At 47.9% G+C, this 111,522-nt stretch overlaps 1 protein-coding gene across 50 annotated transcripts; it reads right to left on the reverse strand.

Moving 5' to 3' along the window:
- Positions 1-1,919: 1,919 nt before the first annotated feature.
- Positions 1,920-110,075, reverse strand: AFAP1L2 (actin filament associated protein 1 like 2). 50 transcript variants are annotated; one of them, XM_045361589.2, is made up of 22 exons: positions 110,018-110,075; positions 104,402-104,455; positions 47,101-47,229; positions 40,031-40,105; positions 38,610-38,704; positions 30,093-30,183; positions 26,490-26,573; positions 22,213-22,418; positions 20,466-20,645; positions 16,629-16,718; positions 14,679-14,763; positions 14,059-14,163; positions 13,683-13,766; positions 11,661-11,872; positions 9,326-9,471; positions 8,351-8,462; positions 7,453-7,698; positions 7,201-7,369; positions 6,267-6,422; positions 4,250-4,431; positions 3,996-4,118; positions 1,920-3,103 (listed from the first exon to the last, which is right to left on the reverse strand). In XM_045361589.2, the coding sequence occupies exons 1-22, from the start codon at positions 110,031-110,033 to the stop codon at positions 3,077-3,079; spliced, it is 2,667 nt and encodes an 888-aa protein (XP_045217524.2). In that variant the 5' UTR covers positions 110,034-110,075; the 3' UTR covers positions 1,920-3,076. The 50 variants fall into 50 exon arrangements, with proteins under 50 accessions (XP_045217524.2, XP_045217523.2, XP_073858876.1 ...); XM_045361588.2 differs by having other exon boundaries at positions 4,238-4,431; XM_074002775.1 differs by lacking the exon at positions 104,402-104,455.
- Between the last annotated feature and the right edge of the window lie 1,447 nt (positions 110,076-111,522).

The raw sequence follows: 111,522 nt of genomic DNA on the forward strand, positions 1-111,522 counted from the left end.
ACAGGCACATGCCACCATGCCTGGCTAATTTTTGTATTTTAAGTAGAGACAGCATTTCACCATGTTGGCCAGGCTGGTCTCAAACTCCTGACCTCAGGTAATATCCCTGCCTTGGCCTCCTAAAGTGCTGGGATTACAGGGGTGAGCCACCGTGCCCGGCCTGTTTTTCTTTATAAATATTTTAACATAATGTTTTATAGACAAACATTCAAGCATACTTTGGCTTTAAGAACTTCAGGATTTCTGGTGCTAGAAAAGTGCTTGAAGTAGTATCACCATGATTTTAGATATTAAAAAGTCTGGTGTACCAGACATTGAGTCATAATCATCTGTATTCAAGGGATACTGTCCTTGATAATATTCTGTTGTTATGCTGCCCTTCACAGAAGACAACGTCCAGGGCAGCATCATGTGCTCCCTGGCAGATGCTGATCAGTGATGTCATAGAAATTACATGAATGCATTGTCTTTAAATAGCAGTTTAACCATGTTATAATGTAGGCTTTTTGTCTTGTTCTGGGCTGGTATTTGGGTGCCCTGATTGAATTACTTGGATTTAAACAGCAAACTCTGGGCTCTGGACTTATAAAGACCTTTACCGTTTCTTTGTAGGAGATGGTGTTCCCACCTCTGAAATATTTTTTCCCCTTTTGTAGTGATGGTGCCACTGAATAGTTCAGCTTTTGTCAGTCCCCCAGGAAAATGCTATCCTTTGGCCTAACTAGCCAAGCCTTCTTTCATTTAAAAGAAATTAGCTTTAATTTTTACCTTTAATTACTTATTCAAGTAAGACAAATATATTTTCCTTGCAAGAATTAAAACATTGCATATAGGCCATAAATTTCCTTATTTTCTCTGAATGATCCTGATTCCAGTCATCCTGTTGAATACCCTAGTTCTAATAATTGACTCTTGCTTTTCTAGAGAAGTATTTCCAAATGATCCTAGTTCTTGTCTCTTCCTTTTAAAGTTGTATACCACGTCTTTTTGCATTACCTGGGACCTCCAGAATAATGTTTCACAAAGTAGCAGGTATCCATATCTGGTTCTTGACTTTTTCATCATTATAATTGTTTTCTATGGGTTACTTATCAGTTTAAGAATGCTTTATTCCTAGATGAACTAAGAGTGTTTATTATATGTTGAGATTTTTGGTATGCTTTTTCTTCTTCAAGATAATGTGATAGATTATCCATTTATATATTTTCAGTCATTGAACCACCCTTGATTTTTCTGGATAAATTCTATTTGGTCATTAAACATCATTCTATAAACCCTGCTGAATTTCATTTGCCAGCATTTTATTTCAGATTCTTTTAATCTGTGTCCAACAATGAGATTTGTTTACTTTTGCAATTTGTTTTGGATTTTTGGTATCAGAGCTATACTAACCTTATAATGGAAAATACATATTTCTCAAACTTTACACAGATATAATTTGAAAACTCTTGTCAGTATCTGTACTTAGGGCCTCCATTTCAGTTCTGCTATTTTATATTGCCTTAGGTTGTCTATTAGTCTTTTTAATGAACCAGATTTTGGTTTTGTCATTTTTTAAATAAACACATTTATGCTATAAACTTCCTTAATTACTACTTAGGCAACCTTCCCAGTATTGGTATGTTTCTTTTTTCCCAAGAATTCTTTAGGAGTATATTTAACTTGTGGGAGTACTGATTTTTCATTTACTTACATATGATCAATTTCTGCAGATGTTTCCTGTGTCTTTGGTATGTTGTTAACTGTACTACTAAAATTTGCTTTCAGTCTTATCTATGCTCTTTGATTCAAGGAGGCTGAGTTTCCTGCTAGGACCCCATCTTGTAGTTCAGTGTGTAAATAACCAAAACATTTCCTCCCTTGAGAACCCCCCAGGCCCTGCCCCAAGTCATTTCATGAAATACAAGGAAAACCTCAAATACAATGAACATTTTATTTAAAAAAAAATCTAACTCACCACTTGGTAAAAGGTCACCAAATGTTTATGAGAGAGGAAATAAGAATAAAAAAAGACCTTTAGTTCTCAGGAACAAGTGTTAGAGAACTGATACACAACCCCCCAGAAATGAGGCAGAGATAATAGATGAAATGTTTCAACGTGTGTTTAAAAAAAAAAAAAATCAGGAAAAGACAGGGGCAGCACAAGGAACAGCACTGCCAATTTTAAGAGGGAGACCAGCCTAACCGAAATTCACCACTTTGTTCTTGGAAGGGGAATGGACATCATTAAACAGAATTTAAAATCAGGGACTATTTATATTAAATAACTCTTCCCTTAAAAATGGCCTGACCACAGGAATGAATCTGTAAACACACAGTAATATTTTTCCCTATGGTAAAGAGTCAGTTTAATCTCAAAAGACACTTTTCACTGTTTCTAAATGACAGGATTTTAAGCATTTTTTCCTATATATAATACAGCATCACTTAAAATTTTATTTAAAGACAGTTGATTCAGGCCTGCCTTAGACTGGAAAGAAGTATTTAACTTAGTGGGATCAGTGCTTCAGCTTGGTCCCAAATATTTTCCCCCATTACTGTTTCTGGATGTCAATGCTTTTTAAAATCACTGAAGACTGAGTTGGGCCTGGTAATATTGGAGAGAACTGAGGGCAAGGATGGTTTAATCCCCAACTGCTAAGTATTGGATAAGAGACGATGGCCAGGAGTTTAGGTCTTCTCACTCACCAAAGCCAGGTGACCCATAAGACAGGGCCCTGCTTCCTTGATTCATCTTCCACCAAAGTCTAAACATGAGGTTTTTACTATTTAAAAATCTTAGTAAAGCAATTGATGACAACTTCAAAAAAGAAACACACAACATCCCTAAATACAATGTCTTGTTTACATCCAATATACTTAGGTCTCCAAAGAAGCATCCTTTTTGTTGTATTATTTCCTTTAGCTCTGAAAAGGGACAGATCCTCCTCTTAGCTGAAGCTTGCCATTCACAGTACCTCAGTCTTTGCTTTTTCTTCTAAACAGACTCACCCTTTTGCAGAGTTTTTGCTTTAACAAAGCAGGATTGTCACCAAGGTCCACATTGACATGAGAGTCTTCAGATGAAGCTTGTTTTCTAACTTGCTCCTTTCTTCTCCCATTCCTAGGGTACCATTCCAATATGAGCACCCACCCCCCACAAAAAAGATAGTTAGTTATCCACTGTAGCAACTTTGATATACATAGAAAAAATGTGAGAAAAACTATTTTAGGCATAGAGGTGACAAACAGGTTTCAAACCCTGTATGTTCATCACTGCTTAGAGTGCCTATTCAGAGATTTTTGAGACTGTGGCACAACAGCGAGTGCCTGTAAGTGATGTCTCCCACAGCAACAAGGGAGTGGAGGTTCAGATGCTTGCATGGAATTATTGGTTAGCCATTGTTGTGAGCACCTCCAAATATCTCCAGCAAGTAAGCAGGATAGGAATAAAGAACAGAGTTTGCCAAAGGCAGCCCTAGGCATGTTCTTTAGTGTACAAATGAGTAAATGATTAATGATACTTTTTGACTAACCCTCAGGGAGAAACTACATCATAGCATGGATTCCTCATTTACAACTTGCTGAGAATTTTGCCACTAGTTGGGTGGTCAACTTTGGACAATTCAAACCACCTATGTGAGTCTGTTTCTTTAGTTTTAATGGTAGAAGTCCTGTGGAGTAACTGACTTTTTGATTTGAAAACTGTCATAATCTGTCCCTGAGCTGCAGCTGTCCTGCTGGAATCTACCCGTAACTGTGTGGAGGGTAAGAACTGAAGTATCCCCAAGTTCACAGGGAAGGACACGCGAACCAAGTGCAGGCACCTTTCTGGTTGGTCAGTGCGAAAGACTGAGCCAAAGGCATGGCAAAGCCACTGCCACTCCCTGGTGAGTGCCAAGCCCTTGCTCAGAGCTGGTGCCAAAAGCCACAAAGCACCACCTGGGTCAGAAGATGGGCCCCTATCTTAGTGACATTCCTGCTGGCCCCAAGGGAGACTGGGAGTGACTACTTACCTTGGCTTTCTGGAGGACAGTGCCTTTGCCTGTGACCATGACTGAGAGAGGCCTGTTCTTGAGTGTGGTTGCGGAGTTGACTGGGGTACAGTCTGGGGCAGGGGCAGGTGTGACAGCTTTTGGCTATGGTTACAGGAGGAGAGCAAGGACTGAGTCAAGGGGAGGGAGATGTGACCCACCTGCCCCAACCCATGTCCAGGGAGCCCTACAAGCAGCCCAGAGACCGTGGCTCCAGCACTCACGCGGGGGCTCACGTTCTCCAGGTGGGTGGTGTCCACAGTGGTGCCCAGTGTCACAGGCCCCGCCTCAGCCTTCTTCAGGTTGTCCTTCACCTCCATGATGCTGAGCTCCAGGTCCACACGCCTGCTCTCCTCACCCCGGCACTCCTCATCCATTTCCTTCAGCTTCTGCTCCAGGCTGGCCAGGACTTCCTTGTCTGGAGAGAGAAGTATGCAGGCCTCAGAGAACAGCATCTCGGCCCAGGCCAGGGAGCCCTGCTGGGTGGAGGCAGGATCTACATACCTCACCACCCAAGAAGGACCACAGGTCTGGCCCCAACACTTAAGAGCCGGGGGTGGGGGGCCTGTGTGCCGGGGCAGCCTGCAGGCCTGCTCTAGTTAGCATTCTGCAAAGGCTAGGAGGCTCTTGGGGAGGAGAGCTCTGGCTTCACTAAAGGGCATGAGTCTGAGGCTTAAGCCCCTTCTTGTAGATTCTCAGAGACTCTTGGTTGTTTTGACAGTGACCCAAAAGGGTGAGGGGCTTTATTCATGGCCCATGGAGGAGGGCTGGGCAGCTTGACTTGCCCTACCGAGTTCCCTCAATCCTCTGACTTCCCTAGGCCTAACATAGGAGGAGTCCTCAGCCCTGGCTCCTCCTCTTAACCCTGAACCTCTCGGGTTGCTGCTGTCACACCATGAAATGATGCCTAGGGCCTGTATCCTAGAAGCTCACCGCTGGAGGAAAGGATGGTATCACGTATGTACCACACAGAGTTCTGAGCACAGGGCCACTGTTTAAGAAAAATTCATAGATGCTGTTGAAGGACCATCTCTAAAGACAGAAGGAAAAGAAAACATATACCAATAATGTTTTGAAGATTGGAGTTTAAAAAAATACAGTTCAAGCTGGGTGAGGTGGTTCACACCTGTAATCCCAGTACTTTGGGAGGCTGAGGTGGGCAGATCACTTGAGACCAGGAGTTTGAGACCATCCTGGCCAACATGGTGAAACCACGTCTCTACTAAAAATACAAAAATTAGCTGGGCGTGGTGGCATGTGCCTTTAATCCCAGTTACTCAGGAGGATCGCTTGAACCTGGAAGGCAGAGGTTGCAGTGAGCCAAGATCATGCCACTACATGCCAGCTTGGGCAACAGAGCGAGACTCTGTCTCAAAAAAAGAAAAAAAGCCAGTGGGTGACTTTGCATTCTCAAGACCTTCCCTCACCAGTCAGCTGAATTTGTCCCCAAATCTGCACTGCTGCTTATGCTTGTTCATGCACCTCTACAATTTAAATAAACAAAAAGTTACTCCTTGAACACTAAGTCAAATACTTTGAAAAGGTTCTAGAAGAGGCAGGTTGCAGCTGGTTTACACCTGTAATCCCAGCACTTTGAGAGGCCAAGGCAGGTGTCCCTTGGGCTCAGGAGCTCTAGACCAGCCTGGACAACATTGTGAGACCCCATCTCAATTTTTTTTTTAATTTTAAAATTTTAAATGCAGCAGATTGCCAGGAAATAGCTGTCAAATGATATGAGTGTGATTTGGAAGATAATCTAAAATACTTCTTGGCAAGTGTCTTAAGTTTTTGTTGACTTTAAAGAAATGAAGGCTGATGCATTAACAGGTATAGTTAATGCATGAAGGATGACATGAGACTCCAGTCAGCCAACCAGAGCTCAAAAAATCTGCAGTGCCAGGTCTTCAAAAGATGGGCCAAGGAATATGCATTTAAGTGACAATAAAATACTTATGGCCTATGCATAATCCACAAAACTTACGCCTTTAACTAGCTTTTCACAATGACCTGCTGGTCCTATTGATGTTCTGTCATAGGCTTTCTCTCTATGTCCAGGAGAATGGCCTTTCAGACAGGATTGTGTGTCAAAGAGGACACACAAGGAGCACCCACCTAGGCCAAGGGTTGAAGGGGCCAGGGCCCACTGATTGGGAAGGCAGGTGACAGCTAGATCTTCCGCCAAAAAGTTAAGCCTACAACAGCCCTCTGAGCTGAGGGTCCCTCCCCACTGGGGGTGCCCCTTAGGCCCCTTACCTGTGCATTTCAATAGAGTTTCCTTCAGCTCCCGTTTCTCTTTCCGGAGCTGAGCCAGGTGCCCCCGGATTTCTTCCTTTTTCTTTTCAAGCCTCTCCTTCTCCTCTGTGTACCGCTTCACCTCAGCTTCTGTCCGATTCTTGCCAAGCTTGATCTCTACGGACCCAGAGAGGGAAGCCCCAGGTCAGCACGACTGGATCATGAGGGCTGTCCCCAATCTACTGGCTCGGATAGAACCTGGGGCTTTGGCACAAAGCCCTGCTAGGCTGGATGCCAGACCTGGACAGGGGCCTCTACCTCTCTGAACTTGTTTCCTAATCTGAAAAGGATGGTGTGTAAAGGATGTCTAAAGGATGGTTAATATGTCAACTTGATTGAAGGATGCAAAGTATTGTTGCTGGGAGTGTCTGTGAGTGTGTTGCCAAAGGAGATTAACATTTGAGTCAGTGGACTGGGAGAGGTAGACCCGCTCTCGGTCTGGGTGGGCACCATCTAATCAGCTGCCAGCGTGGCTACAATAAAGCAGGCAGAAGAACGTGGAAGGACTTGACTTGCTGAGTCTTCCAGCCTTCATCTTTCTCCTGTGCTGGATGCTTCCTGCCCTCGAGCATCAGACTCCAAGTTCTTCAGCTTTTGGACTCTTGGATTCACACCAGTGGTTTGCCAGGGGCTCTCAGGTCTTTGGCCACACACTGAAGACTGCATTGTCGGCTTCCCTACTTTTGAGGCTTTGGGACTTGGACTGATCCACTACTGGCTTCCTTGCTCCTCAACTTGCAGATGGCCTGTTGTGGGACTTGACTGTGTGATCGTGTGAGTCAATTCTCCTTTATAAATGCCCTTTCATATGTACATCTGTCCTATTAGTTCTCTCCCCCTAGAGAACCCTGACTAATACAGATGGAATCGGGCTAACTTCCCCAAGCACAAGTACCTGCACTGGTCACGCGCAACCTGTCCTTCACAGGTGGGCTGGCGCCAGGTGGGGTGGCCACCACGGCGTCGGGGCAGCTCGGTGGGAAGGAGATTCTCTGCTGTTCAGTCTGGATTTTGACGGTGGTGATTCTCAGGGAAGGCTCCTCTGGCTCCAAACTCTCCAGCTGCTGTGGGGGAAAGCAGACCTGGCTCAGCGGGCTGAAGGGGCGTGGGAAGGTGGTCTGGCTTTCCTGCAGGGGAGGGCCTGTACCTGTTCCCCCAGGTTCTCTGGACACTTTATGCAGGGCTCATCTGGGGTGGGACCTGGGCCTGGGTCTGTAGGGAGGGCCTCAGTCGCATTGTCCAGGTGGGACAACGTCGGGGAGGAGGCCTGGGCCCGGGCACTGCTGGGGCCATGCAGAAAGGACTTGACAGGTGTGAGGTCCAGGTACACTCGGTCAGATTCTCTCTCATTTGGGTCATCTGCAACAGGGGTGGCTTCCTCGGTAGGCTCTACCTGCAGAAGAGAGAGAGTCTGGGGCATTCACCATTACCTCCACTCCCTCAGCTGTGGAGGGGGTACCAGCCCTGCCTCACAGCTCTGGTGCCCACCTCACAATGGTCCAAGAGATCTCCCTCCCTCCTGGTGGGGGCCACTGGTTGAGTCCTAGATATGTCACTCAAGGTGGAAGACCCAGACAGAGCACTTAAATTCCCTGAACCTTATTTCCTCATCTGTAAAGAGGTAAAGAGCAGCACCTTCCCATAAGGTGGTTAGGGTTCAAGGAGATCATCTGTGGGAGGTCCTCAGCTCAGCACAGGGTTCAGTGCCCAGCACGTGGAAGCTGCCATCGCTGTGATCATCCCACTCGACAGTCGATTTGGGCCTGGTAAGCCTACTGGTGCCTCCACTCCCAATCCCACCACCACACCCCTAGCCCTGACCAGAGTGGTTCACCAGTGTTTCATCTAGATAAGTCCCCAAGCCAAGCAGACTGCACAGCCTCACATATAGGAGACAGTCTTGTTGCACTTAGGTGTCTGCACTAATGGCCTGGTAGGTGACTCAGAACCCACTCAATCTCAGGGATACTCTAATGATCTCTGGGATTGAGGTTTGCAGGAGGAGGGCTGGAGAGTCCCAGGCGGCTGCCTGGCCAGGTCCTTACCGCAGCTGTGAGCTCCGACAGTTCCACGTCGTCATACAGCTCCTCCTGGTGGTCCTGGCTAGGCAGGCCATCGATGTAAGTGTTGGGCTCTGAGAATTTTCTCTGCATCAGTCTGGAAACAGGCCGAGGTGGCATGCATGAAGCACCCGGGGCAGGGTGGCAAAAGCACCAGGCTCCAAGGATTCCCAGTGATGAGTGGTTGCCATGAAAGTGGTAGCCACACAAGAGATCTGGGACACCCACCTCCATGGATCAGAGGGCACCTCCTCCCTCTTTCCCAGTGCCTTCTTCCTGGAATTCTTGGTTCGAGATTTTCCTCCCAGAAAGACAACCTTCCCTTGCCCATACGCCTCATTCTAGGAGGATCCCTTTGCCATCTTCTCCCCAATTCCTCCCTTCTAGGATCTCCTTCCAGCAACCACAACAAAAAACCCCTTCTCATTTCATCTTCACAATACACTTGAGGTGGCGCCCGCCACACTATCCCTGTCTGGTCCATGAGAAAACTGATTGTTTCAGTGGCTCGGCCGGCTTCCACGAGACTGGCTTTACCACCCTGACCAAAAAACGCCTCTCCCTCAGCCCGTTTGCTCATCTGGAAACAGAAGCACCACCCCCTGACCTGCTTTTCTCCAGGGTGTGCTGGAGACCCAGTGAGGGATTCACTGGAAGGACAAGTAGGAGGTCAGGAAAAGGGACAGCTCTGCCCGGAGGAGCTGGAAAGTCTAACTGCTGCCGAGGATGCCAAAGCCGCCCCTGGGGCCTGAAGCCTGGCTCGGCTCCTTGCTCTTAGCTCAGCTCCTGGCCATTGGCCGGGCCTCCCCGAGGGCTGCTCCTTGGCTTCGCATCTTCCTGCTGCTGGGTAGAGAGGGGTGGGACCCTGTGCTCTCTGCTGCCCCCGACTCCGGCTGACCCAGGGCCTGCAGCATGGCCAGGAATAGGAGAGTATACAGAGGAAGGGTCCAAATTACTCACAAGAGGGAGTTTTTGGCCGCACTCACAATACAGGAAACCCTATCGGCATCCACGTAGTCGTAGGTGAACTCTTCTGGGTCTGTCTTGGAGCCTGACTCGGAGAGCAGGAGACCCAGCCAGTGGCCCATTTCCTCAGAAGACTTGGCCTGGAACGAGGCCAAGAGAGACATGAGCAGGGCCGGGCTGTGCTGCCTGGTGCCAGCCCCTCCCCACCAGGCCATGACCGCACCCCTACCCCAGAGCCCACCCACGAAAGCCTCTGTAACAGCCCAGGGCCATGCCCTTCCTGCTCACCAGCCTACTCACCCCCCAATGGCCCCAAATCACATTTCCGTCAGTGACATCTTGATGCCACCTCAGTAATGCTGTGGATTTTTGTCCCAAGGGCCATATGAGATTTATATACATTGTGTTTTTAGGAGGTGAAAACTTATTACCAGGTGATCACTATTAAAAATTGTTAGTGATCACCTGTTAGTTTTTAAAATGATTAAAAAATTGTCTTTTAAGTTGACACTTGTATTTTATGAACGATGCATGTCATCACCTTAATCCCACATACAACAAGACTCCCTGGATCCCTAAGAAATAACATTCAAATTTATTTTTGTTCGTGGTTTCAGTAAAGTCGGGACAACTTTTAAGTGCCTTACACTAGCTCAGCTGCTAAACTGTGATCAAAATCCCAGTGAATTTGGTATATTTTTCCCCAGGGGACAATGCATTCTCATCAAATTCATCCATTGGGTACCTCAGTTAAAATGTCAACATTGTTTCTTTAAAATAAGAAAAAACTGCCCATTTAATCAAAGCTATAGGTTTATTTTCATGAGGAAAATCAGCTCCCTTTGGTATAACCCATAACTCCATCACTTTTGCTGCTACATTCTCTTCACCAAAGAGGTCGCGATGAGCAGAATTTGACATTTAGCTGATTTCTTTTTCACAGTTTTTTGTTTTTTTTTTTTTAAGACAGAATCTCGCTCTGTGGCCCAGGCTAGAGCGCAGTGGCGGGATCTTGGCTCACTGCAGCCTCTGCCTCCCGGCTTCAAGCAATTCTCCTGTGTCAGCCTCCCAAGTAGCTGGGACTACAGGTGCCCCACCACCCCCAGCTAATTTTTGTATTTTTAGTAGAGACAGGGTTTCACCATGTTGGCCAGGCTGGTTTCAAACTCCTGACCTCAGGTGATCCACCCGCCGTGGCCTTCCAAAGTGCTGGGGTTACAGGCGTGAGCCATCATGCCCAACCCCCACTTAGTTTCAACTGGATTCTAAATACAGCTTTTCATGGGCCTCCCCTAGTCCAGGCTGCGTCTCTGCCCTGGACAGCTGTGACAGCTTCCTAACAGGTCCCTTCTTGCCCCCTTCCATCCACTCCCACCCCAGTAGCCAGAGGAAGCATCTCAGAACCCCGATCTGAGCTTGCTGCCCTCCCCTGAAAGCCATCAGGGCTCTGTTGCTCCCAGCCTGTCACCCAGCCCCCAGTACAAATCTATAGCACCCTCCCCACTTCTTTCCAGTCATTGAAGCTCAGCGATCAGTTGGGTGATTTGCTGAATAACATCACGCTCCCAAACTAGGACGTAAGTGCCACAAGGACAGGGAGCCCATATTGCTCTTGTCCACCATATTCCTGTGCTGAGGAGATGTTTGTTGATGGGGAACAGCTGAATGGACAAATATAAGCTATAAGCTAGACCCTGGGAAGCAATTGAGATGTGGGTCTTTCAGCCACCAGAGGGCAGGATTGGAGCGAAGTTTGAATGAGGACCTCCTCATCAAAGACTAAGTGAAGGAGCATTCACGGGCAAGTGGGTGCTTCCATGCGTGGAAGGGACTCAGTCTCCGCTTGCAGCAGCTTGCAAGGCATTATATCACTTCTTAATTTGGTAAATGTAACATCATATCAAACAGGATGGGGAGTGAGAGGAATGTAATTGTATCACAAAGTGAATTTTTTCCCCCAGATAAGCTCTAACTGTGTGGTTTTTATGTACTGGGCCTAGAGGCTCTCCCAGCTGGTGACACCCAAACAAAACAGCACCCACTTTGAATCCCCAGCAGCTTTTTTCCAGTAGCTCAGGGAGTTAAAAATACTCCTCCTGCCCCAAGTGCAGGAAGTAGCGCATGGTTCCACTCCTATAATGCAACCACCCTGAGGTCAGAAAAGGAATGGAAATTTTTAAAAATGCGAACAATCTCAGGCAAACGAAAAATAACACGTGGGGACATTGATTCTCCCTTGGTAGGATTACAGTCCCAGAGACTGGCAGCAAACAGCCACCACTGCCACACCCTGGCTGACCCTGCTCCCTGCCCCGCAGGCCGGTGGTACCTCAAGCTTGGCCAGCTCCTCGCCCTTGTGGAGGATGCGGAAGGAGTAGAGGTGGTCGGGGCTGGGGTCTGGGACCACCTCGCAACCCACCAGGCTGAGGGGTTGCTGGGCCACCTTGCTCCGGTTCCGGTCCTGGTAGAAGTGCAGGTGATTGTCCCTGACAGAGCACCAGCGAGACTTCCACTGGCTGTTCACCAGCACATTCAGGTAACCTGCAGGAGGAAGTGCAGATGCAGGAGGGGACTGGGCTGCAGGAGGGGACTGGGCTGCAGGAGGGGACGGGGATGCAGGAGGGGACACGGATGCAGGAGGGGACGGGGCTGCAGGAGGGGACGCGGATGCAGGAGGGGACGCGGATGCAGGAGGGGACGGGGCTGCAGGAGGGGACGGGGCTGCAGGAGGGGACGCGGCTGCAGGAGGGGACGCAGATGGAGAGGGGACGCAGATGCAGGAGGGGACGCGGATGCAGGAGGGGACAGGGCTGCAGGAGGGGATGCAGATGCAGGAGGGGACGGGGCTGCAGGAGGGGCTGCAGATGCAGGAGGGGCTGCAGATGCAGGAGGGGATGCAGATGCAGGAGGGGATGCAGATGCAGGAGGGGATGCAGATGCAGGAGGGGATGCAGATGCAGGAGGGCACGCGGATGCAGGAGGGGTCGCAGATGCAGGAGGGCACGCGGATGCAGGAGGGGATGCAGATGCAGGAGGGAGCGGGGCTGCAGGAGGAGATGCAGATGCAGGAGGGGACACAGATGCAGGAGGGGACGCAGGTGCAGGAGGGCACGCGGATGCAGGAGGGGACGCAGATGCAGGAGGGAGCGGGGCTGCAGGAGGGGACGCAGGTGCAGGAGGGGATGCAGGTGCAGGAGGGGTTGGGGCTGCAGATCCAGGAGGGGACGTGGGCACAGGAGGGGACGCGGGGACAGGAGGGGATGCGGGAACAGGAGGGGATGTGGGGACAGGAGGGCATGGGTGTCCAGGTGTGTCCTGGGCTGGCACCGCCTCTGGGCTTCCTTAGTGTCCCCCCAGAATCTCAGCTTCAGAACCCATCAGACACCTTCCGTGTCCTAAGGGACTGGAAGCTGCCCTGAGCTTTGGCCTGCTGAACCAGGCAATAGAGTGAAAGTGCACAGCTACCTTCCTGCCTGGCCCAGTGCTGGATACACAGTGGGGATCATGCATATTGCCAAGCCATATTAACACAAAGTGGTAGAATTAGAGACCAGGACAGAGATGCCACACACCCATCACAATCCTCTGGACTGAAGAGAACTTTGGATCATGAGAGGTGGGATCTCAGATGTGTTAAGCAGCCCCAGTCCTGGGAAGGAGAGCAGCTGTGGTTCTCCCAGTCCTCCCCTAGCCACAGGGAGCATGCTTCACTGCGGAGTAGACATCCAGCAATAACCCAGCCACATCTCTTAAACAGTGACTCATAGGGACCGGGCTCCCAGGCCAAACATCATGCCCCCTGAGGCCACTGCCTGGCACCCTGGCTGGAGAAGCAGGAGAATGCAAAGATACAGCCCTGTCTACTGCCTTCCTAGCCCCCCCCCAGCACCCTGCCAACCTCAGAACACAAGAAAACTCAGCTGGGACTCAGGAAGGGAACCCAGAGATGGGACAATGGCCTTCAGGCCCCAGGAAGGATGACCTCCAATGTGGGACCAGCTTGGGGATCAAGATACCAGGCCCACCCCAAGATATTTCCCAGGAAAGGCTTGTCACTCCTCCTAGCCTCAGTTTCCCCAAGTATGAGCGAAGGCCGTAGAGATGACCTCTGTCCCGCACCCATACCCTCTGCACCAGTACAGGGATCTCATTGTCCCCTTCATGGTCTCGGCTGTTCCCATCTCAGAGTCACTGCTCCTGTCCACAGGTACCATTCCACTCCTACACGCCCCTCAAGGCTCAGGTCCACAAAGCTATCTCTGCCCACAGGGCAAGAAAAGTTCTCTCTGTCCCTGAGTCCCGATAGCTACGAAGATGGCACAGTGCATGCTTATGGGTATAAAATCATCACCTCCCTCAGGCAGGCTGTGAGCTCTCAGTACTGTGCCTGCCATCCTTCTGCTTGGTCCCCTTTTAACACGGTCCCTGCCATACCCTGTAAATATAGATCAAATGAACATCATTTTTAAAAGAATTCTAGGAGGACACCAATCAGTTACCCTTCACTTCCACAAAGGCCCCAACAATGCAGCAAGAGAGAGTTGGATCAGGCATAAAGAACTGCCTGCAGTAACAACAGATGGGAACCTGACAGCTGCAGGCTCTCCATCCCTAGAGATGTTTACGAAAGACCTAAAACCCCCTGCCTTCACTGTCCGAGCTCGCCTTCCTGCAGCCTCCAGCCCAGGGAATGAGCCTCTGGTCCCGGAGGTAGCTACAATTCTTACTGGATGTCTCGAGGGACCTCTCCACAGGCTCCAGTGAGGTGGATTTCTTCCTGCCCAGATTCATTAGGTTGCTCAGTTTGAGGCCAGCAGAACATTTCTTCTTGACTGTCAAGATGAGACACAAAGCAATTGGTATTGCACGTGGTCCACCCGCGTGCCCATGAGAGATGGAAAAAATAGCAAACCCATTTCCACTCCATCCACCCATCCCTCCCCGCTACATATGCGCACACATATGCACACACATACATCTCCCCAAACCAGGAGCCGCAGGCCAGAGTCAGGTGTCTTTAAAGTCACACATTCAAGAGGTGTACACAGACTTCTTAAAGAACATACAACCACTTGAGAATCTTTACAGACTGTACTGGCTCAAAGAGATTTGAAATAGGGTTAGCAAACAAGAAGAGATGGAAGAACATTCTATCCCCAGCATTTCATGAAGCTTAACTTCAATTTGGCTGTGTCTCCCTTTTTCCTGGATCTATTAGCAGTATTTCCAAGTAGTTTATTAATGGGAGGCCATGGTAGAACCAGCTGCTAAAACCCATTAGGGTTGAGCCTGACAGCCCAGTCTCACAGCCTGGGACACCATTCCCCTCCCGATCACACGATGTTACCGTCTTTGGTTTCTGGGACCTCAGGGTGGCCATCCACGGAGCTCCCATACTCTGAAGCTGACAGGTACTTCTCAGCTATATCTGGCTATGGACAAAAGAGACATGAATGGAGATCACTGGCTGGGAACAGTTACCTTGGAGACCACAATTTAAGGGAAAATAATAGATGGCTGTTCGTTGTATGCCAGAGGTTATATGCCTGAGCAAACCCCTGCCGGCCACCTAAACGGCAGAATCCAGGTCGCTGGTAGGACACTGGCCCAACTTCCAAATGGCTGTTCAACCTGATGTGACGGCGACCCTGTAGCCACTGGGCAGGGCAAGCAGGTTGCTCATGGGTGGCATTAGAGTGCATCCCCAATGGCGTTGGCTGTCAAGCTAGCAACCACTCATACTGAGAGCGTGAAGAAGTCTTTTGAGAGCTGACTGTTCTAGCAACGCGAGCTGGTTCGTCTGCACAGGAGCAGACCATGTGATCTGAGTCCTGGCCGGAGCATTCTGCTGCCAGGCCGGTGCCCGAGTGACATGAGCCTCTCTGAGCCTCACTCTGCAGGTGTCACATGGGGGTGACATCCCCATCTGCTCACAGGGCTGTTGGGGACTCAAGATGATCCCTAGAAAAGTATAGCAGCTGCTGCTGTTAGAACATGAAACCCTCAGAACGTTCCAATCAAGCTGCGTTCAGAGCATCACCGACTCCAGACCTCTAGAAAACAAGCTGACAGCCTCCCAAGCAACAGGACCGGCCTTAGGCAGGGTCCAGGGCCAGCAGTCCCTGGCCAGTGAAGCACTGCATGCCGAATCTTTAGGGACAGCTCTTGATTCTCACCCCAATGTGAAGAAAACCCAAATTCGTTCCAACTTTTGTTTTCTTGTCAGTGGCCAAGGAATACATGAGACGATGAAAAATGGCCCCTCCTGAGTCACTCTGGAATCTGGAGGGACTGTGGGCTATTTCTCCATGTGGGATGACCTGTGCCTTCTGGAGAGTAAGTAGCCTCCTTTCTGCTCCAGCCCTCTGTGTGCCTCGTTTTCCCCCCTGCCAGGGTGGGGACCCCAAGAGCAGCCACAGTGACGTTCTGACTGTTCTGTGTGTGTCCACACTTCAGGACACCTACCTGCAGGTGCTCAGCGACAGGAAATGTGACCCCACAGGTGACAATCCTCCTTTTGGCCAGAACCTAATTCAACTTCTTCAGCCTTGACCTTTAAGCCCAAAGCTCCCCCAAAGCACCATGCAAATGAGCACTACAGCCCTTTGGTTGCAATCAGCCTTGAGACAGTACCCCAGACCCAGAGGCCCTACTGAGGAATAAGGGGGAAGGAAGTGCCTCATAAAATCAATCTCCCTATTTAAGAATGCAGGCCAAAGTGACTTTTGTTCCAATAAAGCTTCCCCCATCCCCCCACCTGCCCACCCCCAGCACCCACAAGCAAGAAAGTATTTTAGGCCTGTATCCGTTTCCTACATTTTCCTGCCAAGCTAGAATTGCTGCTCTTTTCCAAGCAGCGTATGTTTCTTTTCCTTTTTTTCTTTTTTTTTGAGATGGAGTCTCCCTCTGTCACCCAGGCTGGAGTACAGTGGCGCTATCTCGGCTCACTGCAACCTCCGCCTCCTGGGTTCAAGCGATTCTCCTGCCTCAGGCTCCCGAGTAGCTGGGATTACAGGTGCCCGCCACCATGCCTGGCTAATTTTTGTATTTTTAGTAAAGACAGGGTTTCACCACATTGGCCAGGCTGGTCTTGAATCCCTGACCTCAGGTGATCCACCTGCCTCAGCCTCCCAAAGTGCTAGGATTACAGGCGTGAGCCCACCGTGCCCGGCCTCAAGCATTGTATGTTTCTTGTTAATTGGACTGAAATATAAAAACGAAGCTCCCAATTTTACACTTTTAATTTTTAGAGAAAACATGGAAGGAGATTCTCCCTCCAGGCAGGGCAGAGGCTTACTTTCTGGCAGTTAAGGCGCTGGGCATCCGGGGTGTACTGGTTTCCTTCAGATGCTCCTTCGGAAGGCAGGCCGCTCACTTCCTGGATGACCTGAGGCAGGAGGGAAGCCGTTAGCAGGGGCTGAGGTCCTCCGGCCAGCACTCACAGCCAGGCCGAAGCCAGGGGCCCTGCAGGGCAGGAGAGAACGGGTGGAGGTGAGAGAGAAGAAGAATTTCCGAGGAGGAGGACCCCTACCCCAGCCCCAAGGCCTGCATGTGGCCCCGGACCCTGCTGGGCAGGGCTGCAGTGGGGAGGGCTCGTCCTTTAGGCTCCTTTCTGCAGGTCCCACACGTTCAGGGGCACGTGAAGGGGGGCCTTGACAGCAAAGGCCAAAGATGACCAGAGCCACAGCCCAGGGCTCCATGAGCCCCTTTCCTGCCACCACTCCAGGAAGGACTACTGTTCTGTTGTAGATGTGACGAACAACTGCCTTGCTAGGCAGTCCCTCTGGCTTTCCAGAGGTCAGGCAACTCTGCGGAGTCTCCACGCTGCCTGAGGAGCAGGCCTGCAAACTGCCTTGTTCCAACGACCCACTGGCTCTCCCGACTCGCCAGCCGCCACCCACCCACCCTCCTCTGGGAAGGGGCCTCTTCACTGGCTTCAGTGACCAGTGGAAGAAGAGGGTCTCTCTGTAAAGGCTGGACACAGAGAGGCTGTGCCTTCTGAAAGCGTTCTTGTCTTTGAAACCCCGAGCAGAGGCTATGGGGCAGGGGTCTCAGGAAGAGGGCGTGAGACTCTGGGGAGGGAGGCTGGGTCCAGAAAAGGGTGGGTGGGTGGGTTTGGGCCGCTGGAGGAATGGAGCCTGGGCTGGGGGCAGATGCAGAAAGTCAGCAGTGGCTCTGACTATGCAAAGCATTGCCTCCGTCTGAGCCAGGAGCACTCCCTTCTTCCCGGGGCAGCTCCAAGGGTGACCAGAAACACGCTGCCCACCTGGAAGCCCTTTGGAGGTGCAGAATTAGTTAGAGTGATTTCAAAGATTCTCCTCTTTCAGTCTATGCCTACAGTAGTTTGTGGAAACAGGTTTCAAATCAGAAGAGCCCAAGAACTCCAGTTCGGGACTGTGGTCCACACTGCATATGCAACCCAGTGTCAAGGGAAGAGCGCAGGCACTAGAGTTGGCACCTGTGTGACATTGAGTCCGAGCCTCAGCCACTGCATCTGTAAGCTGGGACAATACCTTTGCCAGGAACCGGCTGTGAGCACTTGTATATCAAGTACGCGGGCACACGATTACCATCCCTATTAGCTTGGGCCAAATACACAGATGCCCCTGCCCAGGGAAAGTGCCACTAAGCCAGGAGTTCAGGACTGGGGTGGGGGCAGGGTCATGCTTCCCGGAAAACCCCTGCCTTGTGCCTTCCTTTACTGGGACCCTCGTCCCATAGTCAGCAGCTCCCGTTTACTGCCATATATACCTGTCTCACCCTGGGCATGGGTGTGAGTATGCAGGATTGGGACACAGAGGCCCAAGGAAGGTAGATGGGGTTCACAAACCCAGTGCAGCCAGGTGAAGAGCCCATCGGACAGGCGGACCAGCCCCTACTGCCAAAACGCAAGAGTGGGCAGCTTCTCAGAGCAGGCATTTCCAGCCAAGTCCATCTCTGCACTTATCTGAGCAGGGGGAAAGGGTCTCTCTGTGGAGGCCAGACACAGAAAGTCTGTGCTTTCTGAAAGCGTTCTTGTCTTTGAAACCACCAGCAGAGGCTGTGGGGCCAGGGGTCTCAGGAAGAGGGCGTGAGAGTTTAGGGAGGGAAGCCGGGGGGCAGGGAGAGGATCAGTGGATCTGAGCAGTCAGAGAAACAGAGTGGGGAACTGGGAGCAAGAGCAGTGTGTGTGTGTGTGTGTGTGTGTGTGTGTGTGTACACACGCATGCACAATGCATGCATGAACATAAATGTGCATGCAAATGTGCATACATGTGCATTTGTCTATGTGTATACAAATGTATACATGAATGTGCATGTGTGCATATATGTGTGCAAATGAGTGTGTGTGTGTAGTGGGTGAGGATGGGGAGGGATAGGAGCCAGGAGACTGGGGTAAGAAACCAACAGCCCAGAGCTCTGGGTCCTAATCAGCTCTGCAGCCCAGGACAAGCCCCCCACTCCCTCTGGGCCTCAGTGGTCTTATCTGTAGTATCCAGGTTTCATGGAGCACTCAGCATGTACCAGGCACAGTGCTAAGCACTTTGTGCACATTAAAGAATCCAGTCCCAAATCACTCAGCTAAAAAGGGGTGAAGCCCGGATTTGAACTCAGAGCCCTGGCTCTTAAATGCCCAGGGCTGGCCTTTCAGAGCTTGTTAGCTCTCTCAGGAACCCCACCCCACCTGGAGATCTGTGAAGCCAAGCCACAAACCTGTGTATGCACTGGCCTTTCCTTTTCTACATGCTACTGTCTTGCACCACTTGAAGATTTTGCAGTAAAGACTGAGATACCTGTCAGCACCTTCTAGAAGCTTGGTTAGGCCAGGCCTGGCATTTCTAAAACAATTAGTGGGTTTACAAAAACAGCCTGCCTGCTCCAAATCTAGGGTACTCAACCTAGGGATGGACCAGTGCCTCAGGTGGGTACATTTTGGTCATGTTTTGCTGAGGCGGTCCAGATCTGTTTCTGACAGGCTGGCCAAGGTGGTTACATTTAGGTGGGTGGCAGGTGGAGTGGGGTGGGGTGCAGGGTAGATAGAATGCTCCTGTGCTGAAGTGGTTGTGATGGGAGAGGGGGCAGCAGGAAGGAGGGGAAGGGCTGCTCTGGCTCTTGCTGGCCTCACCAGGGTCCCTGCTGGGTTTGGAGGTCCCTCTGGAATTGGGGATCCATTCCTGTTGCAAACTTTACACCTGCTGGAAGCATCAAGCCCAGCTTTCACCTGGGGCAGGCAAGCCCCTCCCCAAGTGGCTCATCATCATCACACCCGGGGAAGCGTGGGCAGAGTGGACCACAAGCATTTGCGGTGGCAGGAGGCACAGCACTGTATCAGACGGGCCTAGGCCTGAGAACCAATGCTGCCACCACTTGGCAGATGACTTGGATCCATCACCTCCACCCTTCGAGCCTTAATCACCACTCCTGTAATATGGGGACATTAACATTCCCCAGCCATCCCCAGTGTGGTTACATGGGTTAAAGTTGCTAATAGTCCTTGGTCTATGGCAAATACATGGCAAATTACAGCGACATGTATTCTTTTTTAATAAGGAGGTGGGGGAGCCGGGTGCGGTGGCTTACGCCTATAATCCCAGCACTTTGGGAGGCTGAGGCAGGCGAATCGTGAGATCAGGAGATTGAGACCATCCTGGCTAATACGGTAAAACCTGTCTCTACTAAAAATACAAAAAATTAGCCAGGTGTGGTGGCGGGTGCCTGTAATCCCAGCTACTCGGGAGACTGAGGCAGAAGAATGGCATGAACCCGGGAGGCAGAGTTTGCAGTGAGCAGAGATCACACCACTGCACTCCATCCTGGGCAACAGAGCGAGACTCCGTCTCAAAATAAGTAAGTAAGTAAGTAAGTAAGTAAGTAAGTAAATAAATAAATAAGTAGGTGGGGGATGCCTCACTACAGGCAAAAAGGGGAATGGATTTCAACTGCACCCAAGTCCGGGCTACTGGGGATTCAGACCTAGCAGCAGCATGCTGTAACCCATTTGCAGAAGACAGATCACTACCACTTAGAACACAGGAAGCCCTGCAAACTTGAAGGATCACAAATCTTCTACCCCTGACCCTATCATCCATCCCTTTAGAAAAGCTGGGGGCCACAACTCTAGGAGCCCCTCCAAGTGGTCCGGTGTCCCCCTCACCCTGAGCCACTGCTCAGCCTGGTCCTTGCTCTGCAGACCCAGCACAATCACATCGGCGTTCATCGGCGTGATCTTCAGCTTGTGCTCCTTCTTCCGCACTTGCTTCTCCTTGTGAACGACGCTGCTGCCCAGCAGGTTCACATCCAGCTGAGGGCTGTGGTCCTTGGAGGATTTGTAGCACTGGAAGGAAAGAGAGAAAATATACCACTTTCCCAGGGCTGCCGGGCGGAGGTGATGTCTGCAAAGGAGGGGCCCCTGGACATTGCAGGACCCACCAAGAGCCTGACTTTACCCAGCAAGACTAAGAGGCTGGACACCCCGAAGCAGCCTGGAGCCTTAACCTCAAATATCAGCAACTCCTGTTCTTCACATCAGATTGTCCCTCTCTCCCTCCAGCCTCCTTCTCACTGGCCTCAGCCGAGGATGCTCCAGGATGCTGCTGTCCAAATGGTTCAAACTTGCCCCAGGCCTGGGGGGCCCTAAAATACGTCCTTTGTGGACACCTTTCAGTTCTCCAAAGTGGACAGACTTTCACTCCTTCTCCACCTCTCTGCATTGCTTGCTTGGCTTCTGGAGTAAAGGATCCATAAGGCACAAACACTAAGCTTCTTCTCTGCCTAGTTAGGAAGATGATGTGTTAACAAAGAAAGGAAGGATTCTCTTCCCCTACCAGAGAAAATACTTTACCCCTTGGCTCCCTATTTGTAAAATGGGGGAAACCTTACAGGCTTGCTTAACAGGATTACCTGAAATAACACTGGCACGGAGCAAGAAAAGGTGTTTGTAATAATTCCGTGGAATTTCAAGTCAGGACACGCAACTGGGAATTTTAATTTAAAATAGCAGGAAACAGGACTGTTGTCAGAGTAATATCTGGTTCCTTGCTGGGTCTGGTCTTATAATCACTTATTCAAAATATTGTTGTTTCTGAGAAGATACCTAGCATTCTCATGCTGCACAGATAAAAACAGTAGCAAGGGCCGGGCGCAGTGGCTCACGCCTGTTAACCCAGCATTTTGGGAGGCTGAGGCAGGTGGATCACAAAGTCTGGAGTTCAAGACCAGCCTGACCAACATGGTGAAACCCCATCTCCACTGAAAATACAGAAATTAGCTGGGCGTGGTGGCGGGCGCCTGTAATCCCAGCTACTCAGGAGACTGAGGCAGGAGAATCTCTTGAATCCAGGAGGTAGAGCTTGCAGTGAGCCAAGATCGCACCACTGCACTGCAGCCTGGGTGACAGAGCAAGACTGTGTCTCAAAAACAACAACAAAAAACAAACAAAACATCATCAACAACAACAACAACAAAAACAGTAGCCAGAATTGGGGCTGGGCTGGAGGAGCCTGACTGGACTCCAGTGGACAGGACATGAAAAAGGATCAGGGGACAGAAAGATGTATCTGTCTCACAAAGAGGAGGATGGGATGGAGACGGGGGAGGCAGTGGTAGTCACAGCCCTCTTTGAGAGCCTGGTGAAACTACTAGACCTCTCTGGTTCAGAAAAAGTACATTCATCCATACACACAAAATCCTGTATACAATTTCAGGTTAGGGAGAAGTTAAAATCTCCTGATATAAACAAACTTGAAACCTCTCAGGTCAGGGACCATCCTGTCCCTCCTTCCCTGTCCCTGCGCCTCCTTCCCTGTCCCTGCCCCTCCTTCCCTGTCCCTGCCCCTCCTTCCCTGTCCCTGCCCCTTCCCTTGAGAGGAGCGGGGGTACAAGACAACGTGAGGCAGACTGACCAGAAGCCTGTTGTCCTTGATGACACAGAGCTGCTTGGCCCACTGTCCCAGCCACTTCTTGCGCCACAGGAAGGCGCAGATGCGGGCATCGCGCATCAGCTCGATGCCAGCCTCCGGTGAGGGCCACTGGTAGGGGGCCGATTTGCCCTTGCTGCCGTCCTCTTCATCGTAGGACTCGTAGGAGCTGCTCACAGCCTCTCCGTCCTCTGCAAGGAAGACCAGCTCAGTCAGGGCCCCATGGGGCAGGGGACGGTCCCAAAGCAGCATCACTGGGGAGGGCAGCAGGCAGGAGCAGCAGCGGCCAGACCACAGCCCCCGACTCTCCCTGCCCTCAAACCAACCCCACAGCCACCAGCCAGATCCCAGGGCTGGCTTTCCTGCCCCCAAACCCCTCAGCGAGGCTTCTTGGATGCTGCCTCTGGCCACAAAACACACATAACTTAAAACCAAAGTCTCTCCCTTTTCCTTCTCAAATCCTGTCACTCCCAAGTCCACAGGAACCCTGAGAAGACACTGCCCCACAGACCAACTGTTTGCTCTTGACAAGGCCGGTTCTCCTACTCACAGCCTCTAATTCCTCAAATTAAAGATGAAGGGCGTGGGGTGGGATGCTGCCAGGTTCTCCCAGGCCTGGCCTCTGGCATTCCAAGGGCTCAGGAGGAAGAGAACGCCACCTGCACTCCACCTGAGCTGTGTGCAAGGCAGGCCTCTAATGGCCACCGGCCTGGCTGGGCGTGGCTCAGTCCTAGATCTGGGGAAGGGGCTGTGGCTCCTCCAAAATAAAAGTCCAAATAAACCACGGCAGGAAATACTTTGTGGGCAAAGGGGCCACCTTCTTCCTCCCAAATACCCTCTCCTAGTCAGAGCCCTTTTTCAAACCTCCACTCATATCCTCCATAGACACTGCTTGCCTTCCTTCCCTAATACCTCCTGGCACAAATGTAGCTCCTTTTACTCGTTTCTAACTTAAACCCTTACTCTTGTCATTTCAAAAGAATCCCAAAACTCATCAGAGCACACATCATGCACGATTCTACGTATACCCCACCCACCTCAGTTTCTAGTTTCTGTCCCCACCACCCTGCAAGAGTGGCTCTGTTCCCAGGTCCCACTGCTCTATTCAAGGACAAAACAAATGTGTGAATAAATCAGTCAATCAGTTCATCTGTCTATCGATTGATCGATCTATCTGTCTATCTCTCTATTCATCCATCCATCTATCCCTGAAAAGCAGGGCATGGAGGAAAGGGAACCTCAGGATTTCAGTCCAACACCTGGCACAGGAATCCTGTCTACCATAACCTTGATGTTCTGCCCGAATTTCCCGGGGAGGGCTCACTGTCTCCTGATCACTGGATACTCCCATTCCCGGCAGCCCTATCAGTTAGGAAATGGACTCAGCATCTATTTCCCTGACTTCTGCATGGCAGTCCTTGTTCTTTCCCCTTGAGTCGGGCTGAATGACACTCTGCCTTCATTCCCATGACACCCTTCAGAAGAGGACCAGCCCAGAGGCCCCTAAGTCTTGGCAGAAGAATCCAGAAGCCCTTTCACCTGTCTGTATAGCTACATAAAATATTGTTGATTTTACTAAGAAGCACATTTGATTTTACTAAGAAGCACATTTGATTTTACTAAGAAGCACATTTGAATTAGAATATAGAAAAATGGGATGAGGCCCCTGCAATAGTTATTCTAGCAACAGTGCCAATGAAAATGTGTTTTAATGTTTCTAAAAACAACATTTTAAATATTTTAATATCAGTTTTCTTTAAAAGTCGTGTGACACTACTTCTCTTTATGGCTTAATGTAAAAGTGTATAATTTATACCTATTAAATAAGACTGAAAATAGCAGTATTACCCAGGATGGAACCCTGAACTCTTAGATGACAGGTGACAATGTAATTTAACACAGGCTTCTCAGACAGCAGTCTGGCTAGTTTTTTAAAAAGAGAAGGGACCAGGCGTGGTAGCTCACGCCTGTAATTCTGGCACTCTGGGAAGCCGAGGCAGGTGGATCACTTGAGCTCAGGAGTTCGAGACCAGCCTGGGCAGCATGGCAAAACCCCATCTCTACAAAAAATACAAAAATTAGCTGGGCATAGTGGTATGCACCTACAGTCCCAGCTACTTGGGAGGCTGAGGTGGGAGGATGGCTTGAGCCCAGGAGACGAAGGTTACAATGAACTGAGATCATGCCACTGCACTCCAGCCTGGGCAACAGAGACCCTGTCTCAAAAAAGGGCAGGTGTGGGGAAGAATGTTACATGCATTAGAATATTCATTCAAGGGCTGTTTAGCAGTCAGCAGAAGGGGACTGGGTAAGTAAAGCATGATTTTACCCACTTAGGAATCTACTATGCAATTGTAATCAATTAAAACTCTGAAGACTGGTGTGCAGCTCAATAAACTCCCTAAGGTATGACAAGGGAGAAAGCACAATTAGAACTATACGTGCAAATAGATCAGCACTGCAAGGCAACATAGAAAAAGCTCAAAATAGTTGATTTGATGGGTGGTAGGATCAGGGTAATTTAAAAAATGTTTCCTTATTGCCAGTATTGCATTATCTGTATAATAAGTGACATTTTAAAAATGATACACTGTCACTGGGATTCTTCCTTCAGTAACAAAAATTAATGGAGGAGGCTACAGAGTTTAGTGTGAAGAATTTGGGTAAGTCTCCACTGTTCTGCGCTTCTGGGGTTGCCCCACATGTTTCATGAAGAATTCTAACATTTGCCCATCCTCCTCCATGGGGGTATTAGGAGGCTAAGAACAGCAAATCATTAACAGGACTAGGTATGAAAGAAAAAACATTGAGGAAAAAAAGAGGCTGGGCATGGTAGCTAATACCTGTAATCCCAGAAATTTAGGAGGCCAAGCTGGGCAGATCACTTGAGGTCAGGAGTTTGAGACCAGCCTGGCCAACATGGTGAAACCCTGTCTTTTCTAAAAATACAAAAAAAATTAGCCGGGCATGGTGGTGGATGCCTATAATCCCAGCTACTCAGGAGGCTGAGGCAGGAGAATCGCTTGAACCAGGAAGTGGAGGTTGCGGTGAGCTGAGATCATGCCACTCCACTCCAGCCTGGCTGGCAGAGTGAGATTCTGTCTCAAAAAAAAAAAAAAAAAAAAGGCCAGGCGCGGTGGCTCACGCCTGTAATCCCAGCACTTTGGAAGGCCGAGGCGGGCAGATCACGAGGTCAGGAGATCAAGACCATCCTGGCAAACACGGTGAAACCCCGTCTCTACTAAAAATACAAAAAAAAAAATTAGCCGGGCCCGGTGGCGGGCGCCTGTAGTCCCAGCTTCTCGGGAGGCTGAGGCAGGAGAATGGCGTGAACCCGGGAGGCGGCGGAGCTTGCAGTGAGCAGAGATTGCGCCACTGCACTCCAGCCTGGGTGACAGAGCAAGACTCTGTCTCAAAAAAAAAAAAAAAAAGAAAAAAAAAAAAAGAAAAAGAACAATAAATCATACTCCTGGAGTAGCTCGGAGGAAATTTAGAGCAAATATATTAATAATTATTTTTACCCGTAAGAGGGATCATAATAGCACACCACAAACACTGGATATTCTTGGCCAGGCATGGTGGCTCACACCTGCAATTCCAGTACTTTGGGAAGCTGAGGAGGGCAGATCACTTGAGGCCAGGAGTTCGAGACCAGCCTGGCCAATATGGCAAAACCCTGTTTCCACTAAAGATACAAAAATTAGCCAGGCCTGGTGTTGCATGCCTGTAATCCCAGCTACTTGGGAGGTGGAGGCAAGAGAATCGCTTGAACCTGGGAGGTAAAGGTTGCAATGAGCCAAGATCATGCCACTGCATTTCAGCCTGGGTGACAGAGCCAGACTCCATCTCCAAAACAAAACCAAACAAAAACAGTACCATATTCTGAAAACAGATACTTGGCTTCTAGGAGGTGCAGGGTGAACAGGAATGAGAGGCAGGATGCTGAGATAATTCCATCCCCGTTTGCCATCCCTAGGTAGACTCTACCTCACTATGTCCTGTGGAACTGAGGGCAGAACAGCCATGCACACTGTGGGTCTTTTAGCCATGTGTTTTGATAGCACGTTCAGGGCAGTGGGGGTGGGACTGTGGAAGGCCAGGTAGGTGGCTCCTCTGGGAAGATTGCACAGAGCATGCACGTGCAGGACCCATGCACAAGGACAGGAAGAAGGCGGTGGCCACCCTCGGGGCACGCACACATCTTTGAGAGCCAGGCAGCAGGCAAGAATCACTGGCATTCCAGCTCAGGGAGCAAGCAGTACCCAAGGTGATCGTGGCGTAAATGACTCCTTCGGGCATCTGCACCCATCTGGGGACTCCACTGGGGAGAAATCCACCAGAGTGACCTGCACAACATCCAGGAGCACGGACAGAGGGAAGAGAAGAGAGACAGGATGAAGAGAGGAGTACGTCCAAGTGCAGAGACACAAAGAGAGACCCAGATGTGGCAACCCAGCTGCCAGTCCACCAGAGGTTAATGCTTGCCCATCAGAGGTATGGGCTGTTGGGTGAGGCCACTGCTGAGCCAAGGACAACATTTCCTGGATCCAGACCCCTTCGCATCCAGAGATGACCATGTGACTACTTGTCACCAAGGGACTGTGGGTGGAAGTGATGTGTGTCGCTTCTGGCTGGTGCTGTTAAGAAGCAGATAGGGGTTCTCTGCTCTCTCTCTGCAGAGGATTCTGTGGCCCTTGAGGGTGGCCGAAACAAACATGGACGGAGCCTGGGCACCTAATCTACATGAGGATGAGTAATGCCCCCCACTGAAATACCCCTGAGTGAGAAACAGGTTTGCATTGTGTTACTGTAGACAGAAGCTGCTGGGTTGTTATAGCCACTAGCATTACCCCAGGGTAAGACACCATCAGCGAAGTACCTGGTATCTCTGGCAAGCAGGGCAGACCCCAATACCCCTAGCACAGGCCATCAGGGCACTCATTACACATGTGCTCAGAGAGAGGGACATGACCCGGGGAGCAGTGTGGGGACAGGGCTGATACAGCAGGTCAAGAATCCAAGAAACTGACCTTTTGCAGGAAGTCAGCAAATCGCTATGGCCACCAACTATAGCAAGGGGCTGGGGCCCACACCCATTTCTCTGGCCACATGCTGCATGTCACACTGACCAGGCAGGACCTGAGGCCAGGCCAGCTTGTAAGGCAGGTGAAGGCCTCGCTCTGTGCTGACTGTGACTGCTTCTCCCCAAGTCATCCCCAGGCCTCTCGCTGGCTGGCAGGACAGGCAGAACTATGTTCCCTCCCACCTCGCAGCTGGATTTCCTCCATCTCGGAGCTTTCTTGACCCACTCCACACAGTGAGTTCGAGCTGTCCTTGGGATGACCCCTAGTCCCGGCTACGACAAGTATGAACTCACAGTTGAGAGACAAAACCAAGAAGCGCTGGCCTTTCTGACCACTTGTTTGTGTCGAGATGGAGCGTCTGCCCCACAAACCGGCCCCCTGGCACGTCTGGCAGGCAGGCCCCTGCTGGCCCGACCGCACCTGAGGGCAGGGAGGTGCTCACCGCGGTGAGTCACTGTTTCCACCTTCAACGCGCATCCAGACGGCAGCACCGCACCCTTGCCCTTGGTCTGAAATCACAGCCCGACTGGTGAGTTGGCACCACCTCGCATGCTCAGTGGGTCAGTGCTAAGTGCCGACTGCCCACAAAGCCAGTGTCTTAGAATAGACTCAACCCAAACAGGCGATCACCTCCCACAGAGTTCCCAGCAGGAGGCGGCAGGTAAGTGTGAAGGAAGGGCAGGGGAATCCCATGCCTCTCCCAGTCACCGGTCCCATCTCATTCCTGGTCCTGTTCTTATTTTTATTCCAATAGTTTTTGGGGTTCAGGTGGATACGTTCTTTAATGATGATTTCTGATAGTGCACCTGTCATCCGAGCAGTGTACACTGTACCAAATATGTGGTCTTTTATCCCTCATCCCTGCTCCCAATCTTCCCCCGCTAGTCCCCAAAGTCCATTATATCACTCTTATGCCTTTGGGTCTTCAAAGCTTAGCTCCCACTTATAAGTGAGAACATAGGATATTTGGTTTTCCATCCTGAGTTACTTCACTTAGAATAATGGCCTCTAGTTCCATCCAAGTTTCTGCAAAAAACATTATTTTATTCCTTTTTCTGGCTGAGTAGTCTTCTGTGCTGTGTATGTACCACATTTTTCTTTATCCCCTCATTGGTTGATGGGCACTTAGGCTGGTTCCATCTCATTCCTGGTCCTGTTCTTTATGGAACCAACAACACCTTCTTCAGCCTAGTTCATTCCCAGCCCCAGGGGCCCTGGCCTTTTATATCTGCTGATTGATTATGCTTTGAAAGCCCTTTCACTTACAAAGGAAGGAAAGAGAAGGAAGCCAGAAGGGGAGGACCACAGTCCAGCTGCCCCAGAGATGAGGGTCACAACCACCTCTTCCTGAACCTCGAAGCCTTCCTGTGTAATCAAATCCCCAAACCAAGAGCACTTTTGATCCAACTTCCTCAGGCTGCGAACCATCAGCCAAGGACAGAGGGTGTTAGCATGAGCCCTGCCTACAGAGCTGCTCACACAGTATCCAGGGCGATCTTTTCAATACCTAAGTGATATAAGTTTGACTGTGTCTCCACCCAAATTTCATCTTGAATTGTAGCTCCCATAATTCCCATGTGTCATGGGAGGGACCTGGTGGGAGGTAATTGAATCATGGGGGTGAGTCTTTCCCATGCTGTTCTCGTGATAGTGAATAAGTCTCACGAGATCTGATGGTTTTATAAAGGGGAGTTTCCCTGCACACGCTCTCTCTTGCTACTGCCATGTAAGACGTCTTTCCTCTTCATCTTCTGCCATGATTGTGAGGCCTCTCCAACTATGTGGAACTGTGAGTCCATTAAACCTCTTTCCTTTATAAGTTACCTAGTCTTGGGTATGTCTTTCTTAGCAGCATGAGTACAGACTAATACACTAAGTTAGGCCAGTCCCTAAGTAACCCTCTGGAGGTTTGCAGTCTTTCCTCACTCAGAGAAAGGCCAAAGTCATTCCTGTGGCTGGCAGCCCCATCTGTGTCCCCATCTCCTGTCACTCTCCCCTGCTCCTGCCATGCTGGCTTCCCTGTTGTTCCTCAGACATACCCAGAGCTCTCCTGCCTTGGGGCTTTTGCAGATACCATGTTCTCTGTCTGGAAAGTTCTTCCTGAATGTATCTGCCTGACTCACTCTCCACTTCATTCAGGAATCTGTTTAAGTCATGCTATCAGAGAAGCCTTCCCTATCTAAAGTAACTCCCCTGTCCTGCAGAAGCCCAGCTCCTGTTCTGTTTTCCATCCTCTCACTTATCACCACTGACACATGCTGTTTATTTGTTGTCTGTCTTCTTTCACCGAATGTCAGTGCTAGGGATGACTGGGCTCCTGTCCCTGACACAGTGGGAGCACCATAACTATGAGTCCAGTGAAAGAACGTGGAAACTGAGCTCAGACTCAGCCTGACCACCACTTCCATTGCTGACCAGGGCCTTGGGCCTGTTGGCCAAAACTCCTCTCTTCCATCACCTTTGTGCTGAAATCTCACAACTTGCAGGCAGGAACCACAGAAAACATCAGACACAGTCAACCTATTTGTTATGTGCCATCCCTCGTTCCTCCTTGCAGGACCGCTAGGTCTGCTGTGGGTCTTCACTCCCCATTCAGACTAAAGGCTGAATGCTCTGTGGCCAGTTCTCAATTTGGACCATACTTTCCTGTCACAGCAGCCCAGGCTACCCTCTGTCACCCAGCCCAGGATGAGCATATCTGTTACCCCCAGGTAAGTCTGCACCAACATCTGAGAAGGAAGCAGTAAGTTGCCCTGCCAAGCCCCAGCCGCTGGGATGTACCATTCAGGGATGTGTCATATGGCTCAGCCTCTTCATAGTAGCCCTCTGGAGACTCCGTCTTTGGGATGGCAAGCTGTTTCCGTTCTGGAATCTGTGGTATGAACAAATAAGACAAACATTTGCAGATACAGTACACTGGGAGCAACTGGACATAACTCTTTGGGTGGAAGTCTAGAAGACAAAAATGCCCAGCTGGATGTTAAACTTTAAGCAAGTTGGGAGGGAGAACACGCAATATCATGAATCCCATCAGTCAGAGTCCATAGTGTTTGATCTGTAGCCATGGAAGGGCTGTGGGCACGTTTTCTAACCTTGCCAAGACTCAGCTTTCTCCCCTGCAAAATGAGGCTCAAACTCACTACCACACACACAAAATATCATTATGCACATGATATATCACACACTTAACGGTCCAGAGAGTGCCAGGCTGTTGGGATAGCTATTGTGGCTTTTAAATAGAATATAGAATATATTTTCTAAAAAGACAAGTGCTAATCAATAGCACATGGGGAAAGAGGACCAGGTTTCTAAATCCTACACTTTTACCATAGTATATAGTTCAATCACTCATTCAGCAAATAGTGGATGACTTCCACGTGCTAGCTGAGAGGGACACATTGAAACTTCACGAGTCAGTCCTAAAATAAGCTTGAGTAGCTGGTAAATCTTTAACAGCTCCTGGTCAAGTGCATTGTGATACAGTAGTACTATAATGAACAAGGTCAAAGTTCTGTGGGAACCAGAAGAGGGTGTGAGGAACATTTAGGACAAAGGAAGGATGCCCAGGGGATGTGATCTTTGGACTGAGTCTCAAAGATGACCCTGAGCTGCTTGTGTGGGATGAGGATGAACGTGTGCAATTCGAGTAGAGTAAAAAACACCTGCAACTGTGTTAGAAGCATAGAACATGAAATCATTCTGTTCCTCCCTTATTCCACCTGCACAGTAGGCACTAGACTATGAAACTATGCTTCCATAAGCTACCTTTATACAGCAACCATAGGGGAGAAAAAGAGGTAACTTGTTGCATTACTATTATGAGAGACAGGTCATGAATGTGTAAGCACCCTTGAACGTGGGTCTCTTTTGTTGTGTTTTTCAGATAGAGTCTTACTCTGTCACCCAGGCTGGAGTGCAGTGGTACAATCCTGGTTCACTGCAACTTCTGCCTCCCAGGTTCAAGTGATTCTCCTGCCTCAGTCTCCTGAGTAGCTGGGACTACAGGGGAGCGCCACCACGCCCGGCTAACTTTTATATTTTTAGCAGAGATGGGGTTTCATCATGTTGACCAGGCTGGTCTCAAACCCCTGACCTTAAGTGACTTCCCGTCTTGGCTTCCCAAATTGTTGGGATCACAGGCGCCAGCCACCACACCCGGCCCCCAGCATCTTTCTGAATCATGAAACTCCATGGGCTGCAAGAGTATCCCTTCCAGCTTCCCCAGGGCGAGGACACAAGGGTCCCCAGAGCCCAGTCCTGTGTGGCTTGGACTCTACAATCTGTTTATATAGACCCTGGAGTTCATGTAACTTGATTTCAATCCAGGCTTTAGGACCTCATAGATTTAACCTTGGGTATGTGACAGGCTCTCTGAGCCTTGCTTTCCTTCTTTATAAAATAATACTAGGGTTGTTTTGAAAATTCAATGAGACAAAACGTGACTGTTTCCACAGGGCCTGGCCCATGTTAAATACAAGGAGGCCATTGTTATCACTGTCTGGGGCCCCTCCACAGTCCCAGGGTCTGCAGGTTGGGCAGTGAGGGCAGTTAATGTGACAGGAGTCGAACTACTAGACTGTTGTCCTGCAAGCTGAGACGAAGAGGATTGACCCTGACAGGGCATCACAGAGGGTTGGCTGAGACCAGGCCACAGCCTGGGTCCAGCAGCAGATCTGGTCCTGTACCAACAGAGCTGACACGAGGCACAGGGCAGACTCAGAACAGCCTTCAGCCCTCCTCTGGCACATGGCACCCCCTACAAAGGAAGGAATCAAAGAATTTGGTCATTTCGTAAGCAAACCTGACACTGTACTGGGCCGACAGATGCACTGCCGAAGGGAGTCAGGTCGCACACCTCTGCCCTAGCAGACAATGGGCGCGTCACTGGTAACTGCTAGCATATGGTCCTCCCTCTTTGCAGTCCCAGCCTGGTGCGGTATCTTTGCTGTCTCAGCCTGTCCTGGTCCCCCTGGCCAGCCAGCAGCCTGAGAAAAGGCTGAGACAGTGACAGACTGCCCGTGAGCCACTAACAACAGGCTCCCTAGGGTCCACAGGGAAAGGGTCCTCTCGCCGCCACAGCAGTAAGGTCTCCCCAGTGGGCCCTAGGCCTCATAGTCTGATCTGGCTGGGCCTCCAGCTCCAGCCTCCAAGAAGCTCCATTCCCATCAGGCGGGTCCCATCTGGAGAAAAGCTCTGGGCACCCAGGATCTGGCCCCCCCAGGTCAGGATTCCCGAGAGTCGAACAGGACAAAGGGAGGAGTGAACTCTTCTGCAGGAGCTCCCCAGGGGTCATCACCACAGGGCCTGTCCCTGGGGGCCTCCTGTCCTGTCCAGGGTGGAGCCAGGCAGTGTTTTCTGAGTGTCTCCTAAGCTTCTTTGAGAAGAAAAATAGCTCAGAGGAGTTTGAGCTACTCAGGTGTGCAAAATGTATCAAGCCCAGAGACAGGAGTATGGGGCTTCGGGCACCGTTTTCTCCCCTCCCCATTCCCATTCCTGGGGGCAACTGTTTAAAGGCATTTTATTCCTCACTAGCTGCCTCATCCATTATCTTCAGGTTCCTGGAATTTATGCTACAAAGAACAATGTTTAGCTGATGGATAGCTTACGGTATTTTAATGTAAAATATTGGTAAACAACTTAAAAACTCTCTCTTTTTCCTTTGAAAACTCACTTGTAACTGCTGCCAATAGGAACATGGATTCAAGGTAACTTGAATCTGTGCTCCTGGACTGCAGCCCTCAAATTTGGTCAGAATAAACTCTCTACTTATATTTATTTTGCCTCCATTTTTTGCCTGTAGGTTGACACTGCAAACTCTGAAAATGGCTCACTATGCAGAGACAGTGCAGGGCAGGAATGGAGTACGATCCCCAGAACTAGGCTTGAATCCTGACACTAGGACATCCTCGCCGTGTGACTCCGACCAACTCACTTGACCTCTCTGGACCTGGCATAAGATGGGGAGAGCAGAAATATCTGTCACATGGGGTTGCTGTAAGGATCGAAGTGTGCCTATCACTATTCAATATTCAGTACACATTAGTTTTTACTAACCTAAAAAATAAAATGTAAAAATAAGAAAGGGAGAAAGGTGTTATATATGTGTTTGGTGGAAGATAAACCAATGCACTCCGGGGGTGGGTGCAGAGGAGACCACAGGATGGAGTCCCAGCTCTCAAGGATGCTGGGTTAAATGATGAGTCATGTGATTAAACAGACACAATGACCTATTATCAGAGCTTCAAGGAGACAGATCATCTCACAGGGTTAAGGTGAAAGGACTATTATTTTAATTATTATCATTATGATGGTGAAGACTGTGAATTCTATATATATATATTTTGAGGCAGAGTCTCGCTGTGTTGCCCAGGCTGGAGTACAGTGGTGTGATCTCAGCTCACTGCAACTTTCAGCTCCTGGGTTCAAGTGATTCTCCTGCCTCAGCCTCCTGAGTAGCTGGGATTACAGGCGCGTGCCACCATGCCTGGCTAACTTTTGTATTTTTTGTAGAGACGGGGTTTCACCATGTTGGCCAGGCTGGTCTCAAACTCCCGACCTCAGGTGATCTGCCCGCCTTGACCTCTCAAAGTGATGGGATTACAGGAAGAATGTGAATATTAAATGAAGATCCAGAAGAGATTTAACATCAAAACCTGAAAAACTTTGACTGTTTGGAGGAAGGGACTGTGTGAGCGAGTCAGGCGTGGCAGGATTGACCAGACCAGAGGTCCAAAGGGCCGCAAATCTTTTCAGGAAAGGGCCAAAAAGTAAATGTTTTAGGGATTTGTGGGCCACTCAGAACCTCTGTCTTATCTCAGCTATTCAACTCTACTGCTTGCTGTAGCTCAGAAGTCCACAGACTAATACAACTAAATAAGCTTGGCTGCGTTCTAATAAAACACTATTGACTAAAGGATGTTGCAGATCAGATTTGGCCAGTGAGCTCCAGTTTGCCAAGCCCTGGCTTAGACTAGACACAAGAGCTGATGAGGGATGGCTCAGAGGACCCAAGGCGTCCTCCCAGCTCTAACCACCCTGCCCCAGAGTACACTGCAGAAGGCTCCCAGGTGGGGGTGAGTGGACAGGCCAGGCCCAGCCTCCCAGGCTAGCCATGGCAACGTCCTTTTAGGGATTAAGTGGCTTCCCCCACAGAGCAGCTCATATAACAGCAGACCAGCGCGTGGCCAGGCCTCAGAGGGATGATGGGGTGGAGATGGCCATGCTAGCCAGACCATCAACCATGGCCAACAAACATCTGTTTCTCCTGCAAGGACCACGGCACCTGGCTGTGTAGACAGCAGCCTGGAGAGGCCACAGCTCCGTGAGTCACTGTCCACACCCACGAGGTCACTCCAAACCCCTGGCTGCCCCTTCTATCGCTGGACAGACCTGCTCTCTACTGAGTCTGTAGGGGTTGGAGTGAGGACATCTGGGCTCGTGGCCGACACGCATCCCGAGCCTGTGACCGAGGCATGATCCTGGCCCAGCCATAGGCCCTGAGGACCCCAGGCGGATATCCAGGTGCTGCAGAAGGGGCTGGTGAGTCCAGGGCCAGGCAGCTGTGCAGGGCCCAGCCCTCAGGTGGAGAGGCCTCCCTGACACCTTGAAGTTCTGGGATCAGGGGAGGAAGGCACGGGTTTGCTGTCTGAGGAAGAGAGGCCACAGGGCACTCCAGGCTCAGGGCTCCAGCCTCAGCTGGACAGTGACTCAGGCAGCTGTGGCCTCTCCAGGCTGCTGTCTACACAGCCAGGTGCTGTGGTCCTTGCAGCAGAAACAGATGTTTGTTGGCCACAGTTGATGGTCTGGCTAGCATGGCCATGGGGTTCCGGCGGCCACGGCCTCTCCCTGCTCTGGTTCTCCTCCTCCTTCAGAGCCACAGACACGGCTCTGCCCTGACGCTGCTCCTCTGGGGGCCCTGGACTAAGAGTGATGGCTGCTTCAGCCTGATTCAACCTGAGGAGGCCTGACGGAGTGAGGACATGTGCTCGTGTGTGTGGGCAAGGACAGGGAGAGTGCCTGGTGGACACCACCTACATCCCCGCACCACATCTGGAACCCCCTGGGGTAGTTGGGTGCCTTGCACAAGACCAGGAGGGACCTAGTCAGGGGACTCGCGGTCCACGCCCATCTCTGGTCCTTCACAGCAAAGTCCACAAAGTGGGAGGGAGCTGCCTTTTCCTGTCAACTCAGCTGGCTTTGCTAGAAGTCTCCCTGGGGCCTGGAAGCTGTCCACAGGCAGTTACCACTTGGCTGAAAGGCCACCTTGGGATCGGGCCATTCCTGGGTACTGATATTTTCCCCAACTGCAGCACCAGTTGCAGTTGTCCTTTCAAACAGGACACAAGCCCTAATCACAGACGACAATCCAAGAAGTCTACTCTAGAGGGAACCACGTGCCCCTCTCCACACTCAGTGTCCGAGGCACAGGGCACTGGCCGAGGAGCAGAAGCCAGCACCAGAATCCCAGGGCCCACAGGGACTCACCATGGCCCAGTTAACTTACAGCTATAGCCAGGCCCCAGACCCTGGGCCACTCAGTCCATGCTGTTTGTAAAACACAATTTCTCGAACACTCACACAGTACTCGGTGCTCGTGAATCTCTGCCCCTACCCACCAGCTGAGGACCCACCCGCAGCTGTCCCTGGTGGGGCAGATGATGGCACTTCCACTAGCAAAGCCCAAGGTACCTTGGTCAGAATCAGACGCTGGATTTAGGATAGAAAAGTTCCAGCCGTGGCTCAGAACAGCCACCTTTCCACTCCCACCAGCCAGCAAGCAATGCCTGGGCCACACCAGAAAACCTCTGGTTAAAGCCGTCAGCATACGGATGGGACAGCAGAGGCGCTGTGCTGTTCCCCCAAGTATCGGGACTGAAAGTGAGGGGAGCCTGGTGCTGGAGGGACACAGCTTGAGCCCTTGCTCTGCTACAGACAGGAGCAAATGTCAGGGAGGCCCAGGCTGGGGGAGGAATTGGGAACAACAACAACAAAAACCTGCATTTAAATCCTGGCCTAGTACCTCCCAACTGTGGGACCTTGGCCAGTGGTTTTTAACTCTGAGTCTGTTTCTTCATATGAAAAACAGTGACGAAAATAGCTATTCCTTGCTGGGTGGTGGGCGGATGGTGTGTGTGCATGGGATGGGGTTGAGGCTCAGGGTGTAACAGTGACTGGCACTGTCAGCATCACAGGGACACCAGGGACTCAGGTTCAGTCTTGACATCAAGCCTCACTCAGCCTGAGATGAGGAGTCCCCACCAGCTGTCACCCAGCTCAAGGGACAGCATGCAGTGGGACACTGTCCCCGGTTCTCTGGAACTGCCCACCCATCACACATGGTGGAGTCAGATCCTCAGCTGTGGCCCCTGCCCCCCAGGAAGGCACGAATGAAGGGGCCGGTCCAGAGCCATTCTGGGGCTGGGATCCCCTCCACGGAAACATGTGCCCACAGATCAGGTGATGGTCACTTGGCAGGAGCTTAGCTTCCTGCTGGCGCTGACCCCAGACCCCCTGGCTACCCATATAAACCCTTCTAAGCTGAGACCCCAGTCCTGCCCCAGGATCCCTCCCCAGCCATGCCCTACAGGGGAAAGAACATGGGTTCAAATGCTGACTCTGTTACTTACAGGCTGTGTGACATTAGGTTTCCTCACCCTTAAAATATAAATACTACCACTTATCTCACTGAATACTAGCACAGTATGCCACACAGTGGTGAGGGGCTGCCAGCCTTAGCCCATTGAATAAGCCCATCTGATGAGACAGATGTGAGCACTTCTTCCATATAAACCAGGAAACAGAGGGTTAGAGACTTCAAATAACTTGCTCAAGGCCAAAGAGCTAGTGGCATGCAGAACTGGGATTTGAACCCACATCCATATGATTTTACAACTCCATCCATCCAAATTAATGGATATTTATGTATGGCCTACCTCTGTCCATGTCTGCAGATACTGGACACAAAATAGTAAATGAGAGACAAGGTCCCTGTCCTCAGGAGCTGACATCAGGAAAGGAGACAGTAAACAAGACTGTTCCAGTAGCACAAGCCATGGAGCGGGTAACTGGGTGGTGGGTAGATAGCAACCTGGGTGCAGATGGGGGAGGGATGCCTTACTTAGCCGAGGCAGCAGAAGTCTCTTTTTTTTTTTTTTTTTTTTTTTTGAGACCGAGTCTCGTTCTGTCGCCCAGGCTGGAGTGCAGTGGCACGATCTCGGCTCACTGCAAGCTCTGCCTCCCAGGTTCACGCCATTCTCCTGCCTCAGCCTCCCGAGTAGCTGGGACTACAGGCGCCTGCCACCACGCCCGGCTAGTTTTTTGTATTTGTAGTAGAGATGGGGTTTCACTGTGTTAGCCAAGATGGTCTCGATCTCCCGACCTCGTGATCCGCCCACCTCGGCCTCCCAAAGTGCTGGGATTACAGGCTTGAGCCACCACGCCCAGCCGAAGTCTCTCTTAAGAACTCCGGAGAGATAAGAAGTTAGTAGGGGCCCAGGTGGTGCAAAATCCCTAAAGCAGGCCTGACCACAGTGACAGAATCCAGGGGCAGAAGGGAGGCCAGTGAAGACCCTGTATGAGGAGGCCGGACAATGAAGCTGAGCCAGATCATAGGCCCTGAGGCCATGCTAAGAAATGGGATTTTGTTTTTTCTATGTTTAATAAGAACTATTGGTAAGGTTCAAGCAGGAAGTGCAGTATGATATGATTTATGAATTTTTACTTTTCCTTTGCTTTTTAACTCCAGAACAACATAGGGGAATGATTTATTTATTTATTTATTCACTTATTTTATATCTTAGAGATGGGGTCTTGCTGTGTTGTCCAGGTTGGCCTATAGTGGCTATTCACAGGTGTGATCACAGTGCACTGCAGCCTCCAGTTCCTGGCCTCATGCAATCCTCCTGCCTCAGCCTCCTGAGTAGCTGGGACTACAGGCATGCACCACTATACCTGGCTCTTGCAAATTTTTTAAAGGTCACTGTGGCCTAGGCTGATGACCACAGCTGTTCATGGCCCTGTTCACATGATACTAGATAAAGAGCCTGAGTAGCGTCAGGTGGCACTCAATCAAATTTCCCCAGACCCATCACCCTCAGCATCCGGAGTACCGCGGCCCCAAGCAAATCCCCTGTAGGCAGGTTTACTTTTGCTCTGTCCCTACCCGTGCCTTGTCCCCGTCCCTGAACACAGCAGTTGCTCAGAAAATGCCAGACACTGAGTGAGCTGACACCTGTGAGGACAACTGGACGTTCAAGGGGCTCACATCAGGGAAATCAGGGGTCCTGGACTGACACTTACCATCTTGGGTGGTGGGAGGTCTGGAAGGCTCTTCTGAGGGGCCGAGGAGTGCTGGCTGGGCTCCCCATTGGGCAGCAGCCCCTGCTCCTCAGGCACTGCGGGCAGCAAAAGGAGAAGGCTTCAGTGAGGGGTGAGCAGCCTCACACAGGGTCTCCTTCCTCAGGAATGCCCGGTCACATGCACCATTCCTGGTCACATGCACATGCACCTCTTTTTGAGGCGTTTATTATCCAGGCAGGCGGTTTCTGGAGCTGAAGTTGTTTTTCCTCCAAGAATAGGGTACAGGAGTGCCCCAGCCATGTGCCTGGTGTTTCTGGCAGCCTCTGTACCTGCTCCCCTACCCACCCCACGTCAAAAAAATGGTCTAGCCACAGAGCTTCGGCCAGCAGAGGAGCTGCCTGGCGGCCACTATATTGAGCCACTCTCAGCATGGACCCTGTGATTATGGCTCTTTCCTCCCACAGTATACCCGGAAGGCAAGCGACCCCCACCAGAGTGGCCAACCTCATCTGGATGAGTTCTGCCATGTCTCAGGCTTGGTGAGGGGCAGGAAGTGAAGGAGCCACACTGGGGAAGTGAGGCCACCAACCCTCGGTGCACTTGTAAGGAAAGGTGCCAAAGACACTTCTGAGCCTGTCCATTTCACCCAGCCCTGGGACAGACAGTCTCAGGCAGGCCCGACCTCGGGGATTTGGTGGCTGATGTCTCAGAGACAAGCCTTTGACGGGACTGAGTGCTTTGCAATGCTGTGTTCCCACCCCTCTCTAAGCCTTTGTGTTTGAGTCACAGGCTTGGGAGTTAGGAGATGGTGCTTCTTAGCCTGCCTCTTCTGCAACTAGGCAGCTCTGCATACCTCTGGGCCTCCCCGAGGTCTTGCCAGGCCCCTCCCTGGAGGTTTTAAGGGAAAAGCAGAAAGCAGAACAGAGCAGAAGAGGGAGGCACCATGGAAGACAACATATGTCCTTTCCATGGGAGACAAAACGTTCCACCAAAGACAGCACCTTTGAACATCATCTGTGACTATTAAGGCAGTTGCTGACACCACCATTTATTTCTCTCTCCTCTTCCTCAAAACAGACTTCTATCAAAAGACATAAAGGCAGAACCGTGGGATCAGCACCACACACAGCTGCTTTCTTCGAACATCTGAATTATGACTTCCTGTTCCTAGGATGATGCTGGGAACAGCCAAAAAGTTTTAGGGCCAGATTCCTTATCCAATGGGCAAGGAGGGGGTGGCCTGTTGAAACATCCCAAAATACATCAACCCAAAATACCACCAACCAAAATGTGGCTTCCAAAAATAACTCCGCCAGGCGGGTCTGTGTGCCGGCTGGGAGGAAGAAGAGGTGGGACAGAACCAGCGTGGACCTTCCCTCATCCCGGGAGTGGCCATCCCGTCAGTGATCCCAGCCTCATACCTTTGCCTTGAGACTCTGCATTCTGTTGCTGGTTGATGGTCACTTTGTTCATATAAATGTACTCCTCATCAGAGCCTGCAGAAGGAAGGAGACACGGGCTTTGTGTGACTTCATGAAGAGAAAGGGCCTCCAGCCAGAAACCCTGTTACCCCAGAGCCGTTTTCATCTGCCTGGGTTCCAGTAAAAGCACACGGCATTTTCAGTGGATTGAAAGAATAGTCTAACATGGAAAGAGCTGACAGATTTGCAAAAGAGAAATGACAAGTTGCTGACTGCTGGTTTTCTAGCCTGGCCGAGGGGGCGGGGGCAGGTAAGATACAGAAGGATAACTTAAGGAATAAAAATCCTGTGCTTTGGGAGGCCGAGGCAGGTGGATCACTTGAGGTCAGGAGTTGGAGACCAGCCTGGCCAACGTGGTGAAACCCTGTCTCTACTAAAAATACAAAAGTTAGCCAGGCATGGTGGCGTGCCTATAATCGTAACTACTCAGGAGACTAAGGCAGGAGAATCACTTGAACTCGGGAGGCAGAGTTTTCAGTGAGCCGAGATCACACCACTGCACTCCAGCCTGGGCAACAGAGTGAGACTCAGTCTTTAAAAAAAAAAAAAAATCTTAAGTTCAAGATCTGCCTTGTATCCCACCAAGTAGAGAGGTCTCTGGGCTTCCTAGCATTTCATTTAAATTGTAAAATATTTCCTGTCATTCTCACCCTAGTCTAAATTACTTGAATGGGCTAATCCGAGTGTGTGTAGATAAGCCAGGTCACACTGAGGACCTGGAAGTTTAGCTCAGAGGCCTCTAGGTAGGGGGCCATTGGACGGGTGAAGGGGGACCTGAATAGCCAAATCACGTGAGTTTTGAGTTTAAAGGGGTGAGTATCCTGAGAATAAGAACTGAAGAGCCACCAGCCACCTGCTCTACCCTATGGATTATACCCTGCAGTGGCACAACCCATGCCCTCCTTCAAAACCACTTCTGTGCAGGCTAAGTCACCTTTCCCACGCCTGTCTGGGCAGAGAAAAGCTGGCCTCCTAACTCTTGCTCCACTTCCAATCCCCCAAGGACCCTTTCTTCAGAAGTCTTCAGAGGAAACTCGTCCTAGGGTTTCTCTTTGTCAAAATCCTCTTGAATTTCTTCTGCAGCCTTAATTTGCATTTCCTAGAAACTTGTGGCTGATAAATTCCAGTGGTTGGAGACTGCGTTACTGAGCCAAAGGACCCAATTCTAACCTCTGGCGAAGGAAGCAGTTCAGCGTCACTCTGTTCCACGGCCACAGACCACCCAAACTCCAGCCAACAGGCCTGCAAAAGCAGGGCCCCAAGAGCCAAGAGGAACAGGATGGGCTGGATACAGCCTCAGTGAACGGCACCTGGGGTTGTCATCTTGGTGCCTTGCCCTGCCAGGACCAGTCAGCAATGTCACCCCTGTGCCAGGGACTGCAGCAGTTTATGGTGGGAGCTATGAGGTACGAATGGAGTGAACCGAAACTCACAGACTCCCACCCACTGAGACTCAAAGGGGGCTGGGTCAGTCCCTTCTCCAGAACATGGCAGAGGGGAAAAGTGCCCTGCAGGGAGAGGCAGGAGAGGGCGTCTCAACCAAAGCTTTGCCATAATGGCAGAATTCTGGGTAAAGCACCTAACCCTTGTGCCTCCGTTTTCTTGTCTGCATAGTATGGAAAACAATCATGATGAAATACTGCCTGTTTTAACCAAACTCTTCAGTTTTCAAGAGTACAAAACTCAGATACTAGGGGGTTTGGAAAGTAAGGTAACCTTACAACTAAGACGAAAAATGACAGCTTAAAACATGGGACGTGACTGAAAGGCTCAACAACAGGAAAATGGTAACAAACCATGGCACATCAACATATACAACAGCAAGTCATGTTTAAAAACTAAATAGATTACTGAAGAGTGTATAATTGGCATGGCCATTTTAGAGATGATTTTGGAGGCTATGTTTTTGTGTTCATATTCTTTGACCCAGCATTTCTACTGCCAGAAACTTATCCTACAAATAAACTCTAGCCTTTAAAGAAAACTGTATTTAAGGACATTCACTACAATATTGCATGAATTTTTTTAAAAAAAGAATACAAAATATGGCCAGGCACGGTGGCTCACACCTGTAATCCCAGCACTTTGGGAGGCCAAGGCGGGCAGATCATGAGGTCAGGAGATCGAGACCATCCTGGCTAACATGGTGAAACCCTGTCTCTACTAAAAATACAAAAAATTAGCCGGACTTGGTGGTGGGTGCCTGTAGTCCCAGCTACTCAGGAAGCTGAGGCAGGAGAATGGCATGAACCCAGGAGGCGGAGCTTGCAGTGAGCTGAGATAGTGCCACTGCACTCCAGCCTGGGCGACAGAGTGAGACTCCGTCTCAAAAAAAAAAAAAAAAAAAACAACAACAACAACGTAAATGTCTACCAATAGGTTAAACATTAGGATTCACCCAGCATTGAACTCTACCCAATCATGAAAACTAGCAAGGTAGCTCTGTGTCTGTTTACAAAGATATTCAAGACCTAGAGTTTGATTATAAGATCATGTTTCAGAATAGCAAAAAAAGAAAAAGTATATGAATTGTCAACACATGGAAATGTGTGCATGCAGCAATTCTAAATATAAAAATAATGTCAAGCAGAAAACAGAGGAAAACCACAAAATATTCAGATAATGCTGATAAAGATCAGAAAAGGAACTGGAAGAACATAAATAGTGTTCAGTGTTCGTTTTATTTTTTTATATCATTAAGTTCACACACCTATACAAAAAAATAAAAGACAAGATGTTATTGTTTTAAATGTTAGATTCTGAGCAGGTGCTTTCTCTCTAAGATGACAATTTGTAAGTTGCAGAGAAAACTCACACTGGCCACTTCATGAGGGTGCATCGGCCCACCTCGGGTGCGCTGCAGGCTGAGGCTGACTTAGTTTTGATTCCTAGAGGGTTGCTAATCTAGGACTATCCAGGTTGGGAAGTAAGAGGCTCCCAAGACCTTCTGCAATTGTGGGAAAAATACAGTAAACCTGGCCTTAGTCAGTGAGGTCGCTGACAGGGAGGCCAGACTGCTCAGTCCTGTCTGGGAGGCGGCAGCCTTGGGCTGGAGAACTTTCTATCGTTCACTCAACTATCTGAAGAAGTGTATTCAGCATCAGCACTGTGCTAAGTGTTGGGGATACAGCAGAAAACAGATGTTACCTCTGCCTTTGTGAACTCCACAGTCTGGCAGGAGAGACATACCTGAATCTGATCGTTACACAGTGGGTGGGAAATGACTATGGCCTGAATGTGTTGGGAAGATGAGCTCAAAGTGCTTGGAGGTCTGCAGAGGATAGTCCTTCCCAGAGAACTGGTGTAGGGTGGGGAGGAGGAACATGAACCTCTTTGCTACCACTGGATACAGAGCATTTGAAGTGCCTTTGATCAGAGGGGCAGCCACTGAAACGTCCTTGGAACTTCTGAGGGTGGGAGTAGGAGTGTGAGGCAGGAGCAAGGGCTGGTATGGTAGGGACACAGCTCTCACTGATGAAGGCTGGAACAGACCACAGGGAGCCAAGCCCTCAATAAACAGATCTTAGTCTATGCCTGGACCTCTCCATCCAAACAAAAAGCAAAGAGGGTAGAAAAAATTGTTACACTGAGGAAAAAAAAAAAAAACACAAAGATCAGAAAACTCAAAAGAGACAATTCCCTTTGCGAAGTATAAATGCACACATACACATCCTGCCCAAAATGTGTGGAAGTCCTAGCAGCTCAGCCTGTGTGGACCACAGCTATCTTGAGATGATCACCTTGCCTCCATCTACAAGTCTCAACAGGCTGAGCTAATTTTTGGGTAGAGGTGGGTCTGGGAGGGCAAGGGAAAGAATGCTGTAATTTCAGGTGTGGTATGTCTGTTTAAGATTCTGTCCTGTGCGACACAACAGTTACTGAAGCACAATGGAGCAGGGGGAGACAAGGTTAGGTCCACCTGTCCAGGCCCAAGCCCTGGCTCTGCCCTCACAGCCGTGTGCCCTCAGGAAAGTGACTTTCAGAGGCTTGGTTTCCTTGCCGGTAAAATGGGAATAAGGTTTGGGATAAGGAATGAATGATGTCATCCATGTCATTTACTACATTAAGTACAGAGACACAGAAAGTACACAGTAAATGTTGGCTGCTATTGTACCCAATCTGCGGTCTAAGGGCTACAAAGAGGGCCGGAAGGGAAGTTCTGTTAAACAGTGGCTATTAACAAGTGGGCTTCGCTTCTGAGAATACAGGCCCCAGGCCTCAGTGTGGCTGTGCATGGGTGGCACTCTGGAGGTGATTCACCTTGGGGAACCCATGACCAGTTCTCAGCAGCTTCCCACCCCCTACGAGCTGCGGAGTCCAAGGAGAAGGGGAAGGCCTGACTTTATAAGAGCTGATCAAGGGCAGAACAAAAAGGTCATCCTACAGGAAGCCACATCACAGGTTAATTCAAAAAAGAGACCACATATAGGAGGCGCTGCCAGAGTGGTTAGCACCAAGAACCACGGGTCAGACTTATCACAAACAGGTGGTTTCCGTTCCCAACAGAAGCGTTTTTTTATCATTGTGCGTTCAAGGTGGAGCATATCGAAGTGGTGTGGGGAGTGTGCTTTTTAGAGGATTCCACTGATAAATCCTTCATGGAGTGAACCATCCCCCTCTAACTTTCCCGCTTTGTAATGTGGATTTCCCATCTGCGTTCCCACGGTGGGCTGCTTTGATGTGCCGCTGACCAGCACTCGTGGCGGCAGGCAGGCAGGCAGGCAGGCGGACGCTCCCTACAAAGCCTTCAGGAGCATGGGAAGCTGCAAAGGCTGAAGGAAAACACCTCTGATGAGAGGCTAAGGCAGATGATTCCTCCAGAAGAGAAGGCAGATGGGCATATAGCAACATGCCTCGGCTTTACGACTGCTTATTCAGAGAATAGAAACTAGTTCCACAGGGAACAGGGAAGGGGAAAGTCCTCGAAATGTAGTCTGGCAGATTCAGGTTGGACACAAGGAAGCATTTCTGGACTGTGATGGCCGGGGCAGGTGGAGACTTCCCTTCCCTGGCAGGACTTGGCCTGTTCCCGCTGGGAGGCAGATGGATTACATGCCCTCACACGGTCCCTGACTGTCCCCAAACAGCATTTCCAGTTCTTAAACATCTGACATAAAAATCAACTCAACTGTTACGACTTCACAAAAAGGGTTTTCCTTTTTTAAAGGAATCTGAATTTGCTAGAAATAAAACCATATGTCCCCAAGAAGACTTTTTCAAGAATGTTCCTAGCCGCCTCATTCGTAATAGTTCAAATCTGTGACCAACCCAAATGGCCATCAGTTAAGTGAAAGGATAAACAGACTGTGATATATTCACAGAATGGAATACTACTCAGCGATAAAAGGAACAAACTACAGACACACTCAACAGCATGGATGAATGAATCTCCAGAGAAGCCAGACATACAGTACACATCATATGAATCCAGTTATACAGAACTCCAGCACAGGCAACATTAATCAGCACCATGGTTGCTTGTGTTCGGCGGCTGGGAATGGCCAAGACAGAACTTTCTGGATAATGGAAATGTTCTATATCTTGTTCTGGGTGATGAGGAGACAGGGGTATACAATTATCAAAACTCACTGAATTGATTATTTCACATATGTGCACTTTATAGGTAAATGATCTCAATTTTAAAAAGACAGAAAAATTATGGATTCAGGGTTCTGTAATTTACAAAGTCTTCCAACTATGTTTTCCCTTGGGTTGTGTAATACAGGGCAAGTTAAACTCTCCAGGTCTCAGTTTTCCCCTCTATAACAATAGCACCAGCCTCACAGGGATGTCTTAAAGATGAAATGGGTTATTACATATACTCATGAGACTGTTCAGTAAGCCCTAGCTATTATTATAGTTCATTATTGCATCTCTACTTTCAACCAGCAGGGAAGAGTGCTTTGAAAATACTTCATTTAAAACCTCACTCATAGGCTGCTGTGTCAAGTGGCTAGAGATTTCTAGGGCTCCAGCCCAAGTCGGGTCAGTACTGCACCATCGTATATTAAATTGGTATATTAAATCCTAGCACCCAGTATGCCTCGGAATATGATTGCATTTGGAGATAGGTCTTCAAAGAGGTAGCTAAGTTAAAATAAGATAATTAGGGTGGCCCTAATCCACTATGACTGATATCCTTATAAAGAGAGGAGATTAAGGCCAGGCACAGTGGCTTGCGCCTGTAATCCCAGCACTTTGGGAGGCTGAGGTGGGTGGATCACCTGAGGTCAGGAGTTTGAGACCAGCCTGGCCAACATAGTGAAACCCTGTCTCTACTAAAAATACAAATTAGCTGGGCGTGGTGGCGGGCGCCTGTAATCCCAGCTACTCTGGAGGCTGAGGCAGGAGAATCGTTTGAACCTGGGAGGTGGAGATTGCAGTGGACTGAGATCATGCCACTGCACTCCAGCCTGGGCAAGAGAGTAAGACCTTGTCTCAAAGACAGAGAGAGAGGAGATTAGGGCTGGGTGCAGTGGCTCACACAGTACTTTGAGGGGCCCAGGCAGGGTGGCTGGCTTGAGCCCAGGAGCTGGAGACCAGCCTGGGCAATGTGGTGAAATTCCATCTCTACAAAAAACAAATACAAGAAAAAAAAAGATAGCTGGGCATGGTGGTATGCACCTGTAGACCCAGCTACTTGGGAGCCCAGGAGTTTGAGGCTACAGTGAACCATGATCGCACCACTGCACTCCAGACTGGGTGACAGAGCGAGCTTCTGCTTCAAAAAAGTTAATTAAATAAGAAGAGGTGATTGGGACACAGACACAGAGGAAAACCCATGTGAGGACACAGGGAGAAGACAGCCATCAGCACGCCAGGGAGAGAGGCCTCAGAAGGGACCAAACCTGTTGATATCTTGATGTTAGACTTCTGGCCTCCAGAAGCGTGAGAAAAGAAGTGTCGTTTATAGCACCCAGCCTGTGGTCCTTAGCTATGGCAGCCCACACTGACTCACAGCCATCTCTATTTGCGTGGAGGCCTCTGCACCGCCCGGGGCCCACACTCACTGCTGCTTTTGGTGTAAAGCCGGAGGAGCTCCGCCAGGCAGCTCTTCTTCACCAGGGCTGTGCTGCTCAGGTTCTCCTGGTCAAGAATCTTGAGGAAGTCATCCAACTCCGTCAGCAGCTGTTCCAGGGCTAGGGACAGGAAACAGAAGAAACTCACAGTGGCTGCCCTCTCTCCAAAGGCCCAGCTCAGATACACCTCGAACCCTCTGGTCCCAAGAGGAAGGGTTTGGTGTGAGGTCTGGCAGCGTGTGGGGCGACTGGGCAGAAGATGGGATTCTCAGCTCCAGGGCCACAGGGAGAGAGAACCAGGCCCTTGGCTTGGAGAGAAACAGCCTCCGCTGAAGCCTCAGGCTTACCAGGTGCTGAAAGAGTGACCATGGCCTCGTCGGCCGACTTTCTATCTCCTCCACTGCAAACGTCTGCACTCACAGCGTGCTTGTGAAAACTAAGACTGTACTACCTCCAAAGTGCTCTGAGGGCCGCTGAGCTCTGCTCTCAGAGCTGTGGCTAGAATGAGGGTTCCTCCCATCCGGATCCTCTCTGGGGGCTTCCGGCCCATTTACTTCTTAGGTCTTTTAGGTCAAATGCTTTGTCAAGTTCCTTCCAGTTCTGAAGTTCTATGGTTCTCAGCCTCGTCTTGGCTGCATGACTTTAAAGTACGAATCTCTTCACGGGTTGTCCATGATTAAAAGCCACACCTGGGCCGGGCGCGGTGGCTCACACCTGTAATCCCAGCACTTTGGGAGGCCGAGGCGGGTGGGTCACAAGGTCAGGAGATCGAGACCATCCTGGCCAACATGGTGAAATCCCATCTCTACTAAAAATACAAAAATTAGCTGGGCTTGGTGGCGTGCGCCTGTGTTCCCAGCTATTCAGGAGGCTAGGGCAAGAGAATCGCTTGAACCCGGGAGGCGGAGATTGCAGTGAACTGAGACCACACCACTGCACTCCAGCCTGGCAACAGAGCAAGACTCCAGATCAAAAAAGAAGAAAAAAAAAAGCCACACCTGGTTCCTCAGAAGCCCTACCTGGCCTCCAAAGCCCTGCAGACTGCAGCAGCCTCACCCGTGGTCACTGTCATACTCCACAGCCCGGACACTGCACCCCTCTTTCCTTCCCTGGCCTTCATACATCATGGTCTTCCCCTCTGCTAAATCACACTTGTCCCTCTGTTACCAGTGTTAGTTATCCGTACGGATCTGAAGCAACCTCAATTCTTGCCTCCTCAGAAGAAAGAATTTGAGGGGCATAAGGCAGGAGGGGAAACAGACAAGTTTCAGAGCAGAAGTGAAAGTTTATTAAAAGCTTTAGAACAGTAAGGAAAGGAAAAGAAGCAAAGTCCAACTTGGAAGACGGCTACATAGGCGACCTGAGAAACCAAGTGTGAGGCTTGACCGCTTTACCTGGGGTTTTCTACGCTGGCATACTTCCGGGACCTCGCCTTACTTCTCCTACTCCTGAGATCTTATTGGGAAGCTGCTGATTGGTTTCAGGTGTTTTCTATGAGGAGCCTGCCTTTCCCTGGCACTGGCTGTGACCAATCATTCCTTTAGAGAAACAGTTAACAACTGCCTGACCATCACCTGGTGGTCATCCAGCACTCCTAGTGTGTGGGGCGGGGTGGGGAGCCCTCTCCTTCCCGGCTCAAACCTAACGAGCTACCCGCTGTAACACCTCAGGTCTTGGTCTGGATAACATTCCTCCTGAGACACCTTCTCTGGACCTCTTTTTTTTTTTTTTGAGACGGAGTCTCGCTCTGTCGCCCAGGCTGAGTGCAGTGGCGCAATCTCGGCTCACTGCAAGCTCCGCTTCCCGGGTTCACGCTATTCTCCTGCCTCAGCCTCCCGAGTAGCTGGGACTACAGGCGCCCGCCACCTCGCCCGGCTAGTTTTTTTTTTGTATTTTTTAGTAGAGACGGGGTTTCACCGTGTTAGCCAGGATGGTCTCGATCTCCTGACCTCGTGATCTGCCCGTCTCGGCCTCCCAAAGTGCTGGGATTACAGGCTTGAGCCACCGCGCCCGGCCCTCTGGACCTCTTTAACAGATAATCCCATGTTACCAGCACTGGCCTCTGTGATGGACTAAATATTGGGCCCCCAATGATGTCCATGACCTAACCCGCCGCATCTGTGAACATGCTACTTGACATGGCAAAGGGACTTCACAGATGTGATTTAATCAAGGAGATTATCCTGGTTTGTGCAGGCGATCACAGTGTAATCACAGGGGCCCTTATAAGGGGGAGGTAGGAGGGTAAGAGTCAGGGAGATAAGATGCTACCATGTTGACTTTGGGGATAGAGGAAGGGACCATGAGCCAAAGAACACAGGTAGCTTCTGGAATCTGGAAAAGGTGAAGAAGTAGATTCTTTCCTAGAGCCTCCAGGAGGAATAGAGCCCTGTGGCCCCTATTCTCAGATTAGATCTGAGATTCTGATCTCCAGAACTGTAAATGAATGAGTTCGTGTTGCTTTATGTCACTAAGTTTGGTAATTTGTTACTGCAGCAATAAGAAACTGAGATACCCTCTCAAAGCTCTGACTGCATCATGGCGTAGCTGTCTGTGTCACCATTTAGATGCAAGCTCCAAGGACAGGCTTTATGTGGAGCTCATGTTTCCAGGGCTCAGCACAATGTCCAATAAACATTTGTTGACTAAATGAGTAAATGAAAGGAAAGCAAATCTATCCACTTACTTTGTACATGAAAGAATTCTGTGGCCTGGATTAAGAGCAAAGAGAAGTCCACTAAAAATCTAGGTATCTGGCAGGTCCTATCTAGCTAAAATATTGGAACAGACGGGATTTTTAAAAGCATCTCCTCCACTTCTCTAGCTTACATGACACAGTCGCAACACTGAGAACCCAAACAATTCTTCCTCCAAATGGTTTCCATGAAACCAACTCCTAGAGTTTACCGCATGAACGAGCTGTTCTGAAACCTGGACCCCAGCAACCTGCCCACCATCTAGAACCCTTGGCACCTCCTGCTTTCGTTGTGATCACTCTGCTCCAGACCAGCATGAGCTCCCCATCTGCATGAGCAGCCCTTCATTTGTGTCAGTCTAGGGGCGAGTCAGTGGTTAAGGAGAAACAGGCACTTTGTGGGAAGCCTGCACTCATTTGCTCACCTCACCCCGCCGCCCCGTTGTCTCCCTGGCATTGCTGGTCAATCCCACCATGACACTAAGCAGATTTACAAATAACCAGCAAGAAGGGAGGGAGGCAGCTGGCACTGGGCACACCACAGTGCAGGGCAGAGACTAAGCTCTTCCAGGTAGTCAAGTGTTTGCCCAAAGAGCATTGGTCACAGGAGCTTCTCAGCAGACAGAGAAGCATCGGCAGGATCAGTTACCATGGGCATCACCCAGCAAAAGTTGCCCTGTTGACCTTAACCTTAACCAGTAGGGCACCCACCATCTGACCCAGGGGAGCTTCTCTGCTGGAGCTGGGGACCTCAGCCCCGTGCCCTGCTGTGACCAGACTTGCTCACCAAGGGCCAAGAGCCACACTGCCAGCATCACCGCACCCTCATCTAAGGCAATGGTGCTGCTGGGCCTGGATGACTGAGCCGAACCAGAGAAGAACGGGAGACAACACCAAGGTGGGGAAACTGAACTAAACAAGGAAATGAAAGGAGCACGATGACGGCAAAATTTCAACTCTCGCCTGAGATAAAGTCAGGAGGGACCATAATCCAGCTTTATAAATGTGAGCACTGATGGTCTGCAAACAAACATTTCCTACTATGAAATCCACGAGCATTGATTCAGCATCTACCAGGCTGGCCCACAGAAGCATTTAATAGAAAGAATAAAGCATGTTTTCCCAACTAAAAGGCCTTAGCTTGTGTTGCGTTTTGTTTCTAACACTATTCATGAGTTTCCTGTCAGCTGCAGGAACTCAAAAGCAGTGAGTTTAAAGAAGCCAAACCAGGGAAAATAAATTGAGGACAACGACAGTGAGCCTTGAACTCAGCTTCAGGGCACAAGGGAAAGTGAAAGGGCCTTGTAAGGCAATTGGGGTCTCAAGCTGCATTTTTCCTGAATTCTGAACTTCTCAAGGCTGTCCCTCCACTGCCGCTTCAGGGAAAAAAAAAAAAAAAAAAAAAAAACCGTAAAAACTGTAAGTATGTTTTCACTTCCGCATCCTTGGCTATTCCCAAAAGCTGCCCAATTCCTGGAAAATAGCCTTTGTTTCTATTCCACAAGAGCCAATATGTACCAAGCCAAAGAGTAGAAAGAGCTGGGCCTGGCCCTGGGGAGACAAAGGTGACCCCAAGGGGTCCTCAGCCCTTCCAGAGACCTAGTGAACCCAGGGTGAGAAGAGAACTAATCCAGGGATGTCTACAAGGACCAGCAATGCAATAAGGAAAGTGGGGCAAACTCTGCGTTTATCAGGGAAAGGAATTGTAGCTCGTCATTGAGGAATGCATAGGAGCTCACTGGAAAGGGGCAGAGGCATTTTAAGAAATAGGGATGGCTGCGTGCAGTGGCTCATGTTTGTAATCCCAGCACTTTGGGAGGCCAAGGTGGGTGGACCACCTGAGGTCAGGAGTTCGAGACCAGCCTGGCCAACCTGGCAAAACCCTGTCTCTACTAAAAATATAAAAACTAGCCGGGGGTAGTGGCGTGCACCTGTAATCCCAGCTACTCGGGAGGCTGAGGCAGGAGAATCGCTTGAACCTGAGAGACGGAGGTTGCAGTGAGCCGAGATCACACCACTGCACTCCAGCCTGGGCAACAGAGTAAGACTCCTTCTTAAAGAAAAGAAAAGAAAAAGAAAAAGGGATGAGATGCTCAGAAAACTTGAGCCCTGAAAGTACATGTGCGTCTGGGAAACCAGCCAGTGTCTCTGGGTATCAGGGGAACATGGAGCATGGAGGTGGGTGGGGGTGGGCCTCAAAGGGGAGAAGGTGGGCTCTGAGGCCAGAACTGTGGACTGGGGGTGACGCAGACGAAGAGGGCTTCATCCTTCTGCTCAGGAGTTGGTGCCTTATTCTGCAGGGCCATGCAAGGCTGTTCTTTAAGCAGACTAGAGAGAATAATCCTGAAGCTGTGGGGAGGACGGATGGGAGAGGACTGGCAGTGGAGGCAGGAAGGCCAGTTAGATAGACTCATTAGTGCATATGGAATGATGAGGGTGTGAGCTAATCATGGCAGCTGGGCACCATGCCATTAGCTTTGCCCCTACCCCCCCAAATTCTCACAACCACCCTGCAAGTGCACAGCTGTGGGAATGGGCTAAGGAGGCTGAATGACAACCTGATTTGGCCACATCCCTGATAAGTAGTGGCATGGGGGATCATATCCAAGCATGTCCAAGTTCAAAGCACTTGTGTCTGCCATCCATCCATTGGCTGTAGTCATTCCCAGGGAGCCAGGAAAGTATATTTGAGTCATGGCTCCTGCCCTTCAGTCCTTCATACACCACAAGGCAAAGGGTGTAGGGATGAAGAGAAAGAGTGGACTGGAGACACGAGATAGGGAGAACCCACAGGACCTGCCGATGTAGGCACTGGAGGGTGGAGATGCAAAAAACCATCAGACACCGTAGTGAACCAGGCAGCGGGTGGGCCAGCCAGATGTGCTAGGGAGAGCAGCTCTTGGTGCTGTCTGCTGAGGACCATGTTGATACCCTCCTTTTCTTCTAGGCTGTGGCAGGTGAAGGGGAAGCCCCAGGGTTGAAGGAGCACAGGCCCGGGGATGAGAGAGAGTCAGAAGGGAAGCATGTTCCTTCCTTTCCTCTCTGGATCCATCATTGTTCCAGGTCCAGCCAAGCCCCTTCTCCATAAAGCCACCGTGACCAGCGGCACTCAGCTGTCTTGCTGGCATCTGCCTCCCTAGGTTGTGGACTGTCAAAACCAGTTGCGCACAGTCGTCTGGGTGTGTGTCTATCTCTGGGGCTAGGCAGAAGCTCTTTCCGGTCAGGGGTCAAGTTTTATAGATTTGGGTGTCCGACAAGGTGCTAAGCACACTGGAGGCTATCAGCGACTGTCCTCCAGACACACCCTTTCCGGGTCCAGCCACAGGCTTGAGGAAATAACAATCAACAAAGGCAAGGCCCCAGTGTGCCAACCTCAGTGACATTTATCAACCCCCAGGGCTGGGAGGGGTGGGCATCCCTTAGAGGAATGTGGCTATCACCCTGAGGCCCTGGAACTCGCTCACCACATTTCCTTTCTCCCCCACCATCCCCCACACTTTCATTTCGGTCTCTTCCTCGTCCTCCCGTGGAGGGAGGGAGAAATAAATGTGTTGTTCATTCTGGAAACTGTAGGCCCTTGTGCGGGCTTTCCATCCCAGCTCTGTTAAAGTTCAGGGTTGTCTGCTTAGGGTCAATAAGATTCTTGTTCGGGACTTCCAAGGCCCACGCAGGGCTGGGCGGTTCAACTGCTCGATTCATTGCGCTTGGCCTTGGTGAAGCTCTTCCTCCAGATGACCTCCTCCCCCAGCTTTTCTCATTTTGAGGCTGTCTTGCTTTTTGGTCACTAAGTTCCCAACCATAAACGTCTTCCCAACACGCCGAAAAAGCCACTCTTCACGGTTTCCCTGCTGTTTTATGCACACATTTTTATTTATTCAGCTGCATTTGCTGAAGACCTGAGATGGAGCATGATTTTCCTTCCCAACGTCAAACTGAGCAGACCTTTATGTAGAAAGACATGCACCCCTCTGCCCCGACAGTTCCCAAGATCAAGCCACTGAGTGTATTATCCTCACGAGCCCAACTGCTGGGGAGCAGTCAGAGTTACGAGCCTTGTGAAGCTTTCTGCGAGAAGCAACAGCATCCTGTAGATGCCAGGGAGAGTGGAAAACGTCGAAGATCTTCCTCCTGATCAGAGAGAGCTCTCAAGTTCCCAAGATGAGCTTCTGGAAAAATATACTCCTCACGCCACCTAACAAGGGTGACCTCAGAGCAAATGCCCTTTTTCTTCAAAAATGCAAAACACTGACTCAGCCTTTACCACATATCTACTGTATGTCTGCCCTGTTCATAGAAAGCAGGATTTTTTTCTTATTTTTATTTTACTTTACCTTTTTATTTGAAACAAGGTGTCGCTCTGTCATTCAGGCTGGAGTGCAGTGGTGCAGTCATGACTCACTGCAGCCTTGACTTCCTGGGTTCAAGTGATTTTCCTGCCTCAGCCCCCCAATGAGTAGCTGGGACTATAGGCATGCACCACCACACCCTGCTAATTTTTAAATTTTTTGTAGAGACAGAGTCGTGCTATGTGGCCTAGGCTGGTCTTGAGCTCCTGACCTCAGAGGATCCTCCTGCCTCAGCCTCCTAAAAAGCTGGGATGGCAGGTGTGAGCCACCGCACCCAGCCTTTTTTGTGTGTGTGTGTGATGATAAAATACAGATAACATAAAATTTATTACTTTAACCATCCTAAAGTTTACAATTCAGTGGTGTTAAGATTCCCAATGTCGTGCAACCATTACCACTATCTAGTTCCAGAACTTTTTTTATTACCTCAAAGGAGAGCTCATTAGGCAGTGACTTCCCTATTTCCCCCTATGCTCAGATGCTGGCAACCACATATCTGCTTTTGGTCCAGTGGGTTTGTCTATTCTGGGTATTTCATACACATTTTGCATCTGGCTTCTTTCCCTTAGCGTGATGTTTTCAAGGTTCATCCATGTTGTTGTAGGTATGGCTACTTCCTTCCTCCTTAAGACTGAATACAATTCCATCATATGGATATACTACATTCTACTTACCCATTCCTTGTTGATAAGGCAATGGATTTTTTAAACAAAAACTTTTTTATTGGGATATAATTTAAATACAGTAAACTCTCCTGTTTTTACTGTGCAATTCTATTTGTTTTGACAAATACCCTCAGCTGTGTTAATCACGACTGCCACAGTGAAGGCACAGAGCCTTCCCATTACCCGAAAAAAGTTTCTTTGTGCCCTTTATAGGCAGCCCCTTCCCTACTCCCAGAGCAGGCGTGGGAGCACGGATAGCTTTTGGAGTCTGACTTCTTTTACTTAACATCAGGCATACGAGATTCATCCAGGTTGCAAGGCATGAGAAGTCCACTCCTTTTTCTTGTTACATAGCATTCCATTGTGTAGATGTAGGAAGAATCTTTATAGCCCCGCTGCTGGGCATTTCTGCACAGAACAGCAGTTCCTGCTTTCCCACACCAGACTGCCATGCTCTCGAAGGCACCTTACTGCTGACTTTACACGGCATGCCCTGCTTTAAGTTCACGTAATTGTGTGGCCACTCAGAGACATGCATACACAAGGTGAAGCAGTGATTCTCAGCCCGGGCTGCACACTGGAATCACTGGGGGAACTTACAAGAATCCTGATGCCTGGGTGTACCCCCAGAGATTCTGCTGTCATTGCTCTGGGTGTGACCTGGGGCAGGACTTTTCGGTCTTCCCAGGTGAGTCTAATGCACAGCCAAGGTCAAGAACTACCTAAAGTTGTGACGACTTGCTTTATGAAGTCTTTTACCTTATCAAATTATGCGTAAAGTTCCTTAAAACGCAAACTTTCATAGTGCTCCTATATGACCATTCTGATCTACATGTAGAACTTTCTAGGCTCATGCCTGTTATAGAAAGTCAGATACACTTGAAAATGTGTTTTCTCCTAAAGTCCTTTTCCTTCTGGACAGTAAAAGTGCAGAAGGCCAGGCTGGGGCTGGGTGCGGTGGCTCACACCTGTAACCCCAGCAGTTTGGGAGGCCAAGGTGGATGGATCACTTGAGGTCAAGGGTTCAAGACCAGCCTAGCCAACATGGCAAAACCCCACCTCTACTAAAAATACAAAAATAAGCTGGGCGTGATGACACACACCTGTAATCCTTGCTACTTAGGAGGCTAAGGCATAAGAATCACTTGAACCCAGGAGGCAGAGGTTGCAGTGAGCCAAGATTGCGCCATTGCACTCCACTCCAGCAGGGGCAACAAGAGCGAAACTCAGTCTCAGAAAAAAAAAAAAAAAAAGAAAAGGAAAAGAAAGAAAAAAGAAGGCTGAGCCAGGTATGGTGGCATGCACCTGTAGTTCCAGCTACGCTGGAGGTGGGAGGATTGCTTGAGCCCAGGAGTTCAAATCCAGCCTGGGCAACACAATGAGAACCTGTCTCTTGAAAAAGAAAAAAACACAAAAACCTGAGTGTGAAGGCAAGGGTCAAGATGTCTCAAGACAGCTATATGTTTACATATCACTGTACTCAGTTTTTTGTCCTGCTTAAGCTCTTATCACTGAAAATCAGCACCCAAAGCAGACCGTAGTCATTTCTGCCTGCTTGAAACCCAGTAAACCGAGCCAGGAATGTAAATAACTTTCTCCAGTGTAAATACTCAAGAAGTTTTTCTTTCTCTCCATCTCCAAGAAATGGCGAGGGGGCGGGGAGGCTTGCTTCACTTGCTAGCACTGTGAATGCTCTGCTCCCGCCAAGCCCGACCGACAAGGGTCATCTTGCCATCATTTGTGCAAGATCTGCTTTTTCTCACCTATCTTTGAGTCTCATCACTGAAAACACTTTCGCCAGGAACAGCCCACCCTCCGCATTCCCAGATGAGCCGCTGAAGCTGAGATGGGACAGATGCTGGGCCGTGGCTTGCAACACTGGAAGAACAACGCAAGTTCCTCACTCTGCCGCGAGTTCCTCACTGCCAACCCCTCCGATGAACAAAGCTCCCTAAGAGCAGAATTCCAACCCCAGCTTAGCAGCCAGCTGGAACCAGAGCCTCTCAGATAGGGCCTTCGAAAAGTCACACAGTCACAGCTGAAGACGTGAAACCAAGCACAGAAAGGGAGAAAAGACCACAGTCCTACCAAGAACCACATCCACTCTGTCTCAAACTGCCCAGAAGCACGACGTGTCCATCCAGTAATAGCCCCAAGCACACGGGGCTATTACTTGACAATTCAGCCGTCTTTATTGTTCTCTATTGTTCCATGGACGCAAGTCCTTTGTCCCCAATGAAATTGAAGGCTCTGTGTGGGTAGGGACTACATCTTCTGGTTTGATTTCCTCCCCCATTGTGCCTAGATAGTGCTTTGCTAAGGTCAGTGCTTGGAAAACATCTGATGAACATAAGGCTTCTAAACAGATAGACAGATGCATACAACCTGCCTTCACTAATGAAAGCTCCTCCTATTTAAGTGTCTGGGCTGGTCAGTCTAGTAGACCTGGGCAAAGGGCTCACAAGTCCCATCTGGGCCAGTTAACATCTCTGAAGCCACCAGAGGCAGCCCCTGGCAGCTGATGGGCTGGAAGGACAGGAGGCATCTTACTTTTGGATGGTGTTCTGGTGGGAGAATTTTCTCAAGGGTACAGGTGGGAAGGGCATGGAGTGGCATGCTGCCCTAGGGATCAGAATCAGAGGGAACTCAGGGTGAAAGAAACCCGACCCCTGGGGCACTCCAGCAGTTCAGAGGGCACGTGAGGGCAGATCCGAGACACTCCAGGTTCCAGCAGCCACCAGGGTCCAGGCCAGACAAAGAGGCTTTGGGTCCCGGGAGGCCTTTGTTCCTCAGTTCATTTAAGACATTCCTTAAATGCAATCTACCAGAAGAGTGGCTTCATTCAGAGGCAGCGGGGGCCAGTTATGCGGGTGGGAGGCACAAAGGTTTAGCTGGGTATCTCCCTGCACGGCAAGTCCCACAGCCAGCACAAACCATTTTAGCCTCAGAATAAGAGGCTGTTGGGGGTCACTCGAGTTCACATTGGAAAGGCTGTGTTGGATAGGAAAAAAGAAGGCTGGAAAATGATAACAGCAATTATCTTTTGGTGGAGGGGCTATGGGAAATTGTCACTCTTTCTTTACAGCCTCCCCTGTTCCTCAACACAGAAGAGCACAGAGTTTTTACGCAGAGAAAAGAAGTTGTGCAGGGGCCGCTACGTTTTCATTTGGGGCCGTAAATCTAAGGTTGTCTCTGTTTACTTGATAATTGTACCAGAGAAAAAAGACACATATTAAGGATGAATGGAAGGGGGGAAAATCACCGTATGTTCAGATTTACTGTTTCCTTCCAGCATTTGGCAAAAGTAATGAGACACCATTGGACTGGTGTTCTGGTCAGGACCTTTTCATCCTGTCCAGGCCCCTGCCTCCAAGTAGGTCAAAATCAGCCCCAGCAATCCAAAGTGACCACCACTCTGACGTTGGAGTCAGCTGGGGGGAGGCACACGAGGCTGATTAGGTGCCCACTGGACCACCAGGCAAAAGCCCTTCCTTGGGGCTTCAAGGAAGCTGGGTAGGAGAAACAAAGGCCTCCAGGGCCACCCCCTGCCCCAAGCCTCCAAGCCTCTTTGGCCCCTGAGGGCTGCTGGAACCTACAGTGTCTCTCACCTGAACTTATGCTTCCCCTGAACCAGAAGTGCCCTGAGAGTCAGGTTCCCCTTGCCCTGGGTTCTTGATCTTGCAAGAAGCAGCCACCCCCACCCTTCCCACAGGTACCACATTCCAGATTCAAATTGCCTAAATATTAGTTCCACATCTTGGCTCACTCTTGGCTGTACCACATACTGGCTGTGTGGCCTTGGGGAGCTTAATGAGTCTCTCTATGCTTCAGTTTCCTGGTTTGTAAAATAGGGCTAATAATAGTACCTCCTTCGTGGGATTAATGTGAAGATCACAAAATAACCTCCTAAAGTGCTTATACTAAATTAAATGCTGGTTGCTAAGTAAAACCCTCATTCCTCCTATGAGAGTGGTAGAGAAAACTCTCCATAGACTCTAAATACACACACACACATTATAATTCTAGCAGACAGCTTCAAAAAAGCAACTGTAGGCCGGGAGTGGTGGCTCACACCTGTAATCCCAGCACTTTGGGTGGCCAAGGAGGGCAGACCACCTGAGGTCAGGACTTTGAGACCAGCCCGGCCAATATAGTGAAACCCCATCTCTACTAAAAATACAAAAAATTAAAATTAGCTGGGCATAGTGGTGCAGGCCTGTCATCCCAGCTACTCGGGAGGCTGAGGCAGGAGAATTGCTTGAGCCAGGGAGGTAGAGGTTGCAGTGAGCCGAGATGGAGCCACTGCACTCCAGCCTGGGTGACAGAGCAAGGCTCTGTCTCCCAAAAAAAAAAAAAAAAAGCAACTGGAGATGTCCTGTTTGATTTTACAGGACTACTAAATTATGTCCTGGTAGACAGCAACAGGGGCAGTTGAGGAGGAATTTGGGTTAAACCCCTGCAGGAAACCACCTTCATAGAAACATACAGTACTGAGAACGAACAAGCAAAAGTTTTCAAAGTTTTCTGTAGCTTAGCCCAGGTTTCAACAGGTTAAAGCCAACACTAGAAACAGGAGGTCAAAAGAATGAGGGTCAGCTCCAGGCTATGATTTGAGAGGTGGCTACCAGGTCCTTTGGTTTTTTTCTCCATCCTTCTGCCTGTCTGCCCCCTTTCCACTCCTCTGGCAGCCACAACAGGCAATGTTCCTTTTGGCAAATGGCACGGCACTATCAACATTGCCCCGGAAGGAATAATCCATGAGTGTGTTCAGTGGATACCTATTGCTTTTCCTCCTTCCCCCGCATCCATTCACTCATATTTGGAGCCAAATTTCCCTTGGGAAACTCCTTTTCCTTACTGTCTATATTTGTGGAACTAAAACTCCACATCCAACTCCATGGGCAGTCACATGACCTTGGACCTAACCAGTCAGAGCATTTCATTCCCCAGCCACAATAATTGGCTTAGAGACAGACCCATGACCAGAGCCAAGCCAATGAGCATCAGCCATGGGACTCTTCCTGGAACTACTAGGAAATGGGCTTCTCCTTCCTCGGGGTTGAGCTGCTAGAATGTTGGCCTGAAACTTCTGTGGCCATCTCCAGAAACAGTCCGCCTGAGGAGGGAAACGGGGCCTGAAGATTCCTGACAGCATCATTTCAGCACTTAGATTCAGCCATGACTCAAATTAGCTGTTCTTCCATACCACTCAGTAATATGTGGCCAACGCAACCTCTTTGTTTGTTTAAGGCAGCCTGAATTGGGTTTCCTTTGCTTGCAAACTGAGAGTGAACTACCAGTGCATTGTTGGACCCCAAAATCTGGACCAGGCAGTCTGCAGATCCAATTCTAGTTCATTCTGTGAAGTAGGCATCACCATCCCCAGATTTGAAGCCAAAGGAGGCTATGTGGTTCCACCAGGGTCACACGGCAAGTCTCAGCACTCAGAATCAACGGGTTCTTCTGGCCTCAAGCCTAGAGTTTATCCTCTTCCTCTGAGTCGACCTTACATTGGTAAAGATTTGCTTATTAAAACAGACTGTACAGAGAGTGGACTTCAGAAACATTCTAAGGACAGCAAAGTGTGGGAAAAGATCCAAATAAAAGCACCTTGAGAAGCCTGGGATATAATGTTACCAAGTCCTGGGGTCGGGGACAGACGATAAGTGGACAGAGGACAGTGAAGACAAACTTCCATCTGCCTTAGGAAACAAAAGGGGTGGAAATGGAAGGGGGAATTCCAAAGACCCGGGGGCCAAGTAGAGCAGAGGCATGGCGTCTTGGGAGATGGAAGGATGTAAAGAAAGACCTTCACTTATTCTAGGGAGTGCTGATGGATTTCAAGATCGTGGAGCCCTCTGGGGCAGCCTGATGGGAGATACAAGAGTGGAAGCTGCAACTCTTGGCTCATGGAGCACGACAGCTGTGGAAAGAATGCCATCCCGGAACCTTCACGCCTGAGTCCTCAGTGCCAGACGCCAGAACATAGAGGCCAAAACAACTGATGAAATGGATGGAACGTGATTGTTAAATTATGCGGCAGCACAAGCAAAGCATCTGCCTAAAATGATCCTTAATATTAGGAAGAGTGGGAGAGCAAAAGCCGCCACAAAAAGGAGCAATTTTAACATCGCAGGTGGTTCTGAATGGCTGTCAAGCTTAGACTAATCTGCTTCTGCTGATCGTAGCACCTCTAATGGACAAGAACCAATAATCAGGAGAGAGCCTGTGTGTAATTCCTTTCTCTGAACCATATCAACTTGAAATCAGTCCTCTTAAGCCTTGAAGAAGTTAGAGATCAATAATGAGTGGAAATTAATCATTTGGTCTATTTTTCCCCTTCTTTGTACAATGGGAGGACCTATTCCATATGGTTCAGATTTGACCAGCCCCAGCTAAGCCATAGGAGATGGGGATGTAGTTGAGGTCTGGTCATCCCTCAGGCCCTGGTGATAAGTTCAACTAATTCAAGCGAGACTGTCATCTGGGATTTGCTATATGGGCTTTGGGAGAAAGAGATCTTTCTTCTCTTGGGATTGCAAGCCATAAGGATGCATAATTGGAGTTAGAGGAGACCCCTCTTTATCCAGTCTGAGGATTAAGCCAGTGCTCAGAAGAGAACAAAGCTAATAACTAGAGAAAGAGACAAAGCCCTGATCACATAGCGAGGGTCCCTAGGTCCAGCCATGCCTGAACCTAACTTTGCACCTGCCAACTACAAGAACCAATAAATTCCCTTTTTCACACAAGCTAGGCTTTAGTCACTGATGACTAAAAAGTCTTTTTTAATATAGAAGTGAAGGTTGAACAAATGGTGGCTCCATATAAACCATTCCCTATATAAGGCATACCCCAATTTTTCAAGGTCATACAGTGGCCTCACAGAATCTAACTTTCTTGTTCCCTTTGAAAAGTCCAAGCATGAAATCAACAGGACCAGGTAATTATCCTGGATAAACCATGGCCAAACCACTAGAAAACTGCTGACAATGGCCAACAAACACCGAGGGGTATGGCTGTAATTGGTGCTATTTAAACCACAGTGGAGTATAGCAGGCCTAGGGATAGATGCGTGCGGGGGAAGGTTGCCTCCCCAACAGAAGCCTTTCTCCTCTCTCTTTCTGCTGACTGATGCTCACATCCCTGTGCAACTGTCCATGGCCCCCAGTACAGGGCCCACAGCAGTGCTTTGGAAACTATGGGCATAGTCGTTTAGGTGGGCTATGCTGTCAGTTCAGTGCATTAGCACTGGTAGCTTTAAAAATTAAAAAAAAAAACAGTTTTGCTGTGAACTTAAAACTGCTGTAAAAATAAAGTCTGTTAAATACATGTAGTAGAAAATATTTGAATGCATACCATCTAATAAAGGCACATACTCTTTCAAAAAATTTCTGTTGGGTCTAGGCACAGTGGCTCATACCTGGAACCCCAGCACTTTGGGGGACCAAGGTGGTCAGATCACTTGAGCTCAGGAGCTTGAGACCAGCTTGGGCAACACGCAAAAACCCTGTCTCTACAAAAAACTAGCCAGGTGTGGTGGCACATGCCTGTGGTTTCAGCTACTAGGGAGGCTGAGGTAGGAAGAGAATCTGAGCCCAGGAGGTCGAGGCTGCAGTAAGCAGCAATTGTGCCACCATACTCTAGCCTGGGTGATAGAGTGAGACCCTGTCTCAAAAAAAAAAATTGTTTCAGGTGTATGTGTGTGTGTATCAGTGTGTGTGTATGTGCGTGTGTGCACACCCTGAGAAACAATATAAAATACATTTCTTACCATAAGTTTGAAAAACATTTATCTGAAACTCCCAAAGCCAGAGATATTTTGAAATTCAGTGTATTTTGGAAAAGTAACATGGTACATATTCCCCCAGCAGAGTCTGGGGAAATGGGAATAAAGTGTATTAATATTTCTATAACAAAATACACAATTATTTATAATAAGTGGGATAAACAGATAATGAGTCACCTCACATCATTTCAGGGACGTTTTTATCTCCAAATTAGTTTCTGCCTGCTTTACAAAAAACTTCTGGTTTCCAAGAAACTTCTGATTTCCCCCGCCAAACAAACAAAAAGAATGTAAAATAAACATATTTAAAATATTGATGACATGTTGAAATGATGATATTTTGGATATGTTGTGTTAAATAAAATCTATTTTTAAAATTAATTTCATCTATTTTTCAAGTTTAAAAAATATTAAATGTAATTTAAATTTAAATGTAATTAAAATTACATATGTGTTTTAAATTTTATTTCTATTGGATAGCACTGACATAAAACATCAGAGCATTCTTAAAGCATTTTAAAAAGTCACCCCTCTGACTAAAACAAAACAAAACAAAACAATGCTCAGAGAGAGAAAAGGACTTCATCGAAGTTGCACAGAAAACCCAAATCTCCTATTCCTGTCCAAGGCTTTCTAAACCCAATTTTGAGTATTTTTGTATCCTAGAGAGCAAAGGAAAGAAGAAAGGTCATTCTTGAATGGGAATTCCATGGGAGCAGTGAGTAAAGCTTGGAAAAGGGCTTTTACATGTGTTGGTCATGATTTACCAAGGTGAGAAGGCACTAAAAAAGGAAAGTTCTCTCCTCAGCAAAACAGCTGTGACCTGGATGAAAAAGATTTGGTTACTCCGTGCAGGCTGTACTTTGTTTACATGAACAAGAGCCAGTTATTCATCACAGAAATATTCTAAATTAAACCCTTGAAGCCCTATTATATAAACAAGCTAAAGGTATCACAGAGTTTTGAGTTGGACCATTGTTTTTGTTTAATGTTTCAGCCAAAATTTGTCAAAAGAAACTGCTGATGTACAATTTCAGACTCTTCCAGAGCATTTCACTTGGTGAATAGTTTGCATTTGGCTCTTTAATCAAATCTTCTGTTCCCTTTCTGGCCAGTCTCAAAAGGACACCTCGGGTCCTCACCTCCCTGCCCTGCCTATGCTCCTTACTATTTCTCCAACACTGTGGCCTCCAACTTCAAACACCCTGAAACTGTCTTTAGCCATTCTTTCTCTGGTGTAACCACATTCTCTACTGCAACACCCACGCACACTCATACTTGCTCTGAACTGTTATCCCCTCGACCTTGAAACCAGGCTTTAGCAAGGCCCCGAGGTGTGATCAGTATTTCAGCCCCTCCCTGCCCAACCTCACAGCACCGCTGTCTACCCACAACAGTTATTCAACAAGCATTTCCTAGGTGGCGACTGAATATCCAATATTCCATTGAAAGCAGCAGTGAGTATCGGATCTCTGCCTGGGTCTTGCTAAGCCATGCAGTGGGGAAGATAAACACGCAAATTCTGATTTCCCCATTTCTAATTTGCATGTATTCCTTAAAATCATAAAAGAAGAACGCATGTTGCAATTCTGTTTGCATAAATGTAGTCATGTCTCTCAAATAGGGTGCTACTAAAAGGCAATGTTTCTTAGAATCAGTGACATTTTAGAATCAATCGTTAGTCAACCTGTCCTTCCAACCACGGTTATTTTCCATTCCCTCACAGGGGGTTATTTACAGTGTGTTAAGTTTCTTTTGACAATACCCTACTTTCTAAGTGTTTTTAAGGGCCTTAAATGCTAAAATTGTGTCTGTCTCAAATCTCAAACCAAATTCCTACAGTACAAGCATCCTGCCTGAGAGTTCAGCCTCCCCGGAACACTCCTCGCTCTGAATCCCAGTGTGGTCCAGGAGCTGCTCCCTTCGAAGTGAAGCTGAATTAGAAAAACCCAGGAATAAAGAAGCCTCTCTTTCGTTTTCTGTTGTTCTGAATATAATTTGGCCTAAAGTAAAGCAAAAATTCAATGACTTCTAAATTCGGCAACACGGATTAATAGATTTTATGACGGGTAATTTTCTATTGAAGTAAATTACAGTTAAGGAAATAACACAAAATGTATCAATAATAAAGCAGTCAAAGAAAAAGAAGTCTACAACCCAAACAAGGGAAATTGCTTTCATTAATAATAAAGTCAGCCAAATGATGACAAAGGATATCTCACTGAACTCAGACTTATAATAAAACTACATGGTATATCTCATCATCCCTTAGATAAAGAAACAGACTTAGGGAGGTTAAATAACTTGCCCAAAGACACACAGCCAGAAAATCCAGATCTGAATTCAAATCACTCTATCTCCTTCCACCATCACCACAGCTGTCCTCCCTTACATTTCCTTCTTTCAATAACAAATAACAATAATAATAATAATGATAATAAAAACCAGAGTCATTTGAAAATAGAGCCTTAAGCCAGGCACGCCTGTAATTCCAGCACTTTGGGAGGCTGAGGCGGGCGGATCACCTGAGGTCACCAGTTCAAGACCAGCCTGGCCAACGTGGCGAAACCCCATCTCTACTAAAAATACAAAAATTAGCCGGGCGTGGTGGCATGAGCCTGTAATCCCAGCTACTGGGGAAGCTGAGGCAGGAGAATCTCTTGAACCCGGGAGGTGGAGGTTGCAGTGAGCTGAGATTACGCCACTGCCCTCCAGCCTGGGCAATAAGAGCGAGACTCCATCTCAAAAACAAAAAAAAAAAAAGAAAAAAGAAAATAGAGCCTTAGCAGAGAAGGTATATCTAAAGAGACAATTGTTTGCCTATATTTGTATATACATACAGGAGAATTATGGTCCATTTTGACCCTTGTTATTAGTACAAGTTGTCAGTGATCAAATCATATCCTCTGAGAAGAAACAGTAAAAGAAAATGGTAAAAAGACTCAAGAAATACATTACAAGAGGTAATGTAAGAGCTGAGACCACTGTCATTAGGACCACTGTCATTAGGACTCCTGGTGTGTAACACTGAGTTATTCAAACACGTGACAAGTTTATTAGCAAATCCAGCATGGTAATGATTTTGTTAGTATAATATTTGTTAAGCATGGGTGACCAAACTGCAAACCATAACAATGTTATAACTGGGTTTAAAATGACTTTTGGTATTAAAAAGGCTAAATGACTTCTGATAAAGTTAGCTAATAAGAAAACAAATCCACCACTCAAATGCATTTTGTGATCCCCATGTGTAAACTTTTCTTGTACTTCTTAATGGAGCAACTGGGAAATGAAAGATGGCAGGAAGGAGGCTGAACGAACATCCACAGACCAGTACTGCTGGTGTCATTCATCTGAGTCATCTGCAAATGGATCATCTTTCCCTGTACCCTGCAGAGCAGGTCTACTCATCAGAATGAGTTCATGGGGAGTTAGAACTGCTAAAGGAAAGGTAAAGTTTGGCTGGCAAATAATGTTTTAATCAAAGCCTTTTCCTCTGGATTTTAGGCTTCAAACAAGTGATCTGTTGGCTTAGTGTAGACCTGGACAAAGAAACCCAGGTAGCTCTTGGTACACTGTAATAGTATATCCTATCCATCTGCTCTTTCATTCATTTAACTAAAGGTGATGTGGTCAGGGCAAGAGGTAAAGGAAGCCAGTGGAAACTCAGAAGGCTAAGAACACATCAATCTTAAGAGCTCCTCTTTTGGATTTCTGTCTTGGCCCCTCCAATCCTGTTTTAACTGGTGTCCTTCACCAAGGACACCAAAAAGGGTAATATACATGACATTGCCACCTTACCAGAGCTAAGGACAAACATTTGCCCACAGAGAGAGTGTGATGGTTAATTTTATGCATCCACTTGACTGGGTCACAGAGTGCCCGGACATTTGGTCAAACATTCTTCTGGGTGTGCTGGTGAGGATGTTTCTGGGTGACAGGAACATTTGAATCAGTGGACTGAGGAAAGCAGATGGCCCTCTCTAATGTCACTGGCCCTCATTCAATCAACTGAAGACTTGAATAGGACCAAAAGACTAAGAGGAAATTCCTCCTGCCTGTCTGTCTGAGCTGGGACATCAGTCTTTTTCTACCTTTGGATTAAAAAGTTGGCTCTTCTCAGGTCTCAAACCTGCAGGTTTTCAGACTGGAACTCGGCTCTTCTGGTTCTCAGACCTTCAGACTCAAACGAGAACTATACCATTGACTCTCCTAGGTTTCTAGCTCGCCAGCCACAGATCCTAGGACTTCTCAGCCTCTATAATGATGTGAGTCATTTCCTTATAAGAAATCTCTTCCCAAGTAGATACCTTGATATCTCAATAGATAGATAGGTAGGTAGGTAGGTAGGTAGGTAGGTAGGTAGGTAGATAGATAGATAGATAGACAGACAGCTAGAAAGATAGATAGATAAATAGATAGAAAGATAGATAGATAGATAAATATAGATAGAAATATAGATAGATAGACTGAAAGATAGAGAGATAGATAGATAGATAGATAGATAGATAGATAGATAGATAGATAGATAGATAGACAGACAGACAGACAGGTAGAGAGACTGACCTATTGGTTCTGTTTCTCTGGAGAATCCTGACTAGTACAGAAAGCTTCTGCAAACCAGGGAGATGATCTGTTCAAGTTGAAATACATTTTTTAAACAGCAAGAAAAATGTTACACGGTTGGAAATTAAACCATTGACCATTATTATTCTGAAACCTAAAACTTCCTAGGTACTTTTCTTTCCCAAATTTATTCCAGTGAACATAGTTCAAAACCCCACAGATCAGGACAGTCTCTTGGGGTTGAGGGTCAGAAGTTCTTAGAACTTTCCACATGCATTTTCTGTTTCAAGCAAAATTCCTGCGTCAGCACAACGATTTCTCCCTGTATTAGTCCGTTTTCACACCACTGATAAAGATATACCTGAGACTGGGCAATTTACAAAGGGAAGAGGTTTAATGGAGAACTCACAGTTCCACATGGCTGGGGAAGCCTCACCATCATGGTGGAAGGTGAAAAGCATGTCTCACATGTCAGCAGACAAGAGAAAAGAACTTGTGCAGGAAAACTCACCCTTATAATAACCATAAGATCTCACGAGACTTACTCACTATCACGGAACAACATGGAGAGAGACCTGCCCCCAGAATTCAATTACCTCCCACCTGGTCCCTCCCACAACACATGGGAACTCAAGATGAGATTTGGGTGGGGACACAGCCAAACCATATGACCCCCACTTACATGTATTTTCTTCTGGTGGAATCATAGGACCAAGGGTCAGAAAATCAACATGAGCAGGAAAAGGTGGGCAAGTTTCTGTCTGGGAAGGTGTGGAATTCAGTAGCATTCCTGTGATGCCTTAACCAATCCCAGTCCAGAAATATCAATGAGACTGTCTGGAGATTATTCCCAAACTCCGGGCACCTGACTTTTAACACAGACTCCTGCCCTGAAGGTGCCCTGCAGAACATTAAACCAAAAGTCGGGGATAGGACTCACTCAAGATCAGTACTCCCATCAGACATGGGAAATCTGAACAGACAGGCTAGGATACCTCTGGTGCTGGGTTTGCAAAGTGATGGAAATATCTTGGCTTCCCTTTGGCAACTAAGAGGTCACATCCCATAGTGGAGTCCTGTCCCAAGTCAGCCACATCGTTGTGCTTCCCCCAACTTCATTGCCGTGGGAATTCACTTCTGCACCAAATATGTACGGAGCACCTAACACATGTTAGACCCTTAGATTTGGCCACTAAATAAAATGGGTATGGCCCTCTTGGAGTGTACATCCACATGTCTCAGTATAGGTTATCCTGCTATAACCTAGAATTAGGTTATATTAGCTTTTCTGCACCTTTTGGATGACCCTCCATGCAAAATTCCTGGTATTCTTCTGTGATTCTCTATGCAAAAATGGATGGTAGAATATTTTAGTATCTTACCATGACAGCTATTCAATGTTCTTCTTTCTTTTGATAAAGGGTAGACCCTTTATCTATCACAGGAACAGCATGGGGAAAGACCTGCTCCCATGATTCAACTACCTCCCACCCGGTCCCTCCCACAACACATTGGAATTCAAGATGAGATTTGGGTGGGGACACAGCCTAGGCTTTTCTCCCTGCATAGTGGAGAGAGCTGGATTGGAATTTAGGAGTTGCACTAACAAGTGCTGTGAACTTCAGCAAGTTTTATCACTTCTTTGAGCCTTGGTTTCCATACCCATAGAAGTAAGAGAAAAATCATATTGATGTCTCAAGGTTGGTATGGGAATTAAAAGCGATGACACGTGAAAATTGCCAGACACAAAGCACTATTCAATACATGTTATTGTTACCCACTGCAGTGGGTTGATTTATGCCCTGCCCCAAAAAGATATGTCTAAGTCCTAACCCCTAATGCCTGTGAATGTGATCTTATTTAAAGTTGGATCTTTGCAGATGTAATTAGATTAAGGATCTTGAGATAAGGTTATCCTGGGTTTATGAGGGCCCTGCACCCAATGACTGGGGTCCTTACAAGATAAAGGAGAGGGAGATCCAGAGATCTCAGAGATCTCTGAGATATAAGACACAGAGAATAAGGCCTTGTGAAGACAAAGGCAGAGATGGGAGTGATGCCACCTTGGCCAGGGAACACGGGGCACTCCCCAAAGCTAGAAGAGGCAAGGAGGGATTCTTCCCTAGAGTCAGCAGAGAGCATGGCCCTGCTGACACCTTGATTTTGGACTCTGGCCTCTGGAACCATAAGAGAATAAATTCCACCTGTTTTAAACCAACATAAACTGTCATGGTTATTTGTTATGGTAGCCCCGGAAAATTAATACACCCCCCATCAACTCAGGGAGCTAGAGTAGAATAAGGGTCTGTAGCTTTAGGAAGAAAACAAAGAGCCCCTGTAAGGAACAGATTTACAAAAGATTAACCTTGTTGGAAAAAATCTGATTTTCCACTGGATTATAAGAATTTGATTATGTTTCAAATTAGTCAGACAAAAACTTCTGATTTGAAAACATTCACTCTGGTGAAATAAGGCCCTCCATCTGTGCCATAGATAATTATGAATAATGCTCACGAAAAGCTGACGCACAGTGGGCCGGGGGATTCCCTGGTGGGAGCCTGACAGGTGGGGAGGGACAGCCGCATGGAGCCCACCAGAGAGGCCCACGCCCAGGCTGCCCTCCGCCAGGGTCGGCCCCTCACTTGGTGACAGTGGGATCCGAGCCTCTCAGCACTAGGCGTCGTCGTCTTGCAGGAGCAGGTTCTGAACACATAAGCAGCAAACTGGGGAAATGGGTTCCTGGGAATCAAGGAGAGGCAACTCTTGAAAAGTACGCTGGACTTAGAAATTTCAAGTTGCATCTCTCGGATGGTCCTTGAGCCCACTGACTTCTTTACCGTAACATGTAGCCTGTAGAGTTCGCCACACATGCTCCCAGGCAGCGTTTCAGTGGCCCAGAATCAGGCCAGCTGTCTACTGTGCCATTCTTGAAAGCTAGTCCGCTGGACCCTCACCAGCCCCAAGCAAGAAGAATGAGGCTGAGCCCTTGCTCTCTGATCCTGGCTCCTGGTCCTTCATGCCCTGTCATGGCTCCAACCAACATTTACCAAACGCAGAGGCGCTGGGCTGGGCACTTGTGTAATTTAATTAAATTTCATTTAATCCTCCACAAGCTTGTGAGATGAGATGAGATTTTATTATCCAATTGTAAAGCTGAGAATGCTGAGTTAAGTAACTTTCCTAAGGTTATAGACGAAACAGGTGCCAGAGTTAAAGTCAAAGCCTAGATCTTTGGCCTGGCATTCACTGCTCACCCACCACCTCTGGGAGGCCTTCCTTATCAGTTCATTTGGCTTCTGTCCTCCAACATTCAGCCGTTTCTGTTCATATCACGAAAGAACAGTGCTGTTGTGTGATGGCTTGCTTTGCCCATTCTACTCACATTGTTTTATTTAATCCTCACCACAACCCTATGTGAAATATAGCATTATCCCCATTTTACAGATGGGAAAACTGAGGTCTCTGACAGAGAAAATGCCTTGCCCAAAGACACACAGCTAATGTGCAGAACAGGATTTGAGCCAGGATCCCAAAGCCCATTCCTTTTCCCCATACAGAACCCTGTCTGTGCTGCTGACTCGATACCAAGGCATCTTTGAGCAGCAATTGTTGCTGTGGGGCTAAAGGTTAATGTCACTAACATTTCGTTCTTTGAGTCCCTCTTCACATGCTGACAATCTCCTGCACAGGCTGCCGCTTTGTTAAAACTCAGTCACAGCTGTGACAACTGCGGAGGGTCTGTGCCTGGGCTCCTGCTGCTGTCCAAGTCAGGGGAGGGGCCTGGCAGTCACTCCTCACGTGGGTCGAGATCCTAGGGGCCTGTACCCATGTCCCAGGACTGACGCAACAATGTGCCACAGATTAAGCGGCTTAAAACAACAGATGTTTATTCTCTCATGGTTCTGGAGGCTGGAAGTCCAAAAATCACACATTGACAGGGTCCCACTCCCTCTGGAGCCTCTGGGGAAGAACCTTGCTGGGCTCTGCCTGGTCCCTGGAGGTTGCTGGTCATCCTCAACATTCCCTGGCTTGTGGCTGCATCCCTCCCATCTCTGCCTCTGTTGTCACATGGCATGACATGTGTCTCCCTGTATGTCTCTGTATCCAAATTATCTTCTTCTTATAAGGACACCAGTCATGGGGTAAGTGCCCGCCCTAATCCAGTATGACCTTTTATTCACTTGATTACATTTGCTAAGACCCTTTTCCAATCACATTCCAGGGGTTATGACCTGAATATGTCTTTGAGGGGAATATAGTTCAACCCAAACAGGACACATGGAAGCCCAAATTAATAAACCCCCTTCTTTGAGCCCTCTTACCTGTGGCCCCTGCACTGAGCAAGGTCCTTCCTCCTCAGCTGCCAGGGGCTCAGCTGATTTCCCCGGCTGGCTACAGAGGGCCAGGAATGGGAGGGGGAGCCTTCTGAGTCCTCATGCTCCTTCTCGGGTCATGAATTTTGTTTTGTTTTAACATCCATGCTCCAGACCAAATCTTTCTTTGGGGGGGTTCAAGTACCCGGAGGCCTCCTAGTTGGGTCAAATAACATGACAGGATGAAAAGCCAGAGTCCGGGGGCATAAATGTGCTAAGTCCTTGGTTCAAGACAGGTAGTAAAGTCATATGCAGCCCAGGGCTGGCACCCCTGTGCACCGTGCTTCCAGGCTTTCCCCAGCTCTGTGTACCCTAACATTCCTTAGCAGTCAAGGTCTTTTTAAGGCCTGCCTTTCCTCTCCTACTCCCCCTGGCCCAGAGTGTCTAGGTATGGACACTGTTCTCTTCCACTCCCAACCCAACACATAATGAAGGAACCCCCAGGCATAGCATGGGCTCCTCCGGGGAGTCTAGTTGGTACTGTTATTCTTGGTGATCCCTGGGCACCAACCTGATAGGAAATGTAAATGAGGCACCAAACTCTCAGTCATTAAGGTGGCCATTCAGATGATCCAGAATATGTTTCAAAGAATTTTTCAAAATTTTACTAGAATGAAAATATAAAATTTTAAATCCTCATAGAGAATTCCTAGAAACAAATAATATCTAGGATCAGGCTGAGAAAGATCATTTTTATCCTGTGTAGAAAAGTACCTAGAGTAGCCCCAGTGAACTGGTCCCCTTCCTCAGTGATACTCTCCCATGAGGCTCATGGCCCCTACAAATGCCTTTCTAGCCCAATTTCTTCCAAATCCAGTTACCATGATGGATCTAAGGGGCAGCCTTTCTTTGACCACTCTTAATTTTCTTTTTTCTTTCTCTCTCTCTCTTTTCTTTTTCTTTTTTTTTTTTTTTTTGAGACAGGGTCTTGCTCTGCTGTTCAGGCTGGAATGCAGTGGCACGATCATGGCTTACTGCAGCCTTGAACTCCTGGGCTAAAGTGGTCCTCCTGCCTCAGTCTTTCAAGTAGCTAGGACTACATACAGCATGGGCCACCATGCCCAGATAATTTTAAATTTCTTGTATAGAGATGGGGGGGTCTTGCTATATTGCCCATGCTGGTCTTGAACTCCAGGCCTCAAGTGATCCTCCTGCCTCGGCCTCCCAAAGTGCTGGGATTACAGGTATGAGCCACTGCACCCATCCCATCCCTAATTTTCTAGATGCTCATCATGTACTTGTAACCATCTCTATCCTTGGGGCTTTAATGGATAACAGAAGTAAGTGTGTCCCTAAGATAAATATTTAGTGAGTAGATTTATTAATTACAGAGAAGAGCTGTGTGCCTTTATTCCCAGTAACAAGTTGCTACCTCTAACCAAAAACGCAAGATTGTCATATACACATGAAATACATGAAATATGCAATGGAGGCAGGCCTGGGCTGTAAAAGGCATGCCCGGTAGGGATTCTGGGAAGAGGAATTCCACAGCAGACACCAGTGGATAGTGCTGTGCAGAGTCCTTAAGACCCAAGGGTGGAGACGATCAACGGAAGGGCAGTGCAGGACCCACTGACTGTGACCATGTCATTTATTTGTGCCCTACACACTTCCTAAAGGATTTCTGAAAATGGAAACAGAAGACCAAAACCTGAGCCTGAAGAAGGAGGAAGAAAATATACTCCACACTTCAACTAGAGTTGTAAAGAATATGAAATGGAGCTCTACCTTTCAAGGCAGTCAAAGAAGAGAGGTAAAGGAAGGGAAGCAGTTATTCTTATCTGATAAGAAACCTACTAGTTCTTCAGGGGTGCCGATGATTTTCTTTCTGATACTCAGTTGTAAGAATTCCTTGGCCAGGCGTGGTGGCTCACGCCTATAATCTCAGCACTTTGGGAGGCCAAGGTGGGCAGGTCATGAGTTCAGGAGTTCGAGACCAGCCTGGCCAATATGGTGAAACCCTGTCTCTACCAAAAATACAACAAAATTTGTCAGGCGTGGTGGTGCACACCTGTAGTCTCAGCAACTCAGGGGGCTGAGGCAGGAGAATCCCTTGAACCCGGGAGGCGGTGGCTGCAGTGAGCCGAGATCATGACACTGCACTCCAGCCTGGGTGACAGAGTGAGAATCCTGTCTCAAAACAACAACAACAACAACAACAACAAAGAATTCCTCACATTTGACAAATCGAGCCTCCCACATGTGTTTTCATATTAACGCAGTGTCAGGGCTGGGCTGGTCAGCTAAGATGGCTGGGCTACACCACACCAATGAACAAGGCCCCAGATGTGTGGGAGGTGAAGGCCAACACATCGCTTACTGGCTAAGCTGAAAGGAAAATAGAGCTTTGGGTGACTTCCCATCTCTTCTGTGTAACAGGAGCCTTCCTGACAAAAGGCAAGAAGACAAATAGCCCTTCTGGAAACACCCCGTCTATACCAGGGCAAAACCTCACCAGCTGTTTGCAGACAGGCATGTGGGAATTTGTATCAGGCCAGCTTCATGTTCTCTGAGAACTTGTTACAGAGAGCAAATTTGGGGGTGTATTCCATCCCTAAAGTGCCAGGGGAAAAATTACCCAGGGATTTGGCCCATCTGTCTATGGGGGCTGTCTTCACTGTGCACCCCTCCCCTACTTCCACATAGGGCGGTCCAACACTGTACAATACAGGATGTGGTTGTGGGCAAGAGCTAAATGTGAAAAGGGTTGTTTGCAGAGCAGCAAGAAACTGACCAATAATGAGTCCAGTCCTCGAAGCAGCTGATAACAGGGGACCGAGGCCCAGCGAGAATGCAACCCCCAGTAAATCACTGTTAATTGCCAGTGAGACAGGAATGAAGGCTCTGCTTGAACTTGCAAGTTTATTTCAGGTTATTCCAAGCTTTCCCAGGCAAGGAGGCAGAACGGGCAGAGGGGGTGGAAGACAGACTGTTCCCCACCCTTTTCTAACTGTGGGATAATGTTTTGCAACATCAACAGCAGCCGCTGATGGCTATGGGAAGGCGCACACAAATTTAATTTAATACAAACAGAAAGTTTGCTTATCCTTTCCACTCTTGCAGGCCGGGCTGAAGCATGGCATTTGGAATAATTAACTGCATGAACACATGAATGTATACCATGCACAGACAGGGAGCAGAGATAAGAAGCCTGAGTCACCAGGAGCGGATTCTACAAATGGCTGCTAAAAGTGAGCTGGTGCAACACTGTCCTATTTGGCACAGTAGATAAGAGGACGTGTAAGGCAGATGGATAAAGAAAATGTGGCGTATATACACAATGGAATATTATTCAGCCTTAAAAAGAAGGAAATTCTGCCATTGGCAACAACATGGATGGACCTGGAGGACATTATGCTAAGTAAAATAAGCCAAATACTGCATGATCTCACTCATACACAGAATCTGAAAAAGGCAAACTGGCAGAAGCAGAAGCAGAGAGTAGAATGATGGTTGCTGGGGGTGGGGGAGAGATGTTGGTCAAAGGGTGAAAGTTTCAGTTATAAGATGGATAAGGTCTGGAGGTCTAATGTATAGCACAGCAACTGACTATAGTTAATAATAGTGTATTGGTTTAGGGGTTTTGTTTATTTGTTTGAGACAGGGTCTCGTACCATCACCCAGGCTGGAATGCAATGGCAGGATCATGGCTCACTGCAGCCTCCACCTCCCAGGCTTAATCAATCTGCCTGCCTTAGCCTCCTGAGTAGCTGGGACTACAGGTGCCACCAAACCTGGCTAATTTTTGTATTTTCTGTAGAGATGGGGTTTTGCCATGTTGCCCAGGCTGGTCTCGAACTCCTGAACTCAAGCAATCCACCCTCCTCGGCCTCCCAAAGTGCTGGGATTGCAGGTATGAACCACTACACCCAGCCAATGCCGTATTGTTTACTTGAAATTTTCCTAAACATGGATCTTAAGTGTCCTTACAACACACACACACACACACACACACACACACACACACACACAGAGTAACTACGTAAGATGATGGCTGTGCTAATTAGCTTGACATTCGTAATCAAGTCACAATGTACCTTTATATCAAATTTTCACATTGTATGCCTTAAATGTATACAATTTTTATTTGTCAATGATGCCTCAATAAAGCTGGGGGGGGGAAGATTGCACCTGCTCTCATGGAGTTGGCTATGGCAAAACTGATGCCACTGTTTAATAACTATAACACAATTAGAACAGGAACAAAATCCTATCCTTCATAAAATCCAATTATGACATTTTTGGGGGCCCAACTATGGGTGTTCCTCACGACAGTGGTTTCCTTGGCTGGGTGTGAAGAATCACTTCTGATTTTTAAAAACTTTTTATTGGCTGGGTGTAGTAACTCACACCTGTAATCACAGCACTTTGAGAGGCCAAGGTAGTGGGATACATTGAAGCCAAGAGTTCAAGATCAGCCCTGGCAATATAGTGAGATACTCATCTCTATTTAAAAAAAAAAACTTTTTATTATGAAAAATTTCACACATACGAAGTAGAAAATAATAAAATGAGCCCTCATGAACCCATTTCTGAGCTTTATCAGTCATAAACATTTTGCCATTCTGGTTTTACCTATGCCTCCACATTGTGTTTTTTTTTTTGTCAAACTACTTAAAACAAGTACATTTAAAATATAATACGTATACGTACTGCAATATGTATAAATACTTCATTATGCCTCTACCAGATAAAACCTTTGTACTTCAGTCCAAACCAGTGACCATACCCCAAAAGAATTAACATGCACACATCGCATTCTTCTGTTATTTTGGGTTCTACCTGCCCAGATACAGGATGTAGAGGGTAGTAACCGGAAGACGGTCTTTCCTGGAGTTGAGATACCCAGTTCTCTTTCGCCACCACCAAGCAGGGTGAACCCAGGCCAGCTGATCCCTCTCCCTGACTCTATTTCCCCACCAAACTAATAGAAAATTAGAGATACTAGTGTCTCAAGTATTCTCCAATTCCAAAATACTCCAAATACTGTTTATAATTCACTTTAATTCTCCTGTTTGAATAGTCTAACATATATATATATGTCCATAGGTTAATTAAATCCACTCTGCAAGACTGAGGAGCTACTAGGTAAAGTATCCTAATCAGATCACACACACCAGAGGCTGCTGGTGGGTTGAAGAACTCCAATCAGAAGTCCACACCCAGAAGCAGCTACTACAAGCCTTCAGCTATTTTTGTGGTTGCTAAAAATGTTTCTTTGCTGAAATGAGTGGTGCTCAGGATAAATGGAGTGGCTGGAAATACTGTTCCAGCACTTCCACCCTCACATGAACAGGATCTAAGAGTCTGGGTAAGCCCAGCAGGCCAGACCATTCATAATTATATTCTAGGCTCATGACAAAATGCAGTGCAGGGTCCACAGAAGGTTGGAAGATTCTGCTGCCTGATCCACTGGGGTAGCTAAATCCTGCCCCTGGTATTTTCTTTCGCTTACCTTAAGCCAAATGTCTTCTGGGCAGGATACCTAAATGCCAGAGAGCTGGGGCCCAGAGGATAAATTGTAAGACTGTTTTGGGGCCTGATTGCTAATAGATTTTTGGAGTACAGCTAAATTTGGTCTGAGACTTGTTTTCATTTGAACATCAATTGGGGGTGAAATTCTGCAGAGGAGACCTGTGCCCCCCTTCTGTATCTTGCCATTGGAGGTCACCGGGTTCACTGAAAGCACCTTTGGTATGGTTATCCACTTGCACTATTTCTCTCCATCTGGAATTCCTTATTTTTCCCCACTTTTCCATAAATCCTATGTAGCCGTTAAAGCCCAGCTCAAGTCCTGCTTTCTCTAAAAAGCCTTCTCCAACCATTGGGATTTAGATGACAGCAAGACAATATTAAACAGAACCTTAAGTCTCTCATGACCATGACATCTACTTGGGGACTGCAGCAATACTGTGAGTCCTCACTGTAACAGGCTGGTGTCCAGTGGGCCATCTGCAGGGCCCATGGAGAGGACACTCCGTTAAGTGTCTGGTCACTGGCTGGCAGGGCCAAGCTGGAACTGCTCCTTCTCTCTCATCCCTCTTCATCAGCTGCTGGACAGAACTGGCTAAAATCATGCCGAACACTTTGCTCAGCCCGGCTGTTGCTACTGAGTTCTCAAAACAGAGAGCCAGGTGGGTTTGTGCTGAGAAGGTGATGGGGAGGAGGAAGGCGGGGATTTGGTCACCATCTTGGAAAGAAGAAATTCAGCTCAGCTAGGAAGAGGCAAATCAGGGAAAGAAAGCCATTGGGGTGTGTAGTTGTAAACACTGATTCGGAAGAAAGTAGATTCTGAAGAAAGTAGACTGGCAGGGCAAAGCCCCCTCAGCAGTCCAAAAGAAAAAAAAAAAAAAGATTACCAAGGTCAGAATTTGGGCCATGGAAAATCTCCCATGTTTCCTTTTTCTTTTTCTTTCTTTCTTTCTTTTTTTTTTTTTTTTTTTTTTTTTTTTTTTTTTTTTTTTTTTTTTTTGGAGAAGGTTTTTTGGAGAAAGCAGGACTTGTTTTTTTAAAAAAATAAAAAATAAAAAAACAGCACAAAGAAAACCAAACACTGTATGTTCTCACTCATAAGTGAGAGTTGAACAATGAGAACACATGGACACAGGGAGGGAACATCACAGACTGGAGCCTGTTGCGGGGTGGGAGGTTAGGGGAGGGAGAACATTAGGAGAAATACCTAACATAGATGATGGGATGATGGGTGCAGCAAACCACCATGGCACATGTATACCTATGTAACAAACATGCACGTTCTGCACATGCATCCCAGCACCTAAAGTATAACTTAAATAAATAAATAAACAGCACAAGAGCAGAGGGAAGATTATTTGTGTGTGTGTGTATGTGTGTGCGGGGGGGGGGGGGGAAGTCCCTTTATAGCTTATATACCTAGTGAACTAAATAGGACTCCAGTGTATGGATAATATGGGTGAGTCTTCTATATTTTATCAAGGAAAGGAAAGATAAAATGGAAGGCGTCTCCCCATGGGAACCACTACATTAACTTCTCCCCAGCAAGGCACATCTTGCAGAGACAGTAACAACAAAGGTTCTTTCCCTTAACTTGGATGAAACAACAAAATTCTTAACTAATCTGTTCCAAATTGAAGTTTCTTCTTGGGCTTGAGGATTGATGCTCTAAATCGTTTTGTGGAGAATCTCAGGATAGCTGAAGAGGTTAACCCCAGATTGACCACTGCTGGTCCAGTCCCTTGGTCTCTGGGGCTGCCCTGGGAGTCCCCCACTTCTAGCTAGGAGCTTGGGATGCCATTCTTCATTCCAACGGATTCCCAGATTTTCCCTCTGTAAACATTAAGCCCAGCCTTGGGCTGACTTGCCATTGTGTGCCCGAGAATTTATGGCTCAGATAAGGGAAGCTGCACAGGGCTGGGCCGGGTGGGAGGGGCAGGGTCTGCCACCCGTGAAATGACTCAGTATTGTCCTTTGCTTCATTCTCCATATCTCAATGTCCAGAACAAGCCAAGGGTAGCCAGCTCCGGAAGCTTCCATGATGTCAAATACCTTCTCAATGACCTCTTTTGTATATTTTCTTCTATTTTTATTAAGCTTTTATTGGAAAAATGGAGTGTATGCATGTGATGAAAACATATATATTTATATATACATATATACACATATGTATACATATTTATATGCATATATATGTACATATATAAAGCAACAATTAAAACATATGCAATGAAAATTTCCCCCATCTTAAAACCCTCCCAGCATCAGCCCCTTCCTGGCAATGACTATCAATAAACTGTGGATCCTTCCAGGAATTTCCTATGCATAATGTTCTCTATATAAAATATTCATACAAAAATTCAGATTAAGTTATTTTATACAAGTAAGCTCACACTATTCTAGCATCCTGTACCTCGCTATTTTCACTTGCTAATGTGCCTTGGAGGCAACAGACAGCTGTGCCCCATTCCTTTACTACATGGTATTCCATTGAATGGATGCAATGTATGTTTTAAAATACATCCTTTTCTTTATAAAATACTACATAATTCCATCCCAGGCAACAGGGTGAGACCCTGACTCTATAAAAAATTTTAAAATTAGCCAGGCTTGGTGGCATGCACCTGTCGTCCCAGCTACTCAGGAGGCTGAGGTGGGAGGACCGCTTGAGCCAGGAATTCAAGGCTACAGTGAGCCATGATCATGCCACTGCACTCCAGCCCGTGTGGCAGTGAGACCCTGTCTAAAATTTTTAAAATTCCTCCATAATTCTTATTTTGCAAAATTTGCATTACAGGAAATGCCTGTCAATGAGGAAAATCCCTTCCTCCCCACTTTTTTAAACTTTTGACTGGGCGTGGTGGCTCGCGCCTGTAATCTCAGCACTTTGGGAGGCTGAGGTGGGCAGATCACCTGAGGTCAGGCGTTCAAGACCAGCCTGGCAAAAAGGTGAAACCCCATTTCTACTAAAAATACAAAAATTAGCCAGGCGTGGTGGCACATGCCTGTAATCCCAGCTACTCGGGAGGCTGAGGCAGGAGAACTGATTGAACCCCGGAGGCAGAGGTTGCAGTGAGCGGTGATTGCACTATTCTACTCCAGCCTGGGTGACAGAGACAGACTCCATCTCAAACAACAACAACAACAACAACAACAACAACAACAACCAAAAACAAAAAACAAAAAAAACAAAAAAACCTTTCAATTCTAGCACTTCAAAGTCCCCTGACCACAGGCTTCCCCAAAAGGAGGACACTGAGACATTCACTTGGTGGCCAGCAGAGAGAAGATCAAGGCCACGCCCCCAGGGCTCTGTCTCTGCTCCCTTGTCCCCCTCTTGAAGTCTCCAGACCTTTGTCACCATGGTTACCTTCTGCCAACCCCTTACACCCCCCTGCCAAGTAGTGAGATAATCTTGCCCCTTCTCTGCCCATACAATCAGCACAGCCTAGGTCCACAGTGGACAGAAGATGCTGGTTGGGATGCAGTGAGGTACCAAGACCATCCCTTCCTAGGAAATGTACAGGACACAAAAAATAGAGCCCCTGCCTTCATGGACCTTCTCTGTCATATCAAAGAGTGACAATATATGGTCCCATAAGCTAAAACCATCTCCTATAAACTCTGCGAGCCCAACCCATTCTCACTCCTCCTCTGTTGCTTCAGCATTCTGGGCTTGTGAGGATATTTTGTCGGTTATTTCATAGACTTTAACATGTTCACCCCTTAAATCTCCCAGGCAACGCGACCCCAAACATCCCAGCTAAAGTTACAGATTTGAAACGCCTGCACATTATCATTGGATTTTTCTGAAACTTGGTCATTCAAGCAGAAAGGGAAAAAGTGTCTCTGGAAACTTTCTTCATGAGACAAACAGCACAGCTGGCTAAACCTCTGGCACAGAACCATAATGCCAGGGGCAACAGGACTGACAATCAGGACAGTGGTCTCATTGAAGGAGCCGCAGATGTGATCCTGCCCTGGAGCCTCTTCATGGACACCCAGCTGGGTGAGAGAGACTCCCCTTCCCTAGCCCTGGCCTCAAAATAAACGCAGATGCTTGGAGCGCTGGCTTTGATGAGCCATTCTCCCCGGTTTGGGAGCAGCAGCGTTTGCTCCGGATTTGTGCTGTCTTTAGTTGCTCAGCATTTACACAGGAGCTGCCAGAGTCCTGAACTCACCCCCTTGCTGGATGATTCTAGAAGAAAAAAAAAAAATGCAGCTGTTTCAGTTTCTCCATCCTTGGAAAGAACTTCCAACTAAGAGCTGGAAGGGGCCCAGCGCTGATGCTGCATCCTGAAGAAACTCTTTCCTAGACAGATTTTAGAGAGCTAGGCATGTGGGATGGGAAGGAATGGAGGATGGGGGCAGAGGGAGGGAGGGGATGGGGGCGGGGAGAGTGGTGGTTTACATCCCTTAGGGCCATGGAACAGGGGCATGGCTTTGGTGAGAAGGGAATTTGTCATTAAACCAGACATAACCCGCATACTCTTCCAGGTTCACTAGAGTGTCTGAGGTAACCTAGTCAGGTCAGGCATTACTCGGGGCTACTGCCTGATCCTCTAGAACAGGGGTCAGTGAACTATATACCTAAATCAGATTCAACACCTGTTTTTATATGGCCCTCAAGCCATACGAATGGCTTTTACATTTTTAAATGACTGGGGAAAATCAAAAGAAGGATAATATTTCATGACACATGAAAATTATATGAAATTTCAACTTTGGCGTCCATAGATATTTATGGGAACACAGCCATGCACTTTTGTTTACATAGCGTCAGTGGCTACTTCCAGCTGCGATGCCAGAATTGAGTCATTGCAACACAGAATATCTGACCACAAATCCTAGAATATTTCCTACGTGTTCATGATAGGAAAGCTTGCCAGCACCAATTCTAGAGCAGGCCAACAGGCAAAATCAAGGTTATTATGCAGGTACTACTACTATAGCCAGAGAGAATACAAATGTCCACAAATTTTTTATTGATAAAATTCAAAATATAATAATAATACTTTATTCCAATGCTCTGTAATACAAATCTACCAATGGGAATGGAAATTTTTTTTAGTGGGAGTAACATTTTGCTTAATTGGGGTTCAACATTAGCATTTCCTATCATTAAATCAGTCGCAAATGTTTATTTGTAAAAATCATTCAGCCGGGCGTGGTAGCTCAAGCCTGCAATCCCAGCACTTTGTGAGGCTGAGGCGGGTGGATCACGAGGTCAGGAGATCGAGACCATCCTGGCTAACACGGTGAAACCCTGTCTCTACTAAAAATCCAAAAAATTAGCCAGGCATGGTGGCAGGCGCCTGTAGTCCCAGCTACTTGGGAGGCTGAGGCAGGAGAATGGCGTGAACCCAGGAGGTGGAGTTTGCAGTGAGCCGAGATTACGCCACTGCAACAGAGCGAGACTCCATGTCAAAAAACAAAAACAAAAACAAAAAATCATTCTTAGCTTGAGGGCCATTGGCTGACGTAGTTTTCCAAATCATGCCCTAAGACAAAAAGAAAAGTGTCTAGGCATCATAGCTCACACCTGTAATTCTAGCATTTTTGAAGGATGAGGAGGGAGGATTGCTTGAGTTCAGGCGTTCAAGACCAGCCTGGGCAATATAGCAAGACCTTGTCTCTACTAAAAATTTTTAAAAAGTAGCCAGGTGTAGTCTCAGCTACATGGGAGACTGAGGCAGAAGGATCACTTGAGCCCAGGAGATAGAGGCTGCAGTGAACTATGATCACACCACTGCATTCCAGCCTGGGAGACAGAGTGAGACCCCGTCTCAAAACAAAAAACAAAAACCAGAAACGTGACTTCAATTTTCTAATTTCATACTCCAGTCTTCTAAGAGTCTAATCAGGAACAAATATAAAAATTTTAAATGGAATCTGGGACAACAAATATTACATGGCCAGTTGTACAGTTTCCTCCTACCTCTGCCAAAAAGCCACCCCCTTAAAGGAACTGCACACACTAAACCTTGTTGGAGAGACTGTGAGATCTTCCAGGGGAAGAAATATGTTTATTCATTGCTGCATAAACACTTTGACTTGTGAAATAAATCAATATATATGGAGCATTAACTATGACCAGACCTTGTGCTTGGATCCAGTGGAGGTGGAATAGGGGTGGCAAATGCAATACAAATCAGTATGAAATGTCATCTACACTTAAGGACTTCCAATTTAGTGGGGAAGAGAGGGAATCAAGGCCAATTAAGAGAACTAAACTTTGATGCTGATGATTCTACCAAAGTAGCATCTGACTAGCATATAGACAGTCTGGATTGGATCCTATAAATGCACATTTGTTTTAACATGGAGTAGAGCCTATTCAGCTTCTCTTACTCAGAAGAATCACTGCTCCCATTGGAGGAGAATTCCAGCAATTACCTAACTCAAAAGAATCTACAATCACTGCTCCCCTTCGAGGAGAATTCCAGCAATTACCAAACTCAAAAGCCACAAGGAAGAGCGTTTTGAAATGATCACAGGGGCTGAAACAACACTGCCAATTCAGACCCTGATAATGCAGTTGCTGAACTTGTTACATCCAGAACTGTCAACACTCAGTTAAAAACACTCACAATTTCAACACTATCCAAGGGATAGAAATACTGAAGCCTTAAGAATAGAGAAACATGGGAAGAATAATAGACCACCCAAGCGGAATCAGCTAGAGACTGAGAAACCACTGGAGCTTTTGGGCCTCCCTAGAAGTCACCACCCACAGAGCCATGAGCTAGGAGGGATAGGAGCAAGACGGAGTAGAGACCCCAGGAGACTGGGATTGGCATATCCCTCACCTGCTGAGGGATATTCCCTTCACAGGGAAGGTGAAGGACACTCAACTTGGTGTTTTCAAATATCACTGGGGGCATTATACAAGACAAGGTCATAATACATGTGAAATATCTCCTCTGGTCCATGGTTTACTAATTCACATTCACCCCTCTCCTTCCTAGTCCCAGACTTCCCAAGTCAAAGAACACTTCTCAACAACCACATATGAGATACTATGAACTCCATCTCACCTAGCAAACAAAGAGTTATCACACAAGTGTAGCAGAAGGAATGTTTTACCAGAGTATCTGGAAAGCCTAGCAGAGATATTCTGCCTCTAAGACCCTTCAGAAAGGCCAGTTCCAAGGCAAGAATCAAATGTGGCTCAAAGCATGATTTGTAAACTAGATGACTCTGGGTCAAGTCTGATCAAGGACAGTGAGGTGCTTCTTGGAAAGAAGTCACCACTGTACCCAAGATGTGGTAGGGTGGTGGATGGGAAGGACACAAACATTTGTTGACTGATTGCTGTATCATAGACACTGTACCATATGCCATATGTACTTAATCAAGGGAGTATAACTTAGGCATCAGTGGTCAATGTTGCTTACGGAACCAAGGTCTTGGCAAAATAGCAGTCAATGGTATAGAGTGGTTATTCGATTTCCCCAGTGTGATGATGGGGTTTATTCAATAATTATTTATTGAGCTGTCATACTTCAAGATACAAAAATGAGCAAGATGCATTTCTTCCCTCAAAATACCTTAGTTTCAACTCAGCAAGATATCTGTGAACCAAGTGCTGAGAAGCACAGAAGAAGGAGGACCTGTTGGCCTGAGAGGCTTAAGAAGAGAGAATCACATAGGTGATTCCATTTCCAAGGGAGACTGAAGTCCTCCATGTGTCTGAGGGATTCTGCAGAGAGCTCAAATATGCTTTCTACACTTCTCAGGAATACTTCCCAAGAAACTATATCATGGTTTTTCTGGGTCTTCACCCCTACAATAGGCTATGTCTCTATTTGCCATAAAGCCTCCCAGGCAAGGAGGGCTGCCACAGCAAAAACAGAACCCATGTTAAGGGAAAGGACCTTCAGAATGAGGGTACCAATCACCAGGTGTTCTGCCACCTGCAAGTGGATTGCTCTGCTTGCAAGAACTTGAAGGATTCTTCTCTACCTTATTCATGGAATTCTCAAGACAGCTACTTACAATTCTTTCCCGCTTCAATGCCCAGCGTGTTTCTAAAATAAGCATTAGTTCTGTATTGACACAAGAAATTGACTGGGAATTTTCAGTCAATCAGGGGCAAAGCTGTGTCATCCTACTGAAGCTTATACCTATACCTTATGATTCTATAAACTCTTTCCCGTTGACACACTTGTCATTGCCTGGATGGAATCCAGAAAAGGTGAAAGACACACCAAAATCAGAGCCCCTTCCAGGATGAGCTGATACACTTTCCATGGGCAAATGTTTAAAATATTGTCATTGTCCTCATTATATCCTCAGAGACCAAGAGATTTAGAACAGAAATGAATGTCTTCTAGTACAATGGACTATAATTTCTACGTGAGAAATGGTCTGTCTCCCTCAAGCAATGGAGCCTTGCTCCTTCTGCAGTGGTATCTCACTTCTTCCAGATTTCCAGTGCACCTCTAAATCTAAGATAGTGACTGAAATTAAATCTTCCAGTGCACCTCTAAATCTAAGATAGTGACTGAAATTAAATCTTCCAGTGCACCTCTAAATCTAAGACAGTGACTAAAATTAAATTAGCTGTCCCCCAAAATACCAAAGCCAAGTAAACGGCCTAGAGGAGGAAAAGCAATGGCCCCCCATCTTCCAGCTCCCCCAGACAGTCCAAGAAGTTTCCAGAAAGAACCCATGGAGAAAGAAGCTTGTTCCAGGCCATGCACCAGATATAAAAGTGACTACCTACCCAGCTCCTCCACCACAGTGATGTCTAGGACAAAGTCAGCAAAATTGGGATCTTCAAAACCAGGTCACACTGACCTGGACTAAATATACTATTTTCCCATGATAACAGGCACGGAGGCTCATGCCTGTAATCCCAGTATTTTGGGAGGCCGAGGCAGGCAGATCACCTGAGGTCAGGAGTTCAAAACCAATGTGGCCAATATGGTGAAACCCTGTCCTACTAAAACTACAAAAAATTAGCCAGGTGTGGTGCTGGGTGCCTGTAATCCCAGCTACTCGGGAGGCTGAGGCATGAGAATTGGTTGAGCCCCGGAGGCGGAGGTTGCAGTGAGCTGAGATCGCAGCACTGCACTCCAGCCTGGGCGACAGAGCAAGACTCTGTCTCAAAAAACAAAAAAGGAATAACCTGGTCATCACTGGCCATCACTGAGGGAATCTGGACCAGAGAGCCCCAGACCTGTCAACCACAAGAAAGCACCTGCCCTCTTTCAGGCTATGCACCAGATAGAGAAGTGACTACCTACCCAGCTCCTCCACCACAGTGATGTCTAAAACAAAGTCAGCAAAATTGGGATCTTCAAAACCAGGTCACACTGACCTGGACTAAATATACTATTTTCCCAAGATTAAAAAAATAGTAAAGAATGAGTCACCCACCACCAGATGGAATAGTTAAAACTTTGGAAAAATGTATCCCATAAAACAAATGATCTTGAGGAATGATAGAGAGAGAGAGGAAGAAGACAGACAGATGAACATTTTTTTCCTTTAGAGGAAGTTTTGAAATATTAAGACAAGTTGGATTGCATGTTTATTGCTAGTTCCAGGCAAAATCCTTTTAAGGTTTTATGTTCGGCATGGGTTTACCCCACATTCTTACACGTGAACACTTCCAGGGCAGTCACATGATGTTGTCCTAATCCCGTAACCCCCAAACCCCAAATGTTTGATGAAGTCTGAGGATGTGAAAGTTAAGCAGGTCTTTTCCTTGAGTGAATCAGTTTCCTTGCCTTACAACTCCCCATAGAGTGGAAGTTGGCCAAGGTCAAAGACTGGGTCTGCCTGGAAAGAGATGATGATTTCATTGGTTGGGACTTTATGGGGCTTTGTATGTTTTATGTGGCAAATACTTTTGCTATCCCTTTCTGAGGCAGCGGGGGCAGGGGAACCTCAAACTCCATCCCTGCCAGAGATCTTGAGTTACGCAATCTGAGAAGAGAATATAGACAAAGTCAAACCCCCACTTCCTTACTATCTAGGTTCTCAATGGCAATTTAGCACTGAGTGATGACCATATTTATGTCCAAGAGGCTTTCATTCCAAGACGTGGGGCTCTCCTCACAAGACTCACTCACCGTAGTCCTTCTACCATGAGAAAGCCAACAGCTCCAGTGAACACATTAAATGGAATTTTCCACCACACTTCCCTGGACTGTTCCTCTCTTGACAAGGTGCCCAAGAACACCTGAGGCAGTTGCTTTTTGAAAGGCAATACTGTAGGTTTCTGTCTCCAGATTTGTCTCAAAGCCTCAGTTTCCTTGTATTTATACTAGGAATGAAAAACTCCACCTTCCCTCATAGACTTGTAAGGATTAAATACGGCAATTTATATAATGCATTTGTCAGAGTGCATGGAAGCAGAACTAGCTTTTATTCATTACAAGCTTCTAGGCAGCAGGAACAATGTTGGGTTTGATTTACACGGTCTCTATCCCTGCACTATATATAAAGGCCTAATAAATGCTTGTGATGAGTGGGTTTCTAAAAAGTAAGAGTGAGGGAACATATCACAAAGCTACAATAATTAAAGCAGTACATCCACAGCACACAAATGGACAGAGAGATCAATGGAAAAGATTAGATTATACAGAATAGACCCTAATGTGGACAGTGATCTCATTTATAATAAAGACATTGAGAAGTAAAGATAATCAAAAAACATTGTTACTACAATGGGGTAGCCATCTGGAAAAATACAAATTTGGACCTTTGTGTCATACATTAGGAAGAATTTTAGATGGTTCAAAAGTTTTAAACATGAAATATAAGATTACAAAAGTACAGCAGAGAACACAGCTAGTGGGTACGTAAAATGGTGCAGCTGCTTTAGAAAATAGTCTGTCAATTTCCCAAATGATGAAACATAGATTGCCACATGACCCAACAATTTCACTCTTAGGTGCGTGTGTATTAATATGCATGTGTGTGTATCTCACACACAAGAAAAATGAAAGCATATGTCCATTCAAAAACTTGTACACGAATGGTTACAGCAGCATAGTAGCATTATTCATAATAGCCAAAAAGTGGAAACAACCTGAATTTCCATCAGTGGATGAATGGATAAACAAGAGGTGTTATAGTCATACAACAGAATATTATTAAGCCATGAAAAGCAATGAAATACTGATACAGGCTTCAACCTGGATTGAACCTTGAAAACACTATGCCAAGTCAAAGAAGTCCGTCACAAGAGTCTACATAGTATATGATTCCATTCAAAAGAAAGTTCAGAATAGGGAAATCTGTAGGAACAGAAAGTAAATTAGTAGTTGTTTAGGGATGGGGATGAGAGAGAAGGATGTAAGGATGAAGGGGTGATCACTAAAAGGTACAAGGTTTCTTTTTGAGATGATGAAAATGTTCTGAAATTAACTGTGATGACGGTTGCCCATGTCCGTGAATATACCAAAAGCCATCGAATTGTACACTTTAAATGGGTGAATTGTATGGTACGTGAATAATACCTCAATAAAGCTATTTTTTAAAAATACAAAACACAGGAGATTTTTTATGTATAATTCTAGGAAAAGACTTTCTAAGTATAAGCAAAACCCAGAGCCATAAAAGGAAATAAATTTGACCACAAAATAATTTTTTAAAAATCCTATTTCAGAAAAATAAATATAAAACAAGTCAAAAGATAAGAAACTGGAGAAATCTTTGCAACTCATACCCAAAGGGTTAATTTCCTTCACACACAAAAAGCTCCTAAAAAATTAAAAGACCTACAATCCAACAACAACGAAAAAGGATAATGCATATGAAGACAGCGTACACACACACACACACACACACTCACACAGACACAGCTCTTAAACATATGGAAAGATGTGCCATTTCACCCATAAAAAAAGAAGTGTAAATTATCAGGAAGAGATCCTATAAAGAGATAGCTTTGCCCCTTCTCTGGGGCAAAGATGACTGAGTTTGATACCATTTTGCTGATGAAGGTTTAGGGAAACAAACAGACACTTTGCTGATGACAGTGAAAAAGGACAAGCCTCTCCAGAAAGCAATTTGGTAACATCTTTGCAAATTGTAAGCACACGTGTCCTTCAATCCAGCAATTCTACTCTGAGAGTTTATGCTGCAGATATTTTTCATGTGTCTGAAATAACCTACATGCAAGGCAATTCATGGTCACGTTGTTTGTCATAGCAAAGGACTGGGGGAAAACGTAAATGCCCAATGATTACATGAACTGGTGATCGCCATATAAAGGAAGGACAGAGCAGAAGTACAAAGAACACAGCAGCATATCTATCAGGAATGAGCTCAAGATACAGCCTTGACTTAAGGAAGAAGGTCCACCCTCACTTCTATGTGAGAGCTAAAAAAGTTGATCACGTGGACATAGAGAATAGAGTGACAGATACCAGGCACCGGGAAGGGTGGGTAGAAGAACAGGAAGGACGAAGAGAGGCGGGCTAAGGACAAAGAGAAGCTGGCTAACGAGTACAAACATACATTAAGAGAAGAAATAAGTTCTAATGTTTGATAGCACTCTAGGGTGACTAAATTTAGCAATGATGTTATGTATACTTCTTTTCTTTTCTTTTCTTTTTTTTTTTTTTTTTTGAGACCGAGTTTCACTCTTGTTGCCTAGGCTGGAGTGCAATGGCACAATCTCGGCTCACTGTAACCTCCGCCTCCTGGGTTGACGCTATTCTCCTGCCTCAGCCTCCCGATAGCTGGGATTATAGGCATGAGCCACCACACCTGGCTACTTTTGTATTTTTAGTAGAGACAGGGTTTCTCCATGTTGGTCAGGATGGACTCAAACTCCTGACCTCAGGTGATCCGCTCACCTTGGCCTCCCAAAGTGCTGGGATTACAGGCATGAGCCACCGCGCCTGGCAATATTATGTATATTTCAAAGTAACTAGAAGAAAGGATTTCAAAGGATACCAACACATAAAAATGATAAACACTTCAGGTGATGGATACCCCAAATGCCCTGACTGGATCATTACGCTTTCTATGTATGTAACAAACACTCACATGTACTCCATAAATACACAAATTATTATATAGCCATGAAAGAGGAAAAAAAAAAGATCAACAGTGGTATGCTCTGTTTGGGGGAAAGAAAAAATGTTGTACATATATGGCTGCCTATATGTGGACAACGTTTTGAAAGATACACAAAAATCTGGGGCAGTGTTTGCCTCTCGCAAGGGCAGGCGAATGAACCTGGCTCTGAGGGGCTTCCTTTTTGCTGTGCTCTGTTGCTTTTTAGAACTTTTTACCATAGGGTTTGGAAAGAAGGAGCGGGCAAAAAACAGGGACAGGAGAGGAGGAAAAGGAGGAAGGGAAGGAAAGATGGAAGGGAGGGAACAAAGGGAGGGTGAAGGGAGGGAAGGAGGAAAAAATAGAGAGGAAAGGGGCTTTTTTATTATTGCAGAGAGAAGAAAAAGATCTGGAGAGTGTAACACATCCCTGACAGATATTATCATGGAGGGTGGAATTCTAGGGATTTTCATATTCTATATTACAAATTTCTGCCACATATGCATATTTTATAATAAGCATGTATGACTTTGCCATAAAAATATAGCTGTAAAATTACTACACTGAACTCCTTACAGAGTGAAATAGCAATTTGAAATGTGTAGCTGTTGTGTATGCTATTTTAAATTATTTAAAATAACTCCATCTGAAAAACCAAAAACAACAAAAAGAAGAGGAGAAAGGAAAACTAGGTTTACCCCATTGGGTCCCACCAACTTGGAAATCTGACCCTTTCTTTTTGCCCTGGAAAGTTGGGGGAGACAATAACCAGGGAGGGAAATGGAAACAGAGCTTACTGGAGGTGGGGATTGCCGACGCGCAGCCTGGAGGCTGACAGAGGCTCTCCTTCTCTCTTCCTGAATCCTCAGTCCATCTTCTCTTCTTCTCAGTCTTCCCCTCCCACCTCCAACCTCATCACAGGAAGAATGAAGCAGGACCCGCCTTCTGGTCCTGCCCCTAGCGCTTCTCCCTTGGCCCCAGCGCCCTCGTCCATTCAATGACAATGGATGCAACAACATGGTCTGCCCTAAAAGGACTGAACCCTCTCAAACCCCACGATCCAGTGACAACTGCATTTACACATATGTCAAGAGGAGGAGCCATCATCCCATAAGGAAGCTTCCAGAAGACAGTACGTGAGAGGCACCATCATTCACTCTGATTATTCAGGACCTTTCTTGGCAGCCATGAATCCCATCCTTGCCTCTGCCTCTATCTTCAGCTGCACCCTCTCCACGGCTGCTTGGCCTTCCTTGCTTCATCAATGGCATCTTGTCTGTGGTCCCCACCCCGCTCCAAGCGACGAACCAACTTCACTGGAGCGTCTGCTGCAGGCTCTCTGAGAAGGGCCATTGTTCCCCCCACACTTGTCCAAAGCCTCCATTGAGGGCCGCTGTGAGCGTGGATGGAGGGCATTCATCACCGGGAACATTTGCCAACAAATGAGAGACAGCTGTTGGGCCCCAATGGCGTGTGGCTGAACGTTGCCTGGGGTGAGATTTATTTTTCGAGTGAGAACAACCTCACTTATTTTTCCTTCCAAATTTTAAGAAAAAGAAAAAATACTCACCTTCCTCTGCCAAGCCAGAGTCCAGGGCTATCCCACTAATCACATAGCACGTAAGGCCCATGGGGAGTCCAGCAGCATGGGTTAAACACCTACTTCTAGAGACAGGTACAGCCACAGCCTAGCCCACTGCCTGCTGGGGGCTGTGCCCTGTGGTCAGGGACCACGCCTCACCCCCCGTGATCCTCCACTTGCCCACAGCAGTGCGGGGCCCCCACACTCAGCAGGGACTTCCAAAAGCTCCAGGCCTGGTTGAGAGGGACAGATGGGAAACTCAACAGAACCTCCTGGGAATGATCAGGAACAAAGCAAATGCCCACCTGGGTGCCAAACACTCTGCAGCACATTTTAGGAGCTGTAAAACAGAGACCCCAGGAACAGAGACCCACATAGGCCAGGGACATGAAGCACTGAATGGGCCCCGTATGGAGTATAGGCAGCAGGGGCCAGAGGTAATCAACCAGGGTGGGCTTCCAGGAGGAGGCAGCAGGGGGTGAAGGTGGGTGTGATGGGGAAGGTGAAAGGATGGGAGCAGGTCCCTGGCATGATGAACAGCATGAACAAAGTCCTGGCTGGACCAGCAGGGACAGGACATGGAGACAGGAGGGCTGGAAGCCAGACACACAGGGCAGCCCCGTTTTAGGAGAGGCTCTTTCATCAGGCCAGCGATCTCTTCAGAGATAGCCACAGAGTCCCAAGCTCAGCTGTGAGTGATGCCAAGGCACCCTCCTCCCCATCCTAAAGGAATGCACCAAGATGGCTTGACTGCAGCTGGAGGACCTGACGCCCCGGTTAACATCAGATCCAAACATGGCTGCAGGTCAGGGTCGAAGCCATCTGAGGATGGAGGTCATGTCCAGCTTGATCAAGCTAGACCAGGCAGCAGAATGTGCCGGAGAGTCAGATAGAGCTGGGTTTGGATGCTGCCAGGTTGGCCGTGGGCTTTTGCTGGGGTTGCCTCTGGCCTCAGTGTCCAGCCTCAGTGTGTTCCATGCTCAGAATCAGGATAATGACATTTACCGCTGGATGCCTGCCTCCCTGCCCCCACATCCCATTGTGATTCTGCCAGCCTGTAATAAAATGAAAGTGTCTGACAGAAAAGCCTTGGGAAGCCTTTGATTAACATTCTTAACTCAGCCTAGCTCAGGCAAACAAGTTCCAGCATTCCAGCGGACATCTCCCTGAGCAAAGCGATGCCAAGAATGTCAGTGAAAGATTCTAAAATACTTTTCTTATTGGAACCCTTCCAGGTGTTCAGCCACTCCAGGGAGGCTACAGGTACCTGGCGGAGGGTGGGAGTTAAATAGTTCAGGTTCTCACCACCCCCTCTCAGGAGTCCCTGGGGATTCACTGAGACGACGACGAGTAGAGAATGTCCAAGGAAGGAATCAGAAGCCAGGGAGCGTGGTCACCACCAGATATGGGCAGCCAGACCAAGACTCGGCTGAGAGTCTGAAAACCCACCATCTGGTAGTAACAGCTTCCCAGTCAGTTGCTATGAGACAGGTAAGTTAAGGTCCCAGGCCCTCGGTAACCCCACGGAGAAAACGTCTATCGTAGGACTTCTGACACCTTCAATGGGACATTTGTGAGGGGAAATGAGGGAAACGATGGAATGTATTTTGAAATAAAAAGGAAAAGGACCTGGGCATGGTGGCATGCACCTGTAGTCCCAACTACTCAAGAAGTCGAGGTGGGAGGATCGCTTGAGCCCAGGAGGTCAAGGCTGCAGTGAGCTTTGATGGTACCACTGCACTCCAGACTGGGCAACAGGGAAAGACCCTGTCTCTTAAAAGAAAAAAAAAGGTACTGGCCTTAATTCTTATTTTTAATAACTGCTCTTGATCGTGATTCCCTGCTTAATATCAACAAGGCAGCAGCTGCAAAGCAGGGAAGATGAAGAGAATCAGGGCTGACAGGTGGGGGCTCTTCATGTCAGAGATGGTGCTAGAAGTTAGGAGAGGGGAGATGAATGTGTCCCAAGCAGCCCTGCCCTACCCAGGCAGCAGCCGGAACTGCACCTGCTCCAGAGCAGCTGCCAGGAGGCCCAGGGGTTCCTTAGGCCCAGCAGGCTCTCCTGGCCAGGCTAAGGAATCAACAGCCAGGGAGTGACCGAGCAAAGCACACCCAGCAACAGCATGGTCCCAGGCAGATGTCCTTCTAGAGTTGCAACTCGTGCTTAGGCCATGTGGGCCTCAGTCCTGGGACTGCAGGGGGTTTACCAGCCTCCATGCTTTGCAAAACTCTGATGGTTCTCCCCACAGCAGGCTCCTCCTATTCCCTGAGGTCTCAACCCAAATGTCACCTCCCTAGGGAGACTCTCCATGACCCCCATGCTAATGTTGGACACCACTCCCCACCATCACCAAGTTACTCCCACAACATCCTGCTTTCTTTCTTCACGTGACTCATTACTCTCTGAAATTAACCTGTTGTAGAATGGTGCTTGCATGTTTGTGGTTTGCTTTCCTCCACTGGAACACAAGCTCCATCAGGACAGGGGACTCGTCAGTACTGCGTCGGGCTTACCTCTGCACTGAGACACTGGCACAAAGTAAAGCTCAGAAAATGTCGATTGTCCAAATACCTGGATATTCTCCCATTTAAAGGGGCCAATTAAGGACATCGGCACATTCATTACAAAATCATACACCCTTTGAACTGGAAAAGACCCTGGGGCTGATACCTGAGCTTGAGAAAATAGAAATGAAGATTTCTATTGTCCCCTCACTTAAGATATCAATATTCCAAGGGACCCAAAAAATTGGAAATGCAGGTTCAGAGACATGGGCAGAAACTGAACACTGTCAGTAAAGGATGGACAAGTTGGACGAAGAACAGCTAGAAGGAAGAGGCATCAATAAGCAACATCCAGGGCATGAGAAAGAATGCTGGGAAAACAGTGACACCACCAGAGCCAACCTCAGGGGTTATTTCTATGTTCTGGAAGACTTAAGCTTTAGTCACTGGCTTTAAATGCAATTGGAGTTGCTGCCCACACCCTGAGCCCACATCCAAAAGGGTTAGCTCTTCTCCTGCCCACACTCGCGAGACCCCAGGCAGCACCAGGTCCTGCCTCTGGGGCCCAGGCAGGACACAATGCCAGGCAAACAGGGACCCTGGTCATCTGGTCCACATGGACCTTCGAATCTCAAAAAAGGATTTTAAAAAAGAAAGCAACTATTATTTCAAGTAGAAATAGAGATGATGGAACAAAAAAAGATCAGGGGCCAGCTCTGTCCAGATCCGATCAATCCCAGGGTGGAAAGCGGGGAGAGGGAATGTGTCATGCTTGGATACACTGATTTTGAGTGAATCTCCTGAGTGGAGAGGAGCAAAATGAACCCCTACCTCAGAGTCTAGTGATCTTGTGTCCAGTCAATCAGGTACTAGAAAAATCTAATTCCACTGCATTTTACTCAGTGTGATAAACATTTGGACGCTGGCTGTCAGCCATGACCTGTACTTAGCGATGTGAACCCAAGGATGACTAAGAGCTCAGGCACTCAGAATGGCTGGAGTCGACTGAAAAAAATACACAGCTACGAAAAGCCAGCCCTACCACCCCAGGCTTATTCATGCATCTCCCCTCTTCTGTGACAATGGTGGACTGCTAACCACCACTACAACCCTGACAGTCAAAGGCAAGCTTAGAGTCAAACGTAGGGATAGTCTGTTATCACAGCTTCATGAGAACTTGGACAGTCCAGAAATTAATATGAAGGAAAATGGCCTTACCATGACTCCTCCATAGGGTGAGGGGTGGTAGAGAGTCTCCTCCCCATCCTTCCACAGCACATCACTTGAGCTTCTGGTATTGTTCTCACTATGTCAAATTCTGCTCCAAGTCAGAATTATATGTAGGCTCTGGTATCGACAATAGGCTACAAGCAAATGCATGCAATTTCCCTTTCTTCCCCATACCTCATTCTCCTCCCGCAACAACAATGACCTTCCTAATATGCACCTTTTCGTTTGTATGTGTTTTGCTTAATGTGGATTGCTTCATGAATTTTTAATGACTGTAAATACTATTGTCAACCGTCCTTTTCTGCTTCCTACCTTTCCATGAGCACTGTGTGTTAAAGATTCATCTATGCTGTTGGATGTACATCTCAGCCATTGTTTCTATTGCTGCATAATTCTCTAAGACGTGCATCTATCAGTTTATCTGTTCCCTCTCCCAAGTGACACCTAGACTGCTTCCCATTCTCTACCATGACAAATAATGCTGCAGAGATCATCCTTGACCCTGCCCCCTAATGGGCCCATGCAGACATTTCTTTGGGAATTGCTAGATCGTATGGTAAGTGCATCTTCAACACAATTAAGAATAGTCGGCCGGGCACGGTGGCTCACACCTGTAATCCCAGCACTTTGGGAGGCTGAGGCGGGCAGATCACGAGGTCAGGAATTCAAGATCAGCCTGACCAACATGGTGAAACCCCATCTCTACTAAAGATACAAAAATTAGCCAGGCATGGTGGCATGTACCTGTAATCCCAGCTACTCAGGAGGCTGAGGCAGGAGAATCGCTTGAACCCAGGAGGCGGAGGTTGCAGTGACCCGAGATCACGCCACTGCACTCCAGCCTGGGCAACAAGGTGAGACTCTGTCTCAAAAAAAAAAAAAAAAAAAAAAGGTCTACCTTCCAGACTGGCTGCACTAGCCTATACTCCCTCAGCTCTACATGAAAATGGTTGAACCCAGTGTCCCTGGGAAAATGTGGCTTCGTGCCACGTTCTCATTTCTGCCAGTCTACTAGGTGGTGGTTTTGGTTGACTTGCCTCTGATGACTAAAGGAGCCCAGGCAATTCTTCAGATGCTTGTTAGCCTTTTGGCAGCTTCCTTGACCCGTAAACTCCTGTTCATACCCTTGATTCACTGTCTTTTCCATGTAGATTCCTGCCTTTTTCTGGTTGATTTGCAGGAGTTCCTTGTATATCCTAAATGTTAATAGAACAGCTTTTAAACATTGTAAATCTCTCTCTCCTTTCTGCCAGCTGCCTATTAATTTTGTCCAGGATGTCACTCAGTGAACAGAGCCCTTAACTTTGATGTAATCCAACTCTAAGAAAACCTGAGGACAGCAAACAGTTCTCATTCAGTTGCTGTTTCTTTTTTTCTTTTCTTTTCTTTCTTTCTTTTTTCTTTTTTTTTTTTCTTTTCTTTTTTTTTTTTTTTTTTTTTTTTTTGAGACAGAGTCTCTTTCTGTCACCCAGGCTGGAGTGCAGTAGTGAGATCTCGGTTCACTGCAACCTCTACCTCCAGGATTCAAGCGATTCTCCTGCCTCAGCCTCCAAAGTAGCTGGGATTATAGGTATCCGCCACCACGTCTGGCTAATTTTTGTATTTTTAGTAGAGATGGCATTTCACCATGTCAGCCAGACTGGGCTCGAATTCCTGACCTCAGGTGATCCACCTGCCTCAGCCTCCCAAAGTGCTGGGATTACAGGCATGAGTCACTGGGCCCAACCAATCAGTGTTTCTTGACTACTCACAATATCCCACACATGAGATTAGTGCTGTGAACACCAAGAATACTGTCCTTGGCCCTTAAGGAGCTTACAGCCTACTAAAAATATAGACTTCCATCAACCATAACCCAGACACAACGACCATGGCCATGAGGGTTGTACGAGATGAGGTGAGGGTTAAGGGATCCAGTGGGGGCCAGGGTCAAGGTGTCAAGGCCCAGTGAGCCTTGACAAATATGCTTACCAGGCAGCCCTGAAGGGAAGGCCTTTCAAACCAATGGACCAGCACATGGAGAAGCCCAAGTTAGGGAGCTACAAGGAGTCCAGTATGACTGTGGCACACAGCCAAGTGAAGAATGGCTGCAGAGGCTGGAAAAATAGGAATGAGCCAGGTACACAACGGGCTCAGGCTTTCTCCAGAGCAGTACAAGGACTCCTTACTCTCCCCACAGCCACTGGTGAGCTGCCCTAGATGCCGCCTGCACTCAAGGACAGGTCCTGGTTCAGGGGTCTCAGGAAATCTAGACTTATCTTAGCTAGGATAGCAATGTATTGAAGTCTCAGAGAAACCCATAGACAGAATCCTAGAAAGAAAAGCACAGTGGCTCACACTTGTAATCCCAGCACTTTGGGAGGCTGAGGCAGGAGGATCGCTTGAAGCCAGGAGTTCAAGACCAGCCTGGTCAACATAGTAAGACCCCACCTCTACAAAAAAATGAAAACTAAATTAGCCAGGTGTGGTAGTGTGCACCTGTAAGTCCCAGCTACTCGGGAGGCTGAGTCAGAGGATGGCTTGAGCTCAGGAATTTGAGACTGCAGTAAGCGATGATAGTACCACTGTACTCCAGCCTGGGTGACAGAGCAAGATCCTGTTGAAAGAAAGAAAGGGAAAAAGAAAGAAAAAGGGTTTGTGTGCATCCAAGTTAAACTATCAAGGTGGATAAGAGATATCCACTAGACAGGTCTGGGTTGTCCTGAATGAAATTAGGACTTTCCCTCCTTCACCTCAGTTCTCAGCCACAAAATTCGCCAGCTCTCAAGGGTGCTTGTGTCAGAAATACACCGAATAAAGTCATTAGTGACACCGCAGAATCTTACCCAGGAACTCACCAGGAATGCTGCCAGTCAGCTGTTTCCTCCTAAATCTAAACCATTTTCACACTCATTATGATAATTTTTTAAAAAGCCATTTGGGGAAAATATTTGCTGCAAGCTATGTGACCACCTTTATTATGTTCTCCAACCAGAGAAGAAATCTATATGCACAGACACGTGGCAGCCAAGCCTGAAAGCACAGAGGAGGCCTGCAAGGAACTGAAGTCTGTCCATCCCAACAGAACAAGGTCCTCTGCACTCTCACTTTCTCTCTTCCAAGCTACCTCAACCTTCCCTTGGCAGGAAAATAAATCTTGTAGGACAAGTCTTATGCTTTGAGGACATTAGGTAAATAGCTTTAGGAAATTTTAAGAAAAAGGGGCTGATTGTCATCCCACACCTCCTTTCCCCCAATACGTATGTGCCCCGATCATACCTGATACCCGGAAAGTAAATGCTCAAGGCTGCAAGGAGACAAGGAAGCAGGCAGGCCCCAAGATAGGAGAACCCCATATCCTTTGAACCTACCAAAGGCATTTTCCAACACAATCTTTGGATCACTTCTGCTCTGAGATGATTCCCAACTCTATTGCTAAGCAGAGGGAGGTAACTAAGTGCCCCAAAGCCACCAACACTCTCCTGAGGCTTCCACAAGAGGCTTTAGCACAAGAAGCTTAGCACAAGAGGCTTTCACTCCCATACTGCCATGACATGCACCAGGGGTGAGGCTGTAGCCAAGAAACAAGGCTGACACTGACCTGAGCCCACACTGTTGCCCTGATTGGTGAGCCCCTGTTCTCACACAGGGGATGTGGGCTGCTGATTTGCTCTTACCCTCAACAATACACATGCTGGTGGCTCCCTGCATACCTGAGAGCACTCAGTGATCCACACTCTTACCTCCGGGTCAGAAAAGCAAAATCCCACACGCTAAGGACTTCATGCATGAATTAGAGTCCCTACAACCTTTTTCATCGTGAATAGAGACCTGGAGGCTGGGGGCAGGGAGGGAAGTTGGGGGTGGAATGGGAGAGTGAGTCAGGCTTTGGAAGGATCTGATCTCAAAAGCAACAGCCTGAATTCTCCCTCTGAGAACAAAACAGCCTTTCCACTCTCGAGGGAACCAGTGCGTGGTGAGTTGGGAGCGGCACCTGAATCCCGTAACTCTTGGAGATTTGCTCCCTGCCAGAGCTGTTTACAATTACATCCACCAAACCAGCTTCACATGGGCGGGAGACGGGCGCTTGCCCGCTGAGAAGCCAGGAGGTCAATGGAAAAAATTATTTTAGTCAATGGTGAGCCTTCATGCTTGGAACTTTTATCCAAACAATGGACACTTTCTCATGCTCCTCCTGGGCGGACACCAGTCCCTCCTCTGATACTCAGTTCCTGGGGACCTGGGATGGCAGTGGGAGGAGCCCCTCGCAGTGTGGGAATTTTGACTCCACCCCTTGGTGGTCAGCGAGTCACAGCACTGTTTAAGGACCCACAGAAAGAGAGTAAGTCTGCCCTTTCCTGGTACCCTAATCACTGTGACACTAACCTGCTGGGGGGGGGGGACCACGGGCAAAGTCCCAGGGTTAGCAAGTAGCACTGGATGGGAGGATCGGGGACGGTGCCATTTTTTGCAGCAGGCCATGAGAAGTGACGCCTTTTAGGGCTTGAGGAAGCAGCAGGGGCCACAGTGAACAAATTCCATTGAGACCTGCACTTCTAGGAGGGAGTAAGATACTGAGAATAAGCCCCAGTTTCCCCACCCTGCCTCTGAGGTCACCAGCCCCTCCTGGGGAAAGCCTGGAATTCAAGCCATGGCTATTTGAAATGAGAGCCTCAGACCACCAGAGGCCTGGGGACCAGGAGAGAGTGGGAGGGTCTGACTCTCCTCTGTGTCTTTTTGGCCTCAGGTTCTCAGTGGGAATCCCTTCTTTGAACTCAGGACCCAGGAGACCTGGAGACCTGAATGGAAGTGGTAGAAAGAAACAGAGTGAAAAAGCAGGAGAAAGTCAAGAAGGGAACAAAAGAAGAGAGGAGAAGAGGAGAGGAGAGGGAGGGAGGGAGCAAGAGATGCAGGTACAGGAGCCAGTGTGAGCCTGTGCATCCAAGAGGCGTCCTGAAGCACCCATAACTCACACCTGTGCATGTGGTTTTGAGATCCACCCTTCCTGCTTTGCCCCAGGCTACTTTCAGAACATCTGGGATATTACTAACTTGAACCAGAGACAAGCTTCCACCGACTCCTGGGAGACATGAGTCTCACCCAGCTCAAGTACCTGGAGCAAGACATCTGGAATTGTCACAGCACAACTGTGTCACAGCCATACAGAAACTGTGCTTGACCACCATGCACACCATGATCCTCAGCCACAATTCTGGTAACATCAACGGTAGGGACCCCATCTCTAAAACATGCCAAAGACATGTGATCCAACTCTGCCATGTCAGTCAAGGACCAGCTGCTCTGTACTGGGTGTTCAAGCAGTAGGTGCCACTTCACCATCCTTTATTCTCCCTAAGTGTGCAGGAAACTGCCAAGCAGAAGCCACGGGGGGCTTCTGTTAACTGTAGTACCTAATGTTGGTGCTCATCTTTATTCAAAGAATGTGCTAGAATCGAGTGCTGCAAAAGTCCTGACAATGCAAAGGTGGTAGAGTGTTGACCATTGTGAGCTGATAAGGAGTCTAGGATAGTAACAGAGTATTTGCCTCCAAGGAGACCCAGGGCCATGAAGATGGCCCAAGCAAACTTGCCACCCAGTAGGTCCCAGCTCTGATTCCGGGGACACGAAGCACCCTAGCAGTTCCTTCCAAAAGGACCACATTTGAATTTTAGTAAATCAGCTCAATATGTTCTAGGACTGTGGGTATTAAATAAAAGAAGTCAGTGAAACCTCCAAACAATAAGCTCATTCAACACAATCTTTTTTCCTCCCCCCATCTGGGGACTTGAATACAGTGGACATGAATAAATCCTGTTGTATAAAAACTGGGGGAGAAAAAACGGGGGGTGGAGGATGGAAGGAAATGGCAGGATTCCCACTTGTTGGGCTAACAAGAAGGCTAAGACAGTCCCCCAAACCCAAACAGATGCCAGTGTGCCCAGGCAGCCCAGGGGAGACTGTGGCAGAGGTGTGCAGCCCAGGGAAGGAAGCATCTGGAATCTCCCACTCATAAGCTCCCAGCTTCTCCCTTGCACTCAAACCAGATGTGGGCCTTGGGGCTGCCCCAAACCCGATCCTTCTTAGGTAGACCAGCCACAAACGAGGCCTGACCCTGCATCAAGGAAATTTCACTTCAAGTATGCACAAAAAACACTTCCTGCCTCTCTAAATATCAGTGCTTTCCCCTAACAAAGCTAAGACAATTAGAACTGAGGATTGCACTGGCTATGAGTCTGTAATTCTTCCAGAACACCCTGGAACAGGAGGAAGAGAACTGCCTTTGTGGGTGACTAGTGGTTTTGATGTGTTTGTGATTTAAAAGAGTTGCATGTGTGAAATTTTCCTGTGTAATTCATGGTTGAATGTGACCTCAGCCCATGTGGTCCTCACGGATGGAAGTTCCACAACCTTCCAACAGGCTGTGCTTAATAGAGATGCAGACACAGACTCAGCTCCCCAGGGTACACAGCGAGATAAAATTCACCTGAAAAACAGGCAAATTCAACATGGGCTTTGATAAAAACAAATAAATAAATAAAAAGGAGACCACCAAGATCTTAAGATTCCATTAGGATCACCAGAGTGATACTTCTTCCTTCTTGGGGACTTCTACATCCTGTCTGCTGGCCTGGTGCAGAGATGACTGGTAATTCTGCCCTTGCATCAAAAGGCTTCTCGCTGTCTAGAAATAAAAGGACTAATTCCTTACATCAAATGCGACTAGGTATGTTATTTCGATAAATCATGGGTTCTTCCCCTCAAAATCAATTCTAGCTAGCATAGACAAGCAGGACTGCCAAAAACAAAAAGTCAACCAGGAAATAATTATCCTGCAGACTTGAGTACTCAATTCTAATACAATAACTTTATTGGTGGAAAAATAAAAAAAGACTTGCAGACAGGCTGCCAAAGTCAGTACATTAGATCCATGTGTGGATAGCAGCCGAGTTCCCAGGGTGGGAACCTGAGTCTAATGCTCTTATATTCCATGGTTCCTCCTGGGCTTGTTGGCTGCCTGGCCTTTAGGGGAGCTGCTTTTGCCTTTTCTCTAAACAAAGGGAGAGCTTCCACTATAACACTGATTGTGCCTAATGAAAAAGTCTCTGGCATTTAGGATGTCATCAGGCATGAGCCTTTTCGTTTTGTACCAAATTTCTCACCCTTTTCTGCTGTATACACCTCCAGAACCATTGCAGACACACCCACACCAAGACTCGGTTGCTAATTACAACCCAGGATAACCAACCTTGACCTTGATCCTTCATCTTATACCACAGCATCACAACTGCTAGAGTGTTTTTAAAAGTCAGCTTTATTGAGGTTCATTTACACACAGAAAAAAAAAAAAACCCTGTTAACTACACTGTTAACTACACAGTTCTGAATTGTGACGAGTCTGTATGACTGTGTAACCACTACCAAAATAAAGATATTGAACATCTCTATCATTCCAAAACTTTTCCTCATGCCCTTTGTAGCTCACGCCTTCCCCTAGTCCCAGTCCTGGCAACTACTGATCTATTTCCGTATAGTTTCGCCGTTTCCAGAAAGTCATATAAATAGAATCATTCAGTGTGTAAGCTTTTGAATCTTGAAAAGCAGTATGCTTCTTTCACTTAGCATACTGGTGTGTATCACCAGTGATAAGTTACGATCTGCCAGTTTTTAAGCTTTGGACTTTCACTTTCTTGTCAAAGAGACAAAATAATTGGCTCTAGCTCATCTTTGCTATGGAGACATCAAACTCTTGATTCAGAAGCTTTTACTAAAGCTTAGGTCCGGTAATAGGGCAACTCACCATCTCAGTTGGCCCAGGACTGCGGGGTTTCCTGGGACACCAGACTTTCAGTGGTAAAACCAGGAAAGTCCCAAGCAAGCTGGGAAGGCTCGTCATTCAATTTGGGAAAACCACCTCCAAGGGTAGGACTGTACATTCACCCAGCTTGGATTCTTCCTGTTGCACAGTGGTTGCTGTCTCTGCGCTAACAGCTGGCTAGCCTCTCTTGGTTTAATCTCCAGCAGAAGGCTGATTGGCAGTGTGCTGGGGCTGAGTTTCCATACAAGCTCACCACAGTTCACCAGGACTGTATCTGCCTTTGAAGTCCTGGGAGGAGCTCCAGGAAGTGAGAAGAGAACTCAGGGATCTGCTTAGAAAACAGCAGAATAGGGCTTCTCTGGGCATGGCTGCCTCTCCCCACTCCTCCCTAACACCAGACTCCCCTGAGAGATGTGAGATCCATGGTCCCTGGCCTCACTGTGTTTTTGCATCAGTCCAGTGCATTGCGTCCAGGGGGAGGCAGGCTCCTCCTGTTTTCCTACACATTCTCCCTTCTCCCCGCTCAATGCTGTTTGTGGTTAGTTTGTTTTTTGAAACTAACTAGGGAGAATATGAGAGTCAAGTGATAGAAAATTAGGAAAGGGCTCAAAGCTACTATTTGAATGTAAGGGTCTCTCCTATATGGACTTACTGACACATCAGAGAAAAGTCAGGCAGGGCTAGGATGTAGCTCTACACATAAGGAATAAGCAATTCCTCGCCTCTTTCTCCACTGACATGAAGAATACACAGATGCTATCTCTGAGAAGCTAGGGTGCCTAGAGGCTGAGAAGCCCTGACTTGTATCTCCTAACAGCAGTGAAAAGCACACAGTGGGCAGAGCCCAGTGAACTGTGCAAAGGCGGGGACTGGTGGGATCAGAACCACATGCCAGAGGTTTCAGGGTATCTGCTCCCCTGCATTAATTTAACATTCTCTTTCTCAAAGTCTTTACCAATAGCTCTTACAAGTTATTCCACCAAGTGGCCTGCAAGGTAGATTAGTAATCATTATCCTCACTCACACAGATGAGGAAACAAGGCTCAGAAAGATTAATTGACTTGCCCAAGGTCGCATAGCAAGTTAGTGGCAAAAGTCAGATTAGAACTCCGAGCCCCTGAGTGCCCAGGCCGGCGCCCAGCTCCATGATCTCCCTCAACCATCCACCCAGAGCATGGGCAGAGCCAGGTCTGCGCCCTCGGGAGCCCTGGAGGCCAGACGAGCTGCTGCAGAGGGCACAGACAGGCTCATACTCACATGCAGAAACCTGCCGGATCCTTCTCTGTACCACCAGACAGCAACACCCCTGTGCTGGAACAGACAGAAATAAGGCTCAAGTCGGGAAAGCCAAAGGTGGCCACTGTGGGCCTTCATCTCCATTTCTGGAATTTGCCTTTGGGATTTTGCTTCATTTCTTTTTGTGAACCAGGTCTGTTCTCCAGAGCTAGAGCATGGGAGAATATGTGATCTCTTTGCCTGGAATTTGTTCATTTCCCCATTCCCCAATCATGTCCCAGACACCTACTATGCAGCTGGCAGTGTGCCAGGGGCTGGAGAGGGACATAAGGAAAGACAAAGTCCCTGTCTTGAAGGAGTTCAACCTTGCAGGGAAACAAACATAGACATGTACAATTATTAGAGAAATGTGACACTAATTCCACAAATATTTGTTGCATACCTGCGATGTGCTAGGCATTAATGAGGCTATCCCAAGAGTAATGAGGGTACACATCGGGAGTCAGGGGAAGCTTCCTGGGTGAAGAGACATGAGAGCTAGGTCCTGAAGATTGAGGAGAGTTTAACTGAGCAGCTAGTCCCTTCCTGGCTGAAGGGACACTGATAAGGAAAGAATCTGAAATTGCTTTGAGCACTTCTTTCCTAAATAAATCCTTGAAAACGAATTCTACCCTTTAGAGACTCAGTTCTCAGGGATATTATATCCTATTTCTGACTGTCTGGACTGTTGCTTAATCTCTGTAGGCCTCAGTAAGTCTGTCTCTCAAATGGGAGTGAATAATGCTCCGTGTTGCAGAGGGTAGCTCTGGGCTCAATGAACAATCTTTGGAGACACGGTCACACAAAAGTCCTTGAGAAATGGATTCCTCACATGGCCTACAGCATTCTCTTTCCCACTAAGTCTGCTACTCTCCAGCTCTCAACAGGAAATTGGTTTTATTTATAAGAATCACAATCCTAAACTGACCTTTGCTGGGCTACCCACCCACATTCCCTCCCTCATTTCCCTCTCCTCCCTAAGACACATCCTCTCTCCAAAGATTCCTCAGTGACCACAGAACAACTAGCATCGAAGAGCCATTGGAAAGTCAGATAGAGGAACACTACGAACACTGGAGGTTGTTTTCCAGATGGGGAAACTGAGGCCTGGAGAGCTCAGCAGTTTGCCCAAGGAAATGAAGCCTGTGGATCTCCAGGTTCCTGAGCCGCGACCTTCTTCATTGCACCATGACTGCCTTCATGTCTCAGCCAGGGCTCTGAACAGAACAAGCCATCCTCCCTCGGCGTGGGGGAAGTCTCTCTTCCCTGAATGACAGAAGCCTTTAAAGAAACATTTCCCGTTATTAAAGGGAATTGGAAGAAAACTGGCACAGTTTCCTCAGCTTTGAAGCTCCTTGGCCTTTCCTGGCCCTTTAATTGTGCTGGAAGCAGCCCAGCTCCCAGAGGTCCCACCCCTTCAGAAGAGAGGAAGGGCCCAAAGCAGAATTCCCCCACTCCGCTTGGCCTTTCAGCACCAAAAGTGACCTCTCAGTATTTCTGTTTCAGGCCATTTCATTGCCACATCATCCAGGGCTCCCACGCAACTTCAAAGTCAGGGAGCTCAGGGTCAAGTACAGGGAGCAAACCCTGAGCTTAGGATTTTAAGCACTACATTTGAGATAGTTTTTAAGCCATGTTCCCATAGCCTTTTAAAGCCTCTAATAGCTGAAGGTGATTACAGTAGATTTCTGCTGGTATTATAAGATTTGGTTAAGGAACATGATGTGAGCATGGGGGGGTATCCCTTTCACCCCACACTTGCTTTCAGTTTTCCAGGTGAAGAAAGCGTATGTAAAATTACAGACCTGTTGTGCTCTTTTGACATTTCATGTTTTGTAGGAAATTTGGTTTCCAACTTTGGCTGCTCAATGGAACCACCTGAAGACCTTTAAAAACTACAGTGCCCAAGCTGTACCCCAGACCAATTGCATCAGAATGTCTTGAGTGGGGCCTTTACATCCATATTTCTGAAAGCTCCACAGATGATTCCATGCACAGCAAAGGTTTAGAACTACTGCCTTAGGTAGAACTTCAACAGAAAAAAAACCTGAGTTCGTAGGCACTGAAAAATAACAAATACAGATGATCCCTGAAGGTAGCATGCCCATCTCTTTTAATTTGCTTTTCTTTTCCAGGCCTTCCCTGACCACAGGTCTCAGGATCCCCATACAAACTTTAACGTATTTACTGGATTGACTCTTTGCAGTTCATATCTGCCTCCAGCGCCCTAGAGCTAAGTCGGGGGACTGGATGATCAAATTCAGAAACAAAAGAACCACAGAGAAAGAATGATTAGACTTTCAAACAATTACTGTGATCTAAATTGAATCTGAATATCTCAACCAGGCCCATCTGTATCCAAGTGTGATGCAATTTCAGGAAGCTTCGGCATGGATGTTCCAAGCACAATCCACAGATAGTAGGTCAGTCACATTTGGCCCAGACTCACTCACCAGCTGGGAGAGCAGTCAGAACCAGAATGCGTGACCACACTGGGTGAGTTCAGCCAATGGGCTCACGCACAGCGATAAAAGGATGCTCTTATGAGAGTCATAAATATGTAAACACATAAGGATGGGAACCTTCTCAAAGCACCCTGTAGGACTTGGCCCCACATCCTGACATTTGCGAGAGTCTTACTGCTTATACAACGCCAAAGAGATTCACATACAAAACATAGCCACTTTACCATCGCTATTTACAGCAACTCTCATAAAAGTGCCATCTCTCTAGGAAGGGACTCCCACGTACTCCCCGATCCCTTATTTTTGCTTGGGCGAGTCATGGCTATCTAGCAGAAATCTTGGAAGGGACTGGGAAGAAAGTCTGGAAGTGTCTCTGCATCAGGCATATCACATGGGTGATATTCCAACCACCCATCAACTCCAGACCTCACTTTACATCCTACAAGACAATGGAAAATCCACTCAGAGCCTAAAAATGATAGGCCATTTTTGGAAGATGTAGAATATATATAACAAGCAGGCTAAGGAACATGGAAAGACAATTTCTCCTACATGAACTGCTTTATAAGATTTGCAAATTAGAGAAAACACTTTGAGACTCTGAAGACAGCCATGAGGCATTTCCACCTACCTGGGAGAGGGAGAGCTCAAAATTGGAAATACAGAAACAGAATGAAGAGGCATTTAAATAACACATTTAAAAAGTGTCACACATAATAAGAATTTTTCTTTACAATTTTTACTTAGGCTCCGAGAGCCCAACTAAATAAACCTGTTTTTTCCATTTAACTTTGTTGTTTAAACCACTATTCCTCGTTATCCCAATAACCATTCAATCTCAACTTTAAGATGATGCCCCCAGTCTCCGACAAGCAAGAGGAGTCTACTGATTCTAGTCAGTTACACTGGTTAATTAGAGATGGGCTTCATTTTGCATTTTGCACAGACGAACTTCTCCATTTAAAGGGTGTTCAAAGCACAACTTATCTGCCTCTCAGGAGAATGGGGAATTCTATATCCTGGGGCTGGGGGATCCCCAAATTCCTCAGTGAAAAGTGTAGTAAACATATTAGCGGCATGACACCAGGGAGACCAAATAAAGATTTTTCTCATGAGTCAAACACTGGAATTTGAGTTGGATTAGCCTCTGAAACCTAGATAATTCTCAGGTTTACCCACTTATCACTCTGTGTCTGATTTACTGCAAAATGATGAGGCAGAGACATGTGTTACCAAAAAACATAAGCACCCTGACCTGGAAACTAAGTTCCCTTCAGCTGGCAAAATGCCCCTAACTGATCCTCTTCGCGGGTGGGAGGATTTTAAGCTCCTGAGAGAGAAAGATAACTAAGGAGACTTTTATCAGGTCAAGGGCCAAGTCAAAAGCTGTTAATACAAAAGCCTTCTTAGAATAACTGGACATTTGGAAAGAAGACCCCGAATGTGATTTGCCCTGATTTAGAGAGATGAATATGCTGATTTGAGAAAGTAGCTTGCAGCCTACAGCTAACACCCCCCCCCCCAATACACACACCCCAGCTTTGCAAGTCAGGGAGCTGGAAGGCACCCCAGAGGCCAACACTTCCTGTCAGGCTCAACTCAAGGCCTGAATTCCCAGAGAGGGTCCCTCCCAAAGGGCGGAGGGGCCCCGGTGGGGAGGGAGTGCAAACGGCCATGTTACAAGGAGCGGGACTGTGGCTTCCTCAAGTGTCTGAGACAGCGTAAGTGCGCATTCAGTCATTCAAGCACAAAACTGACGTGATCCCAGTAGAATTTGAGACGAAGAAAATCACTGGGTTAGAAATGCGAGAGAAGCTCCAGAGAGGGTTCACAGAAAGAAATCAAAGGTGGCCAACTCCTCTAACCTTGTTCCCCGCCCCTCTCCACCCCTCCCCACCCCCGCCGGCTCCCTGCTGTCGGCAAAGACCCTTCCTGAATATGTGAAGCGCTGTCTGAGACTTGGATCTTTTGCCTTCACCAGTAACCAGGAGACCCAGATGAGAAAAAGCAATGGGAAAGTGAAAGACATGACTACTTTAGGGAGGCCGGTCCCAACAGGTCCCTTTATGTCAGTTTCGGGGATCAGAGCCCGCCGGGAGTGAGGTTTCTTGGGAATCTGAGCGTTCTCTTTTTATTACTCTCTCCCAGGGGAAAACAAATATAGAAGCAGCATTTCCTCTCGCAGGTTTGGCGGAGACCGGTCTAGCACAAGAGAAGGCAAGAGCCTTTTCCAAAGGGAAGGGGTCTGTGGGGGGGATGGGGGAGGGGGAGCGCCTGCAGCGTTCCGCTTAAGGGGCAACTCCCTGTACTCCCTTTTCAAAAGAACCGCAATCGAGTCGTGTAGACCAGCTCCGAGGCTCCGAGTGCGGGTGCTAAGCTGGGCACTGGGCGCACCCGGGACGGCCCGCCCACCAGAGTTTGGCGGAGATCCTGGCCCTAGCCAAATCCAAAGCTCGCCCAGCTGCGCACTGAGTTAAGCCCTCGGGCCGGGAGGCCTCCAGGAGCTCCACCTGCCGGGCACTCCGTTCGGCCCCCAACCCTCGCATCCCTCCTTTCTTGGGGTGGGGTAGCGGAGAAGGGCTTGGAGATAAAGGTGACCCGAACGGCAGGACGTTTGGGGAGGCCCGAACTAGCCCGGGGAGGGTCTGCGCGCCAACTCCACTGCCCAAACGCTTTGCCCGGAGCAGGAAGCCCCTAGCCCAGCGGGCGACCGTGAGAAAGGACCCAACACCCCGCCCCTTTTCCCCCAGCAGCTCAGCACGGTTCCCACCTTCTTCTGGGCTTCCTTGGCCCCAGGCATCTTTACCGCGCGGCGGAACTGATGGTGGAGTGGGGTGCCGGGCGCACCCTCTCTCCTGCAACAGGTGAGAAGCCCCGCCACGCCCCCCACTGACGACCCCCTCCTTCCGCGCCCGGGAGGATCAAAGGGCTCGGGGCCGCGGCAGTCACCTAAGAGCCCACCCGCCCAGTCCGCGGCGCCGCTGTCGCCCCCTCTTCGGCCCAGGTCCGGGCTGGGTGGTGGCAGCGGGCTCTGCTTATCCCGAGTTCTGGCGAGACCAGTCCTAGCCCTGCCCTCGGCGTTGCTGGGCGAAAGGGAGTGGGTGTGCGCCGCGCGGGGAACCCGCGCCCTCACCTTTGTACCGCTCCATCGGGGCCACGGAGTGCGCTCCTCGCGGCTCGGCTTCGGCGCTGCTCTCCCGGCGCTCGGCTCAGCGCCCAGGCCGCCGCGCTGGCCCCTCCCCGTGAGGTCACGCTCGCGGCCGGACCTTCTGGCTGGGCCGCCGCGCCCCGGGTCCTCGGACCCGGCCCCCGCCGGGCACGCCCCCAGCGCCCCTGTCCCCGCGCTGGAGAACTCCGGCCCGCCGGGGCTGACAGTCGGCCCTTGAGTTGGTGCGCACCCGCGGCCCCACTCGCCGCCCCCGGTCGCCTTGGCACTCCCTTCACGTCTTGGCTCCGGGGGCGTCAAGAGGGAACGAGACTGGAACGTTCCCAAACCCTGGGGGAGGCTCCGGGAGGCCGGGCTTGGGTGGGCCTCCAAGATTGTTTTTCCCCCACCCCGCTGCAAACCCAATGCCTGGAGGAGGAGACTGAGGTGCAAGCTAGGAGCCTGAGACTTGCTTAGATCTAGCTCCTCGTGGATGACTCCCGAGCCAGAGCGCTTTTGCCCTAGGCCTTCCTGGAGGGGCGACGAGGGCAGGGGGGCGGGCAACCAAGCCTGCTCCGGGTTCTTTGGGGATTGCTCCCACTCTCTTGGAACCCTCTGGGCAGCCGCTGCCAATTGCACACACTTTAGGGTGTGTGAAAACATCTGCTTGCTGACTTCTACCTGAATTTCCAGGGCCAACGACACAAGTCAGGGAGTGCCGTTTCCGGGGTGCCCAGTAAACCTGACCGCCTTGGAGGGGTGGCACCGGTTCCATAAGCAAGCTCGGTCATGGCTCTGAATCTCCACCCTGCACTGCCTCCATCCAGCAAATGCCACACTTACATCCTTTACCTTTTGCCACCGGTCTTTCCAGGCCCTTAACACGACCGAGTCTTCCCCATCCTCCCCCCAGAGATCTATGTGTTCTTTGAAACTATTCAGTTTTCATTTTAAAATCTCAGTCACGGTTTGTGCTGGGTGCCTGGTTTCTTAACAAGTTCCCCAGCTTCCTTGAAGGAATACTTAAGGAAGATTTGGCAGTGGTGGTTTTCTAAAAGACTTCTTAATTCTTCCTCGGAATCGCAGATTTTGTTTTGATGTTTGGAGACCTCCCCCAACCCCTCCCAGGAGCATGTAGAAATATTTTTCTTAGTTATACTAGCACCTAATGTGGATGAAGACCTCCCCACAAGCCAGGCACGGCGCTAAGGGCTGTGCATCACTGCCTTTAGTTTCCCCGATAACCCTGTGACATGGGTGTTATTATGATCTCTTTCATAGAGGTGAAGCAGCTACGGCTGGGCGCGGTGGCTCACACCTGTAATCCCAGCACTTTGGGAGGCTGAGGCGGGTGGATCACGAGGTCAGGAGTTCGAGACTAGCCTGGCCAACATGGTGAAAATCCATCTCTACCTATATATACACACAAAAAAAAATTAACTGGGCTTGGTAGCAGATGCCTGTAAACTCAGCTACTCGGAAGGCTGAGGCAG

Source organism: Macaca fascicularis, chromosome 9 (assembly GCF_037993035.2).
Source record: "Macaca fascicularis isolate 582-1 chromosome 9, T2T-MFA8v1.1".
NCBI classification, from domain to species: domain Eukaryota; kingdom Metazoa; phylum Chordata; class Mammalia; order Primates; family Cercopithecidae; genus Macaca; species Macaca fascicularis.

What these genes read in the sequence shown, in the direction of transcription:
- AFAP1L2 (XM_045361586.3), bottom strand. An exon ending in TCAAGGACAACAGGCTTCTG is followed by an intron (nt 20,646 to 22,212) that starts GTCAGTCTGCCT and finishes CTTTCCTTCCAG; the next exon opens with TGCTACAAATCCTCCAAGGA. An exon ending in GCGGCCAAAAACTCCCTCTT is followed by an intron (nt 8,463 to 9,325) that starts GTGAGTAATTTG and finishes GCCTGTTTCCAG; the next exon opens with ACTGATGCAGAGAAAATTCT.